This window comes from Dermacentor andersoni, chromosome 5, assembly GCF_023375885.2.
Source record: "Dermacentor andersoni chromosome 5, qqDerAnde1_hic_scaffold, whole genome shotgun sequence".
Taxonomy (NCBI): Eukaryota; Metazoa; Arthropoda; class Arachnida; order Ixodida; family Ixodidae; genus Dermacentor; species Dermacentor andersoni.
In genome coordinates, this window is record NC_092818.1 from 145,145,736 (window position 1) to 145,276,306 (window position 130,571).

The window sequence follows — 130,571 nt, forward strand, 5'->3', positions numbered from 1 at the left end:
GCAACAGCGGTGCCCGTGGTCGAAAGGGCTCCAAGTCTCTGCGACTGCGCAGACACAAGGTGAATTCCAGACCTAAACACAGCTGCAATTAGCGGAATTTATTAAACCGCTATTTCGCATCTCAGAGCCACCATGCCGCCCTGGAGCTCCTTCGACCGCGACTGTAGAGGCACCCAAATCTAACTGGCGTGCGCAAGCAGCGACTTTTCCGTGCGTCAGCGCCGTATGACGGGGCGAGGCTGGAAACAGTCTGAGGCTAAGCGCATGCGCACAAAGCGCGCTCAGCTGGGCCCATCGTCTGCTAGGCTATTCCTTCTTAAGGACGTCATACGGCGCTGACGCACGGAGCAGTCGCCGCTCGCGCGCGCGCCAGTTAATGATTCGGGCGCCTGTACATGTCAGGCGGGACGGCTAACGTCTAATTCCGTCGCTACAACTCCGAAAGGAAGAAAGACGAAGTTACGAAAACTCGAATGCCGGATTTATATGGTAGGCCGAACAAGCCGATGCTTACGACAGCGATCGAGACTCTGACTTGTGTTGCTTAAGTGGCCAAACCATGTTGGGTTAGTTTACTCCCTTACGCCCTCTTGTCTTGTATTAGTGATATTTCCTCCTTTTCCTCTCTTTATGCATGCCCTTCCCCTCTGCGTAGGTAATATAACCGGGTATTTCGTCGAAGTTAACCTCCCTTGCCTTTAAGGAAGCCGCCCGCAGAGAAATTAACTGAAACCCCCGCGTGATGGTTTCGGCGCTTGCCTATTTATTTATTTATTTATTTATTTATTTATTTATTTATTTATAGATACTGCCACCCCGATGTGGGGATTTAACAGGGTGGAGTTACAGTTGCTGAGCTTCACGAATTGGCAAACAATAAAACAATAAAACAGGGAATGAAGTACATATTTTGTCAGTGCTACGCAATACTTCACTAGAACCAAACAGCAAAATGCCTTTCTTGTTAAGCTATCTAACTTGAAACATAAAACGTACATATACGATTCCCTAGCCGCTGGCGATTGGTTTATACCAAAAAACACGTACGAATTATGGTCAACAAATGATTTCTTATCGACTACCCTCTCTATTAAATTCATGCAATGACTTTGCCCTATAGAAGAGTGAATTTTGTTTGATCTCGCGTGTAAATCAACCATAGAGAGCAAGTTGTAAGATGCTTTTCTTTTTATTGCTGTATAAATGTTTTGTTGTTGCTGTATAAATGGCTACTTTGTAGGTATTATCTATGCTCGTATAAACCAAGTTTTTTGTAGGGGGCATAGACCTTCGTCAAGCCTGTGAAAGGCCTTTTGTTTACGTCCCCATCATCATCTTAATAATGTAAACAAAGTTTGTGTCTGTCTGTCTAGCTTGTCACTGCAACACAATGCTTCACTAGAACCAAACATTTCAAACGGAGCACGTCATGCGGAAACAATAACGGCTGAAATTGTAAGGCAAGCTTGTGTAATGATGGCTGTAAAACCACTCCATTAGTAAGTTTATTTCGTTCACTTGTTGTCCAAGGGAAAAACGAACACTTAATAGTGTTATCACCGGTGGACAAAGGAGTTATACTAAACGAGTGTCTCTGGCTTGTAGCACATCCTGTGGAGAAGGAAAGCACCGGCGAGATGTTTACGTCATGATGAACCTTAACTATAGCTAAAACAAGAATTTCACGTCAATCTCAAAACACGATTGCTTTTCGTCAATGTCAAGAGGTTGGCTTTTTCTAACAAGGCTGTGATTGAAGTTCGCCTAAATCTGATATAAACGAACCGCACTCTTTTGTACTTTTTTTTCCATATCGTTAATACGTTTTTGAGTGTAAAGGTACCAGATTATAGATGCACGTTGCAAAGTTCACTTTAGAACAGATTTAAACTCAACAAGGCGAACAGCAGAAGTGGAAAGTTTGAGCGCTCGTCTCAGAAAGAAAAGTTTACGGTTTATGCTTAAAGTTTATGATTAAAGAAAAAAAATTATGGAGCTATTTACAGCATTTATACGTTTTGTCCAGCTAACGTCATTTAAGATCCTAAGTCCTAGGTATATTTGTAGTGTTCCACTTCATACAGGAAAATGTTACAAGATGAATACCTACAATGATAACCCCTTCATATTCATTTAAAGAATAATAATTCATAAATACGATCTTTTCGAAATAAACAGATATATTCCAACTACCACACCAACGAATAACTCTACGAAATGACTCATTCAAATGGATGCCATGATGACAGCTTTCTGTTTCAGAGTAAAGGATGCAGTCGTCGGTGTAAAGGTTAACTTTTACAGGTGTTCCACGTATTATATATCATTTATAAACAAAAACAAAGGGGGTGGAGCGAACACAGAGCCCTGAGGAACACCAGAGCCGACTGGTACCGTCTGACAACAGTTATCACTGAAGGAAACATATTGTTTTCATGTTTAGAGGCAAGCTGAAATCTAACTTACAAGCCACAACTTTTTAAACATTATATTTAATTTAAAGAGTAGCTCTTTGTGTGAGGCTACCAAAAGCTTTAACAAGATCCATAAAAATTTCATCGATCAGTTTTCCTGAATTTATTGATAAAGAAAACTCACGCAAGCTGGTTACTAACTGAGTACAAGTATAAGATCCCTTCCTGAATCCATGTTGAGAACTAGAGGGAATATCGCATGCTTGTGTATTACATGTTCGAGAAGTTTTCATAAATCTGCAATTAAAGAAATTCAGCGATATACACACTGTCTATTTCCATTGTTATGAACAGGCTTGACTCTGGTAGTTACCCAGTCACCTGGAAATCGGCCCTCGCTCAAAGATTTAGAAAATAATCGTCAAATACTTTGAGACCCACTTTGAATACCACTTCCTTTACTTTTTCAGCATGTCGAAGGGGCTGATTGGTTCGTAATGTCTTTATATGCTTCTTCTGCAAATAATAGCATTTTGGTTGCTAGTCAGCGCTCCATCCTGTGCTTTTACTCGCTCGTCCTGTGTCGCGCTGTCTCAGTTTTATTGCAATTATTCAGTATGTCATCCGGCCCTGGAGATGCTTTTTACACCAAGTTTAAGTATTCATTTAATTAGCCCTGCTCACACATCATAATGTCAAGTATAGGTGCCTAAGATGATTTTAAATGTTCAAGGTCCTCACATCCGTGGTTTCTAACCGCGGGTGGAAATTGTGGTATCACGACCCAGGTTGGCCTGTGGCATCAGGTCAGGGCCGGAACCCGGCTCCGCACCTCAGAGAGCCGCCATTTGGGTGCGGCGGATGCTTTAAATGTTCAAGAACGCTGTTATACTTAGTAGAGACATTTAAAATGGGCATTGAAAGCATTAGCAATGACACAAGCATCTCCCGTTTCTACGCCGTTGATTTAAAGAACATCACTGGTCACTGACGCAATTTAGGCAGTTTATTGCTTAATAAAGACGTCTCAAACCAATCCCCGATTTTCTCGCTCTCTGAAATACCGTTTATTTCGCACACCCATGTATGTTTTACAACTCCCTCTGATATATACAGGAACAGAAATATAACACAGCGTCGCATGTGCACTGGTGACGTCTCGGCGGTATCACTGAGCTGCACCGGTAATTTTCTCAAATCAACCGTAATAGGTATCGTCTACCATATTGGTGTCCGTGAATGCCAGTAATGCATATATTGCATTTATTTTAATTATATTCTATGGTTTTACGAAGCAAACCCACGATTTGATTACGAGGCACGTCGTAGTGGGCGACTCCGGATTAATTTCAACCACCTGGTGTTATTTAATGTGCACCCAGTGCACAGTACACGGGCGCTTTTGCACTTCGCCCCCATATCCATTGTACTGATGACCAATGATTCGCTCATCATCACAATATCTTGGCTAGCTAATGAAAGGGACGTGGCGCAATAAATACAATTATGGTAATTTTGGTTAATGAATATTATGTATGTGTCACCCACACTCACAGCTGCAGCATGGACACAGACTATAATATGAGCAACTTGTACCTAGACACCATAGGAACGGCTGTAGCTTATAAGTTGTAACCATTGAATGCGTTCGTTTTATCCGATAAAGGGCTCGCTTAGAGCTCAGAAATACAAGCATCACGCGAAACATGACTGCGGTCAACATGTATAATCGTGACCGAGTCCACTTGGTATATTTGTGAGCTCGAACAGGTGTACACAAGTGAAAATGTGTGAAACCTTAATAAACACGCACTCTCGCAAGCCTGCCAATGGCCCTTCATTTCAAGCTTGCATAAGAAGCAACTGCGAAAGGCTCACGTCACTTTCATGAATGGAACACAACCGTATACATGCGCTGCCTTTCCGAGCAAACTTCGCTATCTCTCCTGAGCGTACCGAACCCAAGATACAGGAACCGAGGTGCACTCACAACGCGAAGGCTCGTATCGCGTGCTCAATACGTCGACGTGAAAATATGGTCAAACCCTTCAGCGCAGTTTTTTAACGCAAGGACTTCCTCCCGCGGGCGTTGTTTTTACTCAGATAGGCTCGAGAGAGGGTTCAACGACTCGTTGCACGCTGCCCAAGGACTGGAAGGGGTCGATTCTTATCGCGGCTTCATTTAAGCGGAAGCCAATGTTTACTAACAGCCACTGCGAAACCCCCCCGCCGGCTCCACCTCGGAGCTTGTACCAGAGAGAATTCGTGAGGTGCGCCAGGCGGTCAAGCCATGTTGTCCGGTGCACTGCTGGTCACCGTAGCGGCCTTCGCCGTCGCTGAAACCGATCCAACGTGCACCGAGTCGCACAGGCAGTCTTATCGGGCCCAGAACTTTCACTGTTCCGGCTTCGACAACCCGGAGCAACTGTGGAACGCTGTTCCGAGAGACCTGGACTTGCCAAAGACGAGAATCGTCCTGCGGGACAGTGTCCTGGACTACTTCCTGCCGCAGACGTTCGCCGGTACCAACGCCACCCACCTCAAGCTGAGCAACGTCACCGTCGGCCGATACGTGCGCGGCTGGTTGCAGCGGTACTACCCCTTCGAAGGGCTCGAGGACACGCTGGAGGTCTTCGAGCTGGCGGACGACAGCACGCTCCCGAGCAGCTGGACCCTGCTGAGCGACATGCGCTTGCTCACGGAGCTCAGGCTGGTCAACATGAACGGCCTGAAGCTGTCGAGCAACTTCGCCCAGCTGCCGCGTACGCTGAGCCACGTGGCGGTGATAAGGTCGACCATAGAGACCGTCGACGACGATTGGCTGGCGTCGCTGACGAACCTGGAGAAAGTGTCCGTGATCAAGTGCAACCTGATGAAGTTCTCGCGCACGATGCTGCCGCGTCCTGCGCCCAAGCTGTGGAGGCTCATACTCGAGTGAGTGGCGAACTTTCCAGAAGCCCCGGATGTACTTAAAGAAAAAGGAAATTGGCTCGAACGGAGTAGAACCGCCGGCTAGCACATTTTTCGGAAATCTGAAATTATACTTCTTGTTTTTTCTAACTGTTTACTTATTTATCATTTATGTTTTGATGCTTATTTCATGGCTGGTATAACTGTTATTCAGACGTGCAGCTTGCGGCCCATATAGGAGCCGCAAGCTGCACACAAGAGATGCCTGTGTCATTGCTAATGCTTTCAATGCCCATTTTAAATCTGTCTTTACTACGCATTACAGCGTTCTTGAACGCACATTTTAACATTGCCTAAAGCGTGTCGAGTCCGATGCCTAAACGTATTGCGAGTCCCTCGCAAAACGAGTCGAAATTAAAACAAAAGTATTGCAGTGACGCCTGAACTGATGCACAAATGAATTTGAAGAATAGCATGACGTGCTTAACACGTACTAAACGGGAGAACGAGTTGAGGAGACTCAAAGGCACGGCCATATCTGCGTCGTGTTGATAATTTAGACGTTTTCTTGAATAAATTCCCATATAAGGCTCTAGAGCTCGGTATATATGGTTGTGCATCCTCTTGATCAGCGTTACAGCAGAGAGCATTTTATTTATAGTAACCTGACTATGCACTTAGCGTGGAGCCCGTTCGATCAACTTGAGGCACAATACATATGTGACGGACGGGCTTAACCGAACAATTTAGACAGATTGAATCCAGATTTTTAAAGTTACGCTATCTTGCATTAGGACGGCGGCTGACCCTATGGATTAATCCCAAAGCGCATATACGCTTACTCCAGTAGCCAGTCATGACACCGCTTTCTTTGCTTTGAGTTGTGGGAAAACCAAATGAAATTTACAGTTATTTTCCAGAAAAAAAAAAAAAGAAACGGACGGTCATTTCGAGCGACAAGCTACGACAGTATACATTGATAGGTTCCAAAGAACACCACATGGCAACAGAAGCTAAAGACGTAGTCCCCTCATGTGAAACCCCTCTCCAGGGGCATTTGAGGAATAAATAAATAAAAAAAAGACTGTTTAAGTAACAACTTCGAAGTAGGTAAAGTTCCGTACAATAATGGTTATACACAAACAAACTATGCTTGTAACACAATTTGCAGTCAGAATCTTAATTCCATTGGCATCCTTTTCTGCCTCGATCGTTCGATCGAACAAGCCAACCCTGCACCTAAGCGCCAAATATTTAAACTTGTTGCCTGTCTTGCTTCCTGACCAACGCATTCATCCGCCAACCTGTTTTAAGCGCATGTGTTTATCGTTATACAGCCACGCCAACCTGACTTCGCTGCCGCTGGACTTTGCCGAAGAGCTACCCGAACTTCAGGAAGTCGGCCTGCGACACAACTCGATCACGTCTTTCAGAGCCGCCACACTTCTGCCGCTGGCTCGAAACGGAACGAGGGTCAGCCTAGTAGGTGAGTTGGGAGTAGTAGTTGACTCGCTTTGGCATGCTTAGCGCTTGCTCGAACTCTTCACTCGGTGAATTGTAGCAACAGAATGCACCAAGGAGCTGAGCTGTCGTTGTCCCTGCGTGGGCTGTTCCCGTAGTGCCATATAAACGTGCGCACGAGAACTGAACGGAGAGAGACAAAGAAAGACAAAGTTGGGGAGGTTAATCAGACTGGTACGACACGGAGGAAGGGGAACGGGCCTTAGAAAGAATAAAGAAGGCAAGAGAACAGATATTTTAGGCACGCCGTATGCAAGACGTAAGGTATGCGTGCAACAAGTAAACACGCGTTTGTGCACACCAGCTGCAGTCGCATGATCGTCGATGGGTTACTTCGCATGAGCGAACACTAAAGAGCATTGTTGATGCTGCGGCACTTCGTTGTGCTCCAGCGAGATGAAACGAGAGCGTGCGTGCTGTCATGATGGGGCGACGCAGCAACGTCGGCTCTGAACAAATGAAGTACATTAGGGGTGCGCGCTTTTTTAAGCGGATATCTGCGTGTAACGAGCGACTTGGCCTTTCTCTCTGTTTTATAATTTTTCTAAACGTGAAAACATGACTGCTCGCACAATATTATCCGTGCGCTGAAAAAAAAAATATGTATAAGCGCGGCCAAGACTCTAACCCCTGACAAGGATGCGTGAGAGACGGGAATTCGAACCGCGAAGCTAATGCCTCAGCTAGTAAAGCATCGCACGAATCAGCACAGCTAGCGGCGATATCGGCTCAGAAATCTCGTGCCTATAGACCGTTTTTTCGTAGGCGCCGCCATATTGTGAACGCAGTGGCGCCGCCTATGAGCAGCGCCATGCTGGCTTGGGTGAAAGCGGTCTTTTGCATGGCAGGTATACGCTCGGCGGCAGGTTCTGGCGTTTGTTTTCGCGGTCGTGCGGTCTGTTTAGTATGACGCGCGTCTTCTACACGGTAAACGGTTCTGTGAGACTTGCTGAAGTGGTTCAAGGCGTCATGGCCGGAATTTCTGCTGGCGTTGAGGTGGACGGAACACGCAGCGCGATGTGTGCGCGCATACTTGAGCCTACAATCAGCCTCGGAGATCAATTGTGTATTTCCGAATGTTCCAGTCAGTAATGTGACCTTATTACAGTATTATCCTCTATTTCTAAGCTGCGGTTTAGGAGCCATGAAACATACGCGACGATCGTAACAGCGTGGGTACCGTTCTGCTACAATAGGAGCTGTGCTATTATACTTTGACAGCATTCAAACTATTCGCTGCAGGTTACATTGCGTGACTACTTGGTTGGATGGATGAGGTTTCCACCCATGAATAAAATAGTTTTGGCTAGTAATAGCAGCATACCTTACAGTCCGAATTAAGCTTGTCCAGCAAAGCGACCGTTTACGAACTGCGCGAGCGTCCTAAGCAGTGGTAGGTGCTGGATTACAGATATCTTTGTTCTATATAGCGCATGGTCCAAGCATACGGTATCAGCGGTTATATATTTATAAACGTTGTGAGACGTTAGCCCGTTTTCTCTTGCTTTTTAGAGAAAGAGGATACTAATCGATTTTTTTTTTCGGTTGTGTTCGTTCAGTTCTCTACGACGTACTCACACGTATTACGGAAATTTTGCGCTCAAAAATAGCCATCACATTCTTTTTATGCGAACCCTCTCATATATTATGGCTGTATACAGGCCAAAAAGGCAATGCCGAAGCACACAGCTTATATATGTATCGTGCTGGCTCACCAACCGCAGTGATCGCTGTGTTGAGCAGCGCCACGGGCCTCATGCAGCAAGGCTAGCTAGACATATAGTAATTTCAAGCATACTACACTTGAAATGCGTGAGAACGATGCCAGTGTATCACAAATATTTGATAGCGCCTGCCGCTTAGACGTTTCGTGGTTGCCTTAGGTTGGCCGTGCACGAGCATGCACTCTTATGTTTTATGTTTTACTCCCTACGCCAATCGATCAGGCAGTGAGCTGATTTACCATTTAATGCTGCTAATACAGATACGCCGGTTTTCTTTGTTGAATTAAAATCGATATAAGCAATATAGTAAACAACGCATGCACGCACCGCGACTGATATGCGCGTACACCGCGGCTGATTATGCGCGTCACATTTTTGCGCCCCCAAGACATATTTCTGCCTACAGTAGTTACCGATGCACCGAAAGGCTTCCCTGACGACCTTATATGAACGAACATGGCGTAAATTTCACAAAGTAAGATCTAAAACATCTCGAAATCGTTCCGCAGCACGCGACAGCAATACTTTCAAGCAGCGCCGCGCCGGATCGCCCAAGCCAGAGAGGAGGAAAGGCTCTCCGCGCGCCGTATCCTCCTCGCCCGATGAAACGGTCTATAGGAGAGCTGGCAACAGATGTACCAGCTTTATTATATCCTTGAGGCGGAGGCGCGTAGTTGACCCTGCTGGTTATCGGTTGGATGCAGGCATCACCTGAGATGTTATATGACGGTACATGTTGACAAACTCACGCCCGAGTCGACTCACTCAGACTCACTGAGACTCAGATTGACCGTGAGTCTTAGCTTGAGTGAGCCCGGCTGGCAAGTATGAAGCCAGACTGAGCCTGGCTGAAATAGAATTTTGATGAGTCCGAGTCTGAGTGAGGCCCTAAGCAAAAAAAAAAAAATGTCTTTCGTGAGTGAGCACGAGTGAGTTTTGTTTCTTTTGCCGAACTATGCATGACGGCGCAGTTTTTATCGAGAATTCGTGCACATTTCCGAGCCTCTTTAGGTGATGCATGCAACTAAACATCACGAACTACTCAGAGTTCCTACGTTTCCTCTTTCGACGGCAGACGATACAATTTATCTACGTATAGCACGTACGTTACTCTTTCTTCGCTCCAGGAAACCCCTTGCAGTGCGACTGCAAAGCGGCGTTCCTCCTCGACTTCCCCGGTGACTGGCACTACCCGACGTGCGCTGCTCCAGATTCCCTGCTGAACAGAAACATCAAGGAGCTGACCTCTGTTCAGCTAAGCTGCGACGCCACCGCAGGTCCTTTGGCTGAAGCGACCTCTACGGAAGAAGGAAACGAGACTTCTTAATCGAAAAACACCGGTGGAATTGCTTTGAACACGCCATAATAAGTGAACGCTTTAGCACATATCGCCAAATGCAGAAGCTGCAGGCTTTCCCGTCTGCCAGAGACGAGCAGAAACTCACTTTGCTTGTAGTTTACTAGTTATAGCTCACTAGTTATAGTTTACGCCATAACTAGAAGCTGGGTATGCGCTCTGTGTGACTCAAGGCCTCTTCTCGACAGTGGGGAAATAAACGAAAATCATTCTGCAGTCAAGCATGTTTCTTGCGTCTAAGAGGGACATCAGATCGCTTTCTAAAGGTCTCGAATTTGCTTCGGCGTCGTAGGAGATGCAGTTTATAGTGGAAAGGCAGGATCAGCTTCAACTAATGCTGGAAACGACATAAAGGCGAAAAAAACATAACGCCAAGCAATAACTTATATAAGGCACATTTTTATTCAACATTGCTTTATTGTGGACAGCATGTCATTGCCTCCGCACGCTGTCTCGGAGCATGCACAGGCCTAGACAAATATTTAGCATGACTGCGAAGGTAATCCTAGACCGAAATTAGAGCAATTAGCATCTAACCATAATTATTCACCGCCTGCAGAGTTAATCAAATAAGAGGTAATTCGATTTCAGTTGTCGAGAACACGCGCGACGCTCGCACCTATACAAACACACGCATGTACGTGCGCAGGCACGCACACAAATCTTATCAGTAAGTTACCTCCCATGCCTAAACATTTTTACATTTCAGGTTAAAGATATTAGTTACCTTCCTCTTTGCTTTCCTTGACTACAATTTCGGGTGACTTTCTGTGGGTGCTACCTACTTTGGTGTTTTCGCAGCAAGAAATTGTACGAATCGCAGAGCGCTTTGCCTAGAACGTCCTGATAGGAAGCAAAGGAGGGCTCTTGATCATCAGTGCACAACGGACACGTACGTAAAATAGCGTTTTTAAACAAACGAACAGAGAAAAAAAAACATCAACGCGACGCACAGTCAAGGCTATAGGCGACGACTCGTGCAGAGTCGTCGCCCCGCGCCACGCACGAAGGGTAAGGATGTATACGAGGTCAAGAACGCCCCCATAGAGCCGGATTTAATTAAACGACCACTCGGGGGCGCTTCCACCCTAGTCGGCAAGGTTTCCTATACTACTCGCTCTTGCAATTATTATTTTTTTTCATCAGAAAGGAAACGCCCCGTCGACGCGGAGCAAGGCGCTTCATCTCGGACGAAACAGCTTACGGCCCGCGCACTGCACGAGCCGTATAGGGTTGCCGGGGGTAAAATTTAATAGCGGTGCTCGCCTCTCGCTGGAAAGCCGGTTTGACTTATGTTAGATGGCATGGAAAGAAAGAGAGGAAGAAAAAGAAAAAGAACACATGCTAGGAATAGCTGCCTTTCCGCAAGAAAATCACAACTTTTCAGGAGGAAACTGTTCAACCGGGCTTGCACGACCGGACGAAGTGAGCTATTTGAGTGTTTCGCCTCCTTAATCTTGCCCTCTTGACGAAATGAAAATACGCTCAGGATTCCTAGTTATTGCGCGATGACAGCGGCCACTCCTGGTCAACATTATTATTGATATTTTTTTTAATATGCGAATCGAATTCGCGGATGAGTCTCACCAATGCGCAAAAGAAATCGCTTTCGAGATTGACAAGCACACCAATGAAAAACAGGCCAATAAGTTCAGTGCTGGAAAACGCAGTTCTGCCGGAGAACGGAAACCATTCACGTCGTGTCAACTGTATGAAAGGCTAATGCAGAAGTCCGTGAAATCCTGTCAAAAAAATAAGTTTCGAAACACCTGAGAGCTTTCTTGGCGGTATCCGAAATAATTCTTTATGTAACACTTTTTTCATACATTTCCCTCTGACTTCATTAACTAGACCTACTTCGACACCAGGAGCGGCTTGTGCGAACATTTAATAACGAAAATAATAAAGAATTTAAGAACGCGTTCTTGTGCGGACTAGGCGTTGTCTATGGAAAATTTAAGAACGCGTTCTTAAATTCGTTATTATTTTTGTTAATAAACGTTCGTGAAAGCCGCCCCACGTTAGTAGTTATTGTTCTAGATGCCAGGGTTCCGCTACCCCTCCTATGCAATACTTTTTTGTGACCGACGACGAGAAGCTCATATGTGATACGCAATACCTCTGTATTGGCACACAACGAGATTTCTGGACATTATTGAGCTGATAAACGGTGGTCTATTCGACTTGATACAAAGACAAAAAAAATGTAAAAGGAACCATCGAATACTAAAGAGCGTATCAATTGGTGCTGCGGAGAGCCATGGATGCCAAGAATGTCAAGAGTACGAACGTTAAGGGAGGGCAGTAAATGAGGTCAGCTGGAGTGTTGCTAAGAACCTACTCGGCTGCCTATAAAAAAAAAAAAGTAGATCGGATGCTTGCGGTCGGATGGATTAGCTTGTGCTCAATGAACGCGTGCTACCAGTAAAAGACAATAACAATTTCGCGCGAAATGTTTTGCACACAAATAACCCATACATAACGCTTCGCTCACAGAACAGGGGTCTCGGTAATCCGCCGATTTCGACGGCACTTGCCACATCAACTGAATATATTCTCCGCTGTACTCGAACAACACCCATGGCTGTGTATCCCGCTTGGCTATGCACGTAATACGGGGTACGTTTGGCCAGGGCACGAAAGAGAAATAAAACGCCTCGGGGCTCGATAGACGACACACTTATTAGATAAATGCTCAAAGTACGCTTATTATGCACTCAAGAGGAGGAAAAGCTCCAAGCTTTGGGGGAAACAATTTGTGTCGTTTCCGTTTTCTCTCTCCCCGCATCACTTGCTGCCGTGCCAAGGGCTTATGCCCAAAGTTTCTGCGACCAACGAAGCAACGGCCGTAAGCTGTGAATAAAGGCTTGGTTATCCTTCTTACCATTTGCACAGCATGCTCGTGAATGGAGACATTTACTGTCGAGAATTATTTACCTACACCGCCCACTTGCGACACATATAGTCGCACCGACTCTGCGTGGCGCATTGTACGGTTGTGGGCTGACTGTGTGGTCTACTACGCTGGGTACGTAGGAGCCTTCACGACTATTTGGCATTCAAGACCGCACGTCGACGGCATTCTTTCCCGATGACGGCAGCTACCGGCAACGCTCCTCTCCGGGACAGATAAAGAAATCAGAAGAAAGTAACGGTAAACGAAACGCCCATTATAGCTTCATTATCGTTTCAAGGTCTGCTCCCTTGCCCCCAAACAAAACGTTTTTATTACTCTTGAACGACTCCCTACCATTCATTTCTTTTTGTTTGTTTGTTTCCTCTAAAGCCTCCTGCCAAATGCGCACCTAGCGAAGCTATTTAAGCGCAGCGCCACCTTTGTGTCCCTGTCAGAGTCACGCAGTTCATGTTTGAACGGAAGCCGTAGTCGGCTGACTGTCAACGCAGCCTCCACAATGCGAGCTTGTGAGTGGCTGACTAACCGCGTGCGAGTGGCTTTGTTTCTCGCCGTCTGCTCCATCGTATGCGCCGTCTGCGACCCTTTGTGCCAAGAGACAACGCCGTTCCACTACGACCAACCACAGCTGACCTGCTCGGACTTCACCAGCGCCGACGAACTAGAGAGCAACGTACCCGATAGGCCGAACAATGGCAAGCTAGAACTTGTCCTAAAGGACAGCCAGTTCGCGTACATACCACGGTCTGTCTTCCAAAGAGTTAAACCATCAACGCTTGTTCTGAGCAACGTTACAGTGCGCAGCTACCGGACACCCGATTCCGACTCCTCCGTGTTTGCGGAGCTTCGAGACACGTTGGAGAAGCTGGTCTTCCACAAGAACAGCAGCCTGCCGGACTCGTGGAGCTTGCTCAAGGACAACCGACTACTCAGCGAGTTGCTACTCTTCAGGATGGCCTCGCTTCGACTGGGCCATGACTTCGACGAGTTGCCGGCCAGTGTCAGGGACATGGCCGTGGTCCAAAGCACGATCTCAGGTGTGGATCCCCACTGGCTTTCTTCCTTGGCCAACCTAGAGAGCCTCCGCATCGACAAGGTCGATTTGGAGAAGTTCGAAAGAACAATGCTTCCGAGACCCGCTTCCAAGCTGAAGTACCTCACGATAACGTGAGTATCGATTTCTTTTTTTACATTACATTACTTCGTTTGTCGAGTCAGAAAGTGAAATTGCGGACTTGACGTCTTCACCAATTGCGTCAAGGATAGCGTGATGCTTCAGCCTGTATATATGTCGTCCAAATTCATTCAGAAACATCTGTTATGGCGTCTCCCACTGTACAGATGTAGCTTGGACGCGTAAAATTAGTACAGGCAAGCGGTTGCAGTATAGCTCATAAATAACGACAGCGCCAAAATTTGACACTTTCCGAGGTAGCGCAGTGAAAGGGCGCCCTTCTTCATATGCGTGGAGCACGTTGCTTTCAATCTTCACCAGCCTTCTTCCTGAATCGCCGTGTTACCTTGCGGTCCCGTATCAGAATTATAAATTATCTATGTTTATATGTCTTTCTATAGGCGCAAATATAAATTTAGTCACATCATGCGGGTTGCACTGTTCAGAAGAATGCGCGACTTCCTATTTTTGGAGTCTGTAGCTGTAGTTTAGATATATCGTAATAAACGGACCTGGTGCTGACCTTAAGCCAACGAAGTTTTATTTTCTGCAGCAGAGGTGACAACTGTTTACCGTACCACTTGCAAAATAAAGTATTCTTGAGCCGCGCTAAAGAATTTTGATTGGTGTAAACTCATCAGAATACTCCGAAGTTCGGAAACTGCTCATTTCGTACTTTTCAAGCTTTTTTGAAGAGTCAAACGCTCGTCAAATGCATGCTCGACTAATTAACAAAACTCACTAATTAAGTTTTAACCTTATGGCCCATATTGCAGTTTATAAATTGCACTATGTTGGAATATCCATATCCAACCGATATGCAATATCGGTTGGACACACGGCCCACTTAGAACAAAGCGACTATCGGAATGATTGCCACTTCGATACTGCAACCACTTGCGTGATCGTTGCACCGCTTATAGTTAATCGCTATTGTCAACAAACCACGTTTATCCTTATCGGCGCACGCAGGGTGCGCCGTGTTTTTTCTTTATTTCCTTTTCTTTTTTTTGGTTTCGGCGTCGATTAGCGTGCGCGACTGAGTTAAAGCCAATTCGACAGCCAACGCTTGTCATCTGCCAGTCAGTTCGAACTGGGCTGAAAACCGCCTTTAGTAGCACCCCTACCGGTCTACAGACCTGTAGACGCCCGCAAGAAGGCATCTAGCCAAGTGGCATCAGTTGTCGGTGGGAGCTCTTAACTTATCGTTCCTCTATATGAAGCTTTAGGCAATTTTCACACAGTGCTTCTTTTTTTTTTTTTTTCAGTGGTACATCCTTGTCGGCGCTAGCCGAAGACTTCGGACAGGACCTGCCATCTCTGGAGAAGCTCAACCTGAGAAGGAACAAATTCACCACTTTTCAAGAGGCCGCGTTAGCTCCCCTCAAGAACCGCAGAGTCGTCGTCGAACTCGAGGGTACGTACTTCTACTAAATCCTAAGGCTGGCGCTTTGCTTTTTTCTTCTTCTTAATTCATAAAATCGTACGTCATAGTCTCTGCAGCCGTGAACTAAAAAGAAAAGGCTGCAAAAAATTACTTCTTGACGTTCAGGTCGATGAAACGTTTGAGTAAAATATCCATCACTCATTCATCAAACTGACCGCACAACCGGTGGCCAAATTCAGAGAGATTTTCGTTCATGAGAACTGGTGGGATATACTGTAAGAGTCCACCTAGTGGACTGTCCATTTCGGCCGCTGCTGATTGGCTACGGCCGCTCGTCTCCTCCTCTCTCGTACCGCTGCATCCAATCAGCAGTGGCCGAAATGGACAGCCCACTAGGTGGGCTCTTACAGAATAGTCCCCCAGTTCCTTATTCGTCGGCTCCCTTCGGTAAAAATATGTTTGACGTCGCTATTGGTTGGCATTTCTTCAAACAAAGTGATGTGACATAAGAACCGTTTCGTGAATGCTGGCCCGGAAGGCTTATAGTGACCAGCACGGGCACATGTTTACTCAGCGAAACAGTAATTCCTTATTTATAGCGGAAGTACAATGATTAGCACGCGACTGTTAAAAGTATGACAGCACATTCTGCTTCAACGCCACTTATTAATTTAAAGATTGCATCATTCCAGCAGAAAGCCTCGCCTAAATAATACCGCTGAACAGTATGCGGATTAAACGGCCTTGTCTTTTGCATGCACTAGCACCAAAATTCTGCAGTTTTGACAACGCTGGTATGTAGAAGGGCGCGTACAGCCGACCACGTCTCTCATTCCACGTTCCGTCGCGACGTTTTTTTCGTTTGTTTAGTTATTTTTTTTAACGAAATTGCCCGAATAATCGCAAGACGAGCTAGAAGGGAAATAAAAACAAGTCTCGGGAGCCACTGACAGATAGACGGTCTTTGCACCTTGCGAGCGCGCGTTCTTTTTTCTTCATTGTCTTTTTTGCCGAGGGAGAGAGAGGGAGAGAGTGGCCGGAGTGACCGGTTCGCGCCTCTCCCCCCCCCCCCCCCCCCGTCGTCTCCTCACTTCCAACGCTAATGTTCAATTCGCCGCAGGGAATCCCCTGGAGTGCGACTGCAGGATCCTCTTCCTGCTCGGCTACCCGGACAGCTGGCGGTATCCCAACTGCGAGAGGCCCGAAACGCTAGCCAAGACGCCACTTCGCCAACTCACGCCGTCCAGCCTGGGTTGCACTGTCGCCTCACCCGGACGTGAAGAATAAACAAATAAAACACGCACGCGCACGCGCGCGCGCACGTCTGCGTCTTGTGTGCCGTTTTTCCAACATGCAAAGTAAGTCATTCACAATGGCCATGTCAGTTTGTTCCGGCAAGTGTCCCGCAAGCGCTTTTTCTTCCTCTTTTTTTTTTTTACAATAGTCCTTTTTTGCTTTATTCTTCTCTTCCGCCTTGATAGCTTGAAGCTTGTTTCGATTTTGTTGCTGTTGTTCTCCGACACGAGTGTGTTTTTCCAGACGCCAAAAGTCGAGGACGTAAGCATCGCTAATAAACTGGGAAAACTTCCAGAGTATAGATTGTACTTGCTGTGGATGGGACAATGCGGTAGTTTTATGCGAACTATGCGTAAAGGCGTTCCCACCTTCAGTTATCTCGTTGTATCATTATCATTCCTTTTTTGGAGCCCACCCATACTTGCTTTCTATCGTCTGAATATATATATATATATATATATATATATATATATATATTGAATTGTGGTAAAATGGGTGGGGTGGGGGAAGAGAACTAGACAGGACATATACCAATCTATTAGATGCTCGAATGCGGCATGGGGGAATCGGATAAAATGAAAGCAACCGAACATCTGTTAGTTTTCCGCACTGCAAACCTTCGTCCACTCGCTTAGCGGGCGTAAATCGTAAGAAAAATGCGAATGTGCCACAGTCGATGCTTGGCAAACGTTTTTCAGCAGCTTGAGCTTATTAGAAACCGTTGACGAGAAAAAAAAAATCACGCAGATCCCACGCACTGCGCAATTCGGTGTTACTCGAAAAGTTTTGCAGGTAGTTGGCTGTTCAGCATCGTTTGCGGTTCTGAAAATACAACACGGACGAACAGGTATTGTGTAAGGAGAGAAATAGCGTGTCTGACGCGAATGCGCGCAGCTGTGACGACCGCATCATGACGACGATGACGACGACGGCGGTTGTATGGCTGCGATGGGATGATGAATAATCGGTTGTACTCCGGCGAACGAACGTTATTGTTCTGCGCCGCATAAAGCACGAAATAATGTCACGCACTGTTTATGCCAACGCAGTACACACCGTTCACAAGCAATGCCGAAATGCAACCACCAAATCAGGTGGAGGCACGCTGTGAGACATCCAGGCATCGACGCCACGGGAACTACCGAGCAGTATGTGATGCTTGTCGCCTGTACATATAGTCTTACGAATAATGTGGGTGCAGAAGTGTGGGCACAGAGAAATAAGACACCTGTCTAAAGATATGTAGGCATTCTGTACCCCTTGTGTCATCTGTGTGGCGCACGCCTACTCTGAGGCATTGGCCAACAATGGGCACACTTCCAGTTTGCAAAGAGCGAAGCAGCTCAATTATACGAAATTCAAGGTAATCGAAGAAGCCGTGGAGCATCGTACGCTGTTCCGTAAAGAGATCTGCGTATTTCAGCGATAGCTATAAGCTGATAATATGCGTACTTGCTTTACTCGCGAGTTCTTGTTTTGTTACGCGTAACTGAGATGCGCTCCACCCGCCGCAGTTGCTCAGTGGGTGTAGACGTTGCGCTGCTTAGCACGAGGTCGCAGGATTTAATCCTGGCCGCGGCGGCCGCATTTCGATGAAGGCGAAATGCAAAAGACGCCCATGCACCGTTCATTGGCTGCACGTTAAAGAACCACAGGCGGTCGAAATTAATCCGGAGTTCCCCACTATGGTGTGCTTCATAATCAGATCGTGGTTTTAACACGTAACAATGCAGAATAAAAAAAAATAAAGGAACTGAAATCTTACGACTCTTTTTTTTGTTTTAGTTGATTCCGCTACACCCACAAAGAAAACTCGAGTAATTCCACTCTGGGAAGGTGGATGACCAGCGAAGAACATGACACAGAGGTGACACAGAATTTCGAACAAAGGTACAAACAGATTTATTTTCCTGCTAAGATAGGTACGCACACACATCCTCGTATCGCCTCTGTTATTAAATGGGTAAACATTTCTATGCCTACCCAACGAGAATGGAATGGAATGGAAAACTTTATTGGTTCTTTAAGATATTAGCGAGTTGAGGACGAAGTCTTCATTCTTGAAAACTTTGGGTCCTCTTCAGCCTTGGGTGGGCCCCTAGTCCAGGGCACCACTGAGTCGGGCCACCTCGCTTGCGTGTGTTATGAGGGCCCTTTTGGACCCCTAGCTCGCAGCTGGTGAGCCGGCTCTCCCATTGCTCCGCATTTGGTGTTGTATTTTTGTGGAATGTCTTGTTTCTCTCGCATTCCCATGTGATGTGATATAGTGTTGGCCTTGCTCCGCACCACGGGCATACGGCGCAATATTGTGTGGGGAACATCCTGCTTAGTACGTAAAGATTTGGAAAGGAACCCGTCTGCAGTCTACGCCATCCTGCGGCTTCCTCCTTCGTCAACGCTTTGTGTGGTGGGGGGTATTGGAATCTTCGCCCCCTATATAGGTTTAGCAGCTCTGAAAAACTGTCCCCGCAAGTAATCTGAGGCTCTCCCGGGGGGACTGAGGTGCCCGCTCGGATGGTGAAGCCTCGAGCTAAGCTGTCCGCCCCTTCATTGCCCTCAATCCCTGCATGGCTTGGTATCCAGATTATGTTGTGTGTAGGTTGTCCTTCATAGAGCGGTACTCTACTAAGGATCTTGAGTGCCGTGCTGCTTATTCTACCCCTGATATAGTTTCGGCACGCCTCTTGTGAGTCTGTTAGGATGTTGAGGGATTTTCCTATCCTGTATCCTTCCTCTGCTGCCAGTGCAACAGCTATTTCCTCTGCTTCGGTTACGTCTGATACCGCTGCCGTGAGACTCGTGATTAGTTTGCTTTTATTATTAGCTACTACCGCTACTGCGTGTTTCCTGTGTTCTTTTGGATAGAGGGAAGCATCTGTGTAGAATGTGTTGTCTCTCTGCCCCATCGTTCTTTCGTAGAATTCTGCCCTTGCCTGTCGCCTGCTGGTATGGAGATTGGGGTCCATATTGCGGGGGACAGGTTGTATACGTAGTTTCTTCCTTAGCAGGTCCGGTATTATTGCCCTACTACTTTGCGGTTTTTCTATTTCCCAACCCAACTTTGTCAGGAGCGCCCTTCCTGTTGTTGTGTTACTGAGCCTTCGCGCTTGTGCCTTGAGCTGGCATTCTTTTAGTTCTTCAAACGTGTTGCTGATTCCCAGTTGCATCAGCTTGTCATTGGATGTGAGTCTTGGGAGATGAAGGGCTGTTTTGTATGCCTTCCGAAGGATTGCTTCGGCTTGTTCTCTTTCGGCTTTGATGGTTACATGGTACGGCAGGGAGTATGTGACCCGGCTGACCACCAGGCTGTTGACCAGCCTGAGGGTATCTTCCTCTCTCATGCCGTATCTCTTGTGCGCAACTCTGCTGATCATGCGGCCCACTTGCCCAGCTGCTCTACTCAGCAGCTGGACAACGAGAAATTTGTCCGTCCCAACGAGAAATTTGTCCGTCGCGTAAAACAACAAATGGCTCATACCCCCTTAATCAATGGCTCATACCCCCGTAAGCAAGAAAAAAAAAAGATTATCTACCTGAGAGTCGAGCTTGTTTAGGGGTCTACAAGCAAGCACTTGGCCTCCCGCATTACACCAGCACTGAACTCTTCAAACAACTGGGAGTTCACAACACCCTTGCCGAATTCATTGACGCACAACAACGTTCTTAGCTTGAACGGCTCACCCTTACTGAAACGGGGCGCTTTATACTATCCACGCTTGGCTTCACTTACCATCAGCCACAAGGCCCCAAACAATCGATCCCGACTGACATCAGTAGCTGGATCTACATAGACCCTATCCCTAGAAACATGCACCCTGAATATAACAGGGCCAAGCGCCAAGCTCGGGACGGAGCTATCATAAAAGCCCTTGCTCACGTACCTGGCGTCACATTCGTTGATGCAGCCCAATATTCCCATGGCACACGATTTGTGGCCGTCGCCGCACGCAATGGAGTCCTACACCACTCCTCTGGCGTCACTACCCCCACTGCCGAGACGGCTGAAGAAGTGGCCATCGCTCTGGCCTCTCTAGATCCCACCTGTCACATCATCGTGTGTGACTCTCGCTCAGTTGTCACTAACTTCAGCAAAGGCCGTATTTCTCCCCAAGCTCTTCGCATCCTCTGCCAGGCACCACACTCTAAAGACAGCATGATCTCCCTGACATGGATCCCGGCCCATGCGGGCCGTGTCCACTCATACCTCCCCAATCTCAACGAGGTCACCCACTCCATTGCGCGAAGCCTAGTCAACCGCGCCGGAGTCACTGGAGATGAGTTGGACACCAGGGACAATCTGACAACTTATAACGACCTCGTTAAGGCCTTTTACCTCAGTCGCCGAACCTTCCCCCCACCTCACCCCAAGTTCAGCCAGGCGCAGGCTACCACCATGCGTCTGCTACAAACAAACACGTACCCTTCACCCGCCCGCCTCCACCTTATATTCCCAGACGTTTACACTACCCCCAACTGCCGGTGCTGTGGCATTCACCTGGCTACGCTTCCGCAGATGCTGTGGGAGTGGGAGTGCCCAACACAGTACACGCAGACTAACACCACGACCCTCTCGTGGAGGTTGCATGAGGCTCTGCGGAGCTCCGCCCTCGAAGACCAAACCTGGGCGACCCAGTACGCCCGTGAGGCGGCGGCGAGGCAAGCCCTCGACGTCCCCTCATGGGAGGCTTAGGCCCGGCCATCATAAAGTGCTGGTTGTACAATAAACGATTACCCCCCCCCCCCCCCCCATTAGAGTCTACTTATCTTGAAAATGGTGCCTATTAACTAATCTACTGAAAAATGCATATCCAAGGTTGAGATGTATAAGCTTTTGCACAGAATGAAGCGCTTTTGCATCAAATACGGGAGCCGAGCTTTTGCACACGCAGATTTGTTGACAGTCACGACAAATCAGCGGAACCCTAGCCATAAACTGCCTCCCTGCAAAATAGATGCGCTCACTGGTTGTAAGCCGGAACATCCGGTGGCACATTCCCAGTTGCTCCAAAATTGTGTAGCCCAAAATAAGAAATCAAAGAAGGGGTTGAATATCATTGGCTCTTCCATTAAAATATCTGTGTGCGGTAACATGCCCATCACGTTTTAATTACAGGTTTTATGTCGCGGTTTATTGTTTGATTACGCAGAGCCGAATTTCGCTATTTGACACTTAGGTCGAAATTACGAAGGAACTCGTGGATCGATCGTAATAATGCATCGCATAAAAAAACTGACCTTGCTTTTGTCTCATGCAGTGATGGGCGATAACTCGGAGTATATATATTACATTAAGCCCGATCCTAGTGCCAGCTTATGAAATAAGCACCACTCTTTCACTGCCGAGCCATCGGAAAAAATACATTTTACTTAACATTCCACTGACTTTTTTTAATGACCATGCGCGGCGTCTCCAGTGCGCAAGAGAGCTATATTAAACCTACTGCCATAGGATATCTGTCCAAAGCGTAGCATTTCTGCGACAAGTATTTCAAAGCTGGTGTTATTCTGAGAATATAAATAAGCAGCTATAACTTGAACACCAGCAGTCATTGATTCCGCAATTGCAAGATCGCCCTAACTAATCTCGAAATATCTTCTTTTTCGGTTAAGGTCACTAGGCTGACATTGGTGCATATTACGTACATATTAACATCCACCTCGGGCAAGAGAGAAGAGAAAAAGAACTTTTCTATCTCTACTGGACTGCCTTCAAAGATTTTCGCCGTCATCGCTGAAACACGCGGTACAAAGCTCGGCGAAAAGGATCTCCTGCACGACCGCATAGTGGTCATGTGGCTTGTGGCTGGCTCCGGGGTTGCCGATGTCGAAAGTTACGTCCGTGTCGCTAACCTTGCACAAGCGCAAGCCAACTTCTCCGAACGCTCGATTCTCGTTCACCGTTCTCGCGGTTGCGTCACCGGCGACATGATGAACCGCGTACGGTTTCCTCCCACGGAGTACAAGGATGTAGGCGCAATGTCCTCCTCCCCGAGCTCCTTTAATTGACCCACGAGGTATGACGGGTGGGAAATCCCGCAAAGTTTTAGTCCCACTCCTTCACCTCTAGCACTCCGTCTCCTTCAAAACTGCCTCGCCGTTCCGCCTGCCGCCAGCTATCACATCCGCGAGTGTTTATTTATTCGTTGTTCTGGAATGAACGTTACATTATACCTATACATTGTAAACAATTGGACTAGACAAGAGGCGGCAAATATGATTGTATTCAAACTTCACACTGATTTCGTGATATGAAACTCGCCTGGAGGATGAAGGGATGCGCGAGCAGTCACTTGCTCACAGAGCTAGCTGCTTGGCTGAGTATATAAAACAACAGTAGCCATTCCGAAGTCAGTAAACGGGGAGCCGGCCACTCACCCCCCCCCCCTTCACTCCGCAGTTACGACGCCATTGTGTCCGTGGCTCTATGTGGCTCAGTGCGACGAGCAGTATCGCGAAGGCGCATCTCAACTCTGCAACATCGCCCTTAAGTTCATACAATTGTTCTCCGATAAATTACGGTCCTGTAGACAGCGCTGATATTAATAATTACCACATGATACAATTTCTGCGATTTTTTACATCTCGCTCGTTCATAAGTCATTATGTCATTGCTATACCCTATACTGTTCGTATTTCACTCTTAAACTTTATCGTGACACGCTCGCATCTAAGAAGTTGTACGCCCTATACTGCTTCTTGTTTGGAAGTTATAGAGCCCGAGAGCATCATTGCCGATGTCGAAGCGTTAGCGAGAACACAAAATGGTCGGACACGAGACGGGCGACACACGGCCACGTGGCACATGGCCCACGACGACACGGAAGCGGCCTCCGTATTTATAGCGACCGCGTCAGCTCAAGCATGCGCACGCCATGAAGGTCTCCTCCTGTCAGGTCCCTCCGTCGCACAGCAAGAAAGAAAGAGATCCTGTATAACGCGTGTCCGTACGGCGCTCCGCGAATAAAAAGAAAAAGTTAAGCAAATCGAGAGAAGCCTCATTTGCGTAAGTTCGCGAACCGTGCCGACACCAAGGGCGCCTGGCAAAACCGCCCACATGGGCGGGCAGCTGGGTTATTGCAACAGAGCACCAACATTAAAGAAGACGCGAGCCTTCCTGCTTGCACCCGGCCACCCCTTTCTCGTCACTTAATAGGCGCGAAATGCTGGCGCCTCGTGTCGATCACGGCGGCCCGGGGAGGACGCGCACACGCACGCACACACCTGTCTGGCCTCTTTCTCTCGACCTGACACCAAAGGCGACCAGCGACGACCGCGGCGAAGCACGGACGTCCGTAGAGAGAATCTGAACGACTCCGAGCTCGGGGCCAGGAAGTGCCGCGAAGACACCATCGAGAGGCTGAAGCTCCGGTCCCTTCTATAGCCGAGACGCACCAAGAGATGGAGACGAGGGTCGTTAGTGCAGCCGTCTGCTGCATCGTAGCTTTGGGCGCCTTGCGCGGCGTGAGGTGCGACGAGCCCAAGTGCGAAGACACGACGCGCCGGCACGCGCTCGTGCCCGAGTACACGTGCTCCGGCTTCACCAGCGCGGAGGACTTCGCGAAGCACTTCAAGAAGGCAGCCGAACCCGGGGCGGACCTCTGGTTCATCCTCAAGGACAGCAAGCTGGATTACATTCCCGCAGGTATGCATCTCGCGTGCGCCATTGTTTGTGTTTTCGCATTCTAGTAACTAATCACGCCTTGCTGTTTAAAGACGGGAAAACAGAGGTAAGGGATTTGAATGTACCCAGGAAGGCCACCTCGGTCCTTGCATCCGATTATACGCAGGGCCAGTGGGTGATGTTGCACAAGAGATAAAACATCTGATTAATTGCTTAGCGCAGCTAGGGTTCTCGACGATGAATGAATTAATAAGCGTTTATTAAAACAGCCACTTGTCATCGAGGTAGGAGGGTCCATTATTCCAGGAACCCTCTGGCCTGGACCGCCCGCCGGTCCTGGGCGACGAGTTGGCTCTCGTCAACCAGGTCCAGCTTGGAGATCGCCGCCTCCCATATAATGTTTTTTTTTTTTTTTACGATCACCTGAAGTGGCTGCGAAGGCCTGCTTGACCACTCTGTAAGGGTCTATCGTAGTCTGTAATCCGTAAGGTCCTCATCCTTCGGAGAGAGAGAGAGGGAGACGTTTCTAACTTGCTCACAGGCCGTACAAGCAGTGTTGCCACAAGTCATAAAAAATAGTAGTAGCTTCTTGCTTGAAATATCAGTAGAAATCAGTAGATTACTTTATGATGGCAAAAGAGGAACTTTAATAGAAGTTCTTGCCGACACGGATCCAAAATTTATTGTTAGTTCCACAGTGTGCCATCCACGAAGCAGTGGCACCCCTCCCCTTCTAGCTACCCCACCCCCTCCAATGCAGTGGCCTGCAAACTTTTTGGCTTGCTCAGCAATTTGAAAAACCACACGGCACAATACGAAGCTCGAACACCATAACTGTTAAAAGGACGCCTCGTTCCGAACTTCAAAGCTGCGTTGGAAAGGCCTCGGGTGACATCAGGTACATGAAGCCTGAAGTGTTCAGTGCGTTTTGGACTAAGCTTAAGCCCGAAAAAAAGAAAGGTGCATATCGCTTGTTGCTCGCGCACAGTAATAAGTGATGGCGCCTTAGCAGTTACTTATTAAAAATGTAGTACATTTCGTAGATGGTAGTAGAAAAAGTAAGCAATTTTTAAAAAAGTAATACATATCACTATCTTTTTTTTTTTCTGGAAGACTAAGAAAATGAGCAGATTCCGATGCTTTATCACTGGCTCACTAAAATTTTGAAGGAGAAAGAAGATCCGTTAGACATTCCAATAAATATGTACGGCAAGACTGCGTACATGTCGACTTATTTGGCAAACGCCTATACTGTCGACCGCGATGGTTTCTGTCGTGTGATGTCTAAACGCGAGATGAGTGTGCGATGCGGCCGCATATCTGAACGGGATATCCCGCAACATCGAGAGAAAATTACAGCAAGAATAGGGTTTGAGGTGATAGCGCCAGCACCCATGAGAGGACATTCCACATACTGCAACCAATGACGTGCCTGAGAGACAGCGTGCGGTGCTACCTCTGCACGAGGCGAACTCTGCAATACGCCGCATTATGTAGAAAAGGACACATTGGTCACACTGGAAGGTGATTCTGAGAACTAGAAAGAGGGCGCATTGTGGTACTTGTAGTAACCTTCGCGAACGCCATATCATAGTCTGTGGTCCGTAAGGTCCTCATCCTTCGGAGAGACCTCGTAGTCTGGCTCGCGAGTGATCGTGCTGGGTACCATGCTCTTGAGGTGAGTCGCGAACACTTGTGGCTGTTAACTGAATACACAGATGCCGCTTACTGGCCTGACCGACATGCGCGTAAGCAAAAGAGAGACGATTAGGGAACATTGCTGCCGTCATAGGTAAAACAAAAGAAAACTTAATCTACTGCAAGGTCACTGAGAGAGGCGTCCACTGAGCACGCTTCATGCTCCTCTCGTCGCCTGTGTTCTCAATATCAACAGCGACCATATACGGGGAGGTCATTTTTAAGCTTTATGGAATTTTTTTTAACCGCCTGTGGCAGATAGCGCAACTCTTGCCCTCGAGCTGGATTATTCAAAGAGGCATTGCTAGCACGAGAAATCTAAACACATAATCAACTAATTAACAAAAATCCACAAACTAAATTCTTTAATTACTTTACTTCACATTGCAATTTACGAACTGTGGCCGGTGAGTTTGCAAGAAGTCTACGCTTGAATTTAATTTCTAATTTCCAGGAAGACACCAATTTTTGCGATATTTCCGAAAGTGCGGGGCGAAATACGTGGGTGTTCCAGTTACTTTTGTGCTTAAATGGATAAAAGAGTGCTTTGTTAAAAAAAAAAGTAAGTGTAATAAAAGTGCGTTTTTACGGCGAGTTTCATGGCGCGTATCTTCAAACTGGTGTCATTCTGAAACTTAATTCCGAGTGAATATGCCTCGCAAAATCACCGGCTACAATTCGTAAATTGCTATATGTGCCGTAAAGTAATTAAGAAGTTAATTAGTGAATTTAGTTAACTAGGTGGATATGTGTTTCGATTTCTCGTGCAAGTAATGTCGCTTCTCTGAATTATCCAGGTCAAGTACTGGAATTATGTTATCTGCAACAGGTGATTTTTGAAAAATTCCCTAAAGCTTAAAAAATGATCACTCCATATATTTAATGCTCTGGACAAGAATCTCCGCGCATCAGTACAGAACGATCACCACAATGAATTTTTGCTCAATCCTGCACTTTGACTCCGGTAACCTGAGTGCACGAAGGATAATTATAGTTGATGGTACTTTGGAACCTTGCATTTATGCCGCACGTACCACATGCGCAGTATTAGAAAGCTCTTGATTAACTTGGACCACCTGTATTCCTTTAGGGGGTCATTAAGTCCAAAAACACGGCCGATTCTGTATTCAGCGCAACTGCAGTGCGACCGCTGCTCCGCTAATAGAGCCACATATGTGGTGTGTTTGGCAGTTAAACGCCATTGCCACTGAGCAACGACAGTGTATATGACGAATTATGGGAGTTGAGAAAAAATTACGGGGACGGGAAACAGGTGCCTCAGAAGCTTAATGGAGCAACCTTTGACCAACCGCCACTGGAACATTTTCGCATACATTCCAGCTTTCCGTAACTGTCGTGTCGTATAACCATGTGCATTCTACGTCGATTACAAATCGTTTCCGGGATAGGGATGCGGAAAGCACATCAACTCATTGGAACGGATATCAAACGCTCCAGCACAAAGCGATCAAACCGACACAAACAACTCTCTCGCAGGATTTCTGGGCGAGCACCGGGCGTCGATGCTGGAGTTCAGCAACGTCACCCTCGGATCGTTCTTCGAGCCCGGCTCTAACCGCAGCCTCTTCTCTGGCCTGGAGCCGTCGCTCAAGCGGGTCACCTTCACGCTCGGCAGCACCCTGCCTAGCACGTGGGCCACACTGCGCCCGCTGGGGAGGCTCGAGGAGCTGGTCTTCTTCGAGATGACGGGCCTCAACCTGACGCGCGACTTCAACGAGCTGCCCGCGGGTTTGCGCAAGGTAGGAAAGTCGGCGGACTGGGTGACGGGAGTGAGTGCTTAAACGTAAGAAAACTAAGCAGCATTCAGCAATTCCTATCGGCCGTGAGTTTATTTTACTGCGATAGCCAGCAGATTCACACAGCGGACATCACCGTCCTTAAAAAAAAGTTATTTGACATTCACACAAGGTCATCGTCATCCATTATATAGTATTGTCTAGGTGGCATGGTAATGTGCATTTCTCAGAGCCTGCGAGGCGCGCAAGGTCCTTTCCGCAATTACCAAGCGCCATCACAGTGGCCAGCGTGTCCAGCTCCCAAATGCATGCCCATGGTCACTGGTACGCGAGTTCGAATCCCACACCTGTGATGGTGGTAGGCAATATTTTGCTGTTGGCGAAGTTTGGTGAGCAACCTTCGCCCTGTGGTCAGTTGGAAGCCGAGGATAAAGAGACGACCCTATAACGACGACTACGGCAATCGGCGTAACCGAAATGGCGGACATAACAAACCAACTTTTGAGCTATTGACTTCTGTTGCCATGGAATTACAGAGAAAATCTGGGCCCTTGCTCATAAAGCCTTTCTTACGTAACAGTTTTTAAGGAGCCTGTAATTTATGACAGCTATAGGCGGGGGAGCGATACGATCCCCGTGGCGATGGCCTATCGAGGAGGGCATTTACATAATACAAGTTTTCTTATTGGATGGCCTGACTGTTAGTATTTGAAATGAAATATATTTTTAACTCGGTGTCAGCCAAAAGCCTACTTTGTGGAAGTAACAGGGCACACAAGGGGTAGCTAAAACGCTAAACAAAGTGGCAGCTAACCCTCGTCCTGAAAGCAAGTACCAAAGAATGGTCACGACATCTGCGCTACGTAAAACGCACCAGAAATCGGTTGGGCAAGCAGCAGTAAACATTGGAAAAGCCCAGGACAAAAGGTTCTCGTGTTTTCACCTGTATCTCTTCCCTTATCTCAAGAAAGTACCGTGAGACTGAATATTGACAAGAAACCTTCAAGTGAGGTATTAACAAGCAAGGCTTAAATCTACTGAATGATCATGATTTAGCTTGACATATTCCTTAAAATCTAAAAAAAAAATTTTAAATAAGTTATGCAGCCAGGGTGCGATGCAACAGCCACTCCATATCGGGGAGGAGCTTTGTGCCTATCGTCATAGCCTTGCATGCGTAATGCATACGAACTGAGATGAAAATTTGTAGGTGGGTATCTCGGAACACGAGCGTGCTAGAAGAATTCTACCAAAATGGAATTGTGTAGGAATACGACTACAAATACAAGCATGCTGGCTTACAGCAGTCAACAAAACGTTTATTAGCCAACTTAATTTGTGGCGTGCAAAATCCTATCTTCGTCGACGTCGATGGTGCTACAAATTAATAAGTTGGTTGACGGTGACAATTATAATCTCAATTTTGTAGTCTTTCTGGCCCCATTACTAATGTGCAGAGGTGAACTTCACGTACTTCTCATCGCCCAATTTTAAGAAATCTCTAAAGCTTAAATTTGGTCACCTTATATATTTCTGAAGCAACGGTTAATTGGGCACTGGTTAGGTGTTCACATTCATAGACTGCAGCAGGCTGTAGACGCTCCGTTTGACAGCGGTTTCAAGAGCAAGTATCTCTACTTGTAAATGAATGATCGGAATTTAAACGAAATAAAGGTGGGCGGATTTACTAACATACTCGTCCATTACCACCTGTCGTTACTGTATATGAACCACAGTTCGAGTAAACATCTATTTCATGATGAAGTATAGTTCTCACAGCCTTGACACTGTGAAAAAAAGAATAGTTTTTTTTTCTTCTTCTAATGGTTCACAGATCTTGCTAGCGAATATATAAAGTCACTGCATCCCTCCCCATTACAAGTCTTGCTCTCTTGGTTTGTTTGTTTTAAATTTTGGTAGCTTGTCTACATATCTCCCGAGCTTAGTATGGGACAGGTTATGTGCGCAGTCACAAACATAGAAGTAGCGAGCGACAAACATTTGGACGTGCACAGACTTTAGCACTCTCAGAGTCGCGCTAACCGGGACAGCGTGCCGACTCATAAAAGAGCACTAGTGTAAGTTATTCCTTCTTTATTTTAGAAGACTTAAGCTATGCAATAAAATATCGATAACTATCCAGTTTTCAAAGAATGTCTTTGTCAAAAAAATATGCATGATATGGAGCAGTAGGGACGGTAAAATCTGCGCTTCGCAGAAACGAGACCAAATTAGCTTCTGAAAGCACGCCAACGAGATGCTAATAAATAGAATTAAATAAATAGAACATAATAGAATAAATAGAATAGAAGTAAGGGGGGGGGGGCGAAAATCAAGCGCGTTCTTGCAAGCCCCAGAGTTATGCTTATTAATAATACGACTTTCAATTAAGGAGAGAGCTAGCAGTGGTGCAAGGGAACGTCTTCCCTATTTCAATCGTGACTCGACGCGACGGTTTAGCGTGGCCCGCTAGCTAAATTCAGCGGCTCACACGCCGACAGGCTAATCCATTATGACAGGGGCGTCCTCTGTCACCCAGAACGGCAGAGTGTGACTATATGTACCATGTTATCTAATCTTTCTTTTCGCTCCAATGCGCTATATATACTGAAAGCTGAGTGTTTGATTACACTATCTTCACCGCTGTTTTATTATCTTTAAACCGGCACGTCTACAAAAAATGATAAAATTTGATATTCATTTTTTTAATATTCGTCTGTGGCCATATAGTGGGGGATAAGAACGGTTGTTGATGCCTACCGAATTAAAAATAAACCACACTGCTGGGTAGCCTCAGGGTGCGTTTGTTGGTCTGTAAAGAAAAATATATTGCTATAATATGTATATACATCTTGGAATATGCGGGTCTCACGCCCAATAATCACGAAAAACTATTCCACGAACTTGACTTGCATATGCTTGCATAGTCAATAAAACTGATACTACAACATGTGCAAATGATGTCTCACTGATATTCAAACGTGCACGATCGAAGCACACGGCGTAAAATTGAGCGAGTTGTTGGGGTTCGTTAAAACGACAGCGCAAATGGGACGGCGACAGACGGTGCTTGTCCCGTGTGCTTTTGTTCTCTGTTTGTCGCTGTCCCATATGCGCTGACGTTATAATGATTATGCGCAATGGATATACGACAAATTGGTGTATGTCTGTATTTTGCGTGCTCTTGTGGCAAACACGGAAACGAGTCATAAATATGCACATTCAAAGTACACGCTGCATCTCTACTGGAAATACTGAGCCAATACAGAGGCGCACACGTTTCGAAGGTAAAACGTACAGATTTTCCTTGCATTTAGTTACTTAGTGAAGGATGTTTCTCCGTTGAGCTCTTGGATACTTTGGAATTGGAGCCGATATTCGAAGTCAAATTATTTTTCGAATATTCCGATTAGACTGGATTAGAAAAATCTGCCACTCAAACATTCACATTCCTGGTGGCCCTTTCGACAAGGAAAAGGCAGTGCGACTTCAACATTTCAAGGCGTCGACACCTATTTCGTATTCGCGCGCTGAAAAGGGAAGAACTGCGACTGCGTAATGTACTCTCGGTGCACTGTAATTACGCGCCCTGAAAAAAAAAAAAAGAGGAAAGCGGTTTATTATGTCTAAGCACGCAGCTTCGGAGTGAGTGAAGTACAGCAGTAGTCGCCTAGACGAATGTATATAGACTGAACGCCTGACAGCAGATACCATGCAACGCAGCGGCTTTACGGTGCCTCACGGTTTTTATCAGTGCTTCAGTGAAGGCCGCAACCAATTCTTTATCTAAGGGTCTTTTCACCGCACCTGCTTAATAAGGCAATAAAGTGTATTTTGCTTAAGTATGACATCACAACATCCACCATTCGATTTTTTCTTTTCATTTGTTTTTTCATGTTTAGTATCTTTTGTACAAATGCACGCGTGGCAGCTTCTGCAATGCTTCTGCGCAGGGGTTCACACGCAATTAGCAGAGCCCAGAGGGCATTATGGCGACGTCCGTCCGTCCGTCCGTCCGTCCGTCCGTCCGTCCGTCCGTCCGTCCGTCCGTCCGTCCATCCGTCCATCCATCCATCCATCCATCCATCCATCCATCCATCCATCCATCCATCCATCCATCCATCCATCCATCCATCCATCTATCTATCTATCTATCTATCACCTGTATGCCAGTCTGTACGTGCCCAGAATTCGCGGAAATTCCGTCCCTTGAAGAAGCATTTTCTGGCGCCGACAATAGAGTTTGTCAGAGAAATTTGTACTGAGACTAATATGAAAAACAGCGCAGACGCAGTAATAGCGTTTGCTTTCGCGGAAACGTAGTAACCCCACAACAACATAAAAACTAAAGACTACGTGCGTTTGCTCATGGAACACCATCTTAATATGTCACTTCTACAGTTTCTACACGAAGTGGGGTATACACGCGATTGTTTAAGCACACAAATATGCCGTGTTAGCGACCGTGAGAGCACGAAAGTCTATTTCCCAGGCGCAAATTTTTTTCTCTTCTTTTTTTGCATAAAGAGAGAAACTCAGGTGTTTTCATTTTACCACACCTCCCGTGCTGCCTCTGTACGCACCTTCAAGATAGGATGTAAATAAAAAGAATACTTATGTTTCTTCCGCCAGTTGCGACGTAAACTCCGCTTTGGAGACGGAAACGAAGCTGGTACGAGACGTACAGCCTCTCCAACTATTGCGTCAGCTTATTACTTGGACGTATATAAATTCATCTTACATAAATGGGTGCCGCTATCTTGGCCTTTAACACGGGAATATTCCCAACTCCGAATCAATTAAGCCGTTCATAAATTTCCGAACGTACCACGTTCCAAGCACTTTCCAACATTTCCAACAATTTCAATGTCCAGCATCACGTTGCTACGGTGGGTTCGCCAATATTAACAGTTCACGCTGACGGTACACAAAGGCCAACACATACAAACAAAAAGGTATCCACACACAGCGTTCCGCAAGCTGCAGGTGGAACAAAATGCTTTAATTAGCGCTGGCATCTTTCAGGTGGTGATAGTCCGCACAGGAGTGGGCAGCGTCGACGACGACTGGCTGTCTTCGCTTCTGAACCTGGAGAACGTTCGCATACAGAGTAGCACGCTGGACCGGTTCACCAGAAGCATGCTGCCAAGGCCCGCGCCCAGGCTGCGCAAGCTCACCATCGGGTACGTGAACTAGGCGGCGGCATCGCGCACTGACATGTGTTGAGTACCGCCCCTATATGGGCAACCAGCGCTGAAGCTTCGCGTGTCATCAGCAGCGCCGTAACACACAGCCTAACGAGCGGTAGACACAGTTTCCAGTAGCACATGCAGTAATTTCGTGTCAGCAAATTCGCCGATCGTCTTGAGACACACTTTTCACGGCTCCGAAAATGACAGGGAACCGACGTGCTAGGACGTAGCATCTCGTAGTATCGTAGCTCAACGCGACGCGCACGGCCATGGACAGAACTTGGCTGGCCGCATCGGGCTGAGCAAACGTTGACACATGCGCGCGTCTGTTATCGTTAAATATGCCGCGCTATATGCGTAGCCTCCCTACCGGATGGTGTCAGCATATTTCAGCTGCACACTAAAACTGAGCGCCTCCTGGCCAGCGCTGGTTTCCCATAGGAACGCAACGGTCGGCGCGTGGGAAAACGTTGCAGTGCTTTGAATGCAGACACCGATGTGTGAGGCGGGAGCAAATTATGCGTGTAATGCGAATAACTTTTGCGAGAACCTAAGTTTCGCCATTTTCGCGGATGGCCTAAAGCTCGAGAAAGTCTGGTGCCGCGAACGATTCGCACTTACGGTATACGTGCTGTCCTTTCTGCGATTTTTCATCAAGTGGTCCGAAAGTCGCGAAAATTTGGTCCCGCATACAACAGAACTGAACGCTCCGCCGTGGCCGCCTTAATTTTACTGGCATGGTCTTCATTATTACTAAGTAGGGCATTTAATGCGGATACCCCATCACCGGAGGCGACTTCTGCGCGCGTGCCCGTAATTACTAAGGATAAGCAAGATACAGATACAAGACGATATCCTTATATCGGCGTAGTTGTGAAACTTTAGTTTATATGGTCCCAAAAGAACTACCGTTGTCTTAAAAGGCACATGAGTAAGGAGATCACCATTATGAAGTGAATCACACCAAACGGAAACACTACGCCTGACTAGACTTCAAACCATCATTGCGTAGGCTGACCGGCAGACTGATATGTATGTATGGAGGCAACAATAAAGTTTTACTGTATCTTAAGGTATTCTTTAGCGTTTGGTCGGCGGCAAAAAGATGGCTATGCCAGAGGGCAAGATTCGAAACAACGGTTAAAATTTTTCTTTCTCGATTTCTTTCCCGCACAAACTGCATCATCTGTGTCTGTGATGCCTCTGACGTTCCTAACTGGTCTCCTCACGGGCACACGTTCGTGGCGACCACAGCCAGTGTGTAAGCCCACTGCAGAGGAATGCGTTTACTCACAGTTTTGTTTCCCACACGCCGTGCCATCCGCTGACGGAGTCCTGTCGGTCTTGCAGGGACAGTTCTCTGATGTCATTGCCAGAAGACTTCGGCGCTGACTTTCCCGTCCTGAAACAAGTGAATCTCCGTCAGAATCTCATAAGCAGCTTCAGTGAGCAGAGCCTGGCACCGCTAAAAAATAGCAACACGACTGTTGTGCTGTCAGGTGAGTAGTTAGTTTTCACCATATGTCTTGATGTCCGTGCAGCAGTGTCTCTTTGCACTTGCTGCCAGTCACATGGCCAGGCACACTTAATGTTGATAAGCGAGAAGAGTAGGGAAAATCCGCAGGGCAAAGTTTTTTTGTTAGTCGCAGCCATACGAAGTGACACACAATGAAGCCAGAGAAAGCATATGAAAATTAATTGTTATGTTTAATTAAAATGATTAAATAATCAAGTAAAGGTAGATGAAAGAGGAGGAACAGACAACTTGCTGCAGGTGGAGACCGAACCCATATTCTCCTCATTGCGCATGTGCTGCTTTACCTTCGTCACTCCAATGGTGATAATGTGATATGAATATGACTACCCAACTACCCCCATATACCCCGTACCACAATCCTGTATGACCATATGGGCGTACATGGAAACATACAGCTTTTTATACTTGCAGGATCCTATAGGATCATACTGGATTGTGGGATTCAGGGCATATGGGGCACGCGGGATTTTTCAATAGGGATATTCTACTAATATTGTGCAAGCATCTTGGTTTGATTGGTCTGTATGTCTAGTACAAAAACCATTCTGTATAGAGAAAAAGAAAAACAGAAAAACTAAACGTGCAGATCCCACACACTGGGGTAATCGTTGTTATGCGAAGCATTTCGCAGATAGATAGACATCTAGCATTGTTTTAGGTTCCACGAAGTGTTACCAGATGGTGTGACAAACGCGCGTAGTGACGAGAAGCTGTGACGCGAGCGTGTGTGTGACGACAACGGCTAGACGACGGCACGATGACGACGATGATGACGGTGATGAGGATGGCTTAACTGATTTATTGTACTCCTGCGATGAAACATTACAACTTGTTCCGTCTCAACCTGGGCGGATCGATGCCGAATGCGGTGCGGTATCACATAAAGCTTCAAAAATCCACCTATATATATAGCTGGATTCAATCCCGTTATCGGTTAGCGGCTCCAATCCCGTTATCTGGCAGGCATTCCTTTTATTCAAGAGGCGCCAAACGAGGCGAAACTGGAACCGCAGAGTGCCTGGTGAGAGGTAAAGAACTTAAATATCTTGTATGCGACTTTTTGGTTGCGAGTGAGGTGTTCCAACCACTGCGATTCCACTGAATATTTTCATTACTTTCTGCAGGAAATCCGGTACACTGCGACTGCAAGATGTCGTTCCTGCTCACCTACCCAGACTCTTGGACGTACCCGGAGTGCGGCTCACCCGAAGCACTCAGTGGGGTTCCCCTCAGGGAGCTCACTCCGGAGAAGCTCGGTTGCACTGAGCAGAAGGAACCCTGAGAAATTCAGCTGACTCGAACACCCACTTCACAGATGACAATGATAAAGGTTTCGACCGGTATACCTTTGTTTGTCTCTTTGGAACGCGCTCCCCGACAACAGAATACTAGAATTCATTCATTCATTCATTCATTCATTCATTCATTCATTCATTCATTCATTCATTCATTCATTCATTCATTCATTCATTCATTCGGCTGTTTGGCCAGTTCCAGAATGGCTACGTACGTGCAATCTTATGTATACAACTGCAGACTCAGTACGATATCCTTTGCCGCCCACGATGGTATTTTCCTTGACTTGGCACAGGAGCAAGCTGTTATGGCAAATCACCGTTCTACGCCCCATCACCAGACCTCACCCCCTTCCTTGTTCGTTATAATTACGTTTACAATGATCGCACTACCAAAGAAGTCACCATATTCTACAATTCACTGCAGCACGAAGTGGAAATTAACAACAACATTCATTGCGCACACAAGAGCCGATAACAGAGATTTTCACGAATTATGGCGTGAACCGAACTGTTACTGATGTTCACACACTCTGCCAGTTCATCGATGCTTATCCTCCGTTCTTGTCTCATCAGCTCGTCAACCTTTGCAATTTTGTTGGGGGTGATTGCACGATGGCTTCGGCCGGGTCTTGGATTGTCTTTGCAACTTACCCGTCCTTCTTTCAACTGTTTACTCTAACGCTTCACAGTGGCCAATAAAATGCAATGTTCAACGTACACGGCAGCCATACGGCGACTAATTTATTTTTGGCAAACACCTTCAGCTGTCAAAAACCTCGTGGCACCACGCTGCTCAACTTCTGAAGAATCCATTACGTCACGCAACCATGTTCAACCCAGTGTATGAGAACATTAAATAACATTGACCCTCACACCTGCGTGTCACTGTTGTAAATGAGAGATGCCTGTGTGCTAGCGCATACCTCGCAGATAATGAACCGAACCATTATTGCGCGGGATGCATAGGCTCACTTTCACTTGACTCGCCCTCGTTCATTAGAAATGCGAAGATACAATGGAATGTACAATTGCTTGATAAAGGGCAAAAAGTGTCACTGGAATGAAAGTTCACTGCACGTATACACAAAATCTCGCAACAAGATATTTAAATATACGTATAAGTCTCCAATAAATCTACGTGTCTAAGAAAAAGTCATTGTATATAATGTGTATAAGGCAAATAAACATGTTGAGTCAAATAAACAGATTCACAGAATCCTAGATCCCGCCCCCATTCCATCGACACCCCCCGATGTATCGCGCGCGACGGAAGGCGACGCGCTTGCTCCCCTCTTTTCTCCTTTGCGCACACAAGACTGAGCCACGATCGTCGGCTCACCCGTTCCCTTCCCCTCCCCCTACGCTTTCACTCGCACATACAGCAGTTGTCGCCCTTGGATTTCATACGAAACATGAGGGCGACGGCGACAGCAGGAATGCGCCTGGAGTGGCCATATAATTGCTATTGCAATAATATAATAAAAGTATCCGGCCAATTAAGCGTCTCGTAGCCGATTACTTTGCGCAAAAGAAGTAACAAAATCGAACTTTCACCATGCGACAATTCGCTGCGCCGCAACAATGTATTTTTCCCTCTTGTGGGGCTCCGAAATGAAAAAAAAAGACGCAAAGGAGAGTAAGTTGGCCAAAATCCAATGCCTACTTTGGGCACCTAATGTGGCTACCGAATGAATATTGAAGAAAACGTGAGACGCTTGGTACACCGAGAACCACACGCATAGTGCTCAGTATCCTACATCGGCGAGACAAGACTTTCTGGAGAGGTTTCGCTCAAGCGAACGCGGTGCAATCTGTCGAGTCCTCACACTGATGGCGGTGAGCTACCATTTTTTCTTTTTCTCGTCTGCTAGCCAGAAGGCGTTCAAAACTTTGCCAGGCAAAAATCCACTCGGCTAGAGAAACCAAACGCGCACCGAAGTGCGCCGCCCAGTGGTCAACACGACACAGTGGTCAACACGAGAAAAAGGTATGCGCTCTGGCTGGCTCTGGCAGCCCGCTGGTAGCGAGAACAAGAAAATTGAAGAGGCTCAATGTGTCCTCGCGAATAAAAGTCAAAGTAGGAAAAATAATTAAGAACGTAGTTGCTTTGGCTGGCTTTAGTGTCTTGACATGGATGTTTTGGCGTAGGTGGACAAAAAATGTTGATATTTTTTTAGGCGAGATGACGGCACAAATGAACCACCACAACGCTTCGTCTCATCGGACCTCGCTGCGTGCTTTGTCAACTTGTCTGATAGTGTGTTGATTTGGCTTGTCTCGTTGTATGTTCCGATCTAAGACTTTAGAAAAGTCAATGCACCTTTCACATCAAAAGTTTATGAGAAAAGTTTCGAAATTGACATCCATGTGCTACGGAGATTCCGCGGCCTCCGCGTGATTCCGCGGCGAGCCCGCTCGCCATCAAAACGCTCTTGAAATTTTGTGCTCGGATGGAGCTGCTTGCGTTATGTGACTCCCGATGTATGGGCGTTGCCGCGAAATCCAGCCCGAGTTCGCAATGTTCGCGGTGAAATGTCTTTTCGAGCGTGAAAAAGACATTCTAGACAAAATCCAGAATGATTTTCGGCGTCTGGGGTTGCTTTGTTCGACGATGCTTGGACAGCACGAAAAGATTTAGAAAGGGGCTGAAGCCCCATAAGCCCCCTCCCCCCCCCCCCCCCTGGCTACGCCCCTGACTGCGATATATTACAGGGTTAAAATAAGAAGTATCATAGCACATTAGTGGGAAAACTAGCAAACGAAGTCAGAAATTGTCCACAAAAGTATGTTGGAACGTTAAACAATTTCATCGTAATTTTTTTTGTCGCTACCCATGACCAGCAAAATATGCTGCGGGGATGAAGGTCCGGAATTTGCAGAGTTTGTTATAAACGACATCGTAGCGGAGGGCTCCAGATAAATTGCGATCACCCGGGATTCTTTAACATGCACCTTTAAATACACGGGCGCCCACCCCCATTGGCGGCAATCCTCGCGACCTCGATCGTGTTCAACAGCGTCGCAGCCACTGAAACACCGCTGCGGGTCACCGGCGTTTACAGAAAGAGATACTAAAATCGCACAGGCAGCCGGGGGGGGGGGGGGGGGGGGGGGGGAAACAGGAGGCGAGCTTCTGTTCTTTTCTGTTCCCTCTCCAAGATGCAGCGACAAGAGAGGTGAATGCGCTTTCGCGAGGGGGCAGACACGCAATCTTCTTCCACATCCTCCGACAAGTAGAAGGAGGCAGCCGCGCTCGCATCTTGCGGCAGACACTCAACGGCGACGTCGCTCGCGATAGGGGCGATATGCGCATGTGGTTTCCGCCAGGTTCATCGGTCGCCACGACGGTCCCTGCTATGCTGCGCAAGAGACAATGACGGGGTCGTCCACATACTGTGACACAAGATATTCATTACACTCTGAAGCAAAATAAATAAAATTACTTAAATTACGGGGCTTTGCGTGCCAAAACCACGATCTGATTGCGATGCATGCCGTCAGTGAGTGACTCCAAAGCTGATTTTGACCACCTTGGATTCCTTAACGTCACCTGAATGTAAGCACACGAGCGTTCTCGCTCTCATTGAAATTGCGGCTTCGATCCGCGGCCGGGATCAAACGCGTGACCTCGAGATCAGCAGGGCAACGCTAACCACCATGGGCTAGCCCGACGGGGGAAAGAATGAAGGAAGAAACAGCTAATGAAAAGAGCGGAGCATTCGGTTATTTCAATTAGCGTATCTTGTTTGTTTGTTTGTTTGTTTGTTTGTTTGTTTGTTTGTTTGTTTGTTTGTTTGTTTTGAGGTGCAATTCATAGCGTGAGACAGATATGAATGCATGCGCACACGCTGGTTCGCAGTCAGGCCAAAATCTGCACACATGCAGTGTCCTCAAGACGGGCGGTGAAGTTGATGGCGCAAAATCTGCAGCATGTGCTGCTGAAAAAAGTGCTTCCTCCGTTCGCTATATATGCTGCGTTACGGCGCTGCTGTTGGCACGCGAAGTTTCAGCGCTGGTTGCACTTATAAGGCACGTTTGCCGCGTAAAGTAGAATAAAAGCTGAAGTTACAATGACTAGAATACAAGTGAGGTGTTTCCCTTTGAGGTGGACGACAGTGTACACTGATTAGCCCCGTTCATCCCAACGCGGAATGGAAACGGACTCTTACTTTTGTCGGGCTTATGCGGAAGCCATTTCCGCTGGCTAGCGATTGAAATAGACTCCATTTTGCGTAATTGTGAGACAACTGAAAATAAAAATAAAAAGAAGTAAGGGCAAGGACATTCAATAGAAGGTGACAGAAGAATAGAGAGATGCGACGAAGAGACGTGAGAGAAACACGCCGTCGTCAAGCGAACGTACGAGAACAGCGTCACATAGTTCCGTTTACAGGTCACGGAACTCAAGGAATATCACATGGCTCACAAATTTAAAGAATTTGTATCCTCACTTGCTGTTAGTCCGCTGTAAGTTCGGCACTGGCCGTATGTCCTATATTTTCGCCTTTCAATGAGAAGATCGTTCTCTATCTGGCAAGCGTGGTATCCTCGCGCCGCTTCTTCCGTGCCGTCCTCGACTTCAGCGAAGGAGGAGAGAAAACGGGAAGAGTGTCGACTTTAGGCACAATAAGATCACATACTCGCTTCGAGAATTGTACAATAAATGCATAGTAGTCGAAACTAGTTTTTACTTATTAGTGGAAAGAAGAGGAAAGAAAATTGCTGCTGACTGCACTGTAACTGTGAGGCTGCTGACACCTGAACGCCGTCCAGTAGAGGGGAAGGGGATATTTGAATGAAGGACGTGCAGGAAGAAAGAATTACCGAAAGGATAGGGGCGGTAGGAGAGAACTGTATACAGCTATATACAAGTGGCGACTCATTAATCATTCCACCCATAGTTCACTTGCCTTGTAACTTCACTCAGTGTTTATTGGACGGCTCCGGGCACCGTCACTTTAATTATTGCTTGCATTGAGCAACCGGTTCCGTTGCATGAGCTTCACCTCGCTTTATCAAAGGCGGCTGGCTGGAAAAACTGCATTCGAATCGATTGGGCAGCAAAAAGTAGGGCCCCACCACTACCACCGCGTCAGTATACGCAGAGCGTAAAGTGTAGACGTTCAAAGAGTTTCCGCCAGTGACTTCACAGACGTGTGAAATGTCACGCGCCTGCCGACTTGCAGGTGGTTTTCTGTTCTCTTTTTCTCTTTCTTTTCTCTCTCTTTTTCTAACTTCTTGAAGTGTGACGCACGCTGCCAGAGGAGAGTGGGAAAGAAAAAAAATGCGTATATCGTATCATTAAGTAAACGAGAAAAAAAAAATGTTTCACAACGCATCGCAACACCGCGTGACCTTTCCATGGGCTACACGTGGCGGGGTCATGTAGTTTTAGCATCAACACTGTGAAGACGCTCGCGGCTGACGACCGGATAGAGGCTCGTGCTTCAGTTTCAAAGGGGTCGAATGACCACGGTGAACGTGGACAGTTGTCGGCCTTGAGCTTGACCCTTGTTCACAACCCCACTGACTGAACCATTCCCGGTAACCGCGATACCTCGGCAACAGCAAAACAGACGGAGATGCGACAGAAAAAAAGAAATGCAACAGAGTGCATTCCATTCAACCTGTTGGCGCATTTGGCAACAATGGACGCGCAACGGTATTTTGTTCAGAACGCCTAGTTTACTTTTCTATCTTCTTTTTTGCACATGCACTTCCCACACACGACATCACCGGAAGAAACAAATGAGTACAGAACAACGCTCCTCCTTCTGTGCCTTAACTTTTTCTTTCTTTCTTTCCAATAAAGGATGATTTAGCCAAAGACGTAGGAAGACACGAGGCTAACGCTCCTGCGTTTTTTAACATCCTCGTTATAATCAGCTCATAAGTATGTTTTTTCCCCATTTGTAGCTCATGCATGACTGTAGTTGGGCGTTTAGCTGTGTGTATCGCAGATGTCTTAAAGTTCTCGTTTCTGACTACACTGATTTAATTTGCCAATACAAGACTGATTGTACCGACTTCACGTATTAAATTACCATACCATTGAACTTAAATCTGATTCATCATTGACGAACAGAAATAGTCAAATTCGCACACCACGTCAGCAAATTTCGTATTCCCAACTTGCAAATGCAACGTATACGCAGTGTGTATGTAAAAGATACGTAGCATCCAACCAACAGGATCAATGCTTCGGTGACTACATTTTCATTCCGCGAAAACCGTCGAATCTAATGGCAGTGTTTACACATGCAAATGACCGCCTTCGCCCCCAGGCCTGGCAATGTTCTTATTTTACTCGTTTTTCTTTTTTCGAATCTCGAGACACGAAGCAGCATCCTGTCAGCTGAAGACCATCACGCGCTCGCCCGTTCTCACATCGCAGTGCCCAACATAACGCGCACCCAACGTTATCCAAATCCCGCGCGGTCAAGCACCCAGGAAGACGCGACGAGCCGCTATCTCCAAGCTCATCGCAATCTTATAAGAAAGCCTGCGCCGCTCTCGAGAGGCTCAGTTCTTGCCACAGGAAGCCCCGCCGCGCAGACGACAACGGCGTAACAAAGGCACAGCACAAGCGGGACCGGCAAGCCAGACGGGCAACTCGGCAGAGATGAGTCGGACAAGCGAAAGACACTGCTTGGGCGTCGCCGTGATGCTGGCGGCTCTTGCCGCGGTCGCCGTGGCGACGCCTTCGTGCCTCGACACGAGCAATCACTACTACGACGAACGAGAATACACGTGCTCGGGTTTCACGAGCGCATCGCACTTCCAAGAGCACATACCCCGCGACCTTACTTACCCGCGGCTTCGGTTCGTTCTCAAGGAGTGCGTCGTCGACTACATCCCGGGCTCGGCGTTCACCTCGGTGCCGGCGCTGTCCCTGGATCTGAACAACTGCAAGGCCAAGACATTCTCCAAGCCGGGAGCCAATCCGTTCGACGGTCTCGAGGAGACCGTTTCGCGCATAGGATTCATGCACAACAGCACGCTGCCGGAGTCGTGGCAGCTGCTCAAGAACCTGAACCGGCTCAAGGAGGTGGCATTCTACATGATGGCCGGCCTGGACCTGACACGCGACTTCAACAACCTGCCGCAGAGCCTGAGGCGCGTGCTCATCTTCCGTTCGAGCATCGCGCGAATCGACGACAACTGGCTGTCGGGACTGAGCAACCTGGAAGAGGTGTGGATCCAAGAGAGCGACCTCAAGCACTTCCAGCGCTCCATGATGCCCAGGCCGGCACCCAAGCTGTGGCGTCTGCACTTGCAGTAAGACCTGCCACCCTTGCTTTCTCCCACCCACTCGCGAAGTTGTTCCAAGCAGTGCACTTGATGAAAAGCCCTTGCGGCCGCTGTTTCTGTTCCGGTAGCCTTTTAAAGTGAAGCTGTTATAGTGCGGCTATAGAAGCGATTGAAACGGTTATATAATTGTTCGAGGTGTTCTGGAAAAATTAGATGCTTAACCGTGCCTACACTCCAAGAAAAATCCCGAGGAAAACAGGAGTAACTGGGCAGTTAGTCCTAAAAGGGGCGCTTTCTTCCCTCAAGGAACTAACTGCATGAATGTGCGTGCCATGTACAAATTTCGGAGAGTAAGTGTTTAATCCCTGGTCGGAAAGAGAGCAACGGGAGGACGAACGCCTACAGTTACTCGCCATGCACTCCGCTCTTTTCGTCCGTGTCGCGGAGTGATGCGGCTAAAACGGTATTGTCTGTAAGTCGTGAATTACTCGAAGTTCGTGCACTGTCTATTTAACTGCATGCAAAGCAGCATTTGTGCTCTTCGTGAGAAAATTGCGTGAAATTTAGAAGCTGGAATGTGAAGAGCTATGCCCTTGTGCGCACGCCATACCTGAGCGATACACATTAAACGCGCAAGTCATTGATAGGCTGCTAGATTTTCTTGGTCAATACTACTGTTCCTTCCGTTCTAAGGAGATTACAAACTTAACTGAAGCGACGTTTAGCTCAAAAGGGACACGCTAGGCGACAGAGAAATTAATCTTCTCTGTCGTCTTGGGTGCCCCGTTTGAGCTCACAACACGTATACATTGCATAGTGCCTCGGTTTAAATCACCCTCAGAATAATCGGGCAGATTTCTTTTTGAAGTCACTTATGGTTGCAAGTACACTCAATGTTAGAGTCTCCCCTCACAGGATGCCGAGTCGCTTTTACATTGCCGCGCCTGCGTTCCAAAGCTTAAACTAGTCTCAATATCCTATCCTGCCAACCGACCTGCCGTGGTGAAGTGGTTAGAGTACCTGACTTGTGAGGACGTGAGTTCGAATCCTGATTTCGGGCATCTTTTTTTTCCAGCCCAGTAACTTTTTGAAAGGGTATAAATGCCTAAGTTCATTAATTACACCTTTGCGGAGCATCGGAAAGAATGACCGTTACTCCCTTGAAGAGCATCGGAAAAGGGCAACTGTCAGTCCTCAAAGGAGTAACCGATGGAGAGTAACAGTTCATCCCCTCGCACTTACCCCGTAAAGGGAGGAATGGTTGTGGCAGATCAGTTCCTCCCGTAAAGGAGTCACCGAAATTCCCCATTTCCTCCTTTTCTTCTTAGAGTGTATATTGGGAAGGAACAGGGGGCAAGTTAGGGGTGATGTCCAGGTAAAGTTTGATTTTATGTGTGTGTGTGTGTGTGTGTGTGTGTGTGTGTGTGTGTGTGTGTGTGTGTGTGTGTGTGTGTGTGTGTGAGAGAGAGAGAGAGAGAGAGAGAGAGAGCGAAAGAGAGAGAGAGCCAGGCTGGCTACCCGGCACTGGGGGAAGGAAAACTGGGAGGAAAAGATTAAAAGAAGGAAGGACGAAAGCCCAGTGTTGATGTTCTAACGTAGTGAAAGTACTTTGTATCACAGACGATCGCTCCATGATAGCCTTCAGAAATCGCAGCAGCGCTTTGTGGCTTTTGTGTGTGTGGGTTAATTATGGACCTAAATGACAATTGCCGAACCCTCATCTTTTACCCGCTGAGAGGCGTTATACTAAACGGTCCCCCAGTTTCCCCGCTACTCTGCGTAAACCAAAGCTGGAATCAATATTATAGAGAGAGATCTATGATGGCCATGTTATAGGTGATGCGTATAGTGGAAGTTAGAAGTGTCCAGGTTAACTATGAGGTTTGAAGATAAAACTGAATACTCGTTTTCTACCTATTTTCATACGATATGCGAGGCGGTTTCCCCGCTCTCCTCGGTGAACTAAACAAGGTACATCTTTTTTTCTCAAGTCCAAACGAGTCGCCTAATCAAACCCTTTGCTAATTTATTTCGTGAGGGGTACCTAAAACTTTTTTAGCTGCCAGGCAAGCGACAGATAGACGATGAGGGGCAACGATTACTGCCGGACCTTTGCGCGTGGCGATCGCTCTTCATAATGTATAGAAGAGGCGCACTCTCAGAATTCTCTTTGATGAAGCGTTCTTATAGGGAGTCTTGGACAGCGAAGCTGAAGTTAACGCGCGCTATCTGCTTTTTGCAGAAGAGTACTCACGCGGAGTACAAAGGGGTGCAGTCAGAATCTTGGTTCAGCTGGTTCTATTCATGCACTGTTCATTTCCTGCAGGTGCACTGAACTGAATGCGCCCGCTATTTCTCAAACGTTTCCTTTTTCTCCGCGGGTTAGAACATCATATGGAGTTTATGAGGCTTGACCAGGACGCTTCGAATCGTCCAGCGGAGTCTAGTGGCAACCAGCAGGCACATGCCTACGTCCGAGCGCATGCACACCGGGAGCCGCGAGAGGGTCACGCCGAGCACTTCCATCCCGAGCCCATACCTACACGCACATCCTACAACACTATCGCCTTTCACGAAGAACACTACCGCCGCCTCATAAGGATCTGACGCGAGAGGAAGCCGTGACGAAAACACCAAACAAACACATATCCTCACTTGAGACTCTACCACGCCCTGCACCATACACTGTATTCCTATAAATACCCAAACTGCGATCAATGCGCAACGCTTTACCACATGGTATGGGCTTGCGCAAGCACACCACAGCTCACACCCATAACAAACCCCACCACACAGGAATGAGAGGCAGCGCTGTCCAGCTCAGACTCGACGGACCAGCTCAACCTGGTCAGCCGAGCGAGAAGGGAAGCCAAGGCCGCTGGACTCCTAAACTGAGGGGACCACTCACTGCATAGCTAACTAAACTCATGTGGTCTTTTCTATAAAGTTTACTCTCTCTCTCTAGCGGAGTTTGTGGTATCGCAACAGATCATCAAAACCAACAGACATTTTCCCACTCGGAAAAAAAAATAAAAGCCGTCCCAATCGACCAAATACGACCGCTAATGCATACCGCATGTTTTCAGCATTAAGCCGTGCTCATTGTGTCATCCGCAGGAGTTTATTTCGGCTGAAAATACAAAATATATTCTTATTTCCTTAAGGTCGTGGTTTACAAGCTGATTTATTGCACCCAAGCTCGGTTGCAGCATGTCCAATTTACTGACAAATACTTGTTTGCAAATGCCGAGGATCGTTTCGAGCATGTTTCACTCGGTGATCGTGGCCATCGTGAGAACTTAATTGTGGTCAGGTCTTGCTTTACCGCCGCATATACACGTTAAAGAAGACTGCCTTTCACAGCAGGACAATGCTTGTTCCCTCATATTAAGCAATCTTCACATATGCAGTCCCGTTCAATCTGCCAAATGCGCCTGGTACACGCATTTGAAAATTTCCAACTTTTGCAATTGAACGTGTTCGAGCCGCGGACTGCTCTTAAGATTAGGGTGCCTCTCAAGAAGGACTGCCTTAGTATTACCATATCGGCCAACGATGTTTGCCATAACGTAAGCGTTGTTTTGACGAGCAACCGGCTCCTTAACCTACCGCATAAACTACTGCGCTTAACGCTCGATATAAGTCGAAGCAGAAGCGGCCTTTCATTTGACGGCACTACGCTCCTACGCGCTCGCTGAACAGCTACTAACGGTTTCACAGCAGACCACAGCCATTTCCGTAGAACATGCAGCCCTCAGCGTTTGCAATTTGATAACCGCGGCAGTCGTATTCAGAAAGCCCGAAACTATACAATAGCAGCGGCCTAGACAAAGCACTGTAATAAGAGCAACCAGGGAGTGCAATATATACAAAGGAATTGGCGCATCTCGCACGATGGGATGTTGTTCCGCGTTTTGTCTTTGGAAGGGGCTTTGTTTTATCTCCGCGCAATTCAAGCCGGCACTCTCACGACCGTGTAAAGCCGAGCAGCGTTTGCCTGCGCCTGGTGATTGTTATAGGGGTTATCAATGGCGAACCAAAGAATACTACTATATTGTCGCGCTTATTCGTGGTCCAACTTTTCTTCAGGCATGCGCACGCCGTGCTCTTTGTATGACGGTTGTTGCACGTGAAAGGAAGTGCAAGGGACACCCATAAAGTTAAATGCATTGATGCAGTGACAGCATTGTCCATCGAGGTGCCTGCGTATAGTGGAAGCATATCGAGGCTGTGACAGCGCACTCACGCTACATTTGCGCGAATAGGTGAAGTAAGATGAGCAAGAAGTGCTGCCGAAACGACATCACTGTCCCGGCAAAGATTATTTGTTCTCGTAAATTTTACGCTATTAGCAACATAGTTTAATCAAGTATCATGGGATATAAGTGATATACCAATGCAGACTTTTGGGCTAGTTGGTTTGATACAGTTATAGATTAGGCGCTATGATCCCAATCATGATATAGCTTTGCTTTTACAAGAAAAGCGTTGAAAACTCAGACATCTTCACACTCGGAGCTCCACAGTTCCGCGGGTCCCTTCTGACTCTGTGTTTATTTATATAGGCCAAAAGCGGTCCGATACCATCCATAATCGTTGTTATCCTTTGGAAAACATCGCTGTAGTCGGTCCTATTTATACTTGTTGTTTGGCACTCCCTCACTCAATTCTATTTCACCGTTAGGAAACTTCTCATCCTTCTGAGCGTCGCCACGTGTTTCGCAACATATACTGTAAGTCAAAACAGGCAAGCCGGCACTACAGAGGCCATAGCTTTGTCGACAGAGCTCCGGCGCCGATACCGAGCAGCCAACGGCGTGGTCCCCGATACGTGTCGAGTATTCCTCGCTATTCGATGAATGGCCAAATGACATTCTTTTGCGAGCCGTTTGCGATGGATACTCCGCAACTGAGTTTCGGAGTAGGGCACTCGATTTCATTTCCACTCCATTCCGGAGAGCGGAGATACTCGTAATTGCACTCCTTTTAACTCCTCGGAATGGTAAGATTGGACCACCCTCCCTCCTGGGGTGGCTGTGCTCATCCATTCCATTCCTCCAATTCCTGCAAATGAAACGCTTTCTCCATAATGGTTTACTACTTGCGCATTAGTGTGCATAGTAAAAAAAAAAAAACATTGTTGAAGTATTTACAGCGTTACAAATAATACGTACTATTTTTTCGTGTGCGTATTATTATTTCTTCTTGAATGATTAACATAAATGTGAAACGCGCCTATATGTTATACAGGACATTTGGTGGCATATTAATGGGCATAATTTTTTTTTCAACAAGCCTCTCTTATCGCGCGCTCTCGCTCGACAATGTGCAAAAGAACAAGGCATGCTTTCCTCATCGTCGTGGATTCACGCAGGGTGCAACTATTTGCGACGCTGTTTTTGGCATCCGACTTTGTGCCATAGGTCAAGCTAAATGGAATCATTGTTGAAAGCTATAAATAGCCATCTTTAAAAGAACTGTGTGAACTATCCATCAGCGAGTGATCCTGACTAGGAAAGTGGTAGCGTCATCTCAAGGAAGAAGCATCATACCGGCGCAGCTGTACATGTTTATGTTTATGAGGACGGATATCGCACTTTGTACTTCCGTAACTAGTATCCAATCATTACACCCGTCGTTACAGACTTGCTTAGGAAAGCTTGAGACATGACTACATGAGTTATGCATGATGTTGAATGTTAGTAACAGTGCTGGTGTTTTCGTTAACTGCGCAGGTGCATATATCTCTCCAATATCACCAGGAAAACATTCCCTAAGTTGACGCGGTCTAGTATCTTGGTGTTATACGCCATGGCAAGGTCGCCTGGCGTAGTAACATTGCACATATTACAACTAAGGAAGAACGTGCCGTAGGTAGGCTCCACCGGCTCAGTCACCGTCGCTCGGGACTACGCAGGGATACTTTACTGATGATATATAGGATGCATATTCTGCCCACATTGGAATTTGGCTGCGTGTTATTTTCCCATTGTCCTGGTTATAAAATTAAACATCTTGTGCTTTTAGAAGGAGAAGCTCTACGCCTATGCGCTGGGCTAGCTATATTCGTTGCCGACAATCTGTTATATCAGGAAGTTCATACACCCATCACAGATTGTAGATGCCGCATGCTTACGATTCAGACGTCCTTAGAAATACACTTTTTTCAAGGACACATCCACGATATGTATTTATCACTGAACCAACCGAGTTTTTTTATGTATTGTGATCGCGAGAACACAGCCCTCAGATAATATTTGTGCTAGCACAGTTAGAACACTTGAATGTGCGCATAGGTCAAGCCCAAAATTCGAGTGATGCCTTGATGAAAGACCTTAAAATTGAGTTCAAGGATATATTTACGTATCATAAACTACTGCCTAACAGACATTTAAATGATATATTACCAGGCCACCTAAGCCAGGTAAGTACTTAGAGCAAGATAGCTATCCTGACGCTTCTCTGTGCGATGAGAAGACAGGAATGGAGATCTTCTGTGAAACTCTTCAATGGTCTTACTCTCTTCGCCTTCCCGACTTCACACTGATATTTCAGGCAGAACTATTAGTGATTGTAGTTTACGATAACTTCCCCAAAATGCCTCATTGGCTGTTATTGTGACCGACTCGCTGTCTGTATGCACAACACTTGCTGCATTTTCCAATTCAAGCATTCGGCCAACATTTTGTTCAATGGTTCCCCCGTACTTACGGCAAGTTCACTTGTTTTGGGTACGAAGACACCATGGGTTGTACTTGAACGAAATGGCTGATTCACTCGCACGAGCATGTATTGCCGACACCACCTTGTGCAACCATGGCTCGGTACTGGAATTTCTCCATATCGCGAAATTCCGCAAATTTCGCTCTGACATCGTCTCGTAACTTCCGTCATTTTTGTTTCCGTGCTATAATGATTGGTGTCCTTCAAGACAATTTGAAGTTTCCTTTACAAATTTGACATGCCGCATTCCGCCTTTGAAATCTTACCTGCGAACGTCTCGTCTGACTGTGTCGGCTTTATATTACGTTTGCAATGTACCCGAATCTATTGAGCATTACTTTTTTTTCTATCTCGTGCCACTGATTTTTAATACAAAAAGAAAAACACTTAGAAGTATCATTTCGACAACTTGGGCTGTCGCTAACCATGCCAATCATTGCCTCTTTTGGGGCGACTACGCCTGTGACAACCCCAAAATGCTTTTCCCGCAATTTACAATTTTATTAGTGACACCAAAAGATTACCTTGTTGTATTTATAAAATTATCAATCATTTCTACTTTATGACTTCATTACTTGGTGCTAAACTGTTTTCTCTCAGCATTCCTAACATGATTCTTTTTCCTAATTTCTGAATTTATCTTTTTTACTCCACACTGTGGTATGCAAGTTTTATTCTTGTTGTAATCCCAATAAAAAGACACGTGAAATCACCTGCTTCTTGGCGAGTATCCCGTAGTGGGTGTAAGTTACTGTTTGGACACACGAACAAGAACAGCTAGCCGGGGTTCTGATGTGGAACTTCTGCGCACCACGTAAACTTTGTAACGCAGAAACTTTTCTGGCTCTTCAATAGCGTAAATTGTGTAAAATATCGTGATGTGTGTAATTACCATGGCAAAGGTAGTCATCAGCAAGTAGATACTGAAAGAGCCAATATTGAGTAAAGATTTAGAAATATAAGAAATTGACAAGTTTAATTTAGTCTAATTGGCGAATTCACCGGTTTCAATGCTCCAAGACTATGTGCCCATTCCACTAGAACTCAATTCCGGAATTTCAGAATACGCCCCAAATGGTGTGGTCATTCCACTCCCATTCCATTCCGGGTGTTTCAAAATTTGGAACCACTCCGGAATCATTCCAGCTTCTGAGTTGCCACTCCGCCACTCTTTTCTGCAAGGTGTGCGAAAATGTTTGAGATCACAGAATGCGTATTTATGGTTTGATTGCCGCGCAAGAATTCTTGTAGCTCTCGAGTACCTTAGGCGAGGAGGCGCGCCTTACAGGAGTGCATATAGCTTTACGCGATCAATTGCAGAGGTTGCGGACTGACGTCATTGCCAAGAGACTTCAGTGACGACCTACCAGCCATGCGGCACCTGAGCATCGAAGAGAACCTCATCACCACCTTCGACGAACTGAGCCTCGAGCCGCTCAGAAGGGAACGCACCTACGTCGGACTCTACGGTACGCACGCAAACGTTTCACTAACGCGTAAACTTTGCCTGGGCTAATGTCTGCTACCAACTTCCAGTCAAAGTTCGTAACGGAAATTACACCACCGCTGAAGCCGTGCCTTTCTGCCTGTCAGCTTCGCATTGCATCGTGGCGTCCTGAAAGCGCTTGTCTGGTGCTAAAGTTTTTTTTTTAACTTTACTTTGTTTCTGAATTCAGAAAGGCATACTTTTTCTTTAGAAAAAGGATTAGAGGTCGTCGAAAGCGTCTGGCAGGCGGAAAGGCAAGGAAGGAGAGGAAGAAAGAGTCGTGGTTATATATATGTATAGTCCAAGCACCACTTGATCCCGACGGAAAATGCGATATAGAGGCTTCCCATGGCTAAGTTCTAGCTTAAATTGTGGCTTTCTTCGCCACTGACCTATTTCGGCCAATTATACGCTCGGAGAATTCTGAATTTATTAACTAGCGTCGCATTCCCGACTGATCGCTTTTGGGAATATGCTATCTTCAACACGCATTGATTGGCTAAATCGACGGAGATGATAATCGCGGAGAGAATCGCCAACAACCTATCGACCTCCTTTTCGCGTTGCATAGTTCTCGAATACGTTGACGGGTCGTCCGTTGCTCCAATAAAGCGGCGTACATGAGGGACATGACATCCTGCGATAAAGTATCCGCGAACGTGGCCGATCCAGAATGCGGCCCTGCCAATAGCATGCCTAAACTCGCTTGTGGTTTCCTCGCTCGTGTGCGTATAGCTTTAAATGGTCATTAAAGAACAATTAGTTCGCTATGGTTAAATAGTTTTTTGAAGGCTCGATTGGCATTTATATTACCTTTAGTGCACCGACGAGCCATGTAAACTAATAAAGCTTTATCATCACCATTTAGCGGAAGAAATCTGAATATCAGCGGAGAAAATAATGAGGAAATGTTTCCCTTTTTCAATTTCCTATTCGATTAGCAGCACCGGTGCTCGCGTGTCCGAGCCTTTTGAGTTAAGGTTCTCAAACGTCACTAAATTTAGCCTGTGGTTAGAATGCAATTTCATCCTTGTCTATCGGTTGCCTATTAGCTAGCCCAGAGCAGAGACTGTCCAAATACCATGGCGTCACGAGAAATTAGCGCAGGAACTAGCCCCAAACTTGTCTAACGTCTTTGTGCCTTTTCTGGCTAACTTCTGTGCATTTCGCGTTCTCTGTAAAAGCGACGCTTCTAGTATGCAGAAGAGTAACAGTTCATCACGATTCCTCTTTACTGTCTCGTTGAAGCGTCTTTCCACCAATCGGTTCCGCAGGGAACCCCCTTCACTGCGACTGCCGTATCAAGTTCCTCCTAAGTTACTCGGACAACTGGCGGTTCCCGGTGTGCGCCACGCCCGAGTTCCTGAAGGGCCGTCGGCTCAACGACCTGAGCGAGGACCTGCTCAATTGTTCGAGCCCCACGACCACGACCACGACAACGACGACGACCCCTGCCGCCGTTCCAGGGGGCTTCTTTCCTTTCTACAGCGACGACGTTTGAATATGCTCATGGCGGCGGCACTGGCGGGGCACACCAGGAGTCAAAAAAAGATTGGAATAAAAGAGCTGTTGGGCGAGCTAACGAGTGGAGTTGTGTTTCGTGACCGTAGCAGTCTTCGTTCGTGTGCAGTTTGCAAGCAAGACAGGGAGTGCTATATTGTAGAATTATGCAATGGTAACGTTTTGAGCCAATCAGAGACGCCGCAGGAGCGCAGAGAGCCAATCAGAGGTGACAAAATGGCGATTTTGATTGCAAAAGGGGTTCGTCGATAGAGTAAGGGCGCTGCCATGTTGCTTGTTGCGGTGAAGCTAGGGAAACTATGGAGCATGTTTTATTATAATGTGAAGACGTCTACCCAGCGGTCAATTTAGGCACCACTGGTCTCCTTCAAGCCCTTGGGTTCAGCGAGAGCAGTGGAAAAGTAAACATGTCCACGATATGGATTAGTAAGAGGCGATTAGGGAAAGTAATTAGGCAAAGTAGGGAAACGACAAAAAACGGAGACGTACAAAAGCACAGTTCGCAATAGGGTATCAGAAAATGTGGTTGTGGGAGTTCATAGTGTTTTTTTGTTTTTTTTTTTGTTTTTATTGTTTAACCTAGGTAGGACCTTAGGCAGTATAATAGCAAGAGCTTGGTGGCACAACCTACCGCCTCGTTCCGAAGGGGACGCTTATCATATCCATCCATCTATCCACGAGTGCAGGCGTGCAGGCGCAGGCGACGAGATCTGATTCAGAAGACCTTGAGCCTCCCTCAACAGGCTGGCTCCATCTAGTTAAGGCGTTTACAAATGCATACTTTCATGTACCACAAGTTTTACATTCAAATTTTATAAAGAGACATACGATCTTTCTCAAAAATATACGGAATGAACTTTACGTGAATACGCACATAAGTGCGTGCGGAGTGCGTGCCACATGTGCCATAAGTGCGTGCCACGTGTAAATGCTTCTTTTTCCATCATATCTTTATTACATTTAGCGTCACAAAAGTGACAGGTACCAACATGGTGGAGTCGTTGCGGTTGCCACTTCTTTCCCCCAGCTTCTTCTCTAGACGTAGGTAAGTAATTCTGCTCTATGGCTCACTCCAAGAACAAATAGAGGGATGGCGACTCCTCTTCACGAAGTGTCTGCCGCATGTGAAACGTCATTGTCGAGAGTTGTACCCTTCTATGGAGTACATTCGTGATTTTACCATTGTGCGCAGGCACAAGCACTGCTCTATGGAGTAGACAAACTCGAATATTGAGGTAAATATGAAACAAGCACTTCCGCAAAAGAAATTATCGGCACATTTTTGTGACAGTGGCCAAATCGGCTGATACCTCAGCCACCCCCTTTTCTTCCGTTTGAACTAAATTGCGGTAAAATTCCGACCTGTGCAAGTGCCATTTCCCCGATTTCGGATATGATCACGGAAATTTTCCGTGGCCATGTCGAATTTCGGCACGGGCTGGAGCAATTTCCCGAAGGAAACCTCCAGCACCAGAAAGTTCAAGCCTGAACAAGAAAGTAAAGCAACCTTGCTGGTAGGTTTAGGTTACCAGTAGTATTTAGGTTAACAGGGAGAAAGATCGTGGGTGAATTTACAGAAAAACCACGTTGTATCAATACGAACAGGAACACTTGCACTTGGACCCACAATATTTTCCTCAGTGTTTTGCCGAGTGTCAAAAAGGACGTTCCCCTCCGGTACTACGGTATGCTACTGAACATTACGTACTAAGCAGTATGCTAAAGAATCTGGTTCCATTGTGTGAATATTCCGAAAAGGCAAGTGTCACTTCAACCGATGAGAACTATAGGAAACTAGCCTTTACTTTACGGTAATTATTTATTGCGTAAAAGGGTGCTCTCGTGTCGCAGTGTATAAACTAAACTTGATTATATTCATTCAATTGTTATCGCCACTACCCGCCGTGGTTGCTCAGTGGCTATAGTGTTGGGCTGCTGAGCACGAGGTCGCGGGATCGAATCCCGGCCACGGCGGCCACATTTCGATGGGGGCGAAATGCGAAAACACCCGTGTACTTAGATTTAGGTGCACGTTAAAAATCCCCAGGTGGTCTAAATTTCCGGAGTCCTCCACTACGGCGTGCCTCATAATCAGAAAGTGGTTTTGGCACGTTAAACCCCATATTTATTTATCGCCACTTTGTTTTCTTGTCTTTTTTTATTTTTTATATATATTTACCATACAACACGCCAAATTCCGAAAGCATAGGCTTTTCCAAACATTTAACTTGCTATAACCAATATGGCTCGATGGGGGCGAAATGCGGAAACACCCGTTTATTCAGATGCACGTTAAAGAACCCCAGGTGGTCGAAATTTCCGGAGTCCTCTACTACGCTATAACAGCCTGCGTCGTCTGCGCATGCGCGGCGACACGTTGGGAGAAGTTGAATTGCTTAGATGTAATACAGTGGGCGTCTCAAAAGGAGCTCGGCGCGTGTGCACTGTAGGCGTCAGATAAATGACGTCAGACGCGCAAGACGACTTTGCATGCGGAAAGCCACGGCCCGTTGACAGACGTTATACAGTTCTTGGTTTACTTAAAGACGTTCCTTGTTGTTTACAAACATGTGACCGATATTACCTGTGTGAGCTGCGTATTAGAAAGTCATACCGGTAATATTAGAGAGGCTGTTATTAGAGCGGTGACATTGCGTCGGCTGTTTCATGACACATAATTCGTTCCATTTCCTCTCTATATGATACGAGACAAGGCATCACAAAGTTCTTGAAATTATGGTACGTCTCCTGGCGGAAGAGTTCTCTCGTAGATCATATCACCCCAATCCGAGTAAATGCGAAAATACTATCGCTATTAAGATTTCCACACCCTTGTGGGTGTAATAGGGGTGTTTCGGTTTTTTCAGCCTCGTAAACACCCATGAAACGCCTTTTTTCAGAAAACACCCTTAGAACACCCCAATCATAATTTACACTTTAATTTTATGAGCCTAAATTAACAAGGCCATAGTGTGATAAATGAATATTGGCAGGTTACGCATTTATATTGGCTATACGTGAAACGCAATCTGGCTGCCCCCGGGCCACAAACTTTGCGCCAATTACCAGCTGCATTTCCTTTTAGATAAGAATACTGCTCTAACCCTATTGGATATGAGTAGTAGGACTTGCTGCAGTACCCGGGTATGTCAAAAAACCTACACACAGCCATCAGAAAGCCTTAATTTCAGCAGGTCTCTGCGGGCTGTGCCATTGTCAGCAGGGTATATGACGATTCCCATCCACAGTTGCTGCGAATACGCGAGATACTTCTTGTAAAAAAGATTCTTGTAGTTGTGGGAATGGTATTTCGTACCATTTGCTTTTATGAGCATTTTCATGCATACGTTGTACACACTACAGACGACCACCAGATTATGTGGTAATTTCTCATATAGAACCTGTATGCTTGAGAGCACAGAGGTCGAACAACTGACATCCAGCAGAGCACATACCCCTCCCGCCGAGGCCGCTTCCACGAAAACAGGAACCTACGATGACGCGTCAACTGGCTGACACACGGCGTGTATAGGAACGCGCACAAACAACGAAACCAGTACTTGGCAGGAACAACTTGCGACTTACGCCGAGCCGGCTCGATCAGAGTGTCGTGGGCGCATAGCAACGTAGCATACACCACAAGAAGTGGAACACCGGCTGGCCGTCACACTCCGGCAGATCGAAAGCGGGGCCAGGAATCGCCGAACTTGAGACTGCAGATGGTTCGGGCAATGACTCTCTCGGGGCGTGCCTCACATTTTGCAGGCCCGGGGGCATGAAGCCAGTGCTTCCAGAGTCTAAGGCGGGAACATGCGTAGCGTGCAACTTCGACAAGCGCTACCACTGCTAGCACGTAATTAGGAGCAGCAGGAGCTCGAGGTATGGCGCGACGCAGAGGGTAGCCGACACGAGGCACGCCGAAGTGGACAGAAAATGCAAAATGGAGACCGAATGCTCGCTACACGCCCATATATGCCACCGACGACCACGATGCTAAGCTAATCGGCGCATGCGTTGATACACCCAGGCATTTTTCTTCTCGCATTGGGCTAATGCCGAACTACGTCACTGGCTCGCTAGCCGTGGCACCGCTGTTATCACCACAATTGGCGCTAGTGTGCATCGTAAAATAAGGGGGGGGGGGGGGGGGGGGGGAGTCGCAGCCTGTATACTGTTGTCGAACTCGGGAAAGTTGTACAAGCTTGCACATGCTTCCACAGTTTTTGGACAGCAATGGTGTTAGTCCTGTCGCCGCAGTTGTAAATCACAGCCCCCCCGACGGAACCATCGCGGTTCCGTGGCCGCCTTCGTATTCGCGTTGGGCTCCGGCCGCGCGCATGACTTGCAACTCGTGAGCGCCCGTCGCAACATGTTTAGAGTTTTCTGCACACGTCGTCACCTGCTCCTGCCGCACAGTTTCTCCCCGAAAAAAAAAACAATGAAATTCTAGGCGTTCAGTTGCGTGCCTGAACCACTGATTATCAGACGCACCGTAGCAGGAGACCCTGGGTTAACTTTGAACACCTGGGGTTCTTTCGGGCGCATCTGAAATTGAGTACACCAGCGTTTATTTTTTCATTTCGGCCGTTATCGGCATGCTACCGACGTGGCCGTTATCGAACCCTTGACCTGAGCAGCGGAAGACCAGAGCCACCCGGCTACTGCGACAGGTTAGCTGCTTCGGACTGCTGTAGTGACAGTTTTTGCCGTCCATGAAAGACATGTACGCATAACAAACATTTCGATCTTTGTATCACTTGCGCCACATTAGCTTTCTTTTTTTAATTCCGAATGTTAGCGTCCTGAAACGCCAGCATTCCTTCTTTGCTAGCAACGCAACGCAGAAGTGGAGAACGAAGTGAGTTCATAGTAATCCAGTCTTCCTATATCTCTGAATGGTTCCCAGTGATGCTCCCATTCAGTCGGTGTCGCTCGACCAGTTGCAGACAGCGGATGTGCCATTACGGTTGGCTGGCATGGCACAGTTTTTTCACTACATGGAGTTAGTGAGACAGGCAACAAGGGAAAAGCTTTATTTTGACAGATGATTTGGGCAAGGTGCAGTTTAATGCAATGCATACTCATTACAAGCGCAAAATATGACTGTTAAGTAAACGGGATTAAAAGCGATTGAATGTTACTTGACGACTTAATCCCAGATGCTGCAAACAGCAGCATATATACAGTGCATTAATATACATTTATGCATATGTACAGGAATACATGTCAAGTACATACCGTAATTTACATAGCACAGATAATTTCTCAGCTTCACGATACTTCGACGTATAAAATGTAACTGCTAACAGTTTTGTTACATCAATAAACCGAAAATAACAGCATAAGTCAAGGCGCAGTAACAGACTTCTTTGCATACATTAACGTTCAAATAGCTTCAAGCTGAAACTTATCAGAAAAATACGATTCCGGCATTTGTTTTCAGTAAACTAGAAAGCGCGCAAGCATTCGAACTTTCCCAGTTGGATGCGAAGCGCACAGAAGGAACTAAAAGACATTTTTAGACTAAGATTTATGTATACCACGTCACATCCTCCAATATGACCTCAATGTGCAGTTATTTCGTGCATCGCTGTCGTATTGCGAACTATTGAGTGCTGTGTGGGTTTTTTCTCTCCGTCGACGTACCATTTGCGTTAGACAAAAAAGAAAAAAGCCTCCAATGACACATACTAACAGAAATGAGGTTTTACGTGCGAAAACCATGATCTGATGATGCATGCCGCAGTGGGAGACTCCGGTAATTTGGACAACCTGGGGTGCTTTAACGTGCACCTATATTAAGTAAACAGGTGTTTTCGCATTTCGCCCCGTTAGAAATGCGGCCGCCATGGCCGGGATTCGATAGCGCAACCTCGTGCTTAGCAGCCCAACACCATAGCCACTAAGCAACCACGGCGGATGCATATCAAGAAGTCCAAATCACCACACTGGTCGTATCGTAAAGCGATTGGGAGTATTGTGGCGCAATTGCAGGACTGTCGAGTAACTGAAGATGGGAAAATAAAAAGACTACAGTAAGGCTCCATTGCGCTGTGTGTATGTTGGAGCTTAAGAAAAATTTATTCGACTGAGCACAACCGCGCATGCGTGGTTGCTCGACTTTCATCACAGCGTATGAAAGCAGCGAAAAAAAAGGCAGAGCAATGCGGCATACATAACCATTTACCAAGGACAGTGCTAATTTTTTTTGATTATCGAGTAACGCAGATTTAACGTTATTACAGCTTGAGAACAATGGAACTAATTCATAATAAATCAAGTGCGTCCTTATATCGAGGTTAAGACAACATTACTAGCATGTGCAAATTCTATCACTATTTAACGCAAACGCATTCAGATGCATGCGAAGAGCAATGGAAAGACACTGCGTACAGCAAAAAAAAAAAAGTACAAGGGGAAACTGGTAAACTTAATTCGCCTCAACAGAAAAAAATACAAACGGACATTTTCTAATCAAGATTTCTTTGAGCGTGCTCGTCGCTTCTCTAAACGTTTGCACACGACTTGGCATAAGGGGAGTGCATGTAGCCCCTTCGAAGCAGCTGTTTGACAATGGCTCACGCGGTGCACATTAATCACGAAATTACACAAGTGTGCGTAATCTGAACTACAGTCGGCAGGCAACGACGTAACAGCCGCGTGAAGGGCGCCGTGGCGCTTCAGTATTCTTACCCATCTTGCAGAGTACGCGATAGTTGCGGACACAAATATCAAACTACGGCGCGGTGTAAGAGGTGAACAAGCGACGACAGCGGGTAGCACTGTCCGATAAACGACAGGCAATACATAAGTTGGACCATGTAGCTCTAGAAGAGGATGTGATGAGTCAATGGCACCAAAAAACTAGAAACAGCGAGCCAGGTGACCTTTACCACCAACCAGTCTTAAAGATAGACGTCATTATCATCATGAGCAAATCAGGAATTGTTTGTTGGCGAGAATAACCACCCTCCCCTTTCCCATTCATTGACGTTGTGTCCTTTTGTAGTGGCATGTTAATCTTTTCGAGTCAGTGATGAGCGACGTGGAAGAACAGAGAATGTGTCAAGACCGTTTCTGGCAAGAGAAAGGCGCCTGAACAATACCGCTGAATGATGAAACGAGCACAGAGATCAACCCATGGTCTAAAGCCAAAGAAACCAGCCTGAACAATACCGCTGAAAGATGAAACGAGCACAGAGATCAACCAATGGTCTAAAGCCAAAGAAACCAGCCTGAACAATACCGCTGAAAGATGAAACGAACACAGAGATCAACCAATGGTCTAAAGCCAAAGAAACCAGCCTGAACAATACCGCTGAAAGATGAAACGAACACAGAGATCAACCAATGGTCTAAAGCCAAAGAAACCAGCCTGAACAATACCGCTGAAAGATGAAACGAACACAGAGATCAACCAATGGTCTAAAGCCAAAGAAACCAGCCTGAACAATACCGCTGAAAGATGAAACGAACACAGATCAACCAATGGTCTAAAGCCAAAGAAACCAGCCTGAACAATACCGCTGAAAGATGAAACGAGCACAGAGATCAACCAATGGTCTAAAGCCAAAGAAACCAGCCTGAACAATACCGCTGAAAGATGAAACGAGCACAGAGATCAACCAATGGTCTAAAGCCAAAGAAACCAGCCTGAACAATACCGCTGAAAGATGAAACGAGCACAGAGATCAACCAATGGTCTAAAGCCAAAGAAACCAGCCTGAACAATACCGCTGAAAGATGAAACGAGCACAGAGATCAACCAATGGTCTAAAGCCAAAGAAACCAGCCTGAACAATACCGCTGAAAGATGAAACGAGCACAGAGATCAACCAATGGTCTAAAGCCAAAGAAACCAGCCTGAACAATACCGCTGAAAGATGAAACGAGCACAGAGATCAACCAATGGTCTAAAGCCAAAGAAACCAGCCTGAACAATACCGCTGAAAGATGAAACGAGCACAGAGATCAACCAATGGTCTAAAGCCAAAGAAACCAGCCTGAACAATACCGCTGAAAGATGAAACGAGCACAGAGATCAACCAATGGTCTAAAGCCAAAGAAACCAGCCTGAACAATACCGCTGAAAGATGAAACGAGCACAGAGATCAACCAATGGTCTAAAGCCAAAGAAACCAGCCTGAACAATACCGCTGAAAGATGAAACGAGCACAGAGATCAACCAATGGTCTAAAGCCAAAGAAACCAGCCTGAACAATACCGCTGAAAGATGAAACGAGCACAGAGATCAACCAATGGTCTAAAGCCAAAGAAACCAGCCTGAACAATACCGCTGAAAGATGAAACGAGCACAGAGATCAACCAATGGTCTAAAGCCAAAGAAACCAGCCTGAACAATACCGCTGAAAGATGAAACGAGCACAGAGATCAACCAATGGTCTAAAGCCAAAGAAACCAGCCTGAACAATACCGCTGAAAGATGAAACGAGCACAGAGATCAACCAATGGTCTAAAGCCAAAGAAACCAGCCTGAACAATACCGCTGAAAGATTAAACGAGCACAGAGATCAACCAATGGTCTAAAGCCAAAGAAACCAGCCTGAACAATACCGCTGAAAGATTAAACGAGCCCAGAGATCAACCAATGGTCTAAAGCCAAAGAAACCAGCCTGAACAATACCGCTGAAAGATTAAACGAGCACAGAGATCAACCAATGGTCTAAAGCCAAAGAAACCAGCCTGAACAATACCGCTGAAAGATTAAACGAGCACAGAGATCAACCAATGGTCTAAAGCCAAAGAAACCAGCCTGAACAATACCGCTGAAAGATTAAACGAGCACAGAGATCAACCAATGGTCTAAAGCCAAAGAAACCAGCCTGAACAATACCGCTGAAAGATTAAACGAGCACAGAGATCAACCAATGGTCTAAAGCCAAAGAAACCAGCCTGAACAATACCGCTGAAAGATTAAACGAGCACAGAGATCAACCAATGGTCTAAAGCCAAAGAAACCAGCCAGAACAATACCGCTGAAAGATTAAACGAGCACAGAGATCAACCAATGGTCTAAAGCCAAAGAAACCAGCCAGAACAATACCGCTGAAAGATTAAACGAGCACAGAGATCAACCAATGGTCTAAAGCCAAAGAAACCAGCCTGAACAATACCGCTGAAAGATTAAACGAGCACAGAGATCAACCAATGGTCTAAAGCCAAAGAAACGAGCCTGAACAATACCGCTGAAAGATTAAACGAGCACAGAGATCAACCAATGGTCTAAAGCCAAAGAAACCAGCCTGAACAATACCGCTGAAAGATGAAACGAGCACAGAGATCAACCAATGGTCTAAAGCCAAAGAAACCAGCCTGAACAATACCGCTGAAAGATGAAACGAGCACAGAGATCAACCAATGGTCTAAAGCCAAAGAAACCAGCGGTTCGACCAATCCAAAAGCGCACTCCACAGACGATAGTAAACCATCAAACCAGGAACCTTTCAAACAGGAATGAACCGGGAAAAGTGAACTGCAACGTTGGAAATGCTACCAAAACAATGCAGGTAGCAGCGGAGCTCATGTCATACGTTCTCGATCGAAAAAAAGGGGCTCTCTCTCTCTCACACACACACACACACACACACACACACACACACACACACAGACACACACACTACAAAAGAGCACAATGAATGAATGTCCATTACTCTCGCCACCAAAAATTTACAGATTGGCTCATGAAAACAGACAGTCCAGTCCTTATTTTTTAAGTACCGAGTGGTGTCCACTTAACCAGACCTTTACTGTTCTGCTTCGTATTAACCCCATTCCTAGAAGCGCTATCCATTCGCTGAGCACCGTGCCACTCTTCTAAAAAAGAAAAGCTTGCTACACGAAACTTAAACATTCCTGCGGAAGAAGGCAACAGCGAACTGTAAGAGCACATCCGATGGACGGTCTCGGGACGGTGACCACACGCAGTCCTTCAGAGCATGAACACGCCGTCAACAAAGTGCAGGAAACCGCACAGACAGGCGTGCGACGCATTCACTATAGTGTCGGGAAGCTTGTATAGAGCACGGCAGGACGACCGGGCTGAATATAGTTGCTCGTGAGGCAAGGCCAGGAATGTTCTTGTAAATGAGAGTGCTGGAACGCTTCTCTTGCGCCACAAGCGACAGCAAACAGGGAACCTGCAATGACAAGCCCTGTTGGTTGAGCATTTGAAAACACGCAGGTGCAGTACAGCCGTGTGTACGCGATATTTACCAGAATTAAGTGCAAGGGCGCCAGGCTAAGTCCAGTCTGCCAGCAGGACGCCACTGGCGAGAGAATGTAGAAGCAGTAGCAGTCGCTCATGGAACGGGTGATGCTGGCGCCCGAAGTAATTTCTTTTGAAGCGCAGAACTGAGAGTTGAAGTGCTGGAGCATGCTAGGTACCCACCGCAGTCGAAAACAGGAGTGCAGAAGCTGTAACGACACAGTGCTTATTCGTTAAACACTGGAGAACACAGTCGGAATATAAGTCCCGTGTAAACGACATTTACCAGTAGCAGTGCAAGGCGAGGAAACAAGTCCAGTCTATCGGCAGGACGTCACTGGCGAGAGAATGTAGAAGCAATAGCAGTCGCTCCTGGAACAGGTGATGCTCGTGCCCGAAGTAACCTTTTGGAGCGCAGACCGTAGAGTCGTGCAACAGCGCGTTGGGAACGCTTGTGGACCGCAATTGAAAACAGGAGTGCAGAAGCTGTAACGACACAGTGCTTATTCGTTAAACACTGGAGGACAGTCGTAATACGAGTCCCGTGTGAACGACACTTACCAATAGTAGTGCAGGCGAGGAGGAAAGTCCAGTGAAAAGACGAAACGAAGATACAATGGAAAATAGATAATACCCGACTGGATTGTGCCTGACCCTTGTGGTGTAGAAGAGAACTGCGAAACGCGAAACTCGCCATGGTTCTTGACGCCGCAGAAACTGACAACTTCCCTTTTGAACATTTTGAAGGCAGAATATACTGGCTTAGCTGCTCAGAAAGAAACGACGCATAAAGAGGACGATGTAGTTACAAGGACTGTTCAGAAGGATGGAGAGCAAGTTAACGTGGAAATCAACGAAGTAGCAATCGGAATACCATCTCGAATATACCAGACAAATGCAGCGAGATAAAAATAGAACTGTTCAATGCGAGATGTTTCACACCTGGAAAGCAGAACGAGCGAGTTCGGAAGAATCTGAACAATAACTACCATATCGCACCATCAAGCAATTCGAGAAGACCGACTAGCAAGAAAAGGGTAGTATTTGACGCCTCGTGGTTAAGATCAGGAATGTTCTAAACTATTATCTTCAGACAGGAGTAAACTTGAATGCAGATGGACCAACACTAAATGCATTTTCTAAGAAATTCTTGCAATGACAGCAAACGTAATTAAGTTTGCGTTGATCAAGTTATGCTTGGAACAAAACCGGGCGAAAGGCATGTACATAGGAGCAAAAAAAATTGCTCCGAGCTGCAATGAATCTTAGGAAATTGATATCGAACAGCGAAGAAATGAGAATTTAAATTCGCCTCAAGGTGCCGTTCTTACGTGATGAAGCCAGACCAGTATTCTAGGAATGAACTGGGACACGGGCCGACGGTATTTTGCTTTTCCATCGATATGAAGACTCGAGTGAAATTCTCACGAAGCGATGAGTATTTCAAGCCACGGCAAAAATATTTGGTCGGCTGGAATTTCTAACGTCATGCACTGCAACAGCTAATATCGGTATTCAATGACGGGAAGAAAAAGGTGTATTGGGACAACCCTCTCCCAGACGAAGATATATTATCCATGGAGAAATATACCGAGGAAGATGAAGGACTAAATGCCTCAAAGCGCATCGACAAGAAACGGAACGTTAGCACCGACACTTTTCTCGGATGCAAGCCTGGCGGTGTATTCAAGTGCAGCATTCATGGTACTGTTATATCAGAGCGGAGACAGTGCTGGTCCTGGCAAAGAATAGAGTAGCTCTAATGAACACCGTCGTTAGTCTCGCAAATTAGAACTTGCGAGCAACAGTGAAGTATCGGACCACTTGTGCAATCGTGCTGCATTGGAGAAAGAAAATGTATAAAGCACCCGTTGAACACAGACAAGAAAAAGAATTACTCAGTAGAGCAATGGGGATACGTGAACAGTAGTGAAAAATCGAGCAGGTATAACCAGGAGTCACCGTAGAAAAGAAGTCGCAGTAACAATTTTGTGGAAGGGATTCCAGTTGCTACAGACCAATTGGCGGGACAAAATGCCGGTTAATATTGGAAGAAAAGGAGATGATTCTCGTGTGAGATACACGTCGAAAAGGATCTCGAGACGAGGCATTGAGGTTGACAGGTGCGGCAATTACTTGAATATTTGGAGAGTAAGCGCATGAATGTTTCGTTCCGTGAATATTAGAGGACAAGTTCAACGGTCCACCAAAAGCAGAAGAAATAAATACCGCCGAAACCTGCCTCATTTGGTTAGAACAATGTGTATATTGCAAGATTGCAGAAATTCAGCAAGCAAGCGAATGTGCAGATAATAGGCGAATACCAGATATTTTAAGATAAAGACCCAATCAGACTTCAAGGGCGCCTTCTGTAGGGCCCATATCAAGAGGAGCAGCACCCGATCACATGTAAATAATAGAAATCTGTCGACTATTAGTGTGACACCTATATGGACAAACTTCACGGTGGACTACGTGGCACACCGGCTCGTATAATAACGATATTTCGGGTAATCTGAGGACGAAAATAAGTGAAAGTAATACGACAGTGCGTTGTGCGGCGAAGATATAACTCCAGATCCTTGTAAGAGGAAGTACCTCCTCTTGAGGATAGAGTAACGAAGACCATATTGAAATAGCTGGTCTACGTTTCAACTGTGCGCTGGGAGTAACTACAAAAAAAACAAAAAAACAAGGAGACATAGCCAAACTGTTTGTAGCAACTTTCAGATATGCCGTGACAAGAGGTGTACACTGAGAAACTGTCGGAGACTCTTCACACCGGTGTTCTACACTATTTTCGGCGTTTCTCAGGTCGAACATTAATGTGCTCAGGAACAACGCAAGACTTCCAGGGGAACTAATAAGGGATTGAATGCGGTCCCAGCAACATTACATCGCTGAACTGAACAATTTATGACCTATGACCAAGTGGAAATTTCCTCCGCAAAACACCGTGTGGGGGCGGTTTTTATGAAAGGCTCATTCGTAGTTTTCTAGTCTACTCCGGAAAGCGATCGGTCGATGTGTACTGCATAATGGAGAGCTATATACCCGTGTACACGAAGTAGGGGGTATTATTAAGAAGCAATCGTTACCACAAGTTCACGATGGACCTGGAGAACCGATTCCTCTAACTTCTACGGACCCGATAGGCGGAAGCAGAAAACTGGGAGGAAACACTGAAGAATAGGACGGCAACCTTCGACAAAAGTGAAGACTACGTAGAGTTACAAAATCATTGTGAACTATGTGGCACTCCGAGTAGACGAAATAAATTACGGGTGAGGGAAAGAACTCCGCCAATATAACCAGGAACGGAAGAAATTCAACGTAGTCTCACTCGGAGAGAGACATAAAAAAAGCCTTTTGAAAACTGGCGAAGGAAGTTTTCGGAAGCATAAACCTAACCTCGAAGGTCGGCATAATAAATACATTTGACAGTAAATTTCATCGGAAGCCCACAAAGTTGGTGTACTTGCGGAACCGGCAAGGTGTAGCAACATGATTATGGAAAGGAGCACAGAGAACACGAACCGTAGCCGTCAGAGGAAAACACGGCTTCATTCAAAAGCAGACGTTCGGAACCTTAAATGCCACAGGGCTTATACGCCACACTAGAAAACATCCGTAGCACCATAGGAGTGTATATACATGGTACTTGTCAGAAGTGCAGGGAGTTGAACGAATCTCCATCTCCCAGCTGAAAGCCACCGGCGAGAAAAATGCAGGCGTAACACTGCCGGAGACGATGTGCAGAACCGCCCGCCAGATATGCTTGTGAATAGCCGCAATGGAAAGCAGACGGTAGGAACCTGAAATCAGACAGGGCTTGTTAAACACTCGAGAGCACAGCCATACTACGATTCTAGTGTTCACGGTACTTGCCAGGAGTAGTGCCGGGCGAGGAACAAAGTCTAGTCCACCAGCAACACTTCCCCGCCGAGGGAATGCAAAAGAGTTAAGACGGTCGGTGACTGCACGAGTGGTGATCAAGGTCATCATCTGCGACGCAAGGAGGAAAGTAAACAACCAGAAAAGAACAGCTGGAACCGCAAAGAAATGGACCACTCACCGTAGCTGTTGCACGGCCGGGCTCCGCTCCAGACCGTAGGCGACTTAAGGTCGCCGCAATAGCTAAAAGCTGGCGAGGCACTTTCAGAGTGGCGTTTGCTTCCGTGATTCCACATTTCGCTCGATAGCACTGACGCGCCCGGGCTACCTTGTCACGAAATAGTGGGGTCGGGTCGCAAGGCCATTCAGAAGGGTCCATGTCCCTGACGCACTCGTAGAGGACGGCTATCAGCTGTAGCCTGCGCAGTGCCAGCTAAAACCTGAAGCTATACGCCGCCACCCCGCAACACGTGGCCCGTCCTCTTCGATTCCGGCACGGAGAAGACCCGTGTGGCCGCAAGCCATGCCCACGAAACCTCAGGCTTACAGCTAAGCAATTTTTTAATGTAGCTATACGATCGTAGTGACCGCTAGCTAGTGCAACTGAACGAACATTTAACTTCCCTAAGGCGTGCGCCACCCTCGCCAGCTCGATCATCTAGAATATGCACAAAGACCACCTGATGAGCGTTTCGGACGCTCGATGCGAAGCTCGCAGAGACGACGCTCGCCGTGACAAGGGGTTGCTGCGCAGGTCCTGGGGTTAGTGGCCACACTCAGACTTGGATGTCCAAACGGCCACAGCCGTGGAAGGATTGTTTCTCAGAAGCATCTGATCTGGAACGTAGGGAAGAAAATACTTGGAATTTTGAGCAAAAACCAGTGCTGCCAAATTGTCACGTGTAATTTTGCCACATATGTGGGCGAAAATTTTCCACATGCCAGGACCAAATTTATTCAGAAAAGCATCTATACGCTGTGAGGAAGTCGCTTGCTGAGAACCTGTGGCCAAATTCACTGGAGTTGACTGAACTAAAACCCATTGGACAAGGAAACGCTAAACAAGCACGATGAAGTCCAAGATATGTGCGTCTGAATGGCCGGCAGTTAAAAAAAAAAGGGGGGGGGGGAGTTTCGAACCTAGGTACAGCGCCTTGATAAAATGCCTTTCACACCTCGGACATGGAGTTGTAGTGAGCTATTCACGCGTCCAAGCAATATATATCAATCAAGAAAGCTATCTGTAAATAAGAAGCTACACTTCCCGCTCCTCATCTGCATGTTTGAAGCGTCATACTTGGCTTAGAAAAAAAAATTACACGACGTTTAGTTGGTTATACATGGCCACATTTTGTCTGAACACATGATGACCCAGAACGTACGAAACTGGTGGTCATAACTCCGTAGTGGAGAAATTCAGCGCCTTAACGAACGCTCTAACCTGCTTTGCTGAAACCGCTTCCAAAATTTATTCTTACTCGCACCGGAGACTCATGTTGAATTCCAATGGTAGATCGCGAGCGCTCGGCCGGATCACGAACGGAGCGCGTCGCTCCGACTGAGATCGCTCTCATCTGCTCGCACCATATCTGCGAATGGAACGCATGCGCTCCCGCGGGAGCACTTAGTACAGGAAAATCATGTGAGAGGGCGCTAGAATAGAGAGAGGAACAAGCGCTTGGAAGCGCAACCCACAACCCCATTTCACTGTGCGTGTCAGAAGAATCATCACTCGACTTGGAAATTGTACTGTGTGAGTCAGAGCTGTCTTGGAGCGCGAACAAAATCGCACGGCGCGAAGCGTCGTCCACGTTTCCAGTGTCCGCGACCGGAAACAGGCGACCGTGACAGGAAGCAGAGGCGGGTGAAGGAAATACGTCACGAGGATTTCCGGTCAAATCTGCCGATTTCGGCGGAGCAAATATTTTTGCTCCACGGAGCAATCCGGGATCAGCGGCTGGTCCCAATCTGCCATTGGAACACACAGCTCACGCTCCCATTCTGCCATTGGAACAGGATTGCTCCATACAGAGCAGAAAAACTTGATCTGGATCTGCCATTGGAATTCAACATCAATAATAAGTGGCCGAGCTCGCTTACGTGAGCTTTTGGTAATGCGTGTCATTGTAACTTGCAGTCAGCTGCAGAAAGAGCAACCGAAGCTGGCCACCCGTAAGATGGCATTAGAAATGTCGCAAAATAGCGTCCGTGTAATAATGCAGGCATGCCTCATGGACTTCAGTTGTCTGCTAAGATGAACAACTACTATTGCCCATATTTGTACACTACATTTTTTAGGCTTGTAGCGCAGCTCAGAAAGAGCAAAAAGGGAGGTGGAAGGGGTAAAAAAGGGAACGGAGAACAGAGTGAACGTTCCCTATCATTACCCCATCCACCTTTTTTGCCCTTCCTGAGCTGCGCTACAAGCCTAAAAAGTCCAACTCCAACTCCAACATACCAACTCGCCCAAACTGCCACGCCTTTCTACACTGCAGCACAATTACGCGAAAAAACAACTTCTGACGTCAAATTTAACACGTTTTTCATTGCCAGAATAATATTTCCCCCGAGATCTCGGACATATTGTCCACAATACGTAAAATTGCCCACCTTTTGGCAAAACTGCCTCGGGCGTCCTCCTCGCTCACCGCCATCCAAAACGGTCATCTGCAAAACGAAAACAGCAGCGTGCTTATTGTTGACCACTCGAAGACAGAGCCAAAGTACGAGAGGTCAGCACGCGATACTCACCAGTAGTGGCGGGCGAGGAGCAAGGTTCGGACTGCCAGCAGGACGCCATGGGTGAGGGATGGTAATTAAACACGGTCGGCCAGAGTACGAGTGATGCTCTAAGCTATCTCCCGAAAGGGACGTTGGGAGGACGGCAAACGGGGAGCAGCCCACTGGTTAACTTATCATGGGCCTAAATCGAACGCAGACGTCGGGATCCTGAAAAGACAGTTTCCGTACTGAGCATTTCCACAAGAACATCCGAAAGAGTTTTGCACTAAAAAAAGAGTTCTCGGTTTCTTGAAAAAGCATGAAAGTGATCTTGCGTCACCAGTGGCGTTTTGAACGGGACATGTTAACTGAGCTACGAATGTTGCAAAGGAAGCAATAATAAAACATGCAACGGTAGTTGAATGCAGCATGAATATTTCTGTACCTAAGATAGGCCTTTGATGAAGTCAAATACTAAGCACTTTTCAGGGAGTTTTCTTACAGAATTAGTGGGTGGGGGCTTAATTAGAAACTGTCTCCAAAATAGTAGCAATGGGTTTCATGGGTGCATCTATCTCCGAACTAATGTCAATGGCTAAAGGTGTATCACAAGGGTATTTTAGGGCAGCTTTTATTTTTGCTTTATAAGTAAATATCGCTACCATTCCACCAATAGAAAAGAAGGTTTTGTACGCGGATGACATGAATTGTTTCGTCTAGCGCCGACTTAACGGATAAAATCAAACCAGTGGTTAAGGGAGTTGTCAAAGTTGGCAGATGTGAACGAGCTTCAATTGAACTGAAGCCCATAAAGCAAAGCAACGTGAATATTTTTTTTAAGGTTTCTAAGCATGGGAGTAAACCCTTAAGGTCTAGCGGCATTGATCATATAGAGCAGACAAAGTATAATATTGGATGATTTTCATCACTACCTTGGAATGACCACGTTGGCAATTTAAGCGTGAAGCGATCTGGTAGAATAGGTGCTTTAGGAAGGACGAGACCAAATGCCACTTAAATGCAGGTCAAGCCCATCTTCGATACGATCACAGATGCAGTATGTATTGCCATGTGGAGCACAACTTCTAGTACTAAAAAGGCGAACGACGAAATAAAGCATTTCCTTTCACTTTAAACTTGCCGAAGAACAGACTACTAGAGATTCCCGAGATGGTTACAAATTGCTATTCGCAATCCAAGCACACACACGTGCATACTGACGACATAATACTGAGGTTAAGGACAAATTACGGCAGACAGCCTTGACCTCTTGAAACCCGCTGTCGGGAATGGTTGTAATATTGAAACTGAAATTCAGCAAGCCAAGTCCTAGAGACATTTCAGCAAGCTACCTATCCTTATTTTTTCCCCTACGCTTAGGTAGTACAAAGTTTTTTTTTCTGTTTGCTTTTTAGATGCCAGGTTTTCCTGGGCTATCCAAGTTTACGAAACAAACGGTTATAGTAAGGTTTTCTTCGCCTAAAAAATGTTTTGTATTGCCTTAACATTGTTAGAGACTTGTTCTTTCATGTTTACTCGCTAACGATGCATACTTTCTTCGTACTCCTTTCTTTTTGCTAATTCCCTGTATCCTCCTCTCACGCAATACTCCTTCGGGAGCCTGTGAGGTAATTGAATCAATAATTAAGTAATGGCCGACAGAACGTTAGGCTTTGTGTAGTGTTGTGATGTGCTTAATTATATTCACTACATAGTAAATGCATTTCGTGCTTGCTTATGAAATGGTAGTCCAGATAAGTGAATATTGATGTAGTGCATAAAAAATTTACTTTTGTTATTTTAGTGACAATTATATGTTAGCGCTTTTGCTCGAATGCAAAATATTGAGGACAGGGACTTAGTCAGCTACCGACAAGCACTTGTATTCCCTGGTTTTCCTCATTCTATTTCCTTCGTCGTATACTTGTCCAAGCGATCAAACAACTTTATGTAACGAAAGGGAAGGTGAATCTGAAACGAACCGAAGCAATAAGGCTCATTTTTCGACCACTCGAGGACACAACCGTAGTACGGATGGTCTGTGTATGGTACTTGCCCGTAGCAAAGCAGGGCGACGAGCAATCTCGTCTGCCAGCGAGACCGCACCGGCGAAGCGGAACGGTCGGTCACTGTACGAGCGGTGCTCTAGGCCATCTCCTGAGGGGGACGTTGGGAGGATGGCAAACGTGGAGCAGCGCACTGGATATCCATCTTGCACGTGGGCTGCAATCGAAAGCACAGGTCAAGATTCCGGAACAATAAGGCACGGATACAGTAAGGCTAAGTGCTGGGGGAGTTTGTGCATACCGAACGAGGAATTAAACCAGTTAAACAGGCGCATACACACCAAAGCAGAGCATAGGACGGGGCTCTTTACTATCAAGCGACTAAACAAGCATCGTCCTGTGCGCTTATTTGCACTGTGTATGCATCTTGATGGCTGGTTTAGTTGCTTATTCAATAAGGCATGGACATGGCATTGCTACCAGCACTCACCTCGTAATTGCCAAGTTCTACGTTCTGCAGCTAATGTTCGCGCCGGATTTACCGGTGCCCGTGGAACAAGCGGTGCGGTTCGATGCGACTTTGGCTGCGCAGGAGCACATCGGCACATGCTGCTCCCTGCGACACTTTTTGTCGAATTAAGTGGTACGACTCTGAACGGCTCTGCACATATCGACATAGCGCAACAATACATCCGAATTTGAAAACTTCGCGCCGTCAACGCCGTGGTGACCGGGAATCGCGGCGCTACCTGCACTCGGGTCTCAAATGAACCCACTAAGGTGGGTGAACGTTGTGGTACGTGTGTTAGCGCGAGCAATACCTTTTTAGCACTGGCTTCCCACGACCATTCTTTGTGATCGACACGGTTCTGTACTTCAGCTTACTTCTTATGCGAGGGTACATTGAAACCAACCCAGGACTAGACCTTAAGCAGATCGCTATGGAACTCAAGGAAACTGCTGTCGATATTAAGGACATTAAGGAAAAGAGACTCGTTGAATAATAGAAATTCGTTAACGATTTGCAAAAAAAATTTAATGCTTGCGAAATCTAGGGTATTAGTATGAATGGAATGATTGAAACAAAATAATGGACCATCTAGAAAATGGTCAGTAGGTTGTCAAATTTTATCGTTTATGGCACAAGGCGTCTATGGCAAACGAGTACGCAAGTAGAAGATCCCGTTGCTACGGGGTTTATTGACAGCGGGAAGCCAAGTTACGTGGAATCGTGCGCAGAGCAGCCGAGCCATTCCCGACAGACGCAAGCGCGAATTGCAGCGCCGAACTTTCCATCATCTCAGCAGTAAAGAGGCAAGAGTGACACGAGCTCTCTCCGGCTTACACAATCGGTACATGCTCGGTCAGGAAGCGGTCCCTATTGAACGCATCCACGGTTACTGCAAGGTAACACGAAAGGCAAAGCAAACCGTGTTATACATAAGCTCCCGAATTCTCGAAGGATATTTCAATGAGGTTACAAATTGAAAAATACGGATATGGTTTATCGAGGAAGACTGCAGGAAAAGCACGAAAACACAGAAGCTTGGGACGGGCCTAATGAATCCGTAAGAGACGAGAAAGCGTCGCTCGCGTTCGACAACCTATGCAACAGCAATGGCCATACCTGTGTGGTGCAACCGTGAAAACAGTGTCATTGGAGACAAATGCAGTGATCGAACATGTTGGAATTTCTGTGAAACGAAGCTTTCTTGAAGCTGTTCATAGCGGCGTGTTTGACGGAAACAGGCGAGTGCACGTTCTCTCGCGTAATTAACCGCGCAACACAATGCGACATCTTAAGCAGGCTTGTATTTGTTGGTGTCTAATTGTACCGGCTGCTTCCTCGGCAATGACCCGTTCTGTACATGTGCCATTGCACCAACCACTTCTTGGCCGATCCCCCGCTGAGGCTATGTGTCACAGTATGGAAATCTATTGTAAAATATCATCGAGGCACTCGAAGACTGAGCAAGAGAGGGGCTCCTTGTGAGCACGCGCTACTTTAATAAACCGCTCACATTCGAAGCAGTCATCGGTCTATCGTTTTCAACAATGGTGCTGTGAACCAGCTTACTACCTCCCCGCCGATAAGGAAGGTTAACCTTCAAAGAAGCAGAAAAGGAAACTGGTGGAGCAGCGGATCGGGCAACGAGACCGAAGAGAGAGAGAGACAAAGGATCAAAGACAGGGAGGTTAGCCAGTGTAAGTACCGGCTGGCTACCCTGTGCTGGGGAAAGGGGTAAAGGGAATAAAAGGAGAAAGAAGAAGAGGAGAAAAAATAAGTGAAATCGGAAAATTCACGCAGTAACGCGATACAACACTCAAAGGCGATCGCACAATTCGCATGTCCTTAAAAACTTCAGCAAAGCCCTTAAGGCCGTGAGTGCCGAAGCCCGTCTGGACCAGTGTCCTAGAGCTCTTTCTTCTGTAAAGGGGCGATTGTCCAGTTTTTCGAGCGCGGTCACGAGCACTGTTCTTGGCACTTTGTAGCATATATATAAACATCGGAACAGCTCACTGTGAAGCAAGACGCCATTGTTGCTCTACTAGAAATGAGCGAAGTATATAGTAACGAAGAAAAGCAAAGCGCTTCGCCCCCAGATCACGAAGTTTATCAACGCAATTAACAGACAAAAGTTGCACACAACGCAAGAGAATAAGCGAAAGCCTGAACAGCGCCGACGAACAAATGGAGGAATTTGTAACAGAAAATACTGCCGAAGCAGTATTTAAATGATAGAGTACGACATGAAAATAACGACCGTCTTGCCTACAATAGAGTTCAGAATTCGAGAGGCCATACAGTTGGATTTGAACAATAGAACAACGCAGGTGGCATTACTAAGTTCAGAACACGACGCAAGGGAAATACATAAGCTACCCAATCTGGAAATGACAAAGTTTGGCGGAAGAGCTCTGGAGTGGAATCGCTTCTGGGCTCAGTGCGAGTGAGCAGTTCACCTCAGACCCAACATGAGCAAGGGACAAAAGTTTATTAGCACCTCTAGCTGGAAAGGCAGAGTATGCAATAGAAGGGCTTTATTGCTTTATCTGCATATGAAAGTTGTGATGAAGCGATAAAAATACTACGAACAACGTTCGGAAATGTTGACCGATCAGTGTAGCTGCATATGAGTGTGCTCTTGGGTGTAAAGGAAGTGAGGTTGGTGCAAGAAACTGATTAACTACGCAAGATAGTGCACGTAGAGCAGTTGAACAGATTGTCGGTCTGCGCCTTCAGTGATTCGAGTGCCAGTTACGCCTCGATGTTGACAGCGTTGAAGAGAGCAATTCCACCGGAGTTATCGGTGCAGTTCAAGTCAAAAAAAGCAATGAAAAAACAGCTCAGCCATGGAAGCTAGCGCGCAAAGTAACAGGAAAACAATGCAAGTCGCTATGATCACGCATCTCAGAATATATGACCTTGGGAGCCAGTCGCAGATGTTCAGGAATCCTCAGAACTGACTACGCTGTGGTATTACATGCCACATCCCGCAGCTTTCGAAAATATCGAGCTACGACAAAGCTGCGTGTAGTATTCGACGCCTCTGCGCACAAGCAGAAAGGCATGTCAGGAAACGACCATCTGGAGGCAGGACATCAACTCTCTAAGGAAAAGGTGGCCCTAGTTGGGACGTTGAAAAGTCATTCCTACAAATTTCGATCCACTAAGAGGACAGATGCCATGAGATTTCTCTGGTGGGAGCATGAAGATACGAGGAAAAGCTGCGGAATGAAGTACGAACCTGTCGCATGACGAGTAACTTCCGGTTTAACCCTGAGCCCGTTTTTTCTGGCAGCTACAATCAAGCACCATTTGAAACAAGTGGCCGAGCAATCTGGAGATGCAAGAACCAGCACAGAAAGATTTACGTGGGTGATGTAATCCTAGGGTCCGAAACGTTTTAAGGTGCTGTCAAGTGGTACAAAACGGCAAAACTGATCAAAGAGGCGGCGATGAACTTCAGAAAATGGACACCTAAGGAATAGATCCCAAGTAAAATAGATGAAAACGGAAGGGGCGACGATCACGTAGGGATTCGATTGGAAGGATACACAATGCTACTTGCCATTTTATGGAAGTATTCAAAAGACGTGCTATCCTTTCTTGTGGACAAGTGTACATCCTTACCAGCAACAACGTACTTAACCAAAAGGACATTGCTGCACAAGCAGCAGGAAAGATTTGATGCGCTTGGTTTGCCATCGCCTTTTACGATACGCGCAGAGAGGCTTTCAAAAAATTAAAGAGGGGACGATCACATGAGATGAGCCACTCCTTAAGGAAGAAGGCGACAAGTGGAGGGACCTGATGTCGAAAACAAAGGAGCTGCTAGTTCTAGTCCTCGAATACTACGCAAGCAAGGATCAAATAGAACAAGCATAGACGCTGTTATGTCGACGCGAGTGCAACAGCATGCGAAGCGGCAGTACACTTGGCAGTCGTGCAAACCGATGGAACAAAGTCGAGCATACCGACAGCGAAAAGGGACGTAGCTCCAATCAAAGAGCAAGGTTTAGCAAGGCTTGAGCTAATTACAGCGGTGATAGCATCAATACTAGGCGTCTACATAAAAGTCACTTCACCGAAAGAATTGAAGAAGCAGCCTGCTTGACCGGCTCAATGATAGTACTTCATTGTATCAGAGGGACAAGCAAAAGGGATACATTTGTTAATAGAGTCGCAGAAGAGAAAACGAACGAGCGAGTCGTTCATTCAAGGTGCAAAAAATAGGGTGGCCTGGACCCGAATGAGTTACATCCGTGGAGCCGGAAAGAGCAAGCGCGATTCACACGATTGTACAGATGGACGATCAACACGAAGCGCATTGTTACACCTGCACAGGAACAAGAGAACTAATCTTGCAAATCAAATTCGTCCCACAGGCGGCATCTAAGAGTAGCAGCATGAGCATTCAGGTTCATAGACAACGCAAGATGACAAAGGCCGTTTACAGGAAAAGAGATTTGCAGAGACATATTGGATACGACAAATATACTCAGGCAGCCAAGTGGCAATGCTGAATGAAGAGCTAAATTGTTTAAAACAAATGGACAAGTCTATCGATACAACAAAGGATTCGCAAGACAGGACGTTTGCACTACAGCCAAGAATCAAAGCCGGCACGTCATCGTATTTCCAAAGGACGGGTATTTCACGGAACCGCCAATACGTCACATTTACCACATATTGCACGGTGGATTTCAAGCAATGCTAGCGCAACTGCGCGTTAAGTTATGAATATTGCAAGGTCGCCAAGCTGTAAGAAGCGTTTTAAATCAATTAACTGCTGCTTCCCCTCCCGGCCGACAGAGTCAACGAATCGGGGTAATTTCAAGTCACAGGAGCCGACTTCCCCGGAACACTTTATGCGAAAAACAAATACGACATTGTGGAACAATATGTAGCAATTTTCACCTGCGCGGTAGCGAGAGGAGTACACTTGGAGATGACCAATGACATGTCGATATCCAGTTTTTTTTTTTTCATGCTTTCCGGCAATTCACCGCACGACGGGGCATACCTGCCGTAATCTGTTCGTACAACGCCAATACCTTAACTAAGGCCGAGAAGGTAATCCTTGAAGCTGTTGGGCACGAATGAGCTAAGGATTACTGCAGTACACACCAATGGAAAACAATAGCTGAGTGCGCCCCGTGGAGGTGTGGGAGGATTTTTCGAGTGCCTCACACGAAGCCTGAAGACATCGATGCGAAAAGTAATCTCAAGAATAACAACTGCAGTGGAGCAGCCACGCACAATTGTAGCAGAAGTTGAAGGAGCGCTCAACAATTGACCGTTAACATACGTGCATGGCTAACCTAATGAGCCCATGCCACTGATACCTGCCAACATAGGCGGACGCCAACAGCTTCAAAGTGGACAAACAAGGTCATACAACGGAGACGTTGATGAAACACGGCGAAGCAGATGCGAACTCGTGAAAGCTTGGTGGACGAGATGGCATCGCGAATATATCAAGTAAATAGGTGCTACTGTCGTGTATGCAAGGCAACATATCACACTAACTCAGCGCTAGAGTGCATACGACGTGAAAAATCGGCACTAATTGCCGTCTATTAACGCAAACAGTACAGAAGGCTTCGCTTACATGGATTCGAACAGCGCGTGGGAGCCGCGTAATTTATTTTTATGCGCTATGGCGTTCAGTATCACGACATGCGAGCAACTGGCTAAGCGGCCACACGTTGCAGCTCCTACTAAGGGCGTTTGTGCCTGAAGTAATCCCACCTGCTGTGCTCCGAGTCAAGAGCGGCAGTATGGGGAAAAGCACTAAGAACAATATTAATAACAATGAATAATAACAATAACACTAATAATAATAATAATAACAATAATAATAATAATAATAATAATAATAATAACAATAACAATAATAATAATAATAATAACACTAATAATCATAATAATACGACACAGCGATAGTACGAATCATGTTTAAGCGATATTTACCAGTAGTAGCAAACGGAGTCGCCCGTAGCAGAAGGATGCCATGGACGCGGAAATGGAAAGGAACCAACGCGGTCAGTCACGGTAAGAGGTGCTCAAGGCCATCTCCGGTGGGGGACGTTGGGAGGATGGCAAACGTGGAGAAGCACACTGGATATCCTTCCGACTCGTGGTCCGCAATCTCGAATGCGGACCTCGGGATCCTGAAACGACAACAAGGCTTTTTTTTAAGCACTCGAGAACACAGATGTAGTAGTACTATTCATCTATGTGGTATTTACCCGGTGCAGGGCCACAAGGTCACACCGACGAGGGAACATGGTAGACCGCGCGCGGTACGAGTGATGCTCTGGAAAATAGCGAGGACAGTAAGCCCACATAGAAAAACAAACAACAACGGCAATGAAACGGGCCGCTTACTGTAGCTGCTGCCCGGCCCAGCTCCGACGAAAACAGCAGGCGACGTCCGGCGTCGAGGTGCTGCGTAGAGCGGGTTAGTGCCTAATAGCTGGCGAGGTAATTTCCGAAGGCCGTTTGCTTCCGTCATTCCACATTTCGATCGATAGCACTGACGCGCGCGGGCTATCTCCGTCACGAAATAATGGGGTCGGGTCGCAAGGCCATTCGGATGGGTCCATGTCCCTGACGCAGTCGTAAGAGGACGGCTATCAGCTGTAGCCTGCCTAGTGTGAGCTAAGCTGTGTGTCAGCTAAACCTGAAGCTATACGCCGCCACCCCGCAACACGTGGCCCGTCCTCTTCGATTCCGGCACGGAGAAGACCCGTGTGGCCGCAAGCCATGCCCACGAAACCTCGGGCTTACAGCTAAGCAACAACACTAACTTTACAGAATTTTGTAGTGCAGCTATACAACCCTAGTGAGCGCTAGCTAGTGCAACTGAACAAACAGCTAACTTCTCTAAGGCATGCGCCACCCTCGCCAGCTAGACCATCTAGAAAAAATGCACATTAAAGTGCACACACAGGCCTTTTGAGCGTTTAGGACGCTCGATGCGAAGCTCGTAGAGACGACGCTCGCCGTGACGAGGGGTTGCCGCGCAGGTCCTGGGGTTAGTGGCCACGCTCAGAGTTCATCTACAGTTCAATAGTCCAGGCGCCGTCGGGGGGGTGGGAACGCGCACAAACAAAAGAACGAGTACTCGGCAGGAACGACTTGCGGCTTATATACGCTGCGCCGGCTCGACCGGAGTGTCGTCGGCGTATAGTAACGTAGTTATGCCGGCTGGCGGTCACTTACACTCCGGGAGCTCGAAAGTGGGGCCAGGAATTGCCGAGACGGCAGGCGGGTCGGGCTACAAGTCTCTCGAGGCGTGCCTCACGTTTTTCAGGCGCCGGAGCATGAAGCCAGTGCTTCCAGAGTCGGCCGAAGGCGGGAACGTGCGCAGCGTGAAACTTCGACAAGCGCTGCCACCGTTAGCGCGTAACTAAGACCAGCAGGAGCTCGAGGCATGGTGCGACGCAGTAGGCTGCCGAGACGAGGCACGTCGAAGTGGACAGAAAATACAAAATGGCGGCCCGAGCCCCCGGATGCTCGATATATGCCCACGACGAGCACGATGTCAAGCTCTTCGGCGCATGCGTTGATACGCCCGGGCAATTTCTTTTCTTCTCTCATTGGTCTAATGTCGAACTACGTCACCGGATCGCTAGCCGCCGCGCCGCTGTTATCACCGCGATCGGCGCAAGTGGGGATGGTAAAAACAAAGGAATAAAAAAAAATGTGGCAGCCTACAGTTGACGAACTCGGAATGTTCTAGGAGCTTCCACATGCTTCCACTGTGTTCTTGGACACGGAATGCCGTTAGCGCTGTCGCCGTCGTTTTATCGATATTATAACCCGTGGACGGAATCTTCGCGGCTCCGTCGTATGCGTTCCGTGGCCGCCTTCGCATTCACGTTGGGCTCCGGCAGCGAGCATGACTTGCAACTCATGAGCGCGCGTCGCGACATGTTTCGAGTTGTCTGTACACGCAGTCGTCTGCTCCTGCCGCACCGTTTCTCTCCGAAAAATAAAAATTGAAATTCTAGGCCTTCAATTGCTTGCCCGAACAACACTATCTTATTATGAGACACGCCGTAGCAGGGGGGCACTAACGGGCTAATTTTGACCAGCTGGGGTTCTTGCACGCGCATCTAAAACTAAGTACACGAGCGGTTTTGCATTTCGGCCGTTATCGGAGTGCGACTGCCGCGGCTGTGATTGAACCCTCGACCTGGAGCTGAGAAGCGGCACCCCACAGCCACCCGACTGGCGCCGCTTGAGCTTTTTCCGGATATTGGTGTCCCAAAACGCTGGCTGGCATCCTGTCTTTGTCGGCAACGTAATACAGAGGCGGAGAACGAAGAGCTCAGTTAATAGAAAGTCGCTCTTCCTCTACTCTGAATGACTCAGCGAAAAGACATCGCGAAAGATTTGGGACGAGAAAAATCACATGCATGAAGATTTCATAACCGCAAGGAATATCATGATAAAATTATTCTACAAAGCACTTAATCACAAATAACACTTTTAAATATATTTCGATTTCTTGTTGAAAACTTCATTTACCAAAGATTAGTGCATCTGATCCTACCACCTGCTTCCTTCGCGTTGGTATGGTCGATGGTATGTAGAGTTAATTTTCTTTACTTCTTAATTTTTTTTCATAACATTATTTAAGTATTGTTTTGTTTTTACTTTGCGCGACGACCTCTCAACAGTGGCCTCATTGAGCTATGGCCTTCTCGTGCTAAGCACGAGTTGTCGTCGGTTCGATGTCTGTGGCCAAGGAAGGCAGCTGCTTAGCATGGGTGCCAGGGAAAAACAACCTTTCATTTTGGGTTCAGAACTGTACGCAAATAATGTAGGTAATGAAGTAGCTGCGTGTCTAATCAACGAAACGTTTATTGCCATGACAATTTCAGTGAATACTGCACGATTCACAGCAAAAAAAAAATAATAATAATTGTCAACGCGGGTATGTTTTTTGTTCTTCTTCATAGAGCTCCGAAATTCAGGGAGAGAGCCTTGGCCAGCTCCAACCTCGAGGATCAGCAAAGGCTGATTGGGAGGGCCCAGGACGCGGCCCGAGCTCAAGGCATTCTGGAATGAGGACGCCTCTCCAAAGCTGCATTCAACCAATAAAAATGTTTATTCTCTCTCTCTCTCTCTCCGAAATGTCATGAGACACTTTACATACCAACAAAATAATCATAGGCACGTTCAATTAGCATTGAATATGGCAGAATTGCCAAGAAAGAAATGTACAATCGTTTTTTATTTTATTTCTTTTTTATACAACACTGAGACGCCATGAAATATGTTTACAAGGGCATCCACATCTCAGAGGTTTGCGAGGACCGTTAGTTTGAATTCTCGCTTTCCCAAGAAAACACGCCGTGGGAACCGCGTAATATCTGCTTAATCGCGTGTCCCCTCGGATAAGTGTAGCGATAATGTGGACCGCAGACGAAAGGATGTGGAAGAGATCATCTGCTCCGTATATAACGTCTTCTTCGGCGGTTCATGTTCAGAAGACCAAAGCCATAGTCTCCCGTGTGCTTCTTGCGGGCGGGACAATCAGCTCTTTACCGAAGCTAAGCTCCTGGGAGCCTGGCCTCAACGCTCTTAAACCCAGCAAGGCACACAAGCGCTTCTTCAATATCTGAAGGCAATAGGCTTAAGTGATTTACAGCAGGCATACTGTGTCTCTGGCGCAAGCGACGGGTTTGAGATCCCATCCTCTCCCCCCTCTCGCTCTCTCTCCTCTCCCGCCATCCCCGCTCATGTTTAGGGTAGCGAACTACACAAACGTCTATTAAACAAGCCTTTACTGCCTTGCGTTCCTCTCTCTCAATGCACAGCTCGAGTGAATGTGGAACTTATTCTCTCCATTCTGCAGCGATCTTATCCGAGTATATATGCAATTGCAACCAGGACTTGGCATGCTTTCCCGATTAACGTTAGTTACTGGTAATGATAATTATATTGGTTGGACTAACTTTTGGCTCTTTAAAAGATGTATTTAGCACATCGGTATGGCTTGAGTACTACGAAGCACCGCATTTTATTATATGCGAGAACAAAAATTAGTCATAGAAAGAAAGAAAAGGCAGATGGGGAGTGGAGGGAACGATCAGGGCTTTGTTGTAGTTCCCACATTTTCCGAGTGGCACCTACTTTTTTTTTTTCACCTTCCTTTGCGGTACCTTTATCACCAATATCGGAGGTAATTATATGTCGATGCCGCGTACGAAGAAAATGCCTCAACTCCTTATGCTTGTCACGACTTCAGTGACTACTCTCTTCTTTGGTGTGAGATAGAGCTGCTACGGGAATTTTTGCGGGCTCGCGCTAAAGTGTCCAGGGAGATAAAGTTCCCCGCCACACCCTGCTACTTTGTCTCTTTCCCAAGCTGCTTGCTTAGACTGCCTGTGCAACGAGCATTCCTTTGGGCAAGGGTCGCGCTTGATAAGTGCAGCGTCATTAATTAGGGCAAAGGCATCGCCTTGCAATTAACGACACCTACTCGAGAGCTACGGCCGTGATGCGATGGAGGCTGTGGTTGTGTCGCGCCAGTCCCGTTGCACGTCGTGGCACCGCAACCGATGCTTCGAGGGCCGGCGAGGCCTGTCACCGTGGGGGCCTGTGGACGCCGCAGTTCCTCATCTCGTTACTAGCCCGTGTCATCATGGGCTTATGCTATAATTGCGAAGTCTTTACCTTTACGCTCTTAAGACGCGTGATATAGACTGCAGGCGAGAGAACATCGTGAAGAGAGAGAGAGAGAGAGAAGAGTGAAAGTCTAGGCATACAAGAAGGCATACACGCTATAGAAAACGCGGCGGTGGGCTCTGGTGTATATACACATATTGGTGCCGGCTGAAGCCTTAATTGTGCTGTGTCGATGGCCATTAAATGCGAGTAGACCAAGAGACAAACTGCCCTAGCGAAGTGGGGCGGTTTATACATATACTCAGTATATACATATATATATATATAATAGTAAGAAATTACCTACGCCTTTTGTATTGCAATTTATTTACAGAAAGGTAAGAGTTCAACATGCACATCATTTTTTCTACCTACTCACCTCCCTTAAAGGGCAGCTGAACACTTGGCGTGTTTTCTATGCTGGACACATCACTTGCATGCTTCACTGTGACAGGTGCGTGCCTTCTTTTATTTACTTTTTTTTTCCTTACGAGGGTGCTAACTTTCGAAAGCTTGGTCGGTGCTGAAAGTACTGTCTTCACTCCATACTTATGGCCTACCTTCTCCAGGCTATGCGATCTCTCTTTTTTTTCATAAGCGCCACGGATCAAGCTTTGAACACTTAGACGTACTACTTTTAGGACTAAGTTTAGGACTTTAGTTCTAACTCGGGCTCTGAAACAACGCCCCCGATATGTCCCGGCAATGCGAGAAACAGGTCAAAATCCCATACTGTGATCAGCTTTCAGAGTGCGAGTCCTGTGCTTGCGAGCTCTCGGAACCTTATACCGCGGAGAAACGGTGCAACTTGCTCCTTCAGAAAGTGAAGCATATCTCGCGTGAATGCCCTTCATTTGATCTCAGTGAAAACTCTTCGCCTGTAGGACATCCAAATCATGTCCCTACGTCGGTGCACTGTTTCAGAGGCAAACAGGACGCCCGCGGGACTTCAAATTTTGGATATCCTAGCTACAACGGACATCCCAAGAATTTGCACATGGGCTTTTTTACGCATGAATAGTTTTCATCCATATTGCTTTGTCTTTGGGTTTTCTCCTAACAGAATCAGTGCTTAAAGTCGAGGGGGGGGGGGGGAGGCGCCCCCTGCTCCGTGTTTTTCTTTTTCTTTCTTTTTTTAAGGAGGGACTCGGCCTCACCTCGGCTGGTCAACTATAGCACTGCAGTACCCACTCGACAAGCGCTGGAGGTGATTTTATTACCAGTAGTGCCTTGTGCCTCCAATAGTTCAATTGATGATTTAATCGCGATTAATCAGTTGATTCGGCATGAGCAAAAACAGGTAAGCAGGTATTGTACTGCTGCATGCATTTACCCGAGTCACTGCACATAACGATGTTCACCCCTTGTTCAAGGTACTTGGCACAGAATACTGTTTCAGGAGCCACAGCATGAAGCTACCTGCTCATGAATTAATGAAGGTTCACCTTTGTCTCTTTAGGTTACCAGTTAATTTTAATTCGTGTAGCATTATGAGTGCTGTTTACCAAAGACGCATGCATTTTGTCCACTTTCGAAAGTGTGAAACCATAAAATTCGTTGTTGTGGTGGCTAAGGTTGTCAGGGAAGTAAGGCAACTAATGTTCTGTGTTGCAGCCTGGCTTATTTGCTTTGATTCACATATCATTAACCCTTTACCTACCTAGCTATATATATATATATATATATATATATATATATATATATATATATATATATATATATATATATATATATATATATACACGTTTCCAAAATGCCAATTGTTTCTAAGCTCTTGATTGAATTGGCACATTAAATAAATATCCAAAATACACTCCGAATAATATACTTATTGGGAGAACACCCATAATTATTTTTTTATTCTAGAGAAAGTTGGCTTCACCACCCTGCTTGAAGTAGGCTTTTTAGGGTTAACCCTTTGAGGGTCGATTTTTTTCGCCAGATGCGACCGCCCAGGGTCGATATATTTTTTTATTGCACATTCCAATTCTTCTTAGGGAGTTATATTGAAAAAAATTTACCGTAATTTTTCTAGGGTGACCGTAAAGTGAGAAAAAAAAAATTTTTTTGCGTTGGTATATATGTACTCTTCATTCATGAATAACAGCAATAAAAAAGGAAATAAAGCTATAAGAATTTATAATTTTATGCATTGTTATAGTTCAAGGCTTTGAAAATGCGCACACGAGAATATTTCGCAAGACTCAAATATCCCTGCTCTTACACTAATATGTACCGCCATAGCGTAATCGAACTGCCTAGGTGCGCGCACTGAAAAAAATGTGTGGTTGTGCGCCCGTCAAAAAAGTACAACGTGTGACAAACTTCCGCTAATTTTCATCTTATCGCCAACCAGAGGCAATTAGTTTTCGCGAGTGTCAAAAAAAAAAAAAGAAAGAAAGAAAGAAAGCAACGGAAACGCATGCACGGCGGCATCCTTCCTATGCGCACCCCTGTGAGCACTAAACGAGCGAGAAACAAGCGGTCGCCGTTTGAGCGATTGGTAACGAGATAGCCATCAGTTTTGCAAGCGCAAGAAAGCGAAACCGCCCGCGAAAACAAAACCCAAGCCGCCGCTCGCCCGCGTGCGCGCCATTGCGCGGGCGGTAGTATATCTAAAACAAACCATGGCCGCTATTTTGTAGCGATGCCTTATGCCTTATTCTATGCTATTCTTATCATCCACCACACACGGCCGCCTGATCCCGTTGATAATGTGGGCAGACCGTCGCTCTGACCACTGGCCAAGCGCGAGAAGTCTGAAAAAGCATAGAATCGGAAAAGGCATCGCTACAAAATACCGATCCATGCCATAAAAACCGAGAGGGAGGCGTGCGAAAGAAATTCCCTGTATTCCCACATAGTGGCAGCACATGACAGAAAAGAAAAAGTTAGAAAATTGGCGCGCTTTTTAAACACACAGACGTAAATATACTACGGCATCGACCATGTTGAAATTCGTTCGCGGCGCCGTATATTTACGTCGTTGACCCTCAAAGGGTTAATAAAGTAAACAAAAAGTGAACGTTCCAAACACAACTGCCGTGGCATGTGCGAGTTGCGACGAAACCGCCTGTCCCGTAGAATTACATTTAGTCATTAAAAAGGAAGGCGCACATCAAACCGCAAAGAACCTTATTTATGGGAAACCTGACTTCTTATAGCTGTTTCGTAATTTGCCATCGCAATCAATGCTTCGCTTTTCGGGCCAAACTGCAATTTCTTGCCTACGTGCTTTTTGCCCGTTTTGCCTCCTCTACCGCCGCAATCCTTGTGCTTCCCTTTGATAGCCGTCGCCGTGTCACAATACTGGTAGTGCAACGCTCGTGTAAATGCGGAGGTTGTACACGTACGTTCGGATCCCACCAGCAGCATGTTATCTTCTCATCCGCATTCACTTCCCTTCTTCTCGTGCACACACACACACACACACACACGCACAGACACACACACACACACACACACACACATATATATATATATATATATATATATACGCGTGTACATACAGAATATACATACAGAAAAACAGACGTGTCACTGACCCAATTCGGACCAGCTTTTCTAATGTAAAAAGCTTCCATGGTTTCCCGTGCCGTTTGCTGCCTGCCTCTACCCAAAATCCTCACATCTCGGAACCGTGGAATAGAAGTGGTGCAAGCCCTGCAGTGTTCTATTAGCCGTTCACCATCATTATTTTCAATATCTTTTGCATGTTCCCTAAATCGGTCGTTCACGCAACGCCCCATCTCTCCAATATATGTTTTTCCGCAGGGCAGAGGAATTTAAATTATGGGTTTTACGTGCCAAAACCACTTTCTGATTATGAGGCACGCCGTAGTGGAGGACTCCGGAAATTTCGACCACCTGGGGTTCTTTAACGTGCAGCTAAATCTAAGCACACGGGTGTTTTCGCATTTCGCCCCCATCGATATGCGGCCGCCGTGGCCGGGATTCGATCCCGCGACCTCGTGCTCAGCAGCCCAACATCATAGCCACTGAGCAACCACGGCGGGTGCAGAGGAATTTCATAAACGACGTTTGTGGCACACTTTATGAAACGTTGGGCATGCCTTTTCTGACAGCCAACCTTCTGGCTTCCGCAATATATGCGTCGGCTAAGCTGGGCTAGCTTTTTGCGAGCTGACAAGACTACGGGTACGTTGCGTCGGTTAGCCACTTATTTTAGAATAACCGGATAACCAACTAACCAAGCAGTTCACTCTTCTATAATATATATATATATATATATATATATATATATATATATATATATATATATATATATATATATATATACGTGTGTGTGTGTGTGCGCGCGCGCGCGCGCTGGGAACTCCTCTGATGTCCGCATATCTCAACTGCCTCTTTTTCCCTTTCCCCAACGCATGCAAGGTAGACTATAGGAGGAGGAGGAGAAACATTTATTAAAAAAAAAGAAAGGACAAGCAGGTGTCTTTCTGCTTGTGCGGGAGGCGCCCTTAGTCCAGGGCTCCTGCGGCTCTTGCTGTCTCCCGGGCTCGCCGCACCAGTTGCTGCTGGTTACGAGGGTCCGAACTAGTCAGCACGGCCTCCCACTGCTCGGGTGTGGGGTTGGGTACTTGCGGGGCCGCCTTCACGTTGGGGCACGCCCATGTGGTGTGATTTAATAAAGTGCCTGTCCCTCCTGATTTGGTGTATTTCCGTGTGCTCCCAAAGCAAGCTTAGCTTCCTACCCCACGTTGCTTGATTTCCAACCTTGCTAAACCTCTGATCTCATGTGCAGGACCACATTGCCGAAAGTCAGACCAGCTTGGAATCATCACCCCTTTCCAAATCTCTCTCACCACTTCGTACCTATTGTAATTCCACAGTGCCCTATTTTTTATCACAGCTGCATTCCTGCTACCTTTAGCCGTTACCAAGGAGGCTACAAAAAAAAAATTTCTGAAGTGGCAGCTCTCGCAGCTTCTTACAAGTAGAGGTGAAGCCAGCGTTTGCCCCTACTTCACCCTTGAAAGCGTGCCGAACTACATGGAGAACAGTTGCAGTTCGACTGCTCTTGATCTGTTAGTATAACTGTTAGACTAATTGAAAAAGAATAGAATCTTGTTTCGGGCTAAAATATTGCCATAGGCTGAGAATGACATCATGCTCTCTTGCCAAGGCATTCAAGCTTCATCCTAAAACCAGCGACACAGACAGATACGTCGAGAAGCATCTGTGCGGCAAAACTGGCCTTGTGAAAGCCATTAGAAGTGAGAAAAAAAAAACTATTCCTGTTCCTCGGCGAATGCCAACGTCAATGTTTTTAGATCTAAAAACATTGGTTAACTTAATCGATTCCCCTAGTGAGATGGCGGCAGCAGGTTTCACCTTTAGGACACCATCTCCAGTTTTCTAAAACGTCCTTGGTCGTTACACATTTTTCATGTTCCGTTAAATACTCCATAGTGTTTCGAAACTCTATGAGGTACTAGCCCCATTGTTTGTCTACACGCCAAGATAATTGTAATTTTCTGCATAGAGTTTCATACAGTAATTATTATATGAAACTCAATGTTTTTCTGCTCTTCTTTCTCTGGTGCTCTGACGCACAAATGTGCGTTGCAGATTGCACTTAAAGTTAGCCTGCCCTACATGCGTGAAAAAGTTTACGCCTATGATAGTTTTGAAAAGCAATTAACTGCGGAAACCATCGTCGACGATGCCGCGAGCTAACTAGTAACTCAGCGAACCAACTTTGACAAGAACGGCACCGAGAGCGGCGCTGCTGCGCCGGCGTTGAGAGCGCCGCATGCGAAGCAAAATTCTATTAGCGGGTGGTACTCCTCTCCCACCTCTCGTTCACACCGCCTTGATTGCCTCCTACCACTATCTCTCCTGCACTGCGCGTGTTTGGACGCGTTTCGTGCCGCGGGCGGTGTGTGCCTACGTGTGTGCTCGTGGACATTTCATTCGAAGGGCGATGTACAGTCTGTTTCACATTTAGGGGAAAACTCGGAGCGCATTGCATCGCTATGCGGCGAGCGCTTGAGTCAGGCGGCGGCAGCCATAGAGAGTGTAGGAAACTCTATCGCAGGTGCTCGAGGGGCGGGATCTTGAACGGCGTCGTCTGCTACGGCGGCGCGCGCTGGCCGCATTGTCGGGAAACCTTCTACTGTCAGTTGCAGGGCGCCGATCTCATCGTTACTGCGTGAAATTAGCTGGTATTCTTTACTAAGCGTTGTGCGACGCGCACTGATACGCCTCGAAGGTAAGTTCATCGCTGCAGGGCAGTCATAGACGACGTACTGATTCCATACATTCTTGACGGCCAGTTTCTGGAAGGCGACTATATATTCTCACGCGATAGGTCACCGATCCACACTGCTCGTGTTGTGCAAGAACTGCTGGAAGAGCGCGCAGTCACTCTCTCGGAGTGGTCGCCTCAATCTCCGGGCGCCAACATCATTTAAAATGACTGGGGCTCGTTGAAAGTATCGCTGCCGCACCATCCCCTCTATCAGTCGCCCGAGGATAGGCTTCGATCCACCATCGTCAGCGACTGAGACGTGCTGCGAATGAACACATCCCTGATGAAGTCATTCTACACTTCACTCTCTTCCAGGATGAGCGCTGTCATCGCTGCCGCTGGGGACATGACGAGATACTAAATGAAGTTCCGAGCGTGACGTGTCCGATTCCCCGCCGGCGGGCAGGGTCTGTCTGGTGTAGTGAATGATTGTCGAGAAAAATCACTTCCAGCTCATTGTCTTAACCTAAAACATTCCTTTAATCGTATCCGTTTGTTTCATCGTGTTCGACCCCCATAGTTATCGTTGTTGAGTGCATTGTTTTCCTTTCGAGTCAAACAAAGACTGAGCACGTTGCGCGCACATCTTGGTGCGTCTTGTCGCTGCTTATTACGGTAGCACACACAGTGAAGAACTATACGTGCACGCGCTCAGTACCCCGGCCTTTCGAAAGAACAAACGAAGCATGCTGTCAAAAGAAGTTTGTGGAACTCCATTATCGCTAATGAAGGCTCAGAGTTTGGCGACGCACAACGTTTAGTATAGAATATCAGCTCAGTTCCCGCAGTACCGATAAAATCGGTGCACTGCCCCTGACAGTAGCACGCTTCCCGACAATAGAGAGTTTTAGAATAGGGGCCCCAATATTTTGGGGCCCCAAAGAGCTTTGCGGGTGTTAGCGTTGGGGCACGCAGGAGTGAAGAGTTTTAGAATAGGGCTTTGCGTTTGCAGATAGCGTCTTGCGCTGACAGCGCCACTACGGCGTCTAAGAAAAACGATAAAAAATAATTAAATGAAATATACCATCTTATGATATGAATAGTAATTTTGACCCGCGTGTACTCGCGTTTAATTACAATTTAGAGGTTATTCTTCAAGCAGCAAACCATTAGTTGTGCTTAGTTTGGAGCAACAAAACCAACTTTACGTGCCTTCACCAGCCAAGCTTAGCCGTGTTAGGCCTACGAGCCATAAAATCCACACTCGAATTCGGAATCAGCGGCGTCTAATGATTCAATCTTCATAACACACGCTAGTTGAGAGAAAGCGATAACTGCAGTCACTTCTTCTAGCTTGCGAACTTCACGCATTACCGCGAATCGAACCCAGTTTGGTGCTAGGTTAGAGCCGTCGCTTCGATGGGTGCCGCCATGTTTGTTGACGCAAAGCTTTTGGGAACGCTATTTGAGCTCCCGCTAAATCGGTGAAATAGCGTTCCCAACGCAAAACCCAAACGCAGTTTGCGTCTCGCGCATGCGCAGTGGCTTCGACGCTATTTCTTTGGGGCCCCAAAACGTTTGGGGCCCCTATTCTAAAACTCTCTAATGCGGCCAGTGCGCGCCGCCGTAGCAGACGACGCAGATCACGACTCCGCCCCTCGAGCGTCTGCGCCTTCTCGAGCTGCTGCCGCCGCACGACTCCATTGCTTGCCGCATCACGATGCAACACGTTCCGAGTTTTCCCCCAAGTGTGAAACAGACTGTACACGCTTCTATTTGCCTTTAAGAAGATCGGTACGCTTGACGATTATTTTTATGGCTGCAATGCGGCGAAAGGGCAGTGTCTGCTTAACCATGTAAGTGACGCTGAGCAGGTAATTGGAAACGACATCGTATGTGCCGCCAGAAAAATCGTCAGCACATACGATGCGGCACATACATACGGCACATACGAGCTAAAGTCATTTTTGTAGTTTCTCACAATATGTTTGCTATAAATCCGTGTTGTCTCTGATGGCGACAACGGACTTCCATCGATACTGTGCAGAAATAAACAAAATATATCGCTGCATAGCACAAGTACGACATGCGCACACAACTAGTACGTCCCCTACAATATGAAATAGAGGCAGCAATGTAGACACAGCGTGGCCATTTTTTAACAGTGCTCAAGAGACGGAAGTTGAAAGTATTAGTAATCATTCCTGCTTCAGCAATGCCGGCGCGACCAATACGCGGGCGTGTATCGTCGCCAGTAACTCGATCGATCGGTGCAGTGGTGAAGCGGGAATGAACTCCGGTCATGTTCAATGCATCCTGCACATATTCAATTTCTCGGCACGCGTGAACTTCGGCCACTGCTAGCGCATACAACAGAAGTGGTTTCCATTCTTGGGCAGCGCACGCACAAACGAAACACGAGAAAGCAGACAGGACAAGCGCTCGTCGAGCAACTTAAAGTTTTTATATGAATAAAGGGATTATGCACCGAGTAATTATCAAATTCATGTGGGTTACATATGAAAACCGTCATACACTCAGGAGTGATCAATGAACGAGCTCGCTTCGTTTGCCAGTTGTATACTTCGTTCGGCGCACCGCAGTAATCCATGTCTGTCGTCTGCTTTTTTCGTACCACTTTCTTGTGAATCGGCAGAATTTCACTGGTGGTATCAACCCTTTCGTGTTTACATTGCTGTCATGACAGTTCACAACACAATAATAATTTCCGGTCATCCGAAGAGGCGCCGTCGCAAACAAGAGATGTTTCGCGCGCAGCGCGAACTGAACGCGGGCGTGGCGGCGGAAGCCTACACTGCCTACACCCGTTGGAGATGAAATCGTTCCGCCAGGGGAGAAACGAGCGCTGGCGTCTAGGATGAAATAGTGTTCCGGTATATGCTCCCGCAGCGAGCAGAGTTGCGCATAGGTCCGCCGCCGTGATCCAGCTCTGCAGCGAAGCCACTCCTCGCGCGCGCAGGAGCCAAATGCCGCGCGGTGTTCCGCCTTTTTCTCTAGTGGTCGCGAGCTACAAGCGCCAATTGTTCGCAGGCGCTTAGCAAAGGGCACTTCTTAATACAGGCTACGCTCGAACGAGTCATTCGTGCAGCCGGAGGGGGTGGGCTTCCAACCAACCGAAACTTTGTATGTACCTACGTAAACACGCATATACAAACACACACACGAACGTACAAATAGGGGGTAGGACCACCTTCGATTCCCCAAAATAAAATACTCCCGTGGCTCGAACAGCTCCAAAGTTCGCTCGCAAACGCGCAGTAAGTTGCCACAAAAAGCGGTGCAATGATTTTCAGCATGCATATGAAGTTGTCTTATCATGGTGAGAAAGCAAGAAATGTTTTAAAGAGTGTTTAAAACTTCACACACGTAAGGTGGACACTTAGCGCATTTTGGCTGCCGAAACCAGCCGATTAATGACCGTCGCCAAGAGAGCAATTGTGCCTGAAGTTATGTCAGTGACCGTTAACAGAGCGCCATTTATCACTAACCATCGTTCACAACAGCTGCACGTTTTCGATACATGCGGTGCAGACACAGATTTAAGCGCATTTCAAATGTTGACATGCGCACATTTTAAGCAAAGCTTACTTTTATTTACTATTACTATTTAGTAGTACTTACTATTTAGTAGTGCTTACTATTTAGTAGCAGCAAATCTGCAAGTAGAAAAAGATTCAAGATGCAAGAGCTTCTAGCTGCTCCTCTGAACGCACGATCGACGGTCCACTGATTGCAATGGCGATGGTACTGACGGAAACGAAGAGTTCGCATGAGTCGGCGATGCGCCCGTAAAGTTGGCTTCGCATCGGCGCGGATCATTTGACGTCATTTTTTGCGCTCGGCCAATAGCGGTGCGAGCGGCGCCGGAAAAGTTATGCGCATATACAGGAACACTAGGATGAAATAGTGTTCCTGTATATGCTCCCGCAGGGAGCAGAGTTGCGCATAACTTTTCTGGCGCCGCTCGCACCGCTATTGGCCGAGCGCGAAAAATGACGTCAAATGATCCGCGCCGCTGCGAAGCCAACTTTACGGGCGCATCGCCGACTCATGCAAACTCGTCGTTTCCGTCAGTACCATCGCCATTGCAATCACTGGACCGTCGATCGTGCGTTCAGAGGAGCAGCTAGAAGCTCTTGCATCTTGAATCTTTTTCTACTTGCAGATTTGCTGCTACTAAATAGTAAGCACTACTAAATAGTAAGTACTACTAAATAGTAACAGTAAATGAAAGTAAGCTTTGCTTAAAATGTGCGCATGTCAACATTTGAAATGCGCTGAAATCTGTGTCTGCACCGCATGTATCGAAAACGTGCAGCTGTTGTGAACGATGGTTAGTGATAAATGGCGCTATGTTAACGGTCACTGACATAACTGCAGACACGATAGCTCTCTTGGCGACGGTCATTAATCGGCTGGTTTCGGCAGCCAAAATGCGCTGAGTGTTCACCTTACGTGTGTGAAGTTTTAATCACTCTTTAAAACATTTCTTGCTTTCTGACCATGATAATACAACTTCATATGCATGCTGAAAATCATTGCGCCGCTTTTTGTGGCAACGTACTGCGCGTTTGCGAGCGAACTTTGGAGCTGTTCGAGCCACGGGAGTATTTTATTTTGGGCAATCGAAGGCGGTCCTACCCCCTATTTGTACGTTCGTGTGTGTGTTTGTATATGCGTGTTTACATAGGTACATACAAAGTTTCGGTTGGTTGGAAGCCCACCCCCTCCGGCTGCACGAATGACTCGTTCCAGCGTAACTTGTATTAAGAAGTGCCCTTTGCTAAGCGCCTGCGAACAATTGGCGCTTGTAGCTCGCGACCACTAGAGAAAAAGGCGGAACACCGCGCGGCATTTGGCTCCTGCGCGCGCGAGGAGTGGCTTCGCTGCAGAGCTGGATCACTACGGCGGACCTACGCGCAACTCTGCTCCCTGCGGGAGCATATACAGGAACACTAGGATGAAACTTGGCGAGCGGTCGTCCACGCATAGAGTTTCCTGTCCTAACACGGCCGTGGTCCTAATGACGACCTACTGAACTCCAGACCTGCACAGATCTCCCTTCTCCAGCACGCCTGGTCTAGTTCGCCCCCTTTTGCCGCTAGGGAAAGAACGTGCGAGCAGAGTGGCGCTAGTTATAACCTGTTCGCTGTCGTCTGCTTCTGCGATCTGTTCAGCGCTTGTCTTGCCACTTCGGCAGGCACAAAGCGCTTCTATTGGCGGTAAATGAATAAATTCACAAATATACAAAACAAAACATATTTGCGAATGCTTTGCGTTTGAATAGTTAAACTAGAAGAGAAAGAGCGGTGCAAGAAATGTAAACAACGAGCATAGGTGGCAGCTGCAATGCTAGATCGACGGCATAAATTTCCCTTTCATAGCCTCCGTAAGAGACTGGAAAAATTGTTTAAAAAGATTCATAGGATAATCCAGCTTTTTTTAGTTGATTACAGATAGCCTAATGTCGTAGATGACATTAGGATTTACTGCTGTGTGCCTTAGTGAAAGGCAGATGATCTGGTAAAAGTATAGTAAAAGTATTCACGAGTAAGTCCTCCGCCCGATATGTGCAATAGGCTGATCGATTCTGTTTCAAGGGGAGGTGAGCATATCTTGTTTTTAATGTCGTTGGGTGTCTAGCTCAGTAGAAATCTTGCAAAAAATTAAGCGATCCCAGTGCTTTAAAACGTGCTGCACTGCAGGCCTTAAATAGTGTCACGGACTCTTTTCAAACTGTAAAGCTAGCTTTTCTGCGTAGTACGGCAGCAGCATAACGGTGGTGCTTAAGATACGTACGCAGTGAAGCTGTGTGTGTAATTCATTTTTTTAACTCATGACGCATTCACGGACAACTTTTAAAAGTTAAAATGAGTGGTAATCGTTCTGTCGTCGAACATTACGGTGGTTTCAAGTTTCTAAAGAGCGCAGAAGCAAATTTTACAACGTGTACAATGAAACTGTTGTGTACATTGCAAACTCTATACACAATGCGATTTATAATAATCTGCTTGAAAAAGACAATAGGAGCGGCTATTTAACGCTATTTTAGAGAGCAGCGGACTACACGGTCCGACATTTTTTAGGTTCGGGCAGTAAACTTTTGGAGCCAAGTAACCGATCAAAGCCTTGTGACATCACTGTCACTGTGTTAGCAAAAATCATCAACTAGACAAGCAGTTCATCACAACACGACAGCTGCCGTAGTAATTACAACGCAGCACAGCCGCCCACCGCGTAGCAGACGAACAGGTTATAAAAGCGCCACCTACGGCCGTCGGTTGAACGAAAATGGGCGCAAGCTACTCTCATAGAAGCCGCATATCTGTGCAGGTCTGGAGTTCCAGTAGGTCGTGGTCCTAATCACCTCCCTCCCCTCTCACGTTCCCCTCATTACACCCCCTCCCCGCAACTGCTGCGCGTGAACTCACGTAAGAGCCACGAAAATGAACGAAAACGGCAAAGAAAGCTATTCATTTTAAAACTGTTTAATATGTTCAAGCATTGGCTAAGAGTAATAAAAACCTTTCCTTTAACCAATGCTTTAACCATGTATTTCTGGTTTCGCTTCTCTTCATCTTTACAGCGTTAGATTTGTTGTGAGGGCAAATGCGTCAAATGCCAACAAACCAGTCAACTGTGTGACAGCTGTGTGGCAAAAAGGGCATTGCTTTGTGCCAAAAGGTCCGAGCCGGTTTGAGCATTTACAAATACGGTGCACTTATTGCTGGCAACACTGTTCATCGACCGCGCGGACCGCGCGCCTCTCGCCACTGCAATCCTCGACGCTGCAGTCGGGCACGAACTAACGCGAGTGTGTGCTTATCTCCTCGCTTGCGAAAAACGGAAGAGCGCGGAAGCTGTCGTTGCCGTTTTCTTCAGAACGGGACTGTTCACGTCCGTATGGTGTTCATTTCATGATTCTGTCGTACCGGCGAACATTTTCGTAGAGTAAGTAGGCTTGCTGAGGCTCCCAACTTTTCCTCTTTCGTACAGGACAACGCTTAACATGTCTATCAGAGTGATTGACAGGCCTTGAACAAATAACCTTGTTATTTATGTCGCGTCTTAAGGCATGTGTGCCATTGCACGGGAACGAAAGTACGTGCTATCGAACCGAAGTATCTGACTAGCTTATTCTGGTAGCCGTATGCTAGATTCAAGATAACCTAAAAGTATACGAAATTTAAATTTTGTACTTAGCGGGATCGGGCCTCGAAAGAGTGATCGGCATCTATATGACCTGCCTCATATTAGCAACCTTTACCGCAGCCTACTTCAATGCAAAACGACATAACTTCAATTTTAGATAGCGTGTAGTTTCGATCAGGTGTAGTTTCGATATTAGGTGTGCACGGCGCTCATTTCAAAACGTTCAATTTCTTTGTTAGGACGAATGTGAGCTGCATTTCCACGAACGCGACTTTGGTTCGACGTTACTGTAAATCTGCCTTACCCCACCTTGTTGCAGACACCATGTCAAGCGGCCCGTACCCTTCTCAACAGCCGCCACTGTTTCTTCAACCTATAGTCCAGCTTCCCTATACGCCCATAATGCAACCAGCAAATCCGAGTGCGCCTTCCGGCCTATCGTACCCAACGAATCCTGGATTTATGCCAACGCCCGTGCCGCAACCCGGAATTCAAAATTCTGGATTTGTGCCAACGCCCGTGCCGCAACCCGGAATTCAACATTCTGGATTTATGCCAACGCCTCCACCGCAACCTGGAACTCGGCAACAGCAACCCTACATTGGATTTGCGCCACACGACCAGTTTCCAGCTGCACCGCCTCCATATCCAGGTCCAGGACAAGCAGACTTTGGGAAGCCATCATCGGGTATGTTTTAAGCACGACCTACTGGAACTCCAGACCTGCACAGATATCCGGCTTCTATGGGAACAGCTTGCGCCCACTTTCGTTCAACCGACGGCCGTAGGTGGCGCTTTTATAACCTGTTCGTCTGCTACGCGGTGGGCGGCTGTGCGGCGTTTTAATTAGTACGGCAGCTGTTGTGTTGTGACGAACTGCTTGTGTAGTTGATGATTTTTGCTAACACAGTGACAGTGATGTCACAAGGCTTTGATCGGTCACTTGGCCCCAAAAGTTGACTGCCCGAACCTAAATAATGTCGGAGCATGTAATCGGCTGCTCTCTAAAATAGCGTTAAATAGCCGCTCCTATTGTCTTTTTCAAGCAGATTATTATAAATCGCATTGTGTATAGAGTTTGCAATGTACACAACAGTTTCATTGTACACGTTGTAAAATTTGCTTCCGCGCTCTTTAGAAACTTGAAACCACCGTAATGTTCGACGACAGAACGATTACCACTCATTTTAACTTTTAAAAGTTGTCCGTGAATGCGTCATGAGTTAAAAAAATGAATTAGACACACAGCTTCACTGCGTACGTATCTTAAGCAGCCGTACTACGCAGAAAAGCTAGCTTTACAGTTTGAAAAGAGTCCGTGACACTATTTAAGGCCTGCAGTGCAGCACGTTTTAAAGCACTGGGATCGCTTAATTTTTTGCAAGATTTCTACTGAGCTAGACACCCAACGACATTAAAAACAAGATATGCTCACCTCCCCTTGAAACAGAATCGATCAGCCTATTGCACGTATCGGGCGGAGGACTTACTCGTGAATACTTTTACTATACTTTTACCAGATCATCTGCCTTTCACTAAGGCACACAGCAGTAAATCCTAATGTCATCTACGACATTAGGCTATCTGTAATCAACTAAAAAAAGCTGGATTATCCTATGAATCCTTTTAAACAATTTTTCCAGTCTATGAAAGGGAAATTTATGCCGTCGATCTAGCATTGCAGCTGCCACCTATGCTCGTTGTTTACATTTCTTGCACCGCTCCTCCTCTTCTAGTTGCACTATTCAAACGCAAAGCATTCACAAATATGTTTTCTTTTGTATATTTGTGAATTTATTCATTTACCGCCAATACAAGCGCTTTGTGCCTGTTGAAGTGGCAAGACAAGCGCTAAACAGATCGCAGAAGCAGACAACAGCGAACAGGTTATAACTAGCGCCACTCTGCTTGTATGTTCTTTCCCTAGCGGCAAAAGGGGCGAACTAGACCAGGCGTGCTGGAGAAGGGAGATCTGTGCAGGTCTGGAGTTCAGTAGGTCGTGGTTTTAAGTGTATGCACCATATATTCTAAGTGAGGCACCAACTCCAGGGCATCTGTCATGCATGGTGTCAAGGGAAGCTGAACTGATTGAAGCCACAGTTGAAGCCATCATAGCTGAACGGTTCATTGCCAATAGCTTTGTTGTAGTGCACTGACTGTATGTAACCATTGAAAGCAGGAGTGATTACAAAGTACTGACTCGATGCATCAGTACCTGCTTATACCTGCATATACTGATTGTATATGTGCCACTAGAATGGCAGGTGCGAATTAGCTAAATGGCAACACAAAAGTGTATATGAAATGACTGTTTTCAGTGCCTAGTCACACTTAATGCATTACGCATTTTATGTAGAGCATGTACAGAGCTGCCTGCAACTAACATATTGTGCACCACAATGTTATGGTGCAGTAGCAGATGTAAGCCAAATGTTGTGAAATATAGATAAGCAATAATTAAGCAAAATGATTTTTCGTAAGTTGGAGAGAACTATATTGTTTCCCATGATTAGCACACCATGCTGCAATATCTATTTAATGAGCTAGTTTGGTTTTGTAACTTGAAGACATTAAGGATGCCACGCTTTCAGCACACTAGACAACATTGTAGTGCCAGGGGTCTGTGTTTGACTATAAGTAGGATTTTTCATTTTAATAACTCTTAATTTTGTCCACCCCAAAATCAGGTTAAGCCAGATTTCCCCCCCAAAGTTTTGCCCTTTCGTAAAGAGTAAAAACGCAGACTTGTAATATATGACCAGTAAACACTGCCCAACTGCCCAACAGTGGTCACACACTGAATGTTCACTCTAGCAAAAAAATATAATATGTAATATATTACGATATTATTGTTGCAAGGGCATATAGAGCAAATCATTAAAATGAGATAACGACGACAAGAGAGGCCTGGCAGGTCTAGGATCAACTGATAAACTCAAAATGCACATGGTTCGGATGTTTAATATATTACAACATCCGAACATCCTTTCTGCGGCAGAAAGGATGTTCCATGTCCGCTGCCAAGGTCTGTGAGTGGTGGCGCTGGCTAACACTCCCAGGGTTCTACTAGGAAACATAAATACCCAAGAAAGTGATTGGGAAGACGGCGCTGCGGTAGCTCAATTGGTAGAGCATTGTACGCAAGATGCGAAGGTTGTGGGATCGTTCCCCACCTGCGGCAAGTTCTTTCATCTACTTTCATTTCCATTAATTTATCGTTTCTTTATTTCATTTATTAAGCACAAGTAATTTCCCCTATGTTGTCCTTGCTGTCAGTGTTTGTTGGCTTCTTATCATATGATCAACAAGGGCTTGTAAGATAACAAAAAGCATCACACCACTTTAGAAGCAAGTCCCTGTGCACTACTATATGTTTTTTTTTTTTGATAAAGAAGTGCATAGAACAAAGTAAACAAGGGATCGCCAATAACATTCCTATTTGTTGTTTTTGATTATGAGGCTTCTTCTTAAATTGGATATAATGCCCGCCAGAGAGAACTTGTATAGGTAAGTTAGTCACGTAACTTTCAAAAAGCTCTCTTTGTCATCATAGTTCCTGTCAGTGATTTCGTTTACACAAATAAAATGCTTGCCTCCCAAAGGAGACCACTGCCTGTGTGAATCGTTTGTGAAAGTTACCACAGAAATCCTGAATTTTAGGTTGCCAGACAACAAAAAACCGATTTCTTGACAGTCTTTCTCTTGAAAAATAACATGCAATTTTTAACTTCCCCCTCCCCTCCCAAATAGGAGGGGGAAAAAAGCTTGAAAGCTAAGGACCCTAATTATTAACAAACACAAATTTTATACTTCTTCTAAGAAAATGCAATGGCTACAGCACATTTGTATACATGCACATGGCTTTGTAACATCAAAATTACCAATTGCATTGCTTAAGTGTTACCCTTTACTATATATTTAATCCTACACCAAATAAAAAAAAAAAAACTGCAGAGAGAATTTTCAACAGATCCACACAACAATATTGGATTTATATTGGATTCCATTGGAATGTTGTTTTAACAAAATTAGCACAGGAAGAAAAAGATCTAAATAGCAGGCCTTTAACGCACCGGGCAGTTGTGGCCCCACAAATACACTTTTGTAAAGCTGTATTTACATGACAAAGAAAATTACAGTGTGAGCTTGTGGGTTGTATATCAGAGTACCATGCGTCACCCACTCCTGCTGCACTCACTTGGTATCTGTGAAACGATTCACAATATGTCTGAAATCCCAATCACCATAGGAATTTCAGGCAAGAAATATCAAGGTACTTGTAGTGAAACACATCGTAACAGTAGTCATCTATCCAGTTACAGTCGCTTAATGAATTTAAATGTGTGCAACAAATGTGTTGCCAATAACCATGAGTGAATGTGCAGATCATTCAGACGCTTTTGCGTTTTCTCTCACGCATTGAAAAGCATAGGGGTAAATCTTACGCTCTTATGTCCGTTTTTCTCCGCTGTCATGTAAATGCTAGCTACTGAATTAATTTAATGTACATCATACGTCACGTGACTGAATTGTCCGTGATTGGCATCTGCCGTGTGAATCCAGCTTTACCTGCAGTCCCATGTAACAAGTGTAGCACAGATACATAAAACAAAACTCCCATTAGCTGCATAAAATCAAATGGGTTTCGGAAAGCAAGTATACACATTATGATATTACGTTTGGTAATCTTTGCTTTATCAATAATAAAAACTGGCTTTTAGTATTTGCACAAGTTGTGCTATGTGCTGGTGTCAGAGCCTGGATTTGTCTCTTATGGTGCCATAGAGACTCATGTAAGGGTCGCAAACCCAATTTGGCAGACCAAAATTTGGAGAAATACGTTTCCCAGCGGATAAGGAATCGGATTCGGCGCCCCGATGCCAGGCGCGCATCAGTTCATTTTCGTGTGCTGTGTATTTCCATGTACCAATACTACATTGACCGGGGCAAAATACGCAAAAGTCTCCGGCTGCGCTGGCACCATTTTGACCAAAGGGTTTGTTCTAGTCTAATGGCCACACCTCATCAAAATTGTGAAAAGAAAAAGTTTAGTCCTTGCACGAGTCTATACGGTACATTCATACTGGTCGCTTTCAAGCACTCTGAAAGCATGCTTTAAATTCGCCCAGTCGAAATCTATCACTAGGAGCTTGTTCGTCTGTTTAATTTAGAGCACTGTGCACCAGCTCTGAGCGTTTAAAGGCACTTTCGCCTTCAAGCGAGGAGCATGGCTTAGATAAAACAGAATTCTGGTTGCATGACTCCTTCAGTGCTCAACGTTTTGCATGGGCAGATTTTCTCCAGCTCCAGTTTTGAGAGGGCTCCCCATTGCTACGAACCGAGTCGGAATGTGGTAGGAACCAGCCAAATGTTTAGTTTACCATATTTAGTTGATTCTCGATTGTAATACACACAACTTTTCACAGCCAGAAATGGAAAATGCAAGGTCCTCGACTGTAACGCACACCCCAGTTTTCATGTTTCAAAAAAGGCTAAATGTAAAAACCCTGATTGTTCCCTCACCAAATTTTCATGGAACAAAAAAGAGATAGGAATTTCCCCTCGCTTGAAAAAAGAACATTTATTGCATCCAAGCTACACTGGACTGGCAATCACTCATTGGCCTTATTATCACTATCAACTGCCCAGACTGTGTCATCTTTGGATCCATCCATGGGACTTGAGATCCTACATTTCTTAATTCCCTTTACAGACCATGGCAGATTGGATTCAAGATTGGAAAGTAGGGTATGGACACTACTTATTGCAGCTTTGAAATTATACTGGATTCTACTACTCATGTGTCATACTGAAGTGAATTTCTCTGAAAAAAGTGTGCGTACAGTGTGTATCAGTATGAAAAAAAATATGCTTAATTTGCATTACAGGCAGTTCAAGGCCTTTGTTTCTAGCAGTGAAATGAAAATACACCGCATCATACTTTCTTGAACATGAGGGCTACTCAGCTAAGCACACATCAGCAAGTGGTGTCCCAACTTCCATTTCTGCAGTATTCATTGTTTCGATGTAGATTGTGTGTTAACCTTTCTAATTTGCAACCCCTGTTCCACAGTAGCCCTATTGTATAGATTGTTCCTTTGCACATATTGTTTCAGGGATGAGTTCACCTGTTGGCACTATGGAAAGGGACACCACACCAACGCTTGAATCCTGGAATGGCTTCTCCAACAAAGAGATCAGGCGTGTCTTTGTTCGAAAAGTAGGTGCTAGAGGTTTCACTTATTCTATATCGGTTTCAAGCTCGCGTTTCATGTTACTTTTTTGTCCAGTGTAAAGATCAATATTTACAAGAAAAGGCTACATGTCTCCCCAATGGTTTCTAAAGGAAATTTTTTTTTACACTACCCTCGAGTTTTCTTTGTTGGTGTTCCGTCCAGGATGTACATCCCCCACGTTCTGTTCACTGGTGTGTCGTCTGTGGATATTTATCTGGATGTGAACATTATATGTTCCCGACGCAAGCTCCAGCAAGCTGGCCTATTTAGAAATGATTGCCAACTAATGAAGTAGTGCCAGTGATCTCACCTCTGCTGTGGATAATAAAAGGAAACTATAGGGCCACCTAAGCAATTCTTAGATGTGTAAATGCGAGATGGTTACTTGTCGCTGAGTGTGTTATGTTGTTGAGTTTAGTGTTGCGGCGAAATGTTGCCGAGTTTAGTGCTGCTGCGTTATGTTTCTGAATGCAGCGTTGCTGCTTATGAGGTTGCAACAATGCAAGACAACAAACCGGCCATACTGCGATCTGTCAGCCGAGTTTTATTTGCGGAGTTCTCTTTACAGTAAGGTTTCATGCACATTGCATTGAGTATTTTTTTCCGATAACACCACTTTTCAGCACGATGACACCACTTTGCCGAGCAAAACTTTTCTTAGTGGCACCATGGTGTTGACACTACACATTGAGCTCATAGGCGAACTCCACCTCACACTCTGGGGGGGATGTTGTAGTCACCATCCTATGGGTACTTGAAGCGTGTTGCATCTTATTTGTCGTAGTCATTCGTGGGCTCCAGCGTCTGCGGGGTCCCCGACAGTGCGAAAGGCTGAGCGAGTGGCTATATCTCGCCATGTTCGCTCCACAGCCACTTGCTGTGCCATTTAATGAATTGCCCACTAGGCAGAGTCAAACCATGTTCACAGGCTCAAGCATATTCATCACTGCTGCCTGTTGCATTGGTGGCGCAGTGGTTAACGTGCTCGGCTGCTGAGCGGTAGCAGTGGCGGTCGGGCAGAGGATTGAATCCTCACCGTGGCCACTTTTTCTTTTTATTTAGATGAAGATGACATAATTTATGCACCGTTTTTCTGCCACTGCTTTCTGATGACGACGGGGTTGCACAATAAGCCAAGTGATGCCCTCACATTAAACATAATATATCAATATAAAACAATATAAAACCTGCATGTATGATGCTGGCTTATAGGTATCTGTAAAGCACACTGGCCTCTGAAGAGAATAGTGCGTGATATTAAAGGCTTCTATGATTTACATAAATTTATAATACCCCAGTGCTGCAGCCCTATGCTTTACCCATCAGGCCACAGACGCATGTATAGAAAGAATAACATTCTTACCAGCTTTCTGTATGCAAGGTACCATTTTGAGTACTTGGTGCATGAGTTTCATGCCATAGCAACAATTTGCTTATAAAAGGGAGAGTGCGTATTCTGCTAGCTAACTATGGAAACATGTTTTATGCTTGAAAAAGCAACCCATGCAGCCACACTGTCATTAATTCACGACCATATTTGCTGAACGTCCAGGTCTACAATTTCAGTGGGACAAAACATCGCAGTTTATTTAAATAAAGATTTCCTTGTGTGTCCAAAGGTTTAGGTACTGCGATCAGTGGTGGCACTGCGTCATGTTTCTGCAAGGTTTACTGCTACAGCTGGGAACAGTTGTGAGAAGAGTTAGTTGCTGAAATTCACGGTGCATCGCTTATCGTGATGTGTGGCTCATAAAAGTTCTGCTTACAGCAATTCCCACAGTGGGTGGGATCTTCACAATTTTTTTATGCCTAGTTAAGAAAATATCTCTGTGCTTGTTTTCAGGTGTATGCTATCCTCATGGTCCAGCTCACCATCACATTTGGTGTTGTGGCTTTGTTCGTATTCGAGTAAGCATGGGCGTCTGCTCTCTTGGTGTATATCTGAGTATCTAAGCATTCAACAGAATTTGCGGAAAATCTAATTCTTTTACATTTCTCCTTTATTCTTGCAGGCCACATGTTAAGTTATTTGTACAGAAGAATTTTGAAGCATACATTGCTGCCTAGTAAGTTCTGGGTCTTGTGCTTTTCTATGTGAAAGTTCATGTACATGCAACCTCATTTACTTTCCACAAGCTTTGCAAGCATTGATAGCAAGTGTATCAGTGACCAGCTGATAACACTGCTAGTTTCGGTTTTGTTTCATGTTTTTCTTGTGTATCATTTCCTTTCAGTGTTTTGTTTATTGTCCTCTACATAGCACTGGTCTGCTGTGAAAGCCTGAGGTAAGCCTTCTTGTTTGGTACTGCAGTTCAAAACGTTTACAGGCATTGTAGTAACAGCTGTATATTTTTTCAGGCGAACTTACCCTACAAACATGATCCTGCTGTTTGTCTTTGTGAGTGCCTTCAGCAATTTAATGTGCTTGCATAATTTGTTCATGCATGCATGCTTGTATTTGTGAGTCGGTTCAGTTACTCTTTAAACAGTGATACCTCCAGGAAATATTTTAACTTGTTCAAAGACTCGCAGAACAACACTTTATAAGCATCAAAATTTAGCTACCAGTCAGAGAAACACCCAAGTTTTTGGAGATCTCATTTACGAGCATTGCCTTGGGCATCATGGTTTATCTAACATTCAAAATTGTAAGCGATACCATTTCTGGCAAACATGGCTATAGGTACGATTGTCTGGATAGCAAATAGCTGCTACAGATCTTTGGTTAGATATCTTCAATCATCTTTATAAAATTTAATTTGCATGTCAATATGGTGAAAATGTGACCACAGCACTTCTCAACTCTTTCCTTACCATGCCATTGAAAATAGTTGATCACTTTTCGACGCTCCCAAACATTTACTCCAGTGCTCTCCTGCAAGAAATAGTGCCCCACATCCAGTGCATAGATTCAATACTACAGTTTAATTTTAGGGCTTCATTTTTAATTTAGGGGCGTAGCTGCTTCATTCAGCAACTGATGCTAGCTAGAATTTTTTTCTGAATTCTATTCTCACAATAATGTACTATAACCTGTTACAATGCATAAGATTAATAATGCACATCCTACAGGCTGTACTCAATCTGGAACAACTTTGTCAGGCTAGTTAAGCTTATTAATTACTGCCGTTAGAGTGCTTATGTTGTGTACTTCCGCATGTGTCTTCTATTTCTTGTGCTTTAATGACTAGTAGTCCATATGTAGTAATCTGGAACAGTTATTGGTTACACGCATAGCTGAACTTATCCAAATTGCACAAGTATTAGTTGAATTCAGTCTCAGTGTGAAGCCAACGTACAGCTAAACAAAGATACTTGTGCAAGTGCTATTTGTGCTTGCGAAAAAGTACTCACACTTTGCTTGGTTTTACTGTACATTTGTTTAATTGCTGTAAAGACTTTCCCTTCCTATATTTTGCCACTATTTGTGTAGTTATAGCAATGTTATCCAATCATGTTAATCATCACTGATGACAATACTTTTCTTGCAGACACTGGTGATGTCCTACATGGTCGGCGTGATATCGAGGTACAGACATGGAAAGCTGTTAATCTGTGTGATTGCACTTAGTAAGAATGGCTTGCAAATAAGTAGGTGCAGTGTAGAATTTATGAGCTAAGATAATTAGCACCAGAATTGCAGGATATTACAGCACATCCTTTGTTGGGGCTTTCATTACTCTTTGACTGTCAGTGACATTCATATTTGGGACCTTCACTTTGGTCACTATTACAGGGGCAGAGTCTGTGCAGTTACCTAATTCTACAAAGTGTAACTGGTTGCATTGTGCACTGCACCATACAATCATTCTGTTTTTATGCCAACACCCGAGTGTCTGCCTGTAACGTGGCTCTGAAGTGTTATGCTCATCTCATAGCGGCGCACTGTTACGACCAGCAAAGTCATCAAGAGTAGGTCTAAAGCATCAAGTCCTTTTTAGCAAAAGCATGTGCAGCAAGTATATGACATATCGATCTTTATTTTTGATGCGCTGCATTAGCACTCAGTGCCTTCATCACTACTCTGTATAGCATACATATTTGTAGCTTGTTTGTGCACGAAGGTGTGGTGATGTTGCAGTTCATTTGGCTAATGGGCTGATTTTGGAAACAGGTGGCTGCAGATTTGAAGTCTGCTTAGTGCAAACTGTGTGCTTGCATGTGAGAGAGTGAGAGGACATACGGTTACGAAGGCAGGCAGAAATAATCTGATATTTTGGCTGGTTTTTGTGGTCTGTGGCAGTTAAAATGCACATTAGCAGGAGAGTAACACGACCTTTAATAAAAAATAAGATAAAAAAGTGCTATAACCATTGGCACCTCGCTAGCAGATCCGCGTATCTTTCTTTTCTCTCCCCCCCCCTCCCCCCTTTTTTCTTCTTTTTTATGATTATTGCATCACAATCATTGCACTGAAACTGGGAAAGTGCCCTATGCTAGGAAGCTTTGTGTTCATGCTAAAGCTTGTTTCTTTCCAGTTTCCATGATACTGACACTGTCCTCATGGCTTCCGGAATCTGTGCAGCTTGCTGCCTGGCTGTCTCTATCTTCTCCTGCCATACAAAGGCAGGTTGCATTTTCTTTGCCGTGCTAGCTTCTGACCGCTGACCAGAATGTGTCGTATGGTACTGCGAGTTAAACCATTGCGGTTAAGACAAGTCAGTCAAAGTGATGTTTTCGTGCGGGGCACGAAAACAGAAATGGCGGCTGGCGGAGCAACCCGAACGTGATTATTTTTCTTCTTGTGAGTACATTGTGCGCATTGAAACAGTTTCTTCTGTATCAGTAATGAATAATATCGTTAATATCAGCAAGTTTGCCACAATAATTATAATATAGTCATGTCTACTCTGAGGGGACAGAAACATAGATGGGCGCGCTTAGCTGCCAGTGACATAGAAACACATGGCGGGCATGCTGTGGAAACTGCAGCATTTGTCTTCACTGCCATCCTAATATGACACGTTTCCGCTAAGGGTGGGCGAATATCATAGCTGCGTTACAAGCATCAGCGTATAAATAGGGTACACTTCTAACATATCAGTGTAAATGTGGCCTCTATCGTTGCTGATCACGATTTGTTGCGTGCTCACGAGTGCAGACGAGAAGAATCGAAAGGCACCATTTATGTTGTTGTTGTTGACCAAAACCATTATGACGGCTACAAATAATAAAGCCGAGGCAAGTTTGCTTGTAGCTTTTTTTTTTTTTTCACGGAAGTGCGGAAAGTGATGAAAGGAATGAAATGGGGCATCTGCTTAAGTATGTTGGGTGCGTGCAGACCGCTTGGTATGTCTTCAAGAGTCGTTTGCGTAGCATTTGACAGATGGTAAGCGCGATCATCATTAGCTAGACTTGGCACACGACACATCGCTGCAACAAGTTCAGGGTGCGATCATTACACGGGAAAGAAAAAAAAAAAACGAATTTTGGCGACAAAATTCAGGGGTGCGATCATTACGTTAGTGTGATCATTATGCGAGTAAATATGGTACATGTCCTGGCCTATCCTCACTCCGAAGAATCTGCCTTGATGGGCTACGGAGCTCAGTTGTCACACTAAACGACTGGATCCTTCTAAGAGGGACTCCTAAACACCGCAAAGCTATGTACAACAGCTTGCTGCTTTATCTATTAAGGAGTGAAACTATTCACCTAATCTAGGCACCTTGCTGGAAAAAACACTGGGGTTGCCTTTTAATATATAGAGATGTTTTTTTCAATTACGCAGCATTTATCACTCTCCCTGTTTGCAATTTTAATTCTTGTAAATATGGCAGCATTTCTGTTGTGCTGCCACAGCTGATACTGTCATTTATTGTTTTGTTTTGCTCTCTCTCCTATCAGTTTGACTTCACCAGCTGTGCTGGCTTCCTCTTCATTGCTGTTTGGGCTCTGTTTCTCTTTGGCATCCTCACAATCTTCACCTACAACAGGGTAGGTCACAGTGTGCATGCATTACACGTTGTGCCTGTTGTGCATGTGAAATAAATTTTGCTATATTGCAGCCACGGGAAACATTGAAAATGGCAAGGCTGGTGTGTTATCCTTTTGATAAGCTTGCCCCCTCCAGTAGTTTATTTTTTTTTTAAAGGGGTTTAACGTGCCAAAACCACTTTCTGATTATGAGGCATGCCGTAGTGGGGGACTCTAGTAATTTCACCATCTGGGGTTCTTTAACGTGCACGGGTGTTTTTGCATTTTGCCCCCATCAAAATTTGGCGGCCGTGGCTGGGATTCGATCCCGCGACTTCGTGCTCAGCAGCCCAACACCATAACCCCCCCTCCAATGGTAAAAGCTTGTGAGCAGAGAAAGCTGCAAATGAAAGCTAAGTTTGCCCCTCCCGATTGCCCTCCTGGTCAAACAACTGCAATGATGTCATTGCTGCAACAATGCACATATGACAGATGTTGAGTGGCTTCCTTTCTTTTATAAGTAGGGCCTGTAAAAACATTTCAGATTTAATGTTCTTTTACTTTCATGCGCGTTGTAAACCAAATTTAAGTAGTCTGCAAGCTACTAGCTTGAACAACAGTTTTTGCTAAAGTTCGTGGCATAAATTTTTTTTCTAATTTTGTAGCGGGCCAACCCTTTCGTACAACTAAAAATGACCAATTCACTTTTGGAAGTGTAATCCAGCTAAGTGTGTTGTATATGTGTACATAGGCAACAGCAATATAAAGTGGGCAGCAGCAGGCTCATGACATTCACGTCTAGAAACTGAACACCTTAATTTAAGTATGCACGTACTGCCTCGTGCAACATGAAAGGGAACACCTGATCTGTGTTCAAACCACAATTCCGGCAAATGTGCACGTTGGAACCCCACTCACTGCTGTTTGTTATGTTGTTCACCTGTTGAAGAATCCTGCTTATGGAACTTTTCCTCTTTGCAAGGCACTTAAAAATATCGATTTTTGAACACTAATCCGGTGCTCCCTTTCATATTGGATGACCCTGAACACACTACTCATTTATCTCTTCAAATGAAAGTTTTCTAAGAAAAGACCTTAAGTGCACCTTAAAAAATTAGAATGGAACAGTAAAGGCATATAAAATGTTCTTTTTCTCTTCCAGATTATGAACACAGTGTATTCTGTTCTCGGGGCTGTCCTCTTTATGGCTGTGAGTACTATTCTGAACATGTGCATCACATTTCAGCAATGGAGGAGGCGTGTTGTAAAAGCCCTAGCAAGGTGCCAGGCCTGTTCAGAAGTGCTCGCCTCGAACAAGTGCTGTCATCTCCAGAAGCAAACATTTCTCTTCTGTGCGGCAACACCCCACATTTCAAATTTTTTAACCCCTTAACTGTCATAAGATTTACAAAAACCTTTAAAAGTGCGGAATTTTCTTTTGAGCTGCATATCTTGCGCGTTTTTTTCTTCTAAAAGATGAATGGTTATTGTATTTTCACTGTAATAAAGTGCTAACTTGAGCCGGTTGGTACGTGTCTGAAAAAACGAGTAACAGAGGAAACAGCAGGATGTGCAGACAGCGCTTCGTCTGTCTGCACGTCCCATTCTTTGTGCTCTCACGTTCTTTTCAGACATTTTGAATGGTCTTGTTAAAAATTATAGCAAATGTCATTGTGTATTATTTATTTGCTAAAATTACAACAAACTTCATATATGCACATGCACAAAAATTGCGGAAAGTTCATGACAAGTTAACTTATCATTGGCGCTTGTGTGATGATAAGTTACCTCGTCATTTGCAGTTAAGGGGTTAACAAAATGCTTCTTATTTATCATTCTTTTTCTCTCTCGTAAATTATTTCACTCAGGAGCACTTCCAAGTCAAATAGCTAAGGAGCATTTGGCAATTTCTGCATTCACTCTTACAAGCTTAGATTAACTGAGATGTTATTGCTAACCAAATGGTTTTGCTCTAGGTTTCTATTTGAGAAAATTTAGCAGCACCTGGATTTGCATTTGCCACCTGTGATACCAAGACAAGTAGAATTATTGTCTATAGACCGTTTTCACAGTCCCGTGGGCGCCGGCACGTTTAATCACGTGGTGACGCGTCCATTGTTTGCCTCAGCTGCCTCCGTTGCCTTCATGTTTACAATGAATGTGCCTGACCACAGTGTGGCGCAACAAACCTCTGTTTCGATGGGTATCGTAGACGGTGACTGAATGGATGACACTCTTTGGCCACAGCTTCAAAGGACATATAAGTGCTTTCGGAGCTCGTTACGCTTTGTCCATATGGCACAAGCTGGGTATATGGTGCTAGTGGGGCTACAAATGTCTTCCAAGCTGCCTGTACTTTCCGCTTATAAATTAAATCAGGATCAGTGTGTTTCTCATTGTTCTTTATTTGGCAAACACTTTGAGGCAGCGGCTTGTCATGCTTGACTCGGTACAGTAAAACCTCGTTAAACCGTACCCGCTTAAACAGTAGTTTCATTTTAAAAGTCCCCGACTCGGCAGCCATTGAACATGATGTGTTTTGTATCCGCATAAACCGTACCAGCTTATTGCGTACGTATCGGTTAACACATAGTGTTTCCACTTTTCGTTGCGCGAACACAGCGGTGTGTCGTCTCCACCGGGTTGCCCGGCAGAACAACAAGCCTCAGAGATCGGAACCTTGGATCAGAACAACGGCCTCTAAGCGCACTGTGCGTTTGCGCGTGAAGCCACATCAACATCATTTCGGCGCCGTGCCAGAGAGCGTTGTGGCATCATGCAAAAGAGGGCTCGTGTCATGCCGAAGCTCGGATAAAAAAGATGCCGGGTGCTCAGCAATGAAGAAAAATTAGACATTGTTCGTGCTATCAAACGTGACATGAAGAAGTCGGCGCTGGCATGCAACAGGGATCTACTGTTTACTACGGTGTGTGGCATTTGGAATGCGAAGAAGTTGCTCGGCAGCGCTGCTGCGACCGTGAAGAGATGTCAGCTACGAGGTTCGACTTTTCGCCATCATTGTCTGTGTTGTTGCCAAAGTGTCGCCTAACGACAGTGATGAGGACGAGACGGAAAGCGATATCATGGGCGATTCAGGCCCGACAGTGGGAGAATCTGCGCATTACGTCAGCCCCGCAACATCTGCAGTGGTACCGTGCGCGCCCGTGCACGGAGAATATGCACCGTCAACGAGGAATCTGCTATGCGAGTGTTTGCCGAGAAGAGGGGGCTGACTGAAAAGCTGGCTCGCAGCTTCAGTAAGTTTGAGGCTACGGTCATCGCAGCTAGGCCGCCGTGGCATCAAACGAAAATAACACTTTTGTCGCGCGAAGTGAATAAATACTGCATGCTTTTTTTTCCCCTTTCATCGCACTCTCTCCGAGTTCTGTTTTTGATGGGTAAGTGGGCGATCTCATGCTATTTCGATTAAGCAGTACTACCGTTTAGTACATACTTTTTCCGAGCTCCGGCCAACTACGGTTTAACGAGGTTTCACTGTACCATTCCTTGGTGCAGTCGCTATCATTGCTTATGTTCTGCTTAATTGCTCGCAGGTATGCTGAGTTGCGATAGATGTTTTCTTGTTGCGCACAAGGCTTGGAACGTAGATGTTCTGTACTTTACAGTAGCTTGTCGCAAAGTCGTATTATTGTTAGTCACTCGCTTATTCTGTGGATCGTCACAAAACGTTCAGGTTGAGCATTCGCATGTTCTGTTAGTGTAGTAGCCATCATCCATGCTTTGGCGCATTGATTCAAGAGTATGCCCCCATACACTTATTCTCGATACATTGGCGATAGAAGCAGCATAATTTTGCACGCTAGTTGGGGTGGATGTGTGTAGCTAATTATGCAATAAGTTTACTGTGCCAGGAAGTGGCGCTACTCCCTTTGTCACTGTTTTACGAGTGGTACACACTCTTTCCGGTATTCCAAGGTTGACGTCCTTTCTTTGAAGGTTAGCGATACTACACTGACGGATGAGATATTTTTTTTTTAATCGTTGAGTAAAGCTGTACATCGCGAGGTGGAGAAAGGAGATAGGCGCGCATTCCTAAGCCAAGACTGGGAAATGAAAATAGTTTGTTACATCATGAATTTCGTTAAACCTAGGTTTGTTATATCGAGGTTTGACTATCAAGGCCCATTCAGCAGCGCAAGTGATTTGTGACATTTGTGTACAAAAAAGGTCACAGTTTTGCATGAAAGGCAAAGCATTTATGGTGATAGCAAATTATTAGACAGCTGTACTCAGTAAGGTGAACAGTTTTGTCAGCTGTATAAATTGCTGTGAACATTCGCTTACTAACTAAATTAACAAGTACGGTGCCATGTGTGGACAGGCAAACACGAACACATTTCACTTGGTGACCGCAGACACTTGCTGTCAAAACTCTGGCGTGACTAAGAGTGGCGGCGGCAGCATGCAAATTCCTCTTTGTGCTGCCCCGCGCTTCAACGTGATCTAGGCACGTGAAAACGCAGCACCTACGAAGCCATCAGCTGTCTCGGGTTAGCTTGTCTTCAAACCTACCACTGATTACCTGCAAGATAGAAGGTGCCCAGCCGTGCTCAGCCACACCATGCGCAGTCGCTGCAGATGTGAAGATGCGCACTACCCTGCTCCCTTCCTTGCCCGCCTCCTAGCACATGCACATCCCCCCGCTTCCCCTCTTGCAGGCGTGAAAAGATGGAGCACTCTCTCCCCACATTCCACCGCTGCACCAAGCCACCATCTTTCTTCGCTCACCCTCGCACCTAAAGCATATGGCGCATGACTGTGAACTTGGATTTTATACGGAACCTCACAGCAATGCCAACTTTAATGGTGGAAATTCACCTGTAGTGTCCATATATTTATTATCGCAATAAAATTAACTTTTGTGCAATCAGTGCGGTCCTGAAAAAAATGAATTGGTATATTCCTGCTTTTCCCAATGTCAGATAACTGTCCAAGACATACAGAGTTCTTAAATAAGCTTCAGATAGCCATATTTTAAATTCTGAATTATAAGTCGAACTATTTCACAATTCCTTTCGAGTTTGATACTATCCAGTATCTACTGTAGAAGCAAAAATTTTTAAATTCAATTCTGTGGTTTTATGTTCCAAAACTACAATACGATTACGAGTCGTAGCATAGACTAGAGATTAATTTTGACCTCCCGGGGTTCTTTAACGTGCATCTAAAGCTAAGTAGAGGAGGTGCAAAACTAAAAGGCAGTCTTAACTGAAAATATTTAATTGGGTTGTTTTCGTCCGTTTCAGATTGAAACTAGTGAAATTGAATAAAGATTAACTTTGGTATAATGAACATGGATGCACGAAATTATGGGATGTAATAGAGTAAATCTAAAATGGTTTACTGCTGATATCAACACGTAGCGAATATATAACAATAACGAATAAAGGACATAACAAAGGTATTTTCTTGTAAAATGTAACCTTATAGTGAGGTTGGACTGTAGTAAATAACATGTGATTTATTGTGTAATGCTGTTCTGAGGCAATAAGAAAGCTGCATGTGTAATTATCCTGCCTGTGTTTTGTTGTGGCAGTGAATTACTAGTAAGCTTTAAGGCAGTCAGGAATGGTGCTGTGGCCTTTAACGCGTTTTTTATTACTTAAATTATACTGACTAGACAATGCTCACACTTTGGGGTCAAATTGAACGTAGGAATAATGAAAGCCTTGTGCACCATTCATTTGTCGGGAGAGAAAAACTCTTTATGAAACATCACAGTCAGAACTGCAATATTCATATTCCATCTCACCAACTGTATGCATTGCAGCAATAGCGAGGGCTCTTGTCAGTCGGTAATGATAGCAGGCTGCATGTTTTGGAGAGGCAGGGACGGTTCTCCAATAGACCGATTTCACGACTTGTGGAGCGCAGCGATTTTGTTGCCACCACAAAGACAGTGGTCCTCACTTTCTCGCTGTGCTTGGAATCAAGGTAACATTTGGGAGAAGTGCTGATTATACAGTGCCATTGCAGATTGTCCAGCGACTCTTAGCTGTGAAATTGGGGGCACATCTGCTCAACAGTGCTCCTATTGTTGTCATCATCATCATCATCAGCCTATCTTATGTCCACTGCAGGACGAAGGCCTCTCCCTGCGATCTCAACTTTTTTTAATTTTCACTTCCCAGCCTTCTGATCTCGAGGGGTAAATGGGCTTGGCAGGATACAAAAACAATACATTTCTTACTCTAGTCACCTTTCAGACTACTGAGGACTACTGCTACTGGAATGCTTTGCAGCAATGCAGGCATAGTGAAACTTGTCATGAAATCAGGCTATTTGTGCACCACTGGCCCTTCTGTGAGCTTGCATTCTGTCAGCAACACACAGAAGGCGATCGGCAATGGGCACTGGAAAAGCCCTTCATCCAGTTCTTGTTCCTGTTTCCTGCACCGCACGGAATTGGTGAGAGGGAATACAGTAAAGCTAGCCATTCTTGGCTGTGCTTAAATTTTAAATAGGAAGTTGCACTCAGCATACCCGATGTGAATGCCTTTTTCTAACAGCTGCATTCTGTAACTATGTGAGGATGCTGCTTTGATGAGTTCTCTACAACTTTACCCGTACTTCTCTCTCTTTCCTTTCTTTTTTTTTTTAATTACTGAAATTTTTCTTAGCTTACTCGCACCACCTTTACTTAGCGAAACACTGGTTTAGGCTAGCTGGTAATCCATACTTATAATATTACTGTTTTAGAGCAGGCTAAAACAGTAATAGAAACCTTTACTTAGGTCACCTTGCTGTATTCTTGCTACAAGTTTAAGTCTGTCCTTGTTGCTTCCTTTTATCTGTAGCCCATACTTCTATAGCAAACTTGGAATTATGACGAATATGACAATTCACCCTGACGGCTGGTTGCAGTTCCTGGCCTTTGATACCCAGATGCTCATGGGTGGTCGCAAGTTGGAACTGAGCCCTGAGGAGCACATCTTTGCTGCACTGCAGCTGTACATGGACATTGTGCAAATCTTTCTGTTCCTATTGAGAATTGTGGGAAGGCGCTAAGCTGTAGGATGTAGCCATGCACATTTGGTGATGACTTCCATGTTCTTGCAGAGCTATACTTCCCTCTAATACCAAACCGACCTTGCCGTTATTTGCGTGAGCTATTATTCGGCAGGAGTCAACCTTTCGCAGACATGCACTGCAAAAAGCAGTTTTCTTCTCTCTCGGAAACCGAAGTGCTGGCATGTGTGGCTAAATCATTCATAAATCAATGATTTGAGGCAATCTGGTTTCAAAGTTGAATTTTGTAGTAATGAAGGCTGTTGCTTTTTGCAAGCTTTGATATCGGCACCTGGTGCTGATATCTAGGCCAGCTGACCTCGGAAGGAAAATACACCTTTGTCGAGTCCAGCCACAAAGCTACTACGAAGTAAAAGTTTCTCTAAGCCCTAGGCACCTTAATATAAATGGCCACAAATATGCTCTCAGGTGAGCTGCCACAGGAAGTTTCCATACAGTGCAGCAGAACGAATGTTATGCATCATGTCTGCCTCTGTCCTGTCATTTGTCCACAGAGTTACCCATTGCTAAAGTGGAGTAACATGTGGGTCTGGCCGTTAGCAAAGTGGTTACATATTGTAGTTAGCAGTAGCCTGCTCGTGTAAACTGTGATCATACATGTTTTCTCTAGCTGAATTAGGCCAACTCTTGAGCACGACTGTTTGGCTTTCACATTCTGCTGCTGCAACTATTATTCTGTTATTTCGTTTGTGCATTTTGGATTGTATAAGGAAGGGAACATTGGAAATCACTGTCACATGCTCTCTTTTGTGCATTTCCAAGTCTTACAGGTAAAATTTGTGATGCTGTTTTGTGTAATGTATTCCTTGGATGAACAAGCCGAGATGTTTTAGCTTATGAGAAACTACTCGGAATATATTTTGCTACTGCTTTTTTTCCCTTTAATTTCTTTTCCCTCCATCTATCACGCTAAGTGGCCAAGAAAAGTGAAAATGATACAGCATGCGAGCCGTTATAGAATGGAAGAAAGGGTGCTTACAAAACACGGTTCAAAAAGTCATTATGTGTAAGATGCCCATTTAGTGCAGATAGAATGCAAATGGCACGTTGTGGTAGCGGAGTACCATGTTGGGACAGTCATTGAATCCCAACTCTTCAAACACGTGCGAGTGCAATCTGCACATCACCGAGTCCTGTACTTTTGTGAATATGCTTAACTGTTCAAAAAAAAATTCATCCAGGTCATCACACAAGCTTTATGTACCAAATTGCAGCATTCTAGACCAATGGGAAGCCATGGGAGGCCTATGTTTGTCCATACCGAGGTTGTACATTTCTTACCCTAGTCTTCGAAGTGTGGCATGCACCCCCTTTGTGGTGAAATGTACCAATGAGCCACGAGAATTTTGTTGAAAGCCAGAAATGATGCTCGATATTCGGGTTTCTTCCCATTTGAGCAGTTTTGTATGTACTGCAAGTTCTACTGTCAGATATGTTAGTGAATGTTGTCACAATGTTCATCTTCATTAGAGCTCTGTGGTGTTGTGTAATTTTGGCATTTTTAAAAGAAATTGTGAGGACCTTAATTGGTTTAAAGCATTAACGTTAAGCCCAGCATGCGGGCAGGTTGGCATTAACTTCCAAGGTTTTTTTAATTAAGTAGTTTGCTTGGACAAAGTTTTGTGTATTGGTAGTGATTATGTTTATGTAACTTTTCTTGTATCTTAAATAGTTGGTGTGGACAAAGTGTTGTGTATCGGTAGTGGTTATGTTTTTATGTAATTTTTGTGTGTTATGATAAAATAAAAATGAACTGAAGAAGACTGTCCCATGTTTATTTCAAGTAGCTGTGTGGTTAGAAATATCTTTCTAGTTGCTGTGGGCGAGATCTCTGTGTACTGGAGACAAGCACAAAATTCAGAACACATGCATTCAAAGCCAAGGCATTGCACCTGCCACATAAATTATGCTGTGCAAGTATAAAGTTCCTAAGGACCGCAAATTTTGGCATGAATTAATTGAAATCGTATTATATCTGTTCCTTGATGTAACTAGGCTTTATATCAATCATGCCAGAGTGGAACTTAAAGAGACAAACTTTAGCTAAATGTTTGCTCAACATCTCAACTATTAAAAACATTAAGTGAACTGGCTTTCTTACCCAGCCAGCCAAATGTATGAGAATGCAGTGTTGGCTGGCTCTACCATTATTGCCCACTTAAATTGTGCCAGTTAGTGCCTTGGGCCAAGCTTGCTTTGTGTTAGCAGCATAATTTAAGACCAGAACAGCACCATCTTGCCTCCTTCATTACTATTTTCCCATGGGCATAAGCACAGTCTGGATGCACATCGGTAGGCAAAACATACATTGAAATTTAAGAACACTGCCCATAAATTTTCCAGGTAGAAGCTGACTAGAAATATGTAGTGGGTCATTCCACTTTCCATTTAACCTTTCTATTTCAACTGGCACTTTCCTTTCGATAATGCAAGTGGCACATGTAATAACACTTAAGAAGGGTGATAAGCAAAACACTTCAAACTACTGGCCCGTGTCAATATTTCCCGTATTTTCTGAAGGCCTTGAAGAGATCTTTAGCCTTCTCTGTAGCTTCTGTGAAAAATATATTATCACTAAGTCAAGAGTATGGTTTCTGACAAAATAGTTTTGCAAAGCTTGCTCTGCGAGACCGAAAGGAATACATTTTACAAAAACTAGAACACAAGCAATATCTTTCTGAAATTTTTGTAGATGTTACTCGACTATATGGGGTGATCATTTTTTAAGTTTTACGGAATTTTTCAAAATTACCTGTGGCAGATAGCATAATTCTTGTCGTTGAGCTGGATTACTTGAAGAGGCGGGCATTACTAGCATGAGAAATGAAACACATTATCAACTAATTAACAAATATTTTCTAATGAACTCTGTAATTACTTTACGGCACATATTGCAATTTACTAATTGTAGCCGGTAAGCTTGCAAGATGCATCCACTTGATTAAGACATAAGACTGAATATACAAAACACAGGAATAAGTTGTTTTGTTTCATGTAACATTTGAAGCACATAACTCTACGAAAGGTAGAAATGATCACTTGCGTCGTTAATGACATGCAACAAGCACCGTAAATACAATGAGCCTGTGGCAGTAGCCACAAATGAATTACTGGACTGCAGCATATCACTCACTGAGTACATAAGAATTTTCTAGCTGACATCAGTGCTTTTTGCATGTCGATCACTGTGATGCAGCGTGATCACTTGTGACCTTGTCTTGCGATGGCTATATTGGGAGCACCTTTACCCTTCCTTACACAATAAAACACGGATATATTTCTGTCATTAAATAAACATTCTCGGAACCATTAGCATATCAAAATTGTTTGTTATAGCTTAGTACAATTTATTTTAAATGCAGCCACGCCGTAGCTACTTAAGGAATAGAAATGGTATACTGCAGCCTGCACAAAGTGAAGCTCGTGTTTTATCTTGCCTCGAGATGTTTTCCTTATACAATAGCTTGCGCAACATGACCGCTACTTTTGTTTCACATGTGTTCTACCACAGCACTGAAAGCAAGACTAAATGACGCCTGGCATACTTCTGATTCAAACGACAATGAGAAAAGGGGGAGGTGAAGCTGCTCACAGTGAGATCACGGCCACAACTGGCAGACTATGGACGCGGCTTGTTTCTGTTTGCGATCGCCGCTTTTTGTAACTCTACAGTCACAAAGTTGTAAAGTGGTAATTCTTGGTTCTATTTATTCCAGATATGATTCGATATTGTGCAACAAGTCTATGAGGCTTGTAATCGGCAGCAGTGTACTATTATTAAATGAAAGCAGCGCTCTAGGTGGTCGGCATGAACTGTAATTTACAACTGCAGCACCATCACTGGTGAGGTGACACAAAACTGGCCCCGGTGCCCAGGCAATGCCTTCTTTACTGGATGAATGCTCGCCGCATTGCTGGTTTTCCCATTGGAGCGGAGGTTCCTGTAGTTCAGGGTAGTCATGGAGAGACGCACTCGCTGCCGACCCTGCTTCCTGTTGCGGAGGAAGTGACGATTACTAGGCAGGTGCGTGCTCGACCAATGGCTTGACGAGAGACTGCGGGTGCCTCCAGAATTGCAACAGACGCCGCTCAAATCTCGGAGGCAGGAGAACGCGATACAAATTTGGAGCAGCCAGTGCAACTAGTGCTCGCAGCCGACCCTTATGGAGAGGACGAAAGAAGAGAGGGGCCGGAACCAGCTTTTCAGCACACGTGGCAGGCATCTTCTAAAGGAGGCATTGGCTCAGGGCCTGTTGTCATCTTGTTTGGAAAACTAAACCACTATGGCATTCTGAGCTAGACAGTATTTGTTGCACTCATCACCATTCATCACCATCATCAACGTTGTGTCATACCAGAAGCAAATTATTTCATGGGTACCACAGGGAAGCATTCTCAACCCTGTACTGTTTAATTTATGTATAAATGATGTATACATTTCTTCTGAGTTTAAGTTTATTATGTATGTGGATGATATGAGCATATTCATCTTTGTTTGATGAAAATCTTTTTAAGAAAACCATGCCTTAGAAAGGTGGAAACCTGGACAACTAATAAGTTAAAAATAAACATTGAAAATTAGGGCTGTTATTTTTCATTCACAGGGCAAACATTCTTTTTTTGCCCAGGGTGACTTTTCCTTTACGAGCTCGGCAATACAAATAGTAAGGTTTATAAAAGTACTAGGCATTTATTTCTCATAATTATTGCAATGTGATCATGCGAGTAGTGTTTCAACCGCAACTGGCACCTCATTACTAAGACAGTGAAATTAATTATTTATAATGTGTGCTTTGCTTCTCACCTACATTACTGCTTTTTTCGTTTGGGGTATGACAACAGCAAATCTGTGAAGGCTTCTAGTAATGCAAAAGAAGATTCTGAGAATGACAATATATATACTATACAATCCACAATATATATATATATATATATATACAATCCACAAGCACGCTTTTTAATAACTTAAAATAAATAAAGAACTATATAAATATCAAGTCAAACAGTTGCGTGAATATTACATTTGTTGGATGTGGTCATGCTCTATTTTTGTTGAGATGGCATTAACAAGTGTATGTTAGAAGAAAAACAGAAAAATGAAAGGTTCCTTCCTATCACAGAAGCTATGGTATGCAAATGCTTAGCTCTCTCGTTACCATGCCTATCAAAACTGATCAATCTGATAGACAGTTTTTCTACATGTTGTTATACATTTCTGTTTGAATTCTACTAGCAACGTCATGCATCCTCTGTAATGACTGGACATTGGCTATTTGTCAGATCTGACAATTTTCGGACGATTGGGGAGCCCAGAAAATGAAACGTCTGGATGGATGGATGGATGGAATAACTTTAATGAAAGGTCCTGCGAGCTATGGGGCGCAAGGTCCCATAGAGCGGGCTACTCCCACGTTGGGACCGGGAGTTGTAACTCCCTGGCCGCATCGTGGGCTCGCTGGACGGCCCAGAGCTGCTCCGCCAGGTCCTGGCGGAGCCTGGTCCTGGCGTAGCCTGGCGGAGTCTTGATCCTTGTTTGTGTGGGTCCGACCACACGGCCAGAGCAAGTGATGTACGTCTAGTGTGCTATGGCAATTTCCGCAATATGATGTTTTGTATAGGTCAGGCATGTAGTGATGTAGTCTGTTCTGCGTGGGGTACGTGTTTGTTTGAAGCATTCTGAATGTGAGGGCTTGAGGCCTGGTGAGCTTATTGTGAGGTGTGCTGTATATTCTGCGGTCTAGATAAAAGGGGTTTTGTGATCTTGTTACATGTGGAGGGAGGGTCCCGATTCTCGCTGGGATGGTCACGACCAGAATAGGTGGCGTCGCGGAGGGTTAGGTCTCGCGCGCTCCTGCGAGCCATCTCATTGAGATTGCGAGGGGCGTCCTCGATCTCCGAGGTGTGCCGGGAACCAGCAGATGGTGTGATGCTGCAGCAGTGCGGATCTATTGATTATTTGTAGTGCTTAGCTTGCAACTGCTCCTTTCTGAAAGGCTTGGACGGCCGAGCGTGAATCGCTGTAGACGTGGGTGGTGGTCGGGTCTGTGAGTGCAACTGCAATGGCGACCTGTTCTGCTATCTCAGACTTGTGGGTCTTGACTGTGAGAGCATTTGTGACTTGACCTTGCTTATTGGTCGTGGTGGCAACAAAGGCCTTCCTGGTCGGGTACTGTGCCGCGTCTATGGAACAAGCTAGGATCTTCTTATCACGTATTTCGCGCAGGATGAACAATCCGCGTGCCAGCCTTCTGGGTTGATGGTGCGCGGGGTTCATGTTCCGCGGGAGTGGGCGAACCGTGTAGGAGTTGCGTGTGTCCGTCGGAATGCTTTGGTATAGATTCTCGATTACTGTGGTGTCATGACCTAGTTTGGCTAGGATTTCTCTACCCGGTTTGGTTCCAGGGAGTCTTGTCCATTGAGCCCGTTCTTGAGCTTCGGCGATTTCTTCAAGTGTGTTGTGTACCCCCAGTTGCAGCAGGAGCTCTGTCTCGGTGTTCTTGGGGATTCCCAGCGCTAGTTTGACAAGCTTCCTCAGTTGTACATTGAGTTTGTCCTTCTCCGCTAGCTTCCATCTGTGCATGGCCGCCTCGTAGGTGAAGTGGCATAGCGCAAAGGCGTGTGTTAGCTTGAGGAGATTTTCTTCCTTAAGGCCGTGTTATCTGTTTGCTACGCATCGTATGAGATTCAAGGCATTATTCGACTTTGTCACAATCTTCTCCACTGTCGCGGCGTTAGAGCCGTTGCTCTCAATGAGCATCCCAAGGACTCTGATTTTGCTGACGTGTGGAATGGTTCCTCCGTCTTTTGTTCTGAGAGTAATGGCGTGTGTGTCTCTGATTTCGTTCTTTGGTTTGGGACCGCTCCTCGATGGTTTGTAGACGAGAAGCTCCGACTTTGCAGGCGAACATCGCAGGCCGGTGGGAGCGAGGTATTCCTCGATCGTGTCGATCGCCTGCTGCAGAGCGCTTTCAATTGATCCCAGACTACCTCCAGGGATCCAGAGCGTTACGTCATCTGCGTATATAGTGTATTTGACGTTCTCGATTTGATCCAGTTTCTTGCCTAGGCCGGCTAGCGCAAGCTTAAAAAGCGTCGAAGAGTTGACAGACCCTTGTGGGGTGCCCCTGCCTCCGAGTTAGTATTTCTGGGGCTTGATTTCCCCTAGACGGAGGGTGGCCATTCTGTCGCTCAGGAACGATTTTGTATAAGCGTAGAGCCTCGTGCGGAGGTCGAGGTTGGAGATCATGTAGAGTATGTAGTCATGTGATGAATTATCGAGTGCCTTTTCGAGGTCTAGCCCTAGGATTACTCTCGCGTCTCTCGTGTCTGCATCAATGATCTCATGCTTGAGGAGCTTCATGGCGTCTTGGGTGGATCATCATCATCATCATCATCATCAGCCTAGTTACGCCCACTGCAGGGCAAAGGCCTCTCCCATACTTCTACCCCGGTCATGTACTAATTGTGGCCATGTTGTCCCTGCAAACGTCTTAATGTCATCCGCCCACCTAACTTTCTGCTGCCCCCTACTACGCTTTCCTTCCCTTGGAATCCAGTCCGTAACCCTTAATGACCATCGGTTATCTTCCCTCCTCATTACATGTCCGGCCCATGCCCATTTCTTTTTCTTGATTTCAACTAAGATGTCATTTACCCGCGTTTGTTCCCTCACCCAATCTGCTCTTTTCTTATCCCTTAACGTTACACCTATCATTCTTCTTTCCATGGCTCGTTGCGTCGTCCTCAATTTCAGCAGAACCCTTTTCGTAAGCCTCCAGGTTTCTGCCCCGTAGGTGAGTACTGGTAAGACACAGCTGTTATACACTTTCCTCTTGAGGGATAGTGGCAACCTGCTGTTCATGATTTGAGAATGCCTGCCAAACGCACCCCAGCCCATTCTTATTCTTCTGGTTATTTCAGTCTCATGATCCGGATCCGTGGTCACTACCTGCCCTAAGTAGATGTATTCCCTTACCACTTCCAGTGCCTCGCTACCTATCGTAAACTGCTGTTCTCTTCCGAGACTGTTAAACATTACTTTAGTTTTCTGTAGATTAATTTTCAGACCCACCCTTCTGCTTTGCCTCTCCAGGTCAGTGAGCATGCATTGCAATTGGTCTCCTGAGTTACTAAGCAAGGCAATATCATCAGCGAATCGCAAGTTGCTAAGGTATTCTCCATCAACTTTTATCCCCAATTCTTCCCACTCCAGGTCTCTGAATACCTCCTGTAAACACGCTGTGAATAGCATTGGAGATATCGTATCTCCCTGTCTGACGCCTTTCTTTATTGGGATTTTGTTGCTTTCTTTGTGGAGGATTACGGTGGCTGTGGAACCGCTATAGATAGCTTCCAGTATCTTTACATATGGCTCATCTACACCCTGATTCCATAGTGCCTCCATGACTGCTGAGGTTTCGACTGAATCAAATGCTTTTTCGTAATCAATGAAGGCTATATATAAGGGTTGGTTATATTCCGCACATTTCTCTATCACCTGATTGATAGTGTGAATATGGTCTATTGTTGAGTAGCCTTTACGGAATCCTGCCTGGTCCTTTGGTTGACAGAAGTCTAAGGTATTCCTGATTCTATTTGCGATTACCTTAGTAAATACTTTGTAGGCAACGGACAGTAAGCTGATCGGTCTATAATTTTTCAAGTCTTTGGCGTCCCCTTTCTTATGGATTAGGATTATGTTAGCGTTCTTCCAAGATTCCGGTACGTTCGAGGTCATGAGGCATTGTGTATAGAGGGCGGCCAACCTTTCTAGGACAGTGTTCCCACCATCCTTCAACAAATCTGCTGTTACCTGATCCTCCCCAGCTGCCTTCCCCCTTTGCATAGCTCCCAAGGCGTTCTTTACCTCTTCCGGTGTTACTTGTGGGATTTCAAGTTCCTCTAGATTATTCTCTCTCACCTTATCGTCGTGGGTGTTACTGGTACTGTATAAATCTCTATAAAACTCTTCAGCCACTTGAACTATCTCATCCATATTAGTAACGATATTGCCGGCTTTGTCTCTTAACGCACACATCTGATTCTTGCCTATTCCTAGTTTCTTCTTTACTGCTTTTAGGCTTCCTCCGTTCCTGAGAGCCTGTTCAATTCTATCCATATTATAGTTCCTTATGTCCGCTGTCTTACGCTTGTTGATTAACTTAAAAAGTTCTGCCAGTTCTATTCTAGCTGTAGGGTTAGAGGCTTTCATACATTGGCGTTTCTTGATCAGATCTTTCGTCTCCTGCGATAGCTTACTGGTTTCCTGTTTAACGGCGTTACCACCGACTTCTATTGCGCACTCCTTAATGATGGTGGATAGCCCGGGTCTAAAGCCGATCATTGCTGCGGGGTAGATATCTTTATCTTCGAGATGTTTCGAGAGCCTGTTTAGGACCGCGTGCTCGGCTACCTTGCCGACGCAAGACGTCAGCGAGATAGATCTGAGGTTATTGATGTTGGGGGGTGGGCGCCTTGCCAGGCTTTGGGATGAGCACGATGAGGGCCGTTTTCCAGTCTTCGGGTAGTGCTCCATTCCTCCAGATTTTGTTGATTTCCTCTGTGAGGGTTTCGATTGAGGTTTCGTCGAGGTTTCTAAGTGCCTTGTTAGTTACGCCATCCGGCCCCGGCGCTGACTTGCTGTTTAGGTTCTGGAGCGCCGTGCGTATTTCTTCGGTTGAGAAGTCCCAATCCAGCTCTGGGTTGGCTTTGCCGTGATATGCTTCGGCGGTCGTGCCTGTAGCATTTTTGGACAGTGGGAGGTACTTGTCGGCGAGACAGTCAATGAGCTCATTTCCCGTGGTAATTTTGAGTTCCTCGTGCGTGATCCTGTTCAGCATACGACCCTGGTCCGCTTTGGTTCTGGTTCTGTCTAAAAGTTGTTTGAGCAGGTGCCACGTCGTCCCGCTTTTGAGTCAGCCGTTCGCGGCGTCACACACCTCGTTCCATTGCTGGTTAGATAGTTGTGTGCAATATTCTGCAATCAGCCGGTTGAGGGTTGACGACTGGAGGTACCGTCGAGATTAGCCTCTTGTGCATCTAGAATTTCTTCAATAAGAACACTCAAAATTTGCGCTTTGGTTTATTTGCAAATCTATTGTTCCCCTATGTGTTACTTTTATCCATCAGTGTTTCAACAGTGCACATGCAAATTATTACGAGCAATCCTTCCCCTCATGCAGATGTTTTCACACACAGAAGATCACACATTCGATTTCAGACCAAACTTCGACCGAAGCTTGACCAGCAGTGTAACAATTAATCTTACATTCTGAATACTGTCTGTGCAAGCGCCCTTATTCATTACTGTGGAATATTAGCAAGCACTCCGTGTTACTGTGAAGTGCGGTACAGGAAGAGAACAAAGTACGTGGAGGCTCCAGCACCAGTTGGACACACACTAGGCTACCTTGTTTGCCCAGAAAAACTGATCCAACAAAATAATCAAGTATGGGGCGGCTTCTGCATGCTGCTTGATCTAACAAGACAACCATAGCTTGGCAAGCCTGAAGAATGTAGTACGAAACAAATCAGGTGCCTGCTGCAATGAGTAAAAACAAATGCTCCTTGTACAATAGGAACTTACCCGTTTTCACATTTGTGAAGCTACTGCTTTCCCACATAGCGTGGGCATCACTGTGACTAGTATTCACGCCAACAAATATTCATAACTTTTTGTATGATTTGACTTACAAAGTTGAGAACAAGGAACCAGGTACATATTTTGTATATGTCAGATTTTTTTTTACTCAGTGCTTAAACTAAACATAGCAAATTATAACTTTCATGTTCCTTGAGGTGCTGCTTTGAAGTTTCACATAAGAATTCTCAAAAATAGTTCGAGCAATTATTACTGCTATACATCCATTCAATACACCAGCGATGAGGCTATAATTTTGTCTCGTAGTCTATGTTGCGACTACGACGTCTTGAAGTAAAATGTTAAAACATAAAAGCACCGTAAAATAGCATATTGCTCACAGTAACGAAACAATTAAGAATACCCTTCCACATGAATTCAATAAGTTCTGCAAAAGAGAGACATCGATCCATCAAAAATGTAACATAGTGAGTTGACTAGTATTATTTCAGTGCAGGTTGAAGGGTTGATTATGTTAATGTCATTCAATAAAATGTACCACGTATTTCTTTACAGCCATTGTTGACACTTTGTATGAGATATTACTTTCTTTTTTTTTTTGCTTCTTGATATACCAATTTTCATCCCCATGTTCCCCGGCTTCTGCCAGTGTTCGAATTGGGACAAGGGAGCCTTCAAGGCTTCAGCATATGACTTGTCCTCTTGCCTCCTTTCACATCGTAACATGACAAACAAAATACAGAAGAAAAAAAAAATGTCTCATACGTGTCATTTGACCATCTCAGATTTTCTTGTAAAGAATAGTGACTATTTACTAGCCCAGCCCAGAGTTATTTTCCAGCAAATTTTTGCTGAATAAGACTCATTGCATGTCATGTTTTTAAGGTTTACTCAAGTATGTGAAACATTATTAGGGAGAAAAATGATATGAAAGGTATTTTGGTCTGCATATCTCAGCATAACTTTGCCTAACGAACCTAGAAAGGTTTCTCTTACAATGCCGCATTATGTATTGGCAATTTCAATTTTACATGAATGTCCTAGAGCTGTGCTTTACAGTAAATATTTTCTTGCACCAGGACATAGCATGGTTTTTCTGGAAAAACATCACAGACATACCAAGATGTCAGCATTGGTCCACATTTAGCTCCAATATTTGCAATGAGGTGCTCCATGTAAAAATATGATGCCAAGTGCATTAGATAGGTCTGTTTGTTGGCCCTCAATATGTCATTATCTCATTTCGATTTTTAAGTGAGACGTCAGTTTTTGAGTTTGGCCCCTGAACCATGCTCGGCATACCACCTCTTCACTGCACAGCACAAGGGTGTAATGTGAATTTGCTCAGCACTCAAGGGCTTGGCTGTACTGTCGTCCTAAAAACCATTATAAATATTGTCTTTGACTTCCTGTTGTAGCTGGCAGTTTTAACGTGATGACCTGTATAACGAATGATATTCAAGGTCCAACCGCTTCGTTATGAAGGCTATACATGGATATTGCTTTAAGGTGCAACTTCTCAAAGCAAGTCTGCTATAAAGCCTCAATTATAAAGATGAAATTCTGGTGTAACGTGCACTCCCATTTATCATTAAATTTCTTGCCCCACATTCTTGAACTCCAAACCGTTATTAGCAGCCTATCTTTTAAGTCCACTGTAGGACGAAGGCCTCTTCATGCGAGCTCCTCCAATTATTGCGCTAGCCAATTCCAACTTGCACCTGCAAATTTTCAAATTTCATCACCCACCTAGTTTTCTGCTGTCCTCAACTGCACTTCCCTTCCCTTGGCACCCATTCTGTAACCCTACGCATTGCAAGGCCTGCCCAGATCTATTTTTTCCTGTTAATATGTCAACTAGAATATCGGCTACTCCTGTTTGCTCTATGATCCATACCGCCCCCTTCCTGTCTCGTTAACGGTATGCCTAAAATTTTTTCGTTCCGTCACTCTTTGCGCAGTTCTTAAGCTTCTTTGTTAACCTGCAAGTTTCTTCCCTGTATGTTGGCACTGGTCGAACTCAATGATTGCGCACTTTGATTTGGTAATGCCTGCCATATGCACTTCAACCCAACTTTGTTCTTCTGTAGATTTCTTTCTCATGATCAGGAAACTGACCTTGGCAACCTTTAACACCCGAACTCTGTCGAGTGAGGCTAGCTTAGTAGGACTCTTTGAGGAACTATCTGGCATTGTTTGGGATATAATTGGCCTTAGTGAGATTAGAACTGGTGAGGCTTATATGCTGACTTACGGCCATGACGTCTGTTTTAGAGGTCTCCCAGATAAGAAGCAATACAGGGTAGGATTCCTAATCCATAAGGACGTAGCGGGCAGCATTGACAAATTCTGTAGCATTAATGAGAGGGTAGCAGAAGTCGTAATCAAACTTAATAAGAGGTACAGATTAAAGGTAGTATGCTTAACCATCCAGTCACGATGATGATGAAGTAGATCAATTTGTGAAGATGTTGAATTAGCCATGAGAAAAGTGCAAACTCAACATACTGTAGTAATGGGCGACTTCAATGCAAAAGTAGAGAAAAAGCAGGCTGGTGAACAAACAATTGGCAACTACGGCATCGATCTAGGAACGCTAGAGGAGAGATGCTGGCAGAATTCACAGAAAGGAATAAGCTGCGAATAATGAACATCTTCTTCAGGAAGCGTAGCAACAGAAAGTGTACCTGGAAAAGCTCTAATGGTGAAACAAGAAATGAGATTGATTTCATACTTTCTGCCGATCCCAGCATAGGGGAGGATGTACAAGTGTTAGGTAGGGTAAAGTGCAGTGATCATAGGTTAGTGAGGGCTAGGATTCACCTCAATTTGAAGAGAGAAAGGGTAAAATTGGTCAATAAAAAACAGGCCAACCTAGATGCAGTAAGGGTAAAAGCAGACAAATTCAGGCTGGTACTTGCAAACAAATATGCAGCCTTGGAACAGAGAGATGAAGATGACATGGAGGTAATGAATTAAACTGTAATTAGGCTGGCTTCAGAGACAGCAATTGAAGTGGGAGGTAAGGCACCAAGACAACCAGTAGGCAAGCTCTCCCAAGTAACAAAGGACCTGATAAAGAAACGACAAAGAATGAAAGTGTCCAACTCAAGAGATAAGATAGAATTCATGGAACTATCAAAACTGATCAACAAGGAGAAAATAAGGGATATTCGAAATTATAACGTGAGAAAGACTGAGGAAGCCGTAAAAAATGGATGCAGCATGAAATCAGTGAGAAGGAAACTTGGCATAGGACAAACTGAGATGTCTGCAATGAAAGATAAGCACGGTAGTATCATCAGCAATCTCGAAGGTATAGTAACAGCAGCGGAAGAATTCTTACTGACCTGTTCAGTACCCAGAGGAGCCGCAATACGTCCATACGAAGCAGTAATGAACAGGTTGCAGAGACTACTTCTATAGCTAGCGATGAGGTTAGAAGGACCTTGCAAAACATGAAACAGGGAGAAGGAGAAGCGGCAGGAGAAGATGGAATAACAGTCGATCTAATCAAAGATGGAGGAGACATAATGCTTAAAAAACTGGCGGCTCTCTAGAAGTGTCTATCAACTTCAAGAGTTGCAGAAAACTTGAAGAATGCAAACATTATACTAATCCACAAAAAGGGAGATGTTAAAGAATTGACAAATTATAGGCCCATTAGCTTACTCCCAGTATCATATAAAATATCTACCAAAATAATCTCCGATAGAATAAGGGCAACACTGGACTTTAGTCAACGAAAATGCCTTTTCACAATCTATGGAAGTCATATAGAGAGGTTGATTGTACTCCACAGATTTCTCAATTACACGACTGATGACATGGTTGTGATCCATTGTAGAATATCCCTTCCTGGAGCCAGCCTGTTCTTCTTGGTTGATTCCTCGATTCTGTAGGAAATTATCTTGGTGATTATGCTATACAATACTAAAAGCTGTCCAATGGTTCTACAGTTCTTTAACATCTCCCTTCTTATAGATTAGTACTATGTTAGCATTCTTCCAGCTCTCTGGTATACTTGAAGTCGTGGGGCATTGTGTATAAAGGGCCATAAGCTTTTCAAGCATATCTCCTCCATCTTTGATTTAACAGATTGTTATTTCTTCTTCTCCTGCCACTTTTCCTTGGGTCATGTCTTGTAAGGCCCTTCTGGCTTCATCACTGGTTATAGAACAAGCATCTGTATCCTGTTCATCACTACTACAAATGAAATGTAGCATGGCTGCTCTGGGTACTGTACAGACCATTATAGAATCTGCTGGTTTTACTATATTACCGAAATTACTGATGACATTATTCTGCTTATCTTTCAGTGCATACATCTTGCCTTGTGCTACGCCAAGTTTTCTTCTCTACGATTTCATGCTACGGCCAGTTTTTGCTGCTTCCTCAATCTCTCCCACATAATTTCTAACATTCCTTGTTTTCTTCTTCTTGATCAGTTTTGACAGTTCAGCTAATTCTATCTGATCTCTTGAGTTGGGACACTTTCATGTTTCGACCTTCTTTATTAGGTCTTTTGTTACTTGGGAAGGCTTACCTACTAGTTACCTTGGTGCCT

At 45.6% G+C, this 130,571-nt stretch overlaps 5 protein-coding genes, 2 long non-coding RNA genes and 1 other non-coding gene across 10 annotated transcripts; 6 read left to right on the plus strand and 2 right to left on the minus strand.

Annotated features, from left to right (window-relative positions):
- Positions 1 to 4,572: 4,572 nt before the first annotated feature.
- On the plus strand, positions 4,573 to 10,147 carry LOC126531351 (uncharacterized). The gene is made up of 3 exons (XM_050178853.3): positions 4,573 to 5,348; positions 6,662 to 6,810; positions 9,697 to 10,147. The coding sequence occupies exons 1-3, from the start codon at positions 4,705 to 4,707 to the stop codon at positions 9,894 to 9,896; spliced, it is 993 nt and encodes a 330-aa protein (XP_050034810.1). The 5' UTR covers positions 4,573 to 4,704; the 3' UTR covers positions 9,897 to 10,147.
- Positions 10,148 to 13,306: 3,159 nt separating this feature from the next.
- On the plus strand, positions 13,307 to 16,993 carry LOC126531353 (uncharacterized). Its single transcript, XM_050178855.3, has 3 exons — positions 13,307 to 14,007; positions 15,283 to 15,431; positions 16,522 to 16,993. Exons 1-3 carry the CDS (start codon positions 13,340 to 13,342, stop codon positions 16,686 to 16,688), a joined length of 984 nt encoding a protein of 327 aa, XP_050034812.1. The 5' UTR covers positions 13,307 to 13,339; the 3' UTR covers positions 16,689 to 16,993.
- A 6,511-nt stretch (positions 16,994 to 23,504) lies between these two features.
- Positions 23,505 to 36,674, plus strand: LOC126531354 (toll-like receptor 2). The gene is made up of 5 exons (XM_050178856.3): positions 23,505 to 24,339; positions 27,514 to 27,776; positions 32,799 to 32,956; positions 34,316 to 34,464; positions 35,627 to 36,674. The coding sequence occupies exons 1-5, from the start codon at positions 24,096 to 24,098 to the stop codon at positions 35,782 to 35,784; spliced, it is 972 nt and encodes a 323-aa protein (XP_050034813.1). The 5' UTR covers positions 23,505 to 24,095; the 3' UTR covers positions 35,785 to 36,674.
- A 5,635-nt stretch (positions 36,675 to 42,309) lies between these two features.
- Positions 42,310 to 52,842, plus strand: LOC126531350 (uncharacterized). The gene is made up of 3 exons (XM_050178851.3): positions 42,310 to 43,078; positions 51,095 to 51,243; positions 52,535 to 52,842. Exons 1-3 carry the CDS (start codon positions 42,423 to 42,425, stop codon positions 52,759 to 52,761), a joined length of 1,032 nt encoding a protein of 343 aa, XP_050034808.1. The 5' UTR covers positions 42,310 to 42,422; the 3' UTR covers positions 52,762 to 52,842.
- A 9,198-nt stretch (positions 52,843 to 62,040) lies between these two features.
- Positions 62,041 to 69,810, minus strand: LOC129384800 (uncharacterized). Its single transcript, XR_008612439.2, has 6 exons — positions 69,652 to 69,810; positions 69,511 to 69,567; positions 63,568 to 67,737; positions 63,293 to 63,492; positions 63,015 to 63,215; positions 62,041 to 62,938 (listed from the first exon to the last, which is right to left on the minus strand). It is a non-coding gene; the product is annotated as an uncharacterized lncRNA (long non-coding RNA).
- Positions 69,811 to 71,682: 1,872 nt separating this feature from the next.
- LOC129384802 (uncharacterized) lies at positions 71,683 to 79,716 on the minus strand. The gene is made up of 4 exons (XR_008612440.2): positions 78,523 to 79,716; positions 78,384 to 78,451; positions 78,106 to 78,305; positions 71,683 to 71,844 (listed from the first exon to the last, which is right to left on the minus strand). It is a non-coding gene; the product is annotated as an uncharacterized lncRNA (long non-coding RNA).
- A 16,088-nt stretch (positions 79,717 to 95,804) lies between these two features.
- Positions 95,805 to 117,165, plus strand: LOC126531346 (protein lifeguard 2-like). 3 transcript variants are annotated; one of them, XM_050178848.2, is made up of 12 exons: positions 95,805 to 96,001; positions 96,522 to 96,890; positions 102,319 to 102,422; positions 104,282 to 104,346; positions 104,451 to 104,504; positions 104,673 to 104,723; positions 104,797 to 104,836; positions 105,930 to 105,967; positions 106,917 to 107,004; positions 108,286 to 108,375; positions 109,517 to 109,564; positions 115,173 to 115,262. In XM_050178848.2, exons 2-12 carry the CDS (start codon positions 96,527 to 96,529, stop codon positions 115,185 to 115,187), a joined length of 957 nt encoding a protein of 318 aa, XP_050034805.1. In that variant the 5' UTR covers positions 95,805 to 96,001; positions 96,522 to 96,526; the 3' UTR covers positions 115,188 to 115,262. The 3 variants fall into 3 exon arrangements, with proteins under 3 accessions (XP_050034805.1, XP_054927089.1, XP_050034804.1); XM_055071114.1 differs by having other exon boundaries at positions 95,808 to 96,005; positions 115,240 to 117,165; XM_050178847.2 differs by having other exon boundaries at positions 95,808 to 96,001; positions 115,240 to 117,165.
- TRNAL-CAA (transfer RNA leucine (anticodon CAA)) lies at positions 99,311 to 99,383 on the plus strand. The gene has a single exon. It is a non-coding gene; the product is annotated as a tRNA-Leu (tRNA).
- Positions 117,166 to 130,571: the final 13,406 nt, after the last annotated feature.

Coding starts and splice junctions, on each gene's coding strand:
- LOC126531351 (XM_050178853.3), top strand. CDS start 4,705: ATGTTGTCCGGTGCACTGCTGGTCACCGTAGCGGCCTTCGCCGTCGCT. Junction 5,349..6,661: donor CTGTGGAGGCTCATACTCGA/GTGAGTGGCGAA, acceptor ATCGTTATACAG/CCACGCCAACCTGACTTCGC. Junction 6,811..9,696: donor AACGAGGGTCAGCCTAGTAG/GTGAGTTGGGAG, acceptor TCTTCGCTCCAG/GAAACCCCTTGCAGTGCGAC.
- LOC126531353 (XM_050178855.3), top strand. CDS start 13,340: ATGCGAGCTTGTGAGTGGCTGACTAACCGCGTGCGAGTGGCTTTGTTT. Junction 14,008..15,282: donor CTGAAGTACCTCACGATAAC/GTGAGTATCGAT, acceptor TTTTTTTTTCAG/TGGTACATCCTTGTCGGCGC. Junction 15,432..16,521: donor AGTCGTCGTCGAACTCGAGG/GTACGTACTTCT, acceptor AATTCGCCGCAG/GGAATCCCCTGGAGTGCGAC.
- LOC126531354 (XM_050178856.3), top strand. CDS start 24,096: ATGGAGACGAGGGTCGTTAGTGCAGCCGTCTGCTGCATCGTAGCTTTG. Junction 32,957..34,315: donor CTGCGCAAGCTCACCATCGG/GTACGTGAACTA, acceptor TCGGTCTTGCAG/GGACAGTTCTCTGATGTCAT. Junction 34,465..35,626: donor CACGACTGTTGTGCTGTCAG/GTGAGTAGTTAG, acceptor TACTTTCTGCAG/GAAATCCGGTACACTGCGAC.
- LOC126531350 (XM_050178851.3), top strand. CDS start 42,423: ATGAGTCGGACAAGCGAAAGACACTGCTTGGGCGTCGCCGTGATGCTG. Junction 43,079..51,094: donor CTGTGGCGTCTGCACTTGCA/GTAAGACCTGCC, acceptor GATCAATTGCAG/AGGTTGCGGACTGACGTCAT. Junction 51,244..52,534: donor CACCTACGTCGGACTCTACG/GTACGCACGCAA, acceptor TCGGTTCCGCAG/GGAACCCCCTTCACTGCGAC.
- LOC126531346 (XM_055071114.1), top strand. CDS start 96,527: ATGTCAAGCGGCCCGTACCCTTCTCAACAGCCGCCACTGTTTCTTCAA. Junction 104,724..104,796: donor GTCTGCTGTGAAAGCCTGAG/GTAAGCCTTCTT, acceptor ATATTTTTTCAG/GCGAACTTACCCTACAAACA. Junction 109,565..115,239: donor GGGCTGTCCTCTTTATGGCT/GTGAGTACTATT, acceptor GGCTGGTTGCAG/TTCCTGGCCTTTGATACCCA.